The 109,309-nt window shown below is 48.8% G+C and overlaps 2 protein-coding genes and 1 long non-coding RNA gene across 9 annotated transcripts; 1 reads left to right on the top strand and 2 right to left on the bottom strand.

The window, feature by feature from the left end:
- The first annotated feature begins 44,502 nt into the window (after window positions 1-44,502).
- NUB1 (negative regulator of ubiquitin like proteins 1) lies at window positions 44,503-77,403 on the top strand. 3 transcript variants are annotated; one of them, XM_009204236.3, is made up of 16 exons: window positions 44,552-44,654; window positions 45,527-45,578; window positions 47,840-47,958; window positions 51,560-51,727; window positions 53,899-53,957; window positions 55,291-55,361; window positions 58,542-58,724; window positions 58,902-58,996; window positions 59,585-59,691; window positions 66,319-66,505; window positions 67,216-67,323; window positions 68,094-68,246; window positions 73,095-73,241; window positions 74,818-74,913; window positions 75,586-75,763; window positions 76,006-77,389. In XM_009204236.3, the coding sequence occupies exons 3-16, from the start codon at window positions 47,842-47,844 to the stop codon at window positions 76,182-76,184; spliced, it is 1,848 nt and encodes a 615-aa protein (XP_009202500.2). In that variant the 5' UTR covers window positions 44,552-44,654; window positions 45,527-45,578; window positions 47,840-47,841; the 3' UTR covers window positions 76,185-77,389. The 3 variants fall into 3 exon arrangements, with proteins under 3 accessions (XP_003896935.2, XP_009202500.2, XP_009202501.2); XM_009204237.4 differs by lacking the exon at window positions 44,552-44,654 and adding an exon at window positions 44,668-44,722; XM_003896886.5 differs by lacking the exon at window positions 45,527-45,578 and having other exon boundaries at window positions 44,503-44,654; window positions 76,006-77,403.
- LOC103883344 lies at window positions 73,610-75,586 on the bottom strand. Its single transcript, XR_645548.3, has 2 exons — window positions 75,318-75,586; window positions 73,610-73,748 (listed from the first exon to the last, which is right to left on the bottom strand). It is a non-coding gene; the product is annotated as an uncharacterized LOC103883344 (long non-coding RNA).
- Window positions 76,935-109,026, bottom strand: WDR86 (WD repeat domain 86). Of its 5 annotated transcripts, XM_003896884.5 has the most exons (7): window positions 107,734-108,349; window positions 99,429-99,570; window positions 94,665-95,085; window positions 84,091-84,226; window positions 80,830-80,933; window positions 79,855-80,698; window positions 76,935-79,503 (listed from the first exon to the last, which is right to left on the bottom strand). In XM_003896884.5, exons 1-6 carry the CDS (start codon window positions 108,290-108,292, stop codon window positions 80,534-80,536), a joined length of 1,527 nt encoding a protein of 508 aa, XP_003896933.1. In that variant the 5' UTR covers window positions 108,293-108,349; the 3' UTR covers window positions 76,935-79,503; window positions 79,855-80,533. The 5 variants fall into 5 exon arrangements, with proteins under 5 accessions (XP_003896933.1, XP_021792124.1, XP_021792123.1 ...); XM_021936432.2 differs by lacking the exons at window positions 76,935-79,503; window positions 107,734-108,349 and adding an exon at window positions 108,945-109,026 and having other exon boundaries at window positions 80,081-80,698; XM_021936431.2 differs by lacking the exons at window positions 76,935-79,503; window positions 107,734-108,349 and adding an exon at window positions 108,826-108,936 and having other exon boundaries at window positions 80,081-80,698.
- Window positions 109,027-109,309: the final 283 nt, after the last annotated feature.

The following is a 109,309-nucleotide window of genomic DNA, read 5'->3' as shown; positions in this document are numbered from 1 at the left end:
TATTAGCTACTTCAGTGGGTGTGTAGTGATATCTCTTTTAAATTTCATTTTGGCCGGGCATGGTGGCTCACACCTGTAATCCCAGCACTTTGGGAGGCCGAGGCAGGCGGATTGCCTGAGTCCAGGAGTTTGAGAACAGCCTGGGTAACATGGTGAAACCCCATTTCTATAAAATATACAAAAAATAGCCAGGCATGGTGGCACATGCCTATGGTCCCAGCTACTCAGGAGGCTGAGGCAGGAGGATCATTTGAGCTTGGGATGCGGAGGTTGCAGTGAGCTGAGAGGGCGCCTTTGCACTCCTGCTTTGGGAACAGAGCGAGACTCTGTCTCAAAACTAAATAAGTAAATAAATAAATAAATTTTACTGTTCTTAGTGACTAATGATTTTGAGCATCTTTTCATGTGTTTATTTGCCATCTATATATTTTCTTTGGTCAAGTGTTCAGATCTTTCACTAAGTTTTTTCGAGGATGTGTCTCGATGGTAATTTTGATTGAATTTGGGACATTGCATGTGAAAAAGAGGCTCTGGATGATACGTATTCCTACTTTATATTGGCAGGCAGATGGAAGACGGGCAAATCACTTTGGTGCAGTTAAGGGTGGGCTGCTGGCTTTGCTCAGGCTGGCCTCCCTGGCTTCTCTATTTGCTTACAGCATAGCCCTTCAGTATCCTCAGGTGATAGGTTGTTTTTTCATGTTCTTTCTCTCCTGGAAGACACTGAACCCCATATTCTGTATCCTCCCTATCTTGACACCCCGGAATGACTGTGTTTCAGCCTCTAACCAGATGCTTGCTGTTTTATTTCTTGCCCCTTGTTCTGGAAGGCCAAGGAGACTGAAGAGCCATCATGGGTGTGGCCACAGCCAGAGCCCCTCAGCTCTAGGATCTTGAGGATATCACAACCCAGTGAGATTCATGGTGGCTCCTGGTGAATCTGTATAATCCCCCAGGTCTAAGGTCCCAGGAGCCTCAGAAGCACCCATGGAGGTGGAATGGATCCTACCAGATCATTTCCAGTCCAAGCAGGTAGGGAGAGGTGTGAAGAGTCCTATCCCTATCTGGGATCTTCGTGCTCTTCCAAAAGTAATACTTCTACCATGGAGGCGCCAAAAGCAGCAGGGAAGGGGAAGAGGTATGCTGATGGAAGAATGGTGACTGAGGGACTTCACCCCCCACCTCTACCCCTGCAGTCTAGAATGATCCTTTCATAAGCAGGATGAGCGGGACCTCAGGATTCTAGTGTCACTTATAGCGCTGCCTTAGTGAGCCTTGCTCAGGGTCACTCTCCCCCTAGTGGCTCCTGTGGGAAGGTGACCTTCCACTCCTGGGGGAGCAGGCAGAGCAGGAAGTCTCAAGGAAAAGACAGGAACGGGAGCATTTCCTTTGGGTTGTTAGTAACCCTGGAATAGACCCTATGTCCTTTGTTGTTAAATATTTTTAACTTTTTCTTGTGAAAAAATGAAAGGCATACACAAGCTAACTGGGTAGTCTAATGAGCCCCCATGTACCCATCACCCAGCTTCAACAAGGCGCGGCCAGTTTCGTTTCATCTGTGCTCCTATGCACTTCCTCCTTCTTGTATTATCTTAAAGAAAGTCCTAGACGTCATATTATTTCATTTGTAAATACTTCAGTGTGTATCTCTAAATGATAAGACTTCCTTTTATATATGTGTAAATATATATAAAGCTGTAATACATAATATATCAATATTAGATATTATTATCATATTAATAGCTAATGTATTATGGTTTTCTATGCATACAACCATAGTATCAATATATGTAACCTACATATAACCATAAAACCATCATCACACCTAAAAAATTAAAAATACCTTCATTTCATCAAATATCCAGGAAGTATTTAAGTCTCCAGTTGTCTTATAAACTTTTAAACTATCTTTTAAACTATAGCTTGCTTATTTGAAGCAAGATTCAAATAAGATTTACACATTGAGATAATTTGATCTGTCTTTTAAGCTCCTTTTACCCTATTTCTTGCATCTGTGTGAGCATGCATGTGTACTTATAGGTGTGCATGTGTGTGTGTGTGTGTGTGAACGTGAGCATTTGCATGAGTGTGTGTATATGCATGCATGAATGTGTATGTGCATGTGCATGTATGAGTGTGTGTGTGTGCATATGCATGTATGAATGTGTGTGCATGTGTGAATGTGTGTGCATGAGTGTGTGTGCATGTGTGAGTGTGTGTGCATATGCATGCATGAATGTGTGTGTGCATGTGTACATGTGCATGTATGAATGTGTAAGTGTATGTGCGCGTGTGTGCATGTGCATGTGTGAATGTGTGTGCATGTGTGAATGTGCACGTGTGCATATGCACACAAGAATGTGTGTGTGCATGTGTGCGTGTCCATGCTGAAAGTGTGTGCACACAGGCATGTGTGAATCTGTGTGTGCCTGTGTGTGCATGTGCATGTGTGAATGTGTGTGCATGTGCATGCATGTGTGTGCTCATGTGTGCATGTGCATGTGTCAGTGTGTGTGTGCGCATGCGTGAATGTGTGTGTGTCTATGTGTACATGTGCATGTGTGAATGTGTGAGTGTATGTGCACGTGTGTGCATGTGCATGCAAGAATGTGTGTGTGCATGTGGGCATGTGCATGTGTGAATGTGTGAGGGTATGTGCACGTGTGTGCCTGTGCATGTGTGAATGTGTGTGCATGTGTGAGGAAGCAGGCCATTTGTCCTTCAGGGTTTCCAAGGCCTGGACCTCACTGGTTGCACCTCTGGGGGGGTTACTGTGCTTTTCCACCAGGAGGGGCACCCTGTGGGGTTGTCTCTCCCTGTGATATTAAGTACAATGGGTGATCAACAATAGATTCATTAATTCAGCATTTGATCCTACACTAGGGGGCCTGAAAAGCTTCCTCTTGGACATACAGGAGAAGAGCAAGGCAGGCTCCTGTGTCCTCTTTCTTCTCTCTCCCAAAACTCCACTGTGGCTTCTTCAGACCTATCCCAAGTGGTGCAATCAGAATGGGGCTTTTCTGCCCCAGCCCTCAGGGCCCCACTTTTGGTGGGTCCATCCCTGCGGAATGAAGAATGAGGAAATTGATGAGACAGCAGTTGCCATCTCTGCAAGTCATCCTTCCAGGTAACAGCCCAGGTGCTGGGTCAGGCCAGGAGGGGAAACGCCTTAAGGCAGCGAAGCTTTCTCAGCATCCTCAACTCAGGTGGCCTGACTGCTTGGTGACAGGAGTTGAGGATGGAACAAACCATCCTGATGGTGGCCCCTGAATAGAGACTTCTGGGGCACAAGGGAACAAGGATGTGTTGAGTGAGAGCATGGTTCCTCAGGCAGACCCAGGTCCAGACACCAACTGCACCCCCTAATCAGCTGTGTGCCGTTGAGGATGTCCCTGTCACAGGCTGATAATACCCCCCAGAGACACCAGGTCCCCATTGCCGGTACCTGTCAACATTACCTTATTGGAAAAGGGTCTTTGCAGATGCGATTAAGTTAAAGCTTTTGACATGGGGAATGTCTCAGATGGTCCAGGTGGGCCCTAAATGTGGTGGGAAATGTCCTCATAAGAAAGGCAGAGGGACATTTTACACAAGGAGAAGATCACGTGAAGACAGAGTGGAAGAAGATTGAAAGACGCTGGCCATGCAGATTGGAGTGATGCAGCAACAAGCCAAGGTAAGCTGGCAGCCACAGGAGCTGGAAGAAGCAAGACTCCGCTCTAGAGCCCCTGGATCCCTGATTTCAGAGTTCTCCAGAACTGCGAGAGAATACATTTCTGCTGTTCTAAGCCACCAAGCTTGTGGTAATGTGTTACAACAGCCATAGGAAACTAACTCATGCTGTATGCCTCAGTTTCCTCCTCTGCAGAATGTATAGTGGCCCCCTATGGTGGGGGAGAAAATCTGGTGGGAGGCTAGGAGGTGGTAGCTAGCAGGAGCCCAGCTCTCTCAACTTGCCCACCTCCTCTCTTCACCCTCACAGTTGCAAGGTTTGTCCCAGTGGCCTTTGGTACAATGTGACCCACCTTCCTGGCCATGGTTGATGGTCCGAGGAGGTAAGTCAGAGTTCATCTGATTGACTCGGTGTCTCCCCAGGTGGCCAGGCCTGCAGCAACCCTCCTCAGATTTCCAAAGACACCCTGTTTTATGCCATGTGGGCCAGAGGCATGGGGAAACCAGCAAAGGGAGAGAGGGGGAGAGGACGCTGAAAGAAGGGCCAGGAAACAGGCAGTGTGCCCTTCCCCTGAGATGTGGCCTGGAGGGGCTGGGAGAGGTGCCATGGTTCCCCAGGCAGGCGCTAGGCAAGTTAGGTGAGCCTGCCTCAGGCCCTGCAACACGTCTCACCTGGAACCCCTGCCCAAGACCATGGTCTACACCTGCACTGCCTGTCATCACGGCGAGGCCCCTTCCCTCTTTGGAGTGCATCTTCTCTGTGAGGGGAGATTGGTGCCATTTGGATTGCTGAGGCATCCCCAGCACCTCGCACACGGTAGGTGCGCAATACGTATTTGCCCAGAGGATAAATGAGTGAACAGAAAGAGATCCGGAGTGAGAATGGACAGTCTGAGGAGAGCGTCTGGCAGAAGCTGGTTTGACAAGAACGTCACTTAGGGAGGCATTGGGTTCAGCGTTCAAGATTGTCATGTCACCTTGAATCCTCAGACCTGCCCTTGGTGCCGCTGTCCTGGCTCCAAGATCTGTGTCCAAGAAAGGTGAGATCCTCTGCCCAAGACTGGCTGGCTTTTCACACGTGGCTGGTTCTCAGCCTCAGCCTGTGTCCCCACCTGCCTTGGAGCTCAGTGGAGTCTTCTGATGGAGACGGGGGACAAATCAGCGAGAGTGGTAGAACTCCTGACCTCAGGTGATCTACACGGCGCGGCCTCCCAAAGTGCTGGGATTACAGGCGTGAGCCACTGCGCCCCGCCGGGACTATAATTTTTTTAGAGTCCTTATTTTATGGAGTTCGGAACTGAGATATTTTCAGATGCAATGATGGATCGTCTGGGATTTGCTTTTAGAGAGAAACAGGTGGCGGGGCTCCGCTAGAGGTATAAGGGAATTGGACTGGCTTCTTCGTTATATCCGGTCTGCTTTTCAATGTGTTTGAATTCTTCTTTTGGAAACCATTTCCCGCCCCTCGGAGACTCCGAGGGAGGGGCGGGAGACCCGGGACCCGGGCAGGTTGGGTTTGGCTGGAGGGCACCGGGGCTGGGAGGCGCAGGGGCTGCGGCTGGGCGGGCTCTGGCGCCACCTGGCGGCCGTCGCGGGACCGACGCCCGGTGGAGCTCCCCGGGGCCCGCGGAACCAGCAGCTGAACAGCAGCGGGGAAGGGGCGAGGGAGCCCCACTCCACGCCAGGCACAGGCCCACGCCTGCTGCCCTGACCCTGGAAGCCCCTTCAGCGCAGCACCCCAGCCAACTGCGCTCTCCCAGGTCCACCTGGGATTTTCACCCCCCACTCCCGTTGGAGGCCACTTGGTCCCAACAAGTGCTCTGTGTGGATGACAGGTCACGACCTGGCGATGGCCGGGTCCTCCTGCTGGGTGCAAGTGCGCGCGCCTGCGCGTATGGCGCGGCCAAGCAACTCGCTAGGGTCCTGCTTTTTGCAATTTAAACCAAGTTACACAGTTTCAACAAGAGCTTTGTGTAATAAGTTTCTTTTTTTTTTCTTTTCTTATTTATTTATTTTTATTTATTTATTTGTTTATTTATTTATTTATTTTGAGACGGAGTCTCGCTCTGTCGCTCAGGCTGGAGTGCAATGGAGTGATCTCGGCTCACTGTAACCTCCAGCTCCTGGGTTCAAATGATTCGCCTGCCTCAGCCTCCCGAGTAGCTGGGATTACAGGCGCCCACCACCACGCCCAACTAATTTTTGTAATTTTAGTAGAGACGGGGTTTCTCCATATTGGCCAGCCTGGCCTCAAACTCCTGATCTCAGGTGATCTGCCCGCCTCGGCCTTCCAAAGTGCTGGGATTACAGGCGTGAGCTAACAAACGTGCCCGGACTTTTTTTTTTGTTTTTCCAATGAAGGACACCCGGCAGTGGCTCTCAGTGGATCCCGGTGCTGGCAGGAGCGTGGTGGGAGCAGGCTCTGTCTCTGTGCGTCTTTAAGGAGTCCTAGGGCTGACTCCACCTGAGAACCCCGTCCTGGGCTGTGTTAAGCACCTTTTGTAGAATTGTATTTTTATTAAAACATCAAGGCCAGGCACAGTGGCTCATGCCTGTAATCCCAGCACTTTGGGAGGCCGAGGAGGGCGGATCACGAGGTCAGGAGATCGAGACCATCCTGGCTAACATGGTGAAACCCCGTCTCTATTAAAAATACGTAAAATTAGCCGGGCGTGGTGGCAGGCGCCTGTAGTCCCAGCTACTCAGGAGGCTGAGGCAGGAGAACGGCGTGAACCCGGAAGGCAGAGCTTGCAGTGAGCTGAGATCAGGCCGCTGCACTCCAGCCTGGGCGACAGGGCGAGACTCCGCCTCAAAAAAAAAAAAAAAAAAATCAAATCGGTGTTCCCATAAACAAACAAACAAGTTACACTGTTTAGAATCACATTGTTACGGGAGATGTCTGAAAAAAAGCAGTTCTCCTCCCACTTCCTGTCCTCCACAGCGGGGCTCTTAGCTCTTCCAGCTGATGCTCTTATTTTTTGCCTCCATATCTCTAAACAACAGTTTCCATCCTTAGTGTTTCCTACTGGCTACGGAAGAGAAGGACTTACCTACTCCTCACACCCTCCCCCACACCTCCTACTGCCTCATCCTCCAGTGAATTCTTACCTTGGGGTCAGATGGATGTTAATGGATTAGGTAACTACTGTTCACAAATGAGCCGTGGACTACGTATTAGGACTATTTTTCCTTTCTGCCACAGCTTTTTCTTTTCTCTGGATTTAATGATTGTCTTGGACTTTCTTTCACTTAGTTATCCAGATGTCTATGGCTATTTTATCACCAAATTCTTCCCCAGCTGTGTAACTCTCCTTTTGGTAAATTCCTGTCCAATAGTCTGTTCATTTCAGTGTTTTTTGTTTGTTTGTTTGTTTGTTTGTTTGTTTTTGAGACGGAGTGTCGCTCTGTCGCCCAGGCTGGAGTGCAGTGGCCGGATCTCAGCTCACTGCAAGCTCCGCCTCCCGGCTTCACGCCTTTCTCCTGCCTCAGCCTCCCGAGTAGCTGCGACTACAGGCGCCCGCCACCTCGCCCGGCTAGTTTTTTGTATTTTTTAGTAGAGACGGGGTTTCGCCGTGTTAGCCAGGGTGGTCTGGATCTCCTGACCTCGTGATCCACCTGTCTCGGCCTCCCAAAGTCATTTCAGTGTTTTGAAGAGCTCTTTCCCGGGGCTTCTGCCCTGCAGCCCAGAGAGGCCCTTGCCTCCCTCTTGGGTGGCAGCCCCTAGTTCCTGGATTGTTTTTCTTGTTTCTTGCTTTATTCTCCCATTTTAATTGAGTACATCCTTCATAGCTTCCTTAAAAGAAGATGCTTGAGAGGTAAACTTTTGAGATCTTGTATATCTGACCCTGTTTTTATTTTACCCTAACACTTGTTTGGTAGCTTAGCTGGGTATGTAATTGTTATCCGGGTAGCATTTTCCCTCAGTTTTGGTTTTTGTTTTCAGAGACAAGATCTCACTCTGTTGCCCAGGATGGAGTGCAGCGTTGCTCACAGCTCTGTAATCTTGAACTCCTGGGCTCAAGCCATCCTCCCACCTCAGCCTCCCAAGAAGCTGGGACCACGGGTGTGCACTAGCACACCTGGGTAATTTTCTAAACCTTTCTTTGTTTGTTTGTTTGTTTTTTGAGATTGGGGGCCTAACTTTGCTTCCCAAGCCAGTCTTGAACTCCTGGCTTGAAGTGATCCTCCCGCCTAGGCCTCCCAAAGCATTGGGATTACAGGCGTGAGCCACTTCACCTAGCCCCCTCAGAGTGTCGAAGACATGGCTACCTTCTAGTGTTGTAGATGAGAAGTCTGAGGCCACTCTTATCCTTCAGCCTTCCTATTACATCTGTCTATATGTAGGATTGGAAGCCTGTAGAGTCTTCTCTGGGCCCTCAGCATCCCCAGAGTTCATGACAAAGTGCTTTGAATGGGCCTAATTTTACATTGTACAGAGTATTTTGGGGCATTCTTTCAATATGTATTTCCTGACTTTCAACTCTGAGAATTCAGGAGAGAAATTAGAAGTAGAAGATAAATCCAGGATGCCAAGTTGGAGTTTTGGGAAAACGAGTATATAATAGGAAGGAAGTTATTTGTAAACATACATGAAAATTTCCCAGAACTGAATATCCTGTCTGCAGATTGAAAAGTCTGGTAGCATTTAACATGATAAGTGAAATGAGACCCACAGCAAGGCACGTGGTGGTGGCATTTTGTGGTTTGTATGTTTGAAGCTGTGTTCAAATATCACATAGAATATGATTTGAACTTCAATATACAGTCCAGGCAATAAGTACTGTGGTTGAGATGGAGGAGTTGATACTGTTTGGCTGCATCAAGATATATCCAGGAGAGCTGGGTGCAGTGGCTCATGCCTGTAATCCCAACACTTGAGGTCAAGGCAGGCAGATCACTTGAACCCAGGAGTTCGAGACCAGCCTGGGCATCATGGTGAAACCTTGTCTCTATTTAAAAAAAAAAAAAAAAAATTATCCAGGCGTGATGGTGCGCATCTGCCATTCCAGCTACTCGGGAGGCTGAGGTGGGAAGATCACTTGAGCCCGGGAGGTGGAGGTTGCAGTGAGCTGCGATCGCACCACTGCACTACAGCAGCCTGGGTGATAGAGCAAGATCCTGCCCCCCAAAAAAAAGTATCCAGGAAGGCTTCAGGGAGGAGATGAAACTTCATCTGGTTTGTAAAAGGTGGACAGACAGCAGGGCTGGAATGTTTCAGAGGCAGGAAACACTGAGCTTGTAATGACCCCCGAGGTGTGTGGGTGACTGTGCCCCAGGTCAGGTGATGGGGCTGGCCCAACACTCGGGATAAGGGCTGACGTAGGGAAGGTATCCCTATTGTGAAGGCTGGTTGAGCCAGCCTCTGCTCCTAATCTGAGACGTCCCTTGGAGAAAACAATGGCCTCACTGTATTCAGCTGAGCCCAATGTCAGCCAAGAGGCTTGAGCAGCTGAGACCCACCAGGTAAAGACCGAAAGACCAATAAGCAGGTAAAGGTAGGGCCACATCCTGCTTCTTCCAGGGAACCGAAGGGCAGAGGGTCCTGCTGTATAGGTCCCCTTGTGGGGAGTCACCAAGCCCCTCCCTATGTTCCCCATAGAGCCAGAATCATGGCACCAGAAGGGACCTTAGAGCCACCCAACCTCTGAGCAGAGGCCAGAGGGGGTGGGATTGGCCCAAGGTACTACTGCTCATCGGTGACAGGGCTGGGTTTAGAACCCAGGTTTCTAGACCCTTACTCCCTTTGTCCCCATGGGGAGGGGCAGCCTTTAGAGGAGGAAACACTGGGAGACATTCATCTGAAGGTCATCTATCTACATTCAGCTCAGGGGCATCGCAGGGCGTCCGGTTGCGGGAAAGGGGACAGTGGGCCAGAGCGGAGGGGTGGCCGTTTGCAGTTTGACTCGAGATCTGCATTTTGAGCTCGAGTTGAAGATGGAAGTGCTCAGGGTCATTACATGTGCTCTCCACATGTTCAGATCCCCCTGTTCTGTATTCTCTGGGTCAGGCTCCTCAGGACTGTCCCCTGCCTGAGGACCCTGAGCAGCCCTCGGGACAGACCCCTCCCAGAGGGACAGGAGCCAGGTTCTGTTCAGAAACGCCTTGGGCTTCCCGTTTTGCATAAAGGTTGCTGGTAAGTGAGGCTGGCAGCACTTACTTCTGAGGCTGGGGTCAGCTCCGTGGAGGCAGGGCCCACATCTTACTCATCCCACCTCCCCTCAGAGGCTGGCACAGTGCCTAACACACAGAACTGGCCAAATACGCTTGTGTAGAGTAGCCGGCTCTTATGGGTTAACTTGTGTCCCCCAAAAGATGCCAAAGTCCTAACTCCCCATATCTGTGAGTGTGACCTTATTTGGAAACAGGGTCTGTGTAGACGATTAAGTTGTGCTCCTTAGGGCAGGTGCTAATCCAATATGGCCGTGCTCTTTTAAAGAAGGGAAATTTGGACACAGAGACAGACAGGTACACAGGGAGAACGCCATGCCATGTGCAGACTGAGTGAGTGAAGCCTCTGGAAGCTGGGAGGGAGGCCTGGGACCGAGCCTTCCCTGATGCCCTCAGAGGGGGCCTGGCCCTGCCAACATTATGATCTCCAACTTCTGGCCTCTAGAACCAGGAGACCATACATCTCTGTTGTTCAAGCCAGTAGGAAGCCCCAGGAAACCAATGCATGGCCCAAAACACTGCCTGGTTTCCACCTCCTGCCTGCCACACTGGTCTGGCTGTCTCTCGGCCTCGGCCTGCCATGGATGTTTGCAGCCCAACGGCCAGGGAGCAACATCAGTGAGGCTGGGGTCGTGGGTCCTGTGCCCCATGGACTGCATGTGGGACCTGAGTGCTCAGCAGCCTCCCCAACCCATGTGCCTCAGCAGGGGCCACAGCTGGTGGAAGACAGTGCTCTGGCCGGGGGCACAGAGGACTGGGCCTCTATCCAGTTCTGTTATGAGGCTGGGGTCCCTCCATCTTGCCTTGGCTCTGTGACCCAGTCTCTGACCACTTTCTTATTTAAGGAAAGACAAATAATTCTTGTGCTCCCCAAGTCCTTGCCAATTTAATGTCATTTTCATTTGCAGCCTTTTAGGCTATTTAACTTGTAAATTTCCCTCAATAATTCCAGCGACATTATTTTCAGAGCCCTGATTGCAGCATTTACATTTTTTAGTATTCCACGAACTGCACTCTGAGATGTGTGGGTGCAGCCATCATCAGGGCACAGCCAGAAAGCACCCCAAGGGTGGGCGTCCTCCCATCCTGCCTGCAGGCGGCGGCTTGCTGGCATCTGTGGGAACTGCCCGTGTCCAAGTGCTGAGAGGAATGACCTGCAGGAATGGGTCCCTCTGCACCCGCTTACACAACTGCCCGCCAGCGTGCAATTCCCCGTCTGCTGCTAAGACCCTCCTAGATCAATGTCCCTTGGGAAAGGCCATCCAGGGAAGCTTTCCCAAGTGGTTTCACACTTCTTAACTCCAAGTCCTGAGGGGCTGGTTATTCTCCTTTCTCCCCACCCCAGCCGGGGTTCATTCCCAGCCCTCTGGTCTGCTCTGTGTCTCAGTACTGGCCCCAGCAGGTGCTCAGGGTGAAAGGAGAGGGGCTGTGTCTCTGAAGCTCCCTCCCACCTCCTTGCCAATTGTGGGCAGCAGCCACGTTCCTCAGGCCACTCTCCCTGTTTTGTGATCTAGCCTCAGCAGCCACCTCCTTTATTGTCCGAGGGGGCTGCAACTGGCCCTGCAGCAGTCTCTGGAAACCTCGAAGCTACATCATAAGCAAGCGAGTCTGCAGAGTCCCCACCTCCTTCGGCCACCAGTGTCTGGCTTGTGGTCTGGGAGGGTGCGGTTCACAGATGGAGCTTTGACATGTGTGGGGCCGGCCACAGCCAGGGAGGCTGAAAGAGTGAGCGGCATTTCCTGCTTGTACAGTGGGAGGTGATTTTTGCCTAGTAAGAGGGTTTCCCTAGAGGCATGAAGACTGAAGATATATGATGATAGACGAAGAGCTTCCAATGCTGGAGGCCTTAGTGAGTGCCAAGGAATAGTATAGCCCAGAAAAACCGTGATAAGTTCTGACTTGTGTGTAGCAGGCCATGTTGGAAGTGCCCACCACATATCCTGTCAGCAGAGTAGACAGGGCACATCTTTTCTTTGCTTTTTTATTTTTTTGAGGCAGGGTCTCACTCTGTCACCCAGGCTGGAGTGTAGTGGCATGATCACAGCTCACTGCAACCTCGACTTCCCAGACTCAAGTGATCCTCCCACCTCAGCCTCCTTAGTAGCTGGGACTACAGGCATGCACCACCATGTCTGGCTAATTTTATTTATTTTTTTATTTTGTAGAGACAGAGTCTCACTATATTTCCCAGGCTTCTTTATTGATGGGAATGGTATATTTGATAAAACTTGAATACCACCTTTTAGCTACAATTAAAAAAAAAAACTGTTTTGCAGCATTGTAATAAAACCAGAGAGGAATTGTAGACTCTAGATTTGGTTGTACAAGATATCTTCTTTTGTCATCAATTTGAAATGAATGAAATCTGGAACAAAAGTAATAAAGATGACAGAAAATCCATATAAGCTATTTGAACATTGAGAAGCAAATTGTAACAAAATCCTTCCAGATCACATAAAAAGCAGCAATTCATTCAGGAGAAATCATATATTTTGAATAGAAACAATGAATATGCTTTTGGGTTCTTTGATAAACCAACTAATGAATCCTATGAATACACGGGAAAGGATGGAACTTCTTTGCAGTTTGACATGAAATGCTGACATTGATGCAACAGTGTTTGTACAGCATCGTGTCACAGAGGACACCCTGTCATTCATTCAAAGGGTTTTTTAGACTAGTCAATAAGCACAAAACCCATGAAATGCCCTGGAATCTTACAACTCATATATGAAACCTGACAGATATTTTCCCAAATTTGAAAATAATATTTTAGATATACAATCATTATGACCAACAATGGGCGGTAAAGCTGTACTAGTCAGGTTCCAATCAGAAGACAGAAACCACACAATAATTTGTACAAGGAATGTTTCCCATAGATAATTAACTTTAGGCCAGGCACAGTGGCTCATGCTTGTAATCGCAGCACTTTGGGAGGCTGAGCCTGGTGGATCACTTGAGGTAGGGAGTTCGAGACCAGCCTGGCTAACCCATCACTACCAAAAATACAAAAATTAGCCAGGCATGGTGGTGCACGCCTGTAGTCCCAGCTACTTGGGTGGCTGTGGCACGGGAATCGCTTGAACCCAGGAGGCAGAGGTTGCAGTGAGCCGAGATCATGACACTGTATTTCGGCCTAGGCAACAGAATGAAATTCAGAAAAAAAAAAAAAGAACTAACTTTAACCGGGGGTTGGAGTAATAAGGCCTGGCTAGAAAGAAGTTAAGAGAACTTTTGAGAAATGCAGGAATGGCAGATAGAGGTGCAACCATCACTCTTAGGGCTGAGATAATGCACCCCAGAAGAAGGTCCCTGCCAGGGCTGAGATCCAGACCTGATGGGAGAAATCATGGCAGGGAAGTCACTGAGGTGCCAGGTTGGCAGAAGAGGCTGGAAATCTGCTCTCTGGGGCATCAGAGGAATCACCCACAGTGACACATCATGCCTCAGAACAGTCTGCAAAGCCACAGGAGAAAATGCAGGGGGAAGCTGTTCCCAGGACAGTGCCCTACTGGCCACAAACTCCTGCAAAGTTGCCCAGGGGGCTTCCAGAAAAAGCTACTGGTGGCTGGGAACTGGAGCTGGTGCTGCAGAAGCCACACATGCTGCTGGAGCTGCCAGACACGCAGAAGCTGGGTGCCTTGCAGGAGCCGGTACAGAGAAACCTCATGGGCCACAGGTGCCTGCCAAGAGGGGTGCACCAGACCGGGAAGAGAAACCCCTTTCTCCTCCCGTGTCCCTTCAGCGCCCTCTACTGACAAAGCTTGACATGCAGCTGCAGGCAAAGAGCAACTAATTACAAGGCTGAGCTCAATTCTAGGAGGGCAGGCAATGACGGACATATTAGGAGCTGAGATACAATAAATTGACAACTGGCACAGAAGCTAAAAGAAACTTTTCTAAGTTAATAAATCACTAAATTTTAACCCACCATGCTAGAGCAAAGATTGTCTTTCTAATTTCTCTGATAACATTGTTGTCATTTAAAGAGTCAAGGAGCCTATAGCCAAAAAATGAAAGTAAAAAGTATTATGGATATGCGTCAGTTAATAAAAACATTTTGTTATTTTTCTGGATTTTGCAAAGTCTGTGTAATTTTTTACTTTTTAAAATTTATAACTTTTTTCTCATTCTTAGTAATATTTATTTTCTTTTCTAATATTGTATTTGTGGCACGATCTTGGCTCACTGCAACCTCCACTTCCTGGGTTCAAGTGATTCTCCTGCCTAGGCCTCCCAAAGTGCTAGGATTACAGGTTTGAGCCACCACACCCGGCCAGTACTGTGTATTTAAACATAGTGAAAAATGGAAAAGGTACAGTAAATGTATGGTATAATCTTATGGGTCCCATTATCTTATGGGACCACCATCGTGTATGCTGTCTGTCATTGGCCAATATCATTATGTAGGACGTGACTGTGTATTTGGGAGTGGAATATGTCAGCATTCCATTTAGGGGTGTTTAAGACGTTCATTGTGGCATGACTTGGAGGGCATCTCCCGCTTCCTCTATTAGATGATAGCCTCCTTGAAGGGCAGAACTAGAATTAATGCTGGGGTGGGGGCTCAGAGGCATCATCTAGTCCAATCCCCTTGTATAGGTGGGGAAACTGAGGCCCATAACGAGGCAGGCCCCTGAGACCCTGAGAGGCAAGACCATGTCGGTGTCATGTTCGAGTTCAGGGCTCTTTCTAGTCTTCCACAGGATGTGTGTGAGCATGAGAGTGTGAGTGTGTGTCAGTGTGTGGGGGCTGTGTGTGTTTGTGAGTGCCTGACTGTAGAGGAGTGGTGTGTGAGTGCATTTGTGAGTATGGGTGTGTGTGGGTATGAGTGTGTGAATGTGTGTGTTTGTGAATGTGTGTGTTTGTGAGTGTATGAGTGTGAATGTGTGGGGGGGTGGTGTGTGAATGTGAGGGAGTGGTGTGAGTGCATGTGTGTGAATGTGTGTGTTTGTGAGTGTGTGAATGTGTGTGGGGTGTGTGTGAGAGTGTGAGGGAGTGTGGTGTCAGTGCGTGTGTGTGTGTGAATGTGCGTTTGTGAGTGTGTGAGTGTGAATGTGTGGGTGTGTGTGAATGTGTATGTGTGAAGGTGTGTGTGGCTGTGAGTTTGTGAGTGTGAGGGAGTAGTGTGAGTGCATGTGTATGGGTGTGTGGGTGTGTATAAATGAATGTGCATTTGTGAGTATGGGTGTGGATGTGTGTGTGAGTGTGGTGTGTGTGTGTGTGTAGAGGGGTGTGGAGGAGTGGTATGTCAGTGCATGTATGTGGGTGTATATGAGTGTGTGAAGGTATGTGTTACTGAGTTTGTGAGTGCGTGGGAGAGGTGTGAGTGCATGTGTATGGGTGTGTGTATGAGTGAATGCGTGTGTGTGTGGGTGTGTGTGGTGTGGGGGAATGGTGTGTGAGTGCATGTTTATGGATGTATGTGGTTGTGTATGAGTGTGTGTGAGTTCGTGTGTGTGAGTATGGGAGTGTGTGAGTGTGGGGTGTGCATGGGGTGTGACAGTGTGTGTGGGGGGGAGTGGTGTGTGCGCATGTGTATTGGTGTTTGGTGGGTGTGTATGAGTGAACGTGTATTTGTGTGTGTGTGTGGTGTAGAGGGAGTGGTGTGTGAGTGCATGTGTATCGGTGTGTTTGGTTGTGTATGAGTTCATGTGCGTGTGTGTGAGTGTGAGTGTGAGATGGAAAGGAGGGCAGGTGTGGAGAAAGATGAGGCAACCTGAGCCCCGGGACGCTCCCTACCCGCTGACCCAGGAGACTGAGTCAGGCGCCAGTCCCCACTGCCCCCCCCCGTTCTTGGCACAGGAAAGCTTGTGCTGAGAGCAGAGCCCCAGAGGCTGTTCTTAGAAAATGGCAGTGGTTGGGGACATGTAACCAAAGGCTGGAGAACTCGCTTCTTTTCAACAGTTAGGAGAGGGGCTCTCAGATACTCTAACCCCAGCGCATCTTACCAGGGTCCTGACGATCTCAGCAGCAGGCCAGGCCGGGGCCCTGACGAAAGTCTTAAAAGAATTCATGAGTCAAAAGCATGAACTTAAAAAATGTTAATATTCTTCGTAGTCCGTTAAATTGTGCCAGTTTATATCCTCACCAACAAAGTATGAAGACATGTATTTCCTGGTTCCTGCACCCATGGCAGCCTTGGATATTATCAGATATTTAAGCCTATCCGAGCTTAAGAGCAGGCAAGTGATTTATTGTGGTTCATTGTGTTTCTTTAATTACTGGAGGGGATAAACCTCTTTGTAAACGTTTGTAGGTCACTTTAATTTTTTGGTGAATTCCTGTGGTCGTTAATTCGCGTTGGGTTCCTCTTTTGTTTAGGAACTTCTTCACACTTCTTAGAGAGAGATACAGAGGGCTTCTAGGAATGGGTGCCTGGCCCATAGTGGGTGCTCAGTAAACGTCCTTCAGGTTAATAAATGACCATGGAGGATTTGGCTTGGTGAGGTGTGCGGTGTACTATTCTCTGAAGGTTCTGGGCTTGGGGGGGCAATATGGTCAAATTTTATAGTGACAGGCTGGGCATGGTGGCCCACTTGATCACTTGAGGTCAGGAATTCGAGACCAGCCTGGCCAACATGGTGAAAACCCGTCTCTACTAAAAATACAAGAATTAGTGGCGCGTGCCTGTAGTCCCAGCTACTCGGGAGGCTGAGGCAGCAGAATCGCTTGAACCCTGGAGGCAGAGGTTGCAATGAGCCGAGATCGCGCCACTGCGCTCCAGCCTGGGCTCAGAGAGAAACTCCGTTTCAAAAATGAAAAAAAAAAAAAAAAAAATTACAGCGACGATTCCAGGAAATACACCAAGAAGGGATTGGCTTGCAGAACGTGGTGCTTTTAATTCTTGCTAGGCGGATCTCCGGGGCTGTGATCTAACACAAATTCTGAATCTTACCACCAGAGGGAGCCCTAGACTCAGGGAGATCCCGAGGCGGGTGGGGTACTGCTCAATTCTTGACAGCTGTGTCCTCACAGTTTTCCATTTTGCACCTAAAAATTTTCCTCCAGGTTTAAATGACTGAAAAGCATGCAACTTCCAGCTTATTAAAAATATCAATATTTTGAAAATAAAACATGTGACTCTTGGTTATGTGTTCAGCGATATGTAGGCATCGTAGCACTCTGACACCCACCATTTAAACATACATAAATGAGTTCTTTAACCATTCTTTCCATCCACCTCCCTCATAAAACTTTTATCCTAATGTATGTTATGTTTAAAAGTCATATGGCTTATACATCTCATACTTCTCAGCAACGAAAATATGTTTATACATTGAAATTGAAGGAAGTGATACTTTGTGATCAGGTCTCTAAGTGTGGAAATGTTACCTTCTGGTTACAGTTATCACCATTATGGATATTTGATTAAAACAGAATAAATACGTGACAAACTAATTAACAATTGCTAAACATAAAAATACATTTTTATTGGAAATGCATCTCTGAATGGCGTGGATGAAGTTGTTTTGCTTTCTTAGCTTATGTATCTCTGTGCTAGAGTAAGACACATTATAAACACCAGTTCTAGTTCTTCTTTTCTTTATTATTGTAGATGTTGATGATGAGACTTTTTTTTTCTGACACAGAGTCTCAGAGAAAAAAAAATCAATGCTTCCTGCATTTTTGCTAATTTCACTCCAGTCTGTTGTCCAGGCTGGAGTACAGTGGCGCGATCTCAACTCGTTGCAGCCTCTGCCTCCCGGGTTCAAGCAATTCTGTACCTCAGCTTCCCAAGTAGCTGGGATTACAGGTAAGTCTGTCTTCTAGCAACACAAACTGAAATGACCAGTAATAGGGTACGATTGACTCATCCATGGTTATGTCCACCTGGGGAGACATGAAGTAGCTACTGAAGTTATATTAATGAAGGCATGAAATAACATAAAAGATGCTTAAGGCCAGACACGGTGGCTCATGCCTGTAATTCCAGCACTTTGGGAGACCAAGGTGGGCGGGTCACTTGAGGTCAGGAGTTTGAGACCAGGCTGGCCAACATGGTGAAACCCTGTCTCTACTAAAAATACAAAAAATTAGCTGGGCGTGGTGGCAAGTTCCTGTAATCCCAGCTACTCAGAGGCTGAGGCAGGAGAATCGCTTGAACCCGTGAGGTGGAGGATGCAGTGAGCTGAGATTCACCACTGCACTCCAGCCTGGGGGACAGAGCGAGACTCCATTTCAAAACAAAATAAAATATAAAACAAAATAAAATAAAATAAAATGAATGATGCTTAAGATACATTAATTTTTTTAAAAAATGGGTTAAAAATTTGCACACCTAGGATGATGACTCTAAGAAAAGCTCTTATTAGAAAGAAAACTCTGGAAAACTTTAACATGTTATAATGGTTCTATTTTAGGTAAGGAAAATTACCTAAAATACAATTCTCTCGTTTTCTTATTCTTCTCTCATTTAATTTTATTATTTGAAAACCATTTTAATAATGAAAAAGTAAGAAAAATGTATCAAATAGTATTCTCAAGATATTCAGGGCCGGGCGCGGTGGCTCAAGCCTGTAATCCCAGCACTTTGGGAGGCCGAGACGGGCGGATCACAAGGTCAGGAGATCGAGACCATCCTGGCTAACATGGTGAAACCCCGTCTCTACTAAAAAAATACAAAAAACTAGCCGGGCGCGGTGGCGGGCGCCTGTAGTCCCAGCTACTCGGGAGGCCGAGGCAGGAGAATGGCGTAAACCCGGGAGGTGGAGCTTGCAGTGAGCTGAGATCCGGCTGCTGCACTCCAGCCTGGGTGACAGAGCGAGACTCCGTCTCAAAAAAAAAAAAAAAAAAAAAAAAAAAGATATTCAGCAAATCTTCTCTTGGGCCAGCCTTGTATCCAGGTGGTGTAGGGATCTGCTGGTAATCCAGGCATCAGCCAGTGGAGTGGGGAAGGAAGGGAAGATGCCCCTCTTTCCCAGCTCCCACCAAAGCTCCCTTACAAGCTGACCTGATGACAGCAGCTCTGTCACTAACACGGACTCCTCTGTACTACTCCTTTGGGGTCACCCCACTAAAAATCTGCTACATGAGGATAAACCACTTAGACGCTACAGCAGCGTGCTCATTAGTGGCTGCAAGATGAGCGCATGGGTAGGGGTGAGGAGGTTGGATGGGATGATGGGGGAATGTGCACAGAAGAGCAAGGTCATCTGAAGCTCTGCCTAAAGCTTTGTCTGGAGTGGGTCCTTGTTGATGCAGCCTGGTTGCCTACTGAGCGCCCATTCTCTTCTTCCTTACTCGTAGATTATCTTTTTTTTTCTGTAGTGGGTAGGCAATGATTTCCCAAGATCCCTTGCAATTAGGAGTGTCTGTGTGGCATTTTTCTAGGCAGTCAGGTGTGAGGAAGTCTAAGGGATGGGGCTTCCGGACAAGCTATTGTTTGCCTGACAAAAATGGGCAGACTTGGTGGGCAAGTGCTTTCCATTCTTTGTCCTCCCTGCTTCCTCTGGTCTGGACCACAAGCACGATGCCTGGAGGTGCAGCTGCTATCTGTTGTCCATGGCACAGAAGCATTGAAAGATAAATTTCAGGGAAAAAAGTAAAACCATGACTCTTCTTCAGGTTAAAAATGAACACTGTTAAGGGTTTTATTTAATTCATGTGGAAACTAGGCAGATGATATAACCATTTCAAAAGAGGAGTCAAGGCTGTGAGTAGTGGCTCACACCTATAATCCCAGCACTTTGGGAGGCTGAGATGGGCGGATTGCTTGAGCTCAGGAGTTCAAGACCAGCCTGGGAAACTTGGCAAAACCCCATCTTGACCAAAAATACAAAACAAACAAACAAACAAACAAAAAGCCCCCAAATAGCCAGGCATGGTGGCCTGCACCTGTGGTCTCAGCTACTCAGGAGGCTAAGGCATGAGAATCACTCAAGCCCAGGAGATGGAGGTTGCAGTGAGCAAGATCACGCCACTGCACTCCAGCTTGAGCAAGAGAGTGAGACCCTGTCTCAAAAAACAAAAACGAAAAACAAAAAAAGAGGAGTCAAGAAGCACACATTCATGTGGAGTCATGTGGCTTGAAGGAATGTTGAGATGAATGGCAGATAGAGGGTAAGCCTGTTTTTCCTACCGTTGGTGACAGAGTTGTGAAACAGCTGCCTGGAATCAGAATGTGACTCTCATGCAGGTGGAAGGCCATGCTGTCCGCTGTGCATGGCTTTCCCCTGCAGCACAGATGCTTTCTCCGGAGGGACTGCAGCCCTCTGGGGAAGAAGCAAAAACAAAAACAAACAAACAAAAAACCCTGTATTTTCTGAAATGACAGTTGTTGGGTTTTGCTAAATGCACCTGGCAACCACCTTAATTGCTTGAGTTAAATGTAACATGGTTCAGTTATTGATGACAAGCCTTCAGACACTGCAGGGCATTAAAGAAAATTTATGGGAGGCCGTCAGTTTGGACTGAACTTCTGTGCTAGACTCCAACAGGCAAGCAAAATGGAGTCACTCGTGCTAAAGTTCCACATCACCAAACCCAGACTAAGTTGTTTATCTGACCCTCTAAGAAATCAGAAGAGAGACATGTAACTAAATCCCCAAAAGGGCCAGGTTAGCTCTCATGATAAGGAAGTTTCCTTGGTTTTAACCCTATAAGAAAAGTACAGGCCGGGCGCGGTGGCTCAAGCCTGTAATCCCAGCACTTTGGGAGGCCGAGACGGGTGGATCACGAGGTCAGGAGATCGAGACCATCCTGGTTAACACGGTGAAACCCCGTCTCTACTAAAAAATACAAAAAACTAGCCGGGCGTGGTGGCGGGTGCCTGTAGTCCCAGCTACTTGGGAGGCTGAGGCAGGAGAATGGCGTGAACCCGGGAGGCGGAGCTTGCAGTGAGCTGAGATCCGGCCATTGCACTCCAGCCTGGGCGGCAGAGCGAGACTCCGTCTCAAAAAAAACAACTGTACTTACCTGTTTTGAAAAGTACAGTAGTTCCCCCTTATCCATGTTTCACTTTCCAAGGTTTATTTGCCCATATTCTAAAAACAGGTAAGTACAGTTGAGTAAGATATAAGGTATTTTGAGAGAGACAGGGAGAACACTCACATAACTTTTATTACAGTATATTGTTACATAGCACAAATAAACCTATGATCTGGTCCCCATGTCCTCATGTCTAGGTGAAGAAATAAGACAAATATGCATAAAATATAAGGGCAATTTGTGAATGCTCTAAGAATGAGGGTGCAGCCCAGGTGTTGAGCACAGGTTCTGGGCAGAGCTTTGAGAGATGGTTAGTGAGGCCTTTGGTAGGTGGACAGGGAAGGAAAGAGTGACAGAATGTTACTGAAATGCCAGAGGTTTGGTCTAGTTCAGGAGTGTCCCAGGGAAAAAATAGTCATTGGTTCTTACTTTTTGTTTCTGGTTGGGCCAGTAAAGCCCCTTCCTCATCCCTCTTTTCCACTTATCACTGGAGACAGAAACTAAAAACCATGGCTTCAGACTGTTAAAGGCCTAAAACAAAACAAAACAGAACAATAACAACAACAACAAAATAAAGTGGGTTGGACAAGCTTGCTCTACATCCTGCTGCTCACTGCTCAGAAAGCCAATCACTGAGACAACAAGTATTGCCAAAGAAAAAGGTTTTAATTAGTTGCTACAGCCGAGGAGATGGGTAATCAGTCTCAAATCCATTTCCCTGACCTACTAAAATAGGGGGTTTATATAACAGGAAAAAGATGTAACTATTTGCAAGAAAACAGGAATTAAGAAGTGATAAGGAAGGGGAATCTGTCAACAGGCAGCAGGTGGTCTGTTAGGTAATCATTATGAGTTAGAGGTCTGGCATCTCATTGTCCAGAGGCGGGGACCTGGTAAGTTTTGGTTTGTTGACACTGTCCGGGAGGCCTGGTAGTTGGTTTCCTGAGAAAGGACCTCAGATAAGACAACTGTAACTTTCTCAAGTTTTAAGACTGGGAGGGCCAACTTGCATGCTTATTTAAGAGAGACCAAAAACATCAGTTATATGGAAAAATTGGACTGGTTTCAAATACATCTCTGACCCCAGAAGGTCTGCTCAGATGAGGCTCTTGGCCCCATCCTTTCCAAACCCCAAAGCCCATCCCTGGACCAGCTCTAGCACTGTCATGTGTGGAGTTTGAAGGTACAGGTCCTAAACACGCTGCTCCAACAGGGACCTGGGCCACCTGGGTGAGTTCCTTTCTGCTCTGCCTCAACAGGGATAATAATGACCCTACCTGTGTACATTGTTGTAGGCATTCAATGAGATTGCGAATGCAAAGTGCTCAGTAGCTGCTGCCTATCACTATTATCCACTTTTCCTGACCCCCTCCCCTACCCAAGAAATGTTCTTTGCGTAGCTTCACTTATACTAATTGACTATTCTTATTTTTGTGAGATTTTGAAGAGTAGAGTTGTAGGGTCCTGGATATTGCTTGCCCAGTTTGTGAGAGTCAATTCCGGGATGATGAGCTTAGCCATGAGATGCATGGAGAAGCCAGATGCAGGGCATACAATTGATGCCAGTGATAGGCCATCTGGAGTGGCCACTGCCATCACACTGGCCACTGCAGGGAGGGTGTGGGGAGGAAACAGACAGTCTTCCTGCAGCCTGCTGCCCTAGGAGCCGCCATGATGGGGCTGGGCCAGGTTGCCCACCAGCAGGGGAGCAGTGCAATTGGGCAGAGAGGGGCTTTGAGGTGGAGCTGGGCCCAGGGCAGTGCTGTACTTACACACAGAACATAGGGGCTGGGCCCAGGGTGCAGAGCTGGGGCCACACTTCCGGGGCCTGGGGCAAGAAATGGGAATGGCACCCACTTCAGGGACCTGGCCCACTCCATTGAAGGTGTTGGGTTCCTGTGCCTTAGGAGGAAGATCTGTGCAGGGCTGCCTGGGGCTGCATCCCTGGGGTCTACCCCATGTTGGGGTTACTGCTGAGCCTGGTGCTCCTGATAGCCAGGTCTGGGGCCCATCCACTCCACTCTGGGCCACCTCTGAGCACTGGGGAAACAGGTGGAGCTCGTGGCTGTGTTGCCCCTGCCCCACACACTGGCCTGGGCCCAGTGAGGACCTGGAGCCCCAGGCCCAGGCTGCAAGTAGCTGGCAGGAGCCAGGAGCAGCCAGCAGTCCTGCCCTCCTGGGCACAGCTACAGCCACCCAAGTTGGGGCTGTGGACCCAGGCCTCCGTGTGCTCTTGGGGGCCTGGGAAGGCCCCCTGACCCTTGCAGGCTCAGAAGTTCCTGATCTCACTGCCTGTATTCTACCTGCTGTCAGCACCTGCTTTGATCTTGGAGCAATGTGGGGCCAAGCCCGGGCACTGTCACAGCCTGGCTGGGGTTCTTGTGGCACCACTGACATGCCAGTCCCCCAAGCTGCCTCAACTCCCTCTGGACTTTGGGCACCAACAGGCATTGTTGGGGGAAGCTGAGGTGGGGATTGAGGGAGGTTTGGCACTGGCCTGTAGGTGCCCCTTGGCATGAACAGCCTGGGCTCCATGGACAGCAGCAGGGGGCAGTCAGGCTCCTGGGTGGAAGGGAGCAGGTCCCACCTTCAGGGTGAGGAAGGGCCTGAAGGCTGGGGGCTGAGCTGCCAGTTCCCATGGACTGGAGTGGGGGCTGTGGTGCCTTTTCTGGGCCTACTCATGTCTGCCCATGGACAAGCTGGCATGCACTTCCTCCCCTCTGAGGCTCACAAAAGCCCTGGGCTCAGCTAGAGCACAGCAGAGGGCAGAAAGATGTCAGGACAGCCGGCTGCAGAGAGGAACCACCCTCCCCAGGGCCTCTTCTCTGCTGAGATTCAAGCAGATGTTGGGATGACCAGCTGCAAAGAAGAGCTACCCGTTCCAGGGCCTCCTCTCTGCTGAGACTCAAGCAGACGTTGGTATGACCAGCTGCAGAGAGGAGTAACCCACTCCTTCTCTCTGCTGAGAGCTGGGAAGACGACAGGACAACCTGCCTGCAGAGAGAGGCGACCTACTCCAGAGCCTCCTCTCTGCTGAGAGCTGGGAAGACAGTAGGATAACCTACCTGTAGAGAGAAGCAACCCACTCTAGGGCCTGCTGAAAACTGCAGAGACAATGGGACAAGCTGCCTGCAGACAGGAGCTTCTCACTGCAGAGTCTCCTCTCTGCTGGGAGCTGTACACTCATCGGGACCCCCTGGCTGTGGAAAGGAGTTGGCCACTGTGGGAGGCTGGGCTGTTCTATTGCTCAATAAAGCTCCTCTCATTTTGCTTACCCTCCACTTGTCTGTGTACCTCATTCTTTTGGTCACAGGACAAATACTTAGGACCCATTGTATGGCAGGGCTAAAAGAGCTGTAACACTAACAGGACTGAAATATGCCCCCCTTGCTCGCCATGTTGTGGGCAAAAAGGAGAGGAGAGCTGCAGACCTTTGGGGAGCCCAGACCTGTGACTCCCTATTTGGGGCCCTGTGGTTCCTGGCATTTCCAAGCTTCTAGGTGCCACTTCATTCCCCAGTGCCAGCCAGGGAAGCTGCTTGCAGTGCCCCGGTCCAGCTGCAGCTTTGCAGAGAGCCCATGCCAGCACCTGGAGCTGCCCACCCCACAGCAGTAGCTGGCGTATCTGACTGTGCAGTGGCCAGACCCCATGCTCACTCACACACCCCTTGCCGCTCCACACCTGAGTTGCAGTCTTCCTTGGAGGCATGGGATCCAGGCTGGTAGCATGAGCTGAGTGCAGCCCGTCAGGCCGAGTGGGCAGAAAGAGCCCAGTGCGCTCGAGCAAAACTCAACCGCAGGTGCCACGAACCACAGGTTTCCGACCAGAAAAGCGACACCTCAAGGATCCCATAAAACAATCAAGAGCTTATGGAACGAACCCAGGTGTGAAATGACAAACTGGATTTGACTGTAGACAGAGAGAGCAAGAAGAGAGAGAGCAAAACACGAAGAACTGTGCAATGGAAACATGGTCAGGACTTCAGGACTGATTCATGTGGAGGATGAATAGGGGAACTGGTTCAGTGCAATGCAACCAGCAATGATAATAGTGAGCCTGGGTACCGGAGAAGTCTGAAGTGCCTTCTGCTTTCTAATGGACATGTTGATCAGCACATGTTCAGTGGAGTTTCGGTTACTAAGTGTAACATATCTGCTTTCTTTGAAAATTGCTAGGCCTTGTGTACTGAAGAAAAGGAGGCTTTACTGCGGGAATAACAAAGGGCTCCTTCAAGCAGACCCAATTCTATTTCCAAAATATGTTGTGCAAACTCAGTAGAAATGCAAAATATTACTAATTATCTAGAAATTTTCCATCCCACACTCGCCATTACCTCCCCCAATCACTGGCACCACTAATCTACTTTCTGTTCCTATGGATTTGTCTAGTCTGAACATTGCATAAGAATGGAATTGTACAAAATGTGGTCTCTTTTGATTGACTTCTTCTACTGTTTTAAAGGTTAATTCATGTTGTATTGTGTCAGTACTTCATACCTTTTTATTGCCAAATAATATTCCATTGTATGGAAAAGAATAATGGAGTAATATTCCATTATATGGAATTTCAGTGGAGTAATATTCCATTATATGGAATATTATTGCATTCCATTAATTAGTTAATGAGCATTTGGATAGTCTTCACTTTTTAACTATTATGAATAATGCTGCTGTGAACATTAGTGTACAAGTCTTTGTGTTAGAACATAAGTTTTCAATTCTCTAGGGTTTATGACTAGGAGTGGAATTGGTAGGTCATATGGTAACCCTATGTTTAACCTTTGGAAGAAATGCCAAACTGTTTTTCATAGCAGTTGTACCATTTTGTTCTTACCAGCAATGTTTAAGGATTCTGATTTCTCTGAATTTTCACCAACATCTTTCTTTTTCAATCTAACCATTCAAAGGAGTGCAAAATGTTATTTCATGGTGATTTCAATTCCCAATTTCTTAATGGCTAATGATGTTGAGCATCTTTTTATGTGCTTGTTGGCCACTGTCTTCTATAGAGAAATGTCTATTCAGATCCTTTGAATATTAAAAAAAGGGTTGTCTGTTTATTATTTCATCTTTAGTTTTATTTTTTGAGACAGAGTTTCACTCTCGTCGAGCAGGCTGGAGTGCAATGGCATGATCTCGACTCACTACAACCTCCACTTCCCAGGTTCAAGCAATTCTACCTCAGCCTTCTGAGCAGCTGGGATTATAAGTGTGCCACCATGCCTGGCACATTTTTGTATTATTAGTAGAGACGAGGTTTCACCATGTTACCCAGGCTGGTCTTGAACTCGTGACCTCAGGTGATCCACCCACCTCAGCCTCCCAAAGTGCTGGGATTACAGGCGTGAGCTGCCACACCCAGCCTATTTGATCTTTAGAGTTCTTTGTGTATTCTGGATCCAAGTCCCTGCTAAGATATATGATTTGCAAATATTTTTTCCCGTAGAGTGAATTGTCTTCACATTTTTCTTTTTTTGAGACAGGGTCTTGCTCTGTGCCTAGGCTGGAGTGCAGTGGCATAATCATGGCTCACAGCAGCCTCAACCTCCTGGGCTCAAGCAATCCTCCCACCTCAGCCTCCAAGGTAGCTGGGAGTACAAGCATACACCACCACAGCTGGCTAATTTTTTTATTTTTTGTAGAGATTTGATCTCACTATGTTGCTCAAGCTTGTCTCAAACTCCTGGGCTCAAGGGATTCCCTCACCTCAGCCTCTCAAAGTGTTGGAATCACAGGCATAGCCACAGCATGCAGCCTGTGTTCTCATTTTCTTGATTATGTCCTTAGAAGCACAAAAGTTTTAAATTTTGATAAAGTCCAACTTGTCTAATTTTTCTTTTATCATTTGTACTTTTGGTGCCATAGCTAAGAAACTATTTCCTTACCCAAGATCATGAAGGTTTACTCATTTGTTTTCTTCTAAGAGTTTTATAGTTTTAACTCTTTTATTGAGATCTATAATCCATCTTGAGTTAATTTTTGTATGATATGAGGTAGGGTTCAACTTCAATCTTTTGCATGTGGCTATCCAGGTAGCCCAGAACCATTTGTTGGAAAGATGGTTCTTTCCTTTATTGAATTGTGTTGGCAACTTTGTTGAAAGTCAATTGACCATAAATGTGAAGGTTTATTTCAGTTATCTTCCATTTCTCTGTATCCCTATTCTAACAGCAGTCTCATACTGTATTGATTAGTATAACTTGGTAGTAAATTTTGAACTAGGAAACTGTCCTTTTCAAGATTCTTTGGTTCTTTATTCCTTTTCAAGATGGTTCTGACTATTCTGAGTCTGTTGCATTTCCATATGGATTTTAGGATCAGCCTGTGAATTTCTCTGAAAAAGGCAGCTGGTATTTTGATAGAGATTGCATTGCATCTATATGTATTTTCATTCTTCTTACCTCAGTCAAAGCTATGTATAACTGAGATCTCTTACTCAATTCATCTTGCCTACTGTTCCTCTTCTACAAAAAATTTTACAGTTCAGATAAATTGGTTTACTCACATTCCAGCAAATAAAGCTTACATTTTCAATTCAACAACTTATATTTATTGCCTACCATGTAAGGCACATGACGTCATTTTGAAGAACAAACTGGAGAATGGAAGGAAGGCAAAGAGATTTTTTAGGCCGGGCGCGGTGGCTCAAGCCTGTAACCCCAGCACTTTGGGAGGCCGAGGTGGGTGGATCACGAGGTCAGGAGATCGAGACTATCCTGGCTAACATGGTAAAACCCCGTCTCTACTAAAAATACAAAAAACTAGCAGGGCGTGGTGGCGGGCGCCTGTAGTCCCAGCTACTTGGAAGGCTGAGGCAGGAGAATGGCGTGAACCCGGGAGGCGGAGCTTGCAGTGAGCCGAGATCACGCCACTGCACTCCAGCCTGGGAGACACAGCGAGACTCCGTCTCAAAAAAAAAAAAAAAAAAAAAAAGATTTTTAAAAAAATTCGATTCCCTGGAAATCCAATTCCCTGGAGAAAAGGTTTCCAAATTCCTTTAGAACAAGTCAATTTATTTCAGAGCCAGAGATTGTGGGAAAAATTAAACTTTGATCATCTTAAGTGTTGGTGAGGATTTGGGGAAATGGAAATTATTTTAACAGTGCAGTTGAAAGTATAATTTAATACACTTTGAATAATTATAAGGTAGTATTAAATCAAAGTTATATGAGGTAATTTTTTTTTAAATGAAGTCTTACTCTGTCACCGAGGCTGGTCCGTGCAGTGGCATGATCTTGGCTCACTGCAAGTTCTGCTGCCTGGGTTCAAGTGATTCTCCTGCTTCAGCCACCTGAGTAGCTAGGATTACAGGGATGCACCACCACACCTAGCTAATTTTTGTATTTTTAGTAGAGACGGGGTTTGACATGTTGGTCAAGCTGGTCTTGAACTCCTGATCTCAAGTGATCCTCCTGCCTCAACCTCCCAAAGTGCTGGGATTACAGGCATGAGCCATCACACCCGACAGGCAGTAATTGTTTTTGACTAAGCTCTGCACTAGGCCCCAACAGGACAGACTAAAAATCAATCAAAATGGAGTCACTAAACCAAAAAAATTAAAACTGAGTCACCAAACCCAAACTCAGTTGTTATCTGACCTTTGCAAACAGAGCAGCTAAATCTTCAATCGGCATGATAATGAAATTCCCTCTGCTTCAATTTTTATGCAAGAGAAGTAGCCCGAAGTAATCTGATGTTAACTAATCAGCTGTTTTCTCTGATCTATCTCCCTGTCCCTGACTTACAGGAAAAGTAGCTTTGAAACAATGAATACACTATTTGTTCTTTGCTTCTGCTTTCTGCAGCTCTTCTCTGACTACAAAGCCAACCTCTTCTGCTCAACTCATCAGAGCACTTATTCTATTTTATAGAATGAAGTGTTGCCTGATTCTAGAATTGCGATAAACCCAATACAATTTTTAAATGTGTTGTAATTTTGTTCTTTGACAGTAGTATGTAGAAAATCTAAAAACTGCACATCTTGTACTCTAACACTATAGCTTCTATCTATATGAGGGGACTTCAAAAAGTTCATGGAAAAATGGAATTAAAAGATAAAAATTTTAAAAATAAACTTTATTTCTCAGTATCAGCTCCATCAAATTCAAGACACTTATATAAGACACTTTTGCAGGCCATTCATTCCATCTGTTAAGAACTGAGGGTCCTAGGAATCTAATCATGTCAATGCTGTCTTTTTCACATTATTAACTGAAGAAAGATTGGTGTCCTTTAAACATCTTAAAGATCTTCCTAAAGATTAGGAAACAAAAAGAAGTCAGAAGGAGCCAAATCAGGACTGTAAGGTGAATGCCTAATGATTCTCACAGAAACTCTCATAAAATTGTCCTTGTTTGATAAGAGGAAGGAGCAGGAGTATTGTTGCGGTGAAGAAGGACTCTCCGGTGAAGGTTTCCTGGGTACTTTTTTGCTAAAGCTTTGGATAACTTTTTCAAAACACACTCATAATAAAATGTTATTATTCTTTGGCTCTCCAGAAAGTCAACAAGCAAAATGCTTTGAGCATCCAAAAATTTGTTGCCATGACATTTGCTCTTGACCAGTCTGCTTTTGCTGTGACTGGACCACTTCCACCTCTTGGTAGCCATTGCTTTGATTGTGCTTTGTCTTCAGGATTGTACTGGCAAAGGCATGTTTCATCTCCTGTTACCATTATTCAAAGAAATGCTTCAGAATCTTGATCCTAATTGTTTAAAATTTCCATTGAAAGCTCTGCTCTTGTCTGCAGCTTATCTGGTTGCAATAGTTCTGGCACAGATTGAGTGGAAAGTTTGCTCAACTTTGATTTTTCCATCAGGATTGTGTAAACTGAATCAATTGAGATGCCCATGGCTATTGTTTCTGCTGTTATTGTTGGTCCTCTTCAATTAGGGCACAAATAAGATGAACGTTTTCCTCACAAATTAGAGTGGATGGTCTGCCACTGCGGGCTTCATCTTCAGCATTGTTTGGTACCTTCTTAAAATGAGTTATCTATTTGTAAACTGTTGATTTTCCCATTGTTGCCATAAACTTTTTCTAAAGGTTCAGTGATTTCACCATTCTTCCATCCAAGCCTCACTACAAACTTGATGTTTGTTCTTGCTTCAATTTTAGCAGAATTCATGTTGCCCTGATGGGGCTCTTTTAAAACTGGTGTCTTATCCTTCTTAGTGCCTCAAACTAGATCCTGTTCAGACGTTATAACAAGTTAGTGCAAGTTTATTTTGGTGCAAAAAATTTTTGAAATTTATATATAGCTTTTTAAAAATAATACATTGACCATGAACTTTTTGCAGGCCCCTCATATATCCACATTTAGCCAGACAGCGTTTTTCTAACCATAGGTCATGGACTGTTAGGCTCTGCATACCCTCCAAGGTGTCTTCTGATGTTGACATGTGGGTCAGCTAAACAGTCAGACTCACAAAACTGTCATAGCCACATAAGGCATTAAATTCACAAAGAAGGATACGGGACAGTGGCAGGGTCTGAATGTTTGAGTTCCCCCAAAATTCATATGTTGAAGCCTAACCCCCAAGGTTATGCTTAGAAGGTAGGGCTGTGGGAGAGATTTAGGCAGAGCTCTCATGAATGCGATTAGTGCCCTTATAAAAGAGGCCAGAGAGAGACCTCTCACCCCTTCCATCGCGTGAGGACACAGAGAGAAGGTGCGATCTGTGAATTAGGAAGTGGGCCCTCACCAGACAACAAATCTGCCAATGACTTGATCTTAGACTTCTCAACCTCCAGAACTGTGAAAAATATGTTCCTGTTGTTTATAAATTCCCCAGTTTAAGATATTTTTGTTATAGCAGCCCAAATTGCCTGAAACAGACCACAGGGCACTGTGGAGTATTCTTCCACAGTAGTAATCATTACAGCAGTCTATGCAGACATCCACACTGCTCTCCAGGTGTTCTCCTGTATCCTGCACCCCAGGAGATGTGGCACAGGTTCAAGGAAATGAGACTCACATCAGATGGGTTCAAGAACCATCCTGACTTGGAAGGCTCATCACCTATACACACATAACTCTTGTAAGAATACTGTAGCTTCCTGGTATCTGCATGGTACATACTTAATTGTAAAAGTTAGTACATGCAGGGACACCTGAGGTATGGAGTCCCCATTAGGTCTCTATAATATACTTATAGTTCCTCCTAGTCCAGGTGCAATTTACCAGCCAGGGGTTATTTATTCATAAACAATGTCCCTTAATAACAAAGCTCACATTCTACCTTCATCAGGTTTCCAAAGGAAAGGTCTAGAAAATTAAACAATGGTTAAATTCTCATGCAGAAAGAGAAAGGGTTGCGTTAACCATTTACCCGCAGACTTGAAATCAGTGGGGTGGTTCTTACTATGGTTAAATGACCCCTCCAAAACTTGTGTTGAAATGCCATTGCCATTGTGACAATATAGAGAGTGGGACTGTTACCAGGTGATTAGGCCATGAGGGCTCTACCCTCATCAATGAGTTAATGTCATTGTTGCAGGAGTGGGTTCGTTATTGCAAGAGTAGGTTGTTATAAGAGTGAGTTCACCCATCTCCTTCTCTCTCGCACTCACTTGCCCTTTCACCCTCCATCATGGGATGACACGGCACGAAGGCCCTTGCCAGGTGCCGAGAAGATGCTGGTGGTATTTCTTTTTTTTTTTTTTTGAGACGGAGTCTCACTCTGTCACCCAGGCTGGAGGGCAGTGGCGCGATCTCAGCTCACTGCAAGCTCCGCCTCCCGGGTTTACGCCATTCTCCTGCCTCAGCCTCCCTAGTAGCTGGGACTACAGGCGCCCACCACCTCGCCCGGCTAGTTTTTTTGTATTTTTTTTAGTAGAGACAGGGTTTCACGGTGTTAGCCAGGATGGTCTCGATCTCCTGACCTCATGATCCGCCCGTCTCAGCCTCCCAAAGTGCTGGGATTACAGGCTTGAGCCAACGCGCCTGGCTGGTGGTATTTCTTAGACTTCTTAGACTCTAGAAACATGAGCCCAATAAGTCTCTTTTCTCTACAAATTACCCACCCTATGGTATGTTATAAATTATCCAGTCTGTGGTAAACAGACTAAGACAGTTGTCAAGTAGCATTTTTAAAGAAGATGTAATCAAATAAAAATAATCAGAGTATACTGCATGTAATAAGGGTAATCACTGTTTTATGGACTTGTAAGTTTTTATTTTTATTTTTATTTATTTATTGTTTTGACACAGAGTCTCCTTCTGTTGCCCAGGCTAGAGTGCAGTGGCATGATCTCCGCTCACTGCAACCTCTGTCTCCTGGGTTCAAGCGATTCTCCTGCCTCAGCCTCCTGAGTAGCTGGGATTACAGGCACGTGCCACCATGCTGGCTAATTTTTGTATTTTTAGTAGAGATGGTGTTTCACCATGTTGGCCAGACTGGTTTTGAATTCCTGACCTCAGTGATCTGCCTGCCTTGGCCTCCCAAAGTGCTGAGATTACAGGTGTGAAGCAGTGCACGCGACCTTCACTTTTTCTAATGCAACAATTTGCATTCATTCTTAATCCTGGGATAGGGAGGGTTCTAATGCATATAGGATATTTAGTATATGATAAAGGTGGCATCTTAAATCAATGGAGAAAAGTTGATCTATTTGATAAAGAGTATAGGCTGGGTGTGGTGGCTCATGCTTGTAATCCCAGCACTTTGGGAGGCAGAAGTGGAAAGATGACTTGAGCTTATGAGTTTGAGACCAGTCTGGGCACCATGGCAAAACCCCATCTCTATAAAAAATACAAAAATCAGCTGGGCGTGGTGACTCACACCTGTAATCCCAGCACTTTGGGAGGCTGAGGCGGGTAGATCACTTGAGGTCAGGAGTTCGAGACCAGCCTGGCCAACATGGTGAAACATCGTCTCTACTAAAAATACAAAAATTAGCCAGGCATGGTAGGGCATGCCTGTAGTCCTAGCTACTCAGGAGGCTGAGGCACAAGAATCGCTTGAACTTGGGAGGCAGAGGTTGCAGTGAGCCGAGATCACACTACTGCACTCCAGCCTGGGTGACAGAATGAGACTCCATTTCAAAAAAAAAAAGCCAGGCATGGTGGCACACACCTATAGTCCCAGCTACTCAGGAGGCTGAAATAGAAGGATTGCTTAAGCCCAGCAGGCAGAGGTTGCAGTGAGCCATGATTGTGCCACTGCACTCTTGCCTGGGCAACAGAGTGAGACTCTTTCTCACAACAACAACAACAGCAAATAGGAGAGAGACAACTGAATAACTATCAGGGAAAAAGCAAGGTTTGATCCATATCTCACACAGTTCACCAGGATGAATTCCAGATGAATCAAAGATGATAGTGTAAAAAATGAAACCACTGATAGGGGACTTAAGAAGACATTATTCAGGCAGATAGTGAGGGTATGGGAGTCCTTGGTAAGGTTTTCCTTTTAATGAAAAACAGCCCTAAAATCATTGTCTTTTCTAACAAAGAGCAGCCTGGAAAATCGAACTGCAGACATAGACAAGTAAGCTGGAAGCTTGCACAGGTGAACACTGGCAGTTGTGCCAATAGGAAAAGGCTATCTGGGACTAGGCATGTTCAAAATGACAGCTCCATCTTCCCCTCTCTTTGCCAAATCACGTGTACAGAAAGGAGAAGACAATATGGAGCTGGCCAGGCAAAGACCCTATTTGCATAATAAGATTAGGGTGGGGCAACCAGCCTTCCCTGCACGCTATGTAATTGTCACACCTGGTCAAACCAATCTGTAGGTCCTATGTAAATCAGACACCACTCCTCAAGCCTGCCTATAAAATCTGGTGCTGTACACCACAGGCTGGTTTTTCCCTTTCAGGAGCCCTTCTGTCTCGCCAGGGAGAGAAAGGGACTTTTTCTTTCTTTTGCCTGTTAAACCTCTGCTCCTATACTCACTCTTTGTGTGTGTTCATGTCCTTAATCTTCTTGGTGTGAGACAATGAACCCCAGGTATTTACCACAGACAACTATGCCACTTCACCACAAATGTTCTAGAAAAAGAGAAGAAAGCCTTTTTTTTTTTTTAGCTAAGACAATATCCAGAAGCCATAAAACAAAACAAAAGATAAATTTTACATTTTGAAAAATCTGTGTTTAAAAATTAATAAGCAAGGCGCCTGTAGTCCCAGCTACTCGGGAGGCTGAGGCAGGAGAATGGCGTAAACCCGGGAGGTGGAGCTTGCAGTGAGCCGAGATCCGGCCACTGCACTCCAGCCTGGGCAACAGAGCAAAAGACAAATGGCAAAATGGGGGGAAATACTGCCAACTTACATTATAGATAAATCTCTTTAATACGTAAAGAGCTCTTATAATTCAGTAAGACAAAACCAAAATAGAAAATTGGGCAAAGACTAAGAAAATATGATTCACCGAAAAGGAAATAGAAATAATTCATAAACATGAAAAATTATTTAACCTCACTCATAAGGAGATAAATATGAATTAAAACTACACCAAGATACCATTTTTTACATCAAGCTGGAAAAATTTTTTTACTTATCAAGCTAGAAAAATTTTGATAACATGCTGTAATGACAAGGCAATATGGAAAATGCACCTTCATGCATTACTTGTAGGAGGTTAAATTGGTATAACTCCTTGAAGGGCAATATAAACAGTATCTATCAAAATCACAATGTAGGCCGGGCACAGTGGCTCATGCCTGTAATCCCAGCACTTTGGGAGGCTGAGGCAGGCAGATCACTTGAGGTCAGGAGTTCAAGACCAGCCTGGCCAATATGGTGAAACTCCATCTCTACTAAAAATACAAAAATTAGCCAGGCATGGTGGTGGGTGCCTGTAGTCCTAGCTAACTGGGAGGCTGAGGCAGGAAATGGCTTAAACCTGGGAGGCAGAGGTTGCAGATAGCTGAGATCGTACCATTGCCCTCCAGCCTGGGGGGACAAGTGCAAGACTCTGTCTCAAAAAATAAGGAAGAAAAAAATCACAATGTACGTACTCCTGACCCAATAATTCAGCTTTTATTGTTTTGGATATATTTTATTATCTTGCCTCCTTTATCTTATTCTCAACACTGAAATTTAATGGCTCCAATAGCAATTTTTTGAGATGAAGAACTCTTCCTCATTTGTTTGTTTTTGTTGCTATGGTGTGATATTGTGAAATACATATTTGGTCTTTGTTCCCATTTCCTGGTATACAACTTCTAAAATCCTTGGAATCTCCAAAGTGATGTATTTTTATGGTAACGTGTTGGCTGATGGCTGGCAGCTCCTAGATAGCACCAGGATAGGGCTGGTCCCAGGAAACACCAAGACCTAATTAAAGAGTTGAGACTTTACAGCCTCACTTCCCCAATCTTGGGGGAAGGCAGCAGGACTGGAGGCGAAGTTGATCGCCAAAGGCCAGTGATTTAATCAATCATGCCTGTGTAATGCAATTTCTCTAAAAACCCAACAGAACCAGGTTCAGAGAGTGTCCAGACAGCTGAACACATGAAGGTTCCTGAAGGGTGGAGGGCCTGGAGAGGTCAGGAAGCTCCGCACCCCTTCCCACATTTCTTTTTTTTTTTTTTTGAGACGGAGTCTCGCTCTGTAGCCCAGGCTGGAGTGCAGTGGCCGGATCTCGGCTCACTGCAAGCTCCACCTCCCGGGTTCACGCCATTCTCCGGCCTCAGCCTCCCGAGTAGCTGGGACTACAGGCGCCCGCCACCTCGCCCGGCTATTTTTTGTATTTCTTAGTAGAGACGGGGTTTCACCGTGTTAGCCAGGATGGTCTCGATCTCCTGACCTCGTGATCCGCCCATCTCGGCCTCCCAAAGTGCTGGGATTACAGGCTTGAGCCACCGCGCCCGGCCCCTTCCCACATTTCTTATCCGATCCATCTGGTCATCTGGTGTTCATCAGTATCCATTGTAATGTCCTTTATAATAAATCAGCAAATGTAAGTGTATGTCTCCCTGAGTTCTGTGAGATGCTCTAGCAAAGTAATTACACCTAAGGAGGGGGTTGTGGGAACCTCAGTTTAGGGCCGCTCGGTCAGAAACACAGGTAAAACAGCCTGGAGCTTGTGAACTGGCATTATAAATGGCAGGGGCAGTCATGGGGTCTGAGCCCTCAACTTGTGGGATCTGATGCCATCTCCAGGTAGATAAGTGCAAGAATTGAATGAATTAGAGGACAGCCGACTGGTGTCTCCTGCCGAACTGACTGCTTGATTGGTGTGGTCTTCTGTGTTGATTGTTGAGAGACACTCTAGGAGAAACTGAGTTTGTTTTTTCCCTATATTCTCAGAATTGGTGTCAAAAGTAGGACTTGGTATTCACAGAAACATGTGGTTTGGAAAGAAAAAAGATAAAGGGTGGGGGATGAGGAAGCTTTGATTCCTGGATGGCTCCATAAACATGGGGCAGCAGCTGTGTTGCAGTCAGCTACCAAAGATAAAAGTTAATAAAACACAGGGATGGATCTAACTTCCAGGCAGTTGGTTCTCTGGGAGCATAAAGAAATGCAAGCTGGTCGGGTGTGGTGGCATGCACTTGTAGTCCCAGCTACTAGGGAGTCTGAGGCAAGAGGACCTCTTGAGTCCAGGAGTTCAAGGCTGTAGTGAGCCATGATCATGGCACTACACTCCAGCCTGGGCAACAGAGTGAGATCTTGTCTGGAAAGAAAAACGAAAAGAGGCCAGGCGCGGTGGCTCACGCCTGTCATCCCAGCACTTTGGGAGGCCAAGGCAGGCGGCTCATGAGGTCAGGAGGTTGATACCATCCTGGCTAACACGGTGAAACCCCATCTCTACTAAAAATACAAAAAATTAACCGAGTGTGGTGGTGGGTGCCTGTAGTCCCAGCTACTTGGGAGGCTGAGGCAGGAGAATCTCCTGAACCTGGGGGGCAGAGGTTGCAGTGAGCCAAGATCGTGCCACTGCACTCCAGCCTGGTGACAGAGTGAGACTCTGTCTCATAAAGAAAAAAAAAAAAAATTAAAGAAAGAGAAAGAGAGGAAAGGGGGAGAAAAAAATGCAAGCTAGTAAGAAAATGGCAGATACTCAATTCCTAGGTAATTACTATCTGTAACAGCTAAAATGAAATTAAAAGAGAGTGTTGGCGGGGACCTTGATACTAAATCAAGCTCACATTTCAGTTGAGTATGAGGTCTGGCCACGAGCCTCAAAGCTACTTCCCAAGGGGAAAATTATTCAGGGACAAGAGAAAGTACCTCTAAGGCCTGTGGTTACTAAGGTAGTCAATGTAGGGGAAAAGCAAAATCAAGAAACTACTGAAACCAGAAGGTACAGTGTGGAGGAATTGTTTTGTTTTGTGGATTGGCATCATTGGCTTCCTGAAGAACATTTACTAAAATGGATTGTGAGGTAAGTAATTTAGGGGCACTTTCTCTTCTTTTTTTTTTTTTTTCTTTTTCTTTCTTTCTTTTTTTTTTTTTTTTTTTTTTTGAGACGGAGTCTTGCTTTGTCATCCAGGCTGGAGTGCAGTGGCGCGATCTCGGCTCACTGCAAGCTCTGCTTCCCAGATTCACGCCATTCTCCTGCCTCAACCTCCCGAGTAACTGGGACTACAGGCACCCGCCACCACCCCGGGCTAATTTTTTTGTATTTTTTATTTTTCTTAGTAGAGACGGGGTTTCACCGTGTTAGCCAGGATGGTCTTGATCTCCTGACCTCATGATCCGCATGCCTCGGCCTCCCAAAGTGCTGGGATTACAGGCGTGAGCCACCGTGCCCAGCCAAGGGGGCACTTTCTTTAATTTTCAATGATGCCAGGTGGAAGAGATTTTGACTTGATACCGAACCCAGAGCTCACTATAGAACAATCACAGATGGTTGTATGGGATGCAGACACACAGCAGGTTATTCCCGATGGAATATAGCCTCTGCTGGACTGGAAAAAGGCATTGTAAGTTTTGCTTACCCTGTAAAGAGGAATTGTTCGTTTCTCCCTGAAACCACCTTTGCAAAATTATAAGAGTAAGAGAAATGTGACATGGTTGACTCCATCTTGCTTCTGACCTCCAAGCTGTCCTCAGTCATTCCTGGGTGTAGGCCAAGCTAATTTTGGGAGGAATTTAGTTTACAGTTTAACCTTAAAGCAAGGATGATAATAGCCCTTCCCAAAACTAAGCCACCTTTCTAAAACTAAGGAATGACCAACAGGTTAGGTTTATGAGAGGGGCTTGAATTCTGCTAAGATGTAGGCATAGTTAAACAATAACCAGGCATTGTTTTCAGGTCACATGATTTGTAACTTCCCCAATTACTCCTGTAGCTAACATCACTATTATAGAACCTAAGATTGGTCTTCTGAGATATTTTTCTGACTTTGCATTCTAGCAACTGACTGACCTCACCCAGAGGTGGACCTGTGAGTCATGACCCAACCTGTCCTGTGGCCCCACCCAAAGGTGGGCTCAGCATGCCCCCATGATTGCATCCCCAACCAATCAGCAGCATCCATTTCCTAGCCCCTTGCCCACCAAACTATCCTTGAAAACCCCTAACCTCTAAACATTCAGGGAGACTAATCTGAGTGATCACTCTGTCTCTCCAGGTGGCATGGCTGGCCTCGCATCGATTAAACTCTTTCTTTACTGCAGTGCTGCTGTCTCCGTGAACTGATTTTGTCTGTGCAGCAGGCAGGAAGGACCTGTCTGGAGATTACAGGTCCTATAAATGCCAGGTGAAACACCCTGGATGAAGCAGCTCATATGCTTCATATGCATGGGATGTGGGACTAGCTTTTTGATGACTGGGATGTTCACTCACTGAAGAGGCCCATTACTCAGGTCATGGTAGATGCTGTGGTTTCCGGGGCCCTTTTGATGTGGATGTTTCATATAATTTTATTGATGAAAACCAAAAGACAGTTTAGGAAGTTTTATCCAATTTGCTATCTCAGCTTCCCCTCATGGATCTTACAGATGCTGATAAAAAACATTAGGTTAATTACTAAGAGACCAGGGAAAGGCAAAAGGGAGACTCAAAGGACTCATCTCAGTTGACCAAGAAAAAGCCGCCAGGTTTGTGGATGGCAGTTCCAAGGTGAATGAACAACATCCTATTTGCAAAGATGCCACTCTGATCGAAGAAGGTGAAAACATGGTCAGCGCAGTGGGCTGAATCCCATGCTGTTTTCCTAGCAGCAGTGGAAGAATTGAAGAGTGGTCAAAACCCCTGTGTGTGCGTTTCTCCTGACTCCCAGGCAGTGGCCAAGAGCCTGGCATGGGTTTTGTGGTGATAAAGAATCAAGGAACTTCTACTTAACCAACTTTACTTCTGCTGGAGTAAAATCAGAAACTCCGTAAACACCCTCCGCACGACAGCAAAATTTAATGTTGAGTATTATCAATTCCTGTTGGAAGACTGAAAAGTAACAGGTAGTTTTGGCAGTTCCTCTTTATTGATAGTTGCTTTGATCAGAATGATACAGTCAGCCTTCCATGACTGTGTGTTCTGCATCCATGGATTCAACCAATTGCAGATTGAAAACATCCAGGAAAAAAAAAATTCTACAAAGTTCCCAAAAGCAAAACTAGAATTAGCTGCATGCTGAGTACTATGCTGAATCCATGTGAACGAAGTGGTGTGTAGGCATTGTATTAGGTATTATAAGTGATCTGGAGGTGACTTAAAGTATAAGGAGGATGTGCATAGGTTATATGCAAATATTATGCCCTTACAGATCAGAGACTTGAGCGTTTGAGGATTTTGGTATCTGTAGGTGGTTCTGGAACAAACTTCCACAGATACCAAGGGATGACCATATATGCTTTGGATTAAGTTGTGTGGTAAAATTCTTTTGTACACGGGGAAGTGGATTTAAAAAGAAAACAAGTTAATTCTTGACTTTCCTATTTATAAATGGGAATTTCTGGGGAGTGGTTATCAACTGGAGTTTTAGGGGAATTTGAATGATGACTCACACTTTCAGTCTGGCAGGTTTTCTATTTTACTAGGAACCCTTGACAAACTCTCTCTTCTGACCAAACTTTAGTCAGTCTCCTGAGTCCTTTCTGATTAGGCCCAGCCTTGGGCTTCTCTCTCTTCTTGTAGAATCCAGTTAGAGCAAGAACTTTGCCAAGTCAGTTGAGAGAAGGCCCTCATCCTTTGTATCTGATCCTTTTATCTTATATCTGATCACCCTGGCCTGCCTTCAGGAACAATAGTATCAAGTCATTTTAGCCAGAAACCCCTTCTCCTTGATATTTCTTTTGATTTTTCATCCACTGACCCCTCTTCTGCCCCTCTTGCTCCTTGATTATAAATTCCCGCATGTCCTAATTGCACTTGGAGTTGAGTCCAGTCTCTCTCCCCCACTGCAAGACCTGTTGCAGGGGTATATATATGTATGTATGTATGTATATGATGGATTTTCGCTCTATCAATAGGCTGCAGTGCAGTGGCGCGATCTCAGCTCACTGCAACCTCTGCCTCTGGGTTCAAGTGATTCTGCTGCCTCAGCCTCCTGAGTAGCTGGGACTACAGGTGTGTGCCACCACGCCCAGCTAATTTTTGTATTTTTAGTAGAGACGGGGTTTCACCATGTTTGCCAGGATGGTCTCAGTCTCTTGACGTCGTGATCCACCTGCCTTGGCCTCCCATAGTGCTGGGATCACCAGCGTGAGCCACTGCGCCCAGCCCATAAAAAATTTTTTAACATGCTGTTTGGAGACATAGTAATTTTATTCAGCATCTTAGTTGGATATGAAGAACATGGAAGAAAGAAATCAAGTAAGTGGTGAGGAAAAGTTGTTCCCATCTGATTGGGAATCCAGAATTTCAATCACCCCAAGAGATGATAGAAGCTAAAAGAAGTTACAAGATAATTGCATAGGAGGATTACTCTGATTCCTAGGAAACAGGGGCCAGGATGCCTTATCTCAGTGGAGGTCATGAACTCCTGTTGCCATAGTCACTGTGAGAAAGAGCTTGGCCTTCTCACCTGTGACTCAGGTAGAATCATTCTGGAAGCATGTAATCAGTCCTCAAAGTTTGTGTCCTGGTTTTGAATCTCTGACATATTCTGGTCCAAATTTTTTAACCCAGGTCCATTTGTCTCAATAGTTGGGTAGGTGATATACTTACTCTAACAAGATAAAAAAAAAAGGACAGAGATGATAAAATAAATAAAACCACGGTAATAGTACTACTGAATTAAGTTCAGGATCATCTGTTTGTGTTTTATCTGTGTTTGTTTTTTAACCCCTTTTAATGTTAAAAAGAATTTGATATACAATGTTAGTAATGTGATTTTAAGTTTAAGGGTGAATAAAAACTAAGATGACCTTGGAAGCAAGAAGGTGGCTAATCATCACTGTAGGCTTACCTTTTGAGAGACCTCCATGGGATGCCAGAATAACTTACTTATTTTGCTTTTTAAAACTTAGTTTCAGAAGACATCATATATGCATGACAAAGATAAAAGCAGAAGTCTGCATCATTTCTGTGTTCTTAATAAATCTTATTGCCTAAAATATTAAGGAATGTTGAATTAAATATGTGTATTTTCTTTTAGCACATTAAAGATGCCATTCCATTATCTTCTAGATTTATTGTTTCTGAATTCAGCTGACAATCTTAAAAGGCAATGCATCTTTTCCCCTGGCACCTTTTTCTTTTTTAACTTAATTTTCTTTTTTTTGAGACGGAGTCTCAATCTGTTGCCCAGGCTGGAGTGCAATGGTGCGATCTTGGCTCACTGCAACCTCCATCTCCCAGGTTTGAGTGATTCTCCTGCCTTGGCCTTCCAAGTAATAACTGGGATTACAGGCGCCCGCCACCACAGCCAGCTAAGTTTTGTATTTTTAGTAGAGGCGGGGTTTCAATATACTGGTCAAGCTCATCTTGAACTCCTGACTTCAGGTGATCCACCCGCCTCAGCCTCCCAAAGTACTGGGATTATAGGCGTGAGCCACCGCACCTGGCCCTGGCATCTTTTAAAGATTTTATCTTTTTCCTTGGTTTTCAGTGGTTCTACTAATGCACTGGGTATGGCTGATTTTGTATTTATCCTGATTAGGAGCCATAGAACTTACAGAATTTGTAATTTGATGTCTTTCATCAGTTTTGCAAAACTTGGAATCTTGGTTATTATCTTTTCAAATACTGTTTCTGCCCCATCTCTTTTTCTGGGAAACAGAATACTGGCAGACCTTTTCATCATGTCCCATGTATTTCTAATGCTTGTTTCTGTATTTTCCATTCTTTCCTTCTGTTCTTCAGTTTGGATGTTTTCTATTGATGTGCCTGCAGTGCACTAATCGTGTCTTTAGTTTTGTCTAACATCCAGAGCTCACAGCCTCATTTATTATACTTTTTACCTCTAGAGTTTTCATTTGATTTATTTTTATAGATTTCAATACTCAGGTGAAATTTTTCATCTTTTTCCTCTGTTTTCTTGAAAATGGTCATCATAGTTATTTGTAATCAGGCAACTCCAATATCTGACTCATCTGGTCCATTTCTATTGTTTTTTTCTTTTTTTTCATTTATCTAGTAACTTTTTAATGAGATGCCAAATATAACTTCTAAAAAGTTGTAGAGGCTTCAAATGTTATCATTCTCTCACGAGGGTTTTCCCTTTCCTCCACAAAACCAAAGATAGGAGTGGCCAATAACCTTAATCCAATCAAGGACTGTGTAGAGTGAAGGCTGGGCTGAGGTTCTGGTAGGGTTCAAGCTACCTTTGCCCTCCAGTTTCCAATTGGGAACATGGTGTAGGCTCTGCAGCAACCCACTTCCACCACCACCCTAGCAGATCTCAGACTCGAATCTTTGTTTTGCAGTCTATCAAAAACTTCTGCTTTCAGAGGCCTTCCATTTATATTTCAGTTTCTTGCCCCATACAAGCCTTGAATGTAGCAATTGTCCTTGGAATTTCCCCCTATGTCTCTGCAAAAGCTGTGTTGTTTTTCTGTCCCCAGCAGTGGCCTTCTGTGGTCTCAAAGTCTAAATTCTCAGCCTCATCCTTGTATCCAGAATTGGCAAAATCCGTCACACATCAGTACAAGCCACTGTGGACATTAGCTCACTTGAAGGTTCCTCATTCTCTGGAATATCAAGTCCCCCCATTCTTGCCTCAGCAGCTTCCACTGCCTTCAAACAGATGTTTTCTGACTTTGCTTTCTGGCTTTTCTAGTTGTTAGCTGGAGTCTTGGTCTACCGCAAGCTTCTCTATCACACCTGACCGTGGACATTCAATTTCCTGATGGTCTACTATGTAACTGTAAAAGTGAAACTATCTTTGTTACTCATTTCAGAGAAAGCCCTCAGAAAAAAATGTCAGAACAGATTCTGTTGTCCTTCTACCTTGCTGCAATTGCTACTGAGCAATCAACGGGCTTGCTTCCTGATGTGCCAGAAGCCAACACCATGGCACTGGTTTTTGAGAAAAGAAAGGCTTTGTCGTGAGTTGACTGTCAAGGAGACATGAGGAAACCCTCAACTCTGTCTCCTTGAGCTGGGTTTTATAAGCATACGGTAATGACACATGATCTGATTAGATTTTGCGATGAGGTGATGCTGGGATGCTCATCTGACTGGACCCTGCCATGGGGTGATGCCAGGGCTTGATCTGATTGCATTCTGGATCTCACCATGCAGTGCCCATCTCTTAATTCAGTCCCTGCTTTGATTTGAGCACTCAGGTTCCGCCCCGGTTGCATGCTCGGCTCATCTGGGCATCCTCAGCTTACGTGTGAAACCTTCCTTCTGGGAGTCCATGCAACTGAAAAACAACTCACAACTTGGGTATATAAAAGGTGAATCAGAGTCTGATGCGGTTATACAGTTATTTAATACCTCTTTGTCAGAAGTCAAAATTTCCACAGATTTAGATTAAAGATCTATTGGCTTTTATTGATTCACGAATCAGGATGGCATCTTCTCTAAAAATTTAGAAACGGTACTCCAATGAGCTGGGCAGAGGAGGTGGGTTTTATAGGTAGAAAAGGCCTAAAGAAAGCAGAAACAGGGAACGAAAAGCGGATTGGCCACTGCAAGGTTACAGCACAGGTGGTATGTCCCAAGACCCACAGTAGATGCCTGAAACCTCGGATAGTACTGCACCCATATATATATATACACACACACACTATATATATACACACATATACATATACACACACAAATATATATATACACACACACTGCATTTTTCCTATACATGCATACATACCTGCGATAAAGTTTAATTTGTTAGGCACAGTAAGAGATTAACAGCAATAACTGATAATAAAATAGAAGCGTCACTGTTGAGCACAACCTTGGGAATGGGGCCTTGAAAGCAGGCAGAGCTCCCTAGGTTTTGTAGTCCTAGTGGCCGTGGACAGCATGGGGGAGGAAATTCCCGGGAAGCAGCCTAATTTCACCCCAGGGAAGCCCCTCCTGGGATTGTGGAGGGCGGGGTGAAAAGCCGCTGGTTTAGGGAGGGGGTCCAGCCTAGGCTGAGGGATGAGATGTGGGTTGGGACGGTCCCGACCCTTCCCCCAGCCTCTTTCAAGGATTTTGGAGAAACAAAGCCAGGATCCATTTCCTCTTGATGGCTGGCAAACTGGGCCCGGGCGGGAGGTCCTGGAAGCCTGAGCCTGGGGCGGCGTCGGACACCAACTCCCAAGTCCTCGCCCCACACGGCCACATCCTCGCCCAGCCCCGCCTCCATTTAGCTCCCCCGTCGCGGCTCCGCCCCGCTGTAACCACGCCCACACGACCGTATCCCCGCCCACGACTGGCTTCGCCTTGGCCCCGCCCACAACCCTCCTTCCAAGCGACGGCGGCGGCGGCGGCGGCGGCGGAGGCGGAGGCAGCAGCGGTGGCGGGGGCGGGGCTGGCCTCACCCGGAATGAAAACAAACGGCGGCCGCCGGCGCATCCGGGCACTCTGTTGGTCGCAGCGGGCGTGGCGTGGCGCAGGTGAGGACCCGGCGGCCGAGTGTCCCCGACCCCAGTCTCAGCAGCGCTGCTCGGCGCCCCGGTTCCCGGTCCGACTGGGCACCTCTCCTGGCGGGGGTGGAGCGGCCGCGGGGCTGGGGTCAGCGGCCATGCGTGAAGCTGGGCCGGGGCCGGGAGCGGCGGGTCGGGCTTCGGGACGCGCTGGCCCTTCAGGGCCCTTTGGTTTGCGCTGAGTTAGGCACAGGTGTCGGGTATTTAAAAGAAAAGGTTGAGTGTATTGATTTGGGGAGAGAAAGGAATAAATATATCTATAAAAAATTAGCCAAATGCTATACTTGAATCGTAACACTTACTCCGAGTATACCATTTGGGATTTATTTGCAATCAAAGCCAGATTTTCTTTGCTGTTTAATGACGAGACACTTGATTTTCTCGAACCTTGACGACCTGATTCTATTACTCTCACCTCCTTCCCTTTTATTTTTAATCAAGAATCTTTCATTTTCCTACATATTTTCGTAAGAAAAAATGAATGTGTCTTGACTAGATATAGTTGTGCTTCAACTGTATATAATGTATAGTTGAAAAACTGTGGCTAAAGGTAGCATTGATTGATTCATTACAAAAGTGAAAGTGAAATTTTTAAAGGATCGTTATAACGTTTCACTTTCTGTTTGGAGCAGGGAGTGGTTTTAATGAGTTTCGTCTTTTCTTAGTTACAATGTGAAACATTGTATGGCATGCATGAAACTTTTTCAGTTCTCATTTCAGTTAAAATTAAAAGCTGACTTATTAAACTTAAAATATGTCACCACTTACTCTGTTGTCTATAACTGAAGTTTCCTAAGTTTCATGATAGTGGTTTAATTTTTTTTAACATTAAATCCTATTAGGTGTAGACCCTGGACCTGTTGTTTGCTCCCTGGAGTGTCTGACACGCACTAGGTTTGTAATACTCCTTTGTCCTTCTGTCAAGTGGTGGCTTGGATGGCATCTTTTTAAAAATTTTTATTTGTTTATTTTTTTAGTAGAGACGGGGTTTCACCATGTTGAGCAGGCTGGTCTTGAACTCCTGACCTCAGGTGATCCGCTGGCCTCGGCCTCCCGAGTGCTGGGATTACAGGCGTGAGCCACTGCACCCGGCCGTGGATGGCATCTTTGAGTACCGCATCAGCCTTTCAAATTGCTTGGCTCCAGTAACCAACCTGTGAAATTACTGTCCCCCAGTGGGGAAACAGTAGGGTTGCTGTGATATTTTATTCAGAATTTCTGAAGATTCATGAGTAGTATGTAAAGTAGTCTTTTAAGTTATTGGTGTTTGAAAAGCTAACGCTTTAAGTACTAATATGCTTTGCTGTGATAAGCTGTTTGTCAGTGCTTGAAAATGGAGGATTCTCCCATGGGCCACCCAGGTTGCACACATCAACTTCCTTAGCTGTGTTATTCCTTCCTCTCTTTTCTCCTCCCTGTCCTGATTAACGTAATTCTTGTCCCCCGCATTGACATCAAATAGATTTGAACTTTCTTTAAAAAAATATTTGTTTATGAAATACACAGGCTACCAAACTTGATTTCAAAGTTGCGTGAATTGGGTTTGGGGGGATGTGGAATACTGGCCCTCAGTAGAAAAAAGAAATTTATCTCGATAATATTAACTCATATTTTTTCCACTCTCTAGAATTGTCTTCATCATTCAGGGACTAATAACATTTTCTTTACTTGTTGCTTGTCTGATTTGGTAAACCTTAAAGCGCTGTGCTACACCTGCCAGCTGCCTCACATCTCAGCTGCCTCACATGCATCTTTGAATTGCTGTGCTAGTGTGGGATGAGTAGACAGCTCCATCGTGGCATGTACTTCTCTGGGAGAGAAAAGTTACATACCTGAAACAGGCAAGCAGCAAGGGACTCCATGACAGAAGTTCAGAGTCCAGTATTGTGGGTGGAAGTTACGCTCAATTTGATGCTGCCTAATTTTGTGTCTTTGCCTGAGTCATGGTACAAACTCAGGGCCCTGGTTTTCTCAGCTGTAAAATGATCCAATCAGTGTTAGATTTGAATAGTCGATGTGCTGTTAGGCTGTTAATCAGAAAATATGCAACATTTTTCTAGTATTGTAATCTTTTTAATTTAAAAAATTCTGACATAGAAAATATTTATATATTTATTATTATTTTGAGACGGAGTCTCACTCTGTTGCCCAGGCTGGAGTGCAGTGGTGCCATCTCGGCTCACTACAACCTCTGCCTCCTGGATTCAAGCGATTCTCCTGCCTCAGCCTCCTGAGTAGCTGGGTTTACAGGTGCCTGCCACCACGCCCGGCTAATTGTTCATTTTTTGTTTGTTTGTTTGTTTTAGTAGAGATGGGATTTCACCATGTTGGCCAGGCTGATCTCGAACTCCTGATCTCAACTCCTGAACTCAGCCTCCCAAAGTGCTGGGATTACAGGCCTGAGCTACCACGCCCACCCGAAAATATTTATTATTGATAGTTTACAGTTCAAGCAAGCTTTTCTTTATATTTAACTACCAGGATGGTTGGCCTTTTGTTTTATGTGAAACTAGCCAAAGTATGAGAGAATTTACAAGCTCACACCTGTAATCCCAGCATTTTGAGAGACCAAGGTGGTGGATCACTTGAGGTCAGGAATTCGAGACCAGCCTGGCCAACATGGCGAAATCCCATCTCTACTAAAAATATGAAAATTAGCTGGGTGGGCGTGGTAGTGCACACCTGTAATCCCAGTGACTAGGGAGGCTAATGCAGGAGAATGGCTTGAACCCAGGGGGCAGAGGTTGCAGTGAGCCGACATCACACCACTGCACTCGAGTCTGGGCAACAGAGCGAGACTCTGTCTCAAAAAAAAACAAAAAAGTTCACCACTCGAGGGATTTATCTTTCTCGTATTTTCTCTTTTCTCTTAGATAAGAGAATAGCGGATTAAGAAATAGCAAACGTGTAATAATCCTTGCTACATATTGGCGACTTTGAAATACATGTTTTATGTATGTAATTTATATAATTGAACATATATTTCCATGTATATTTTTAGAGAAGTCTGGAGCTTCTTGAAACCATAGTAATTTATATTTAATGAGAGAAGAAGGGAGCTTTGCTTACCCAACAAAACACCTTAACATGTAGGTAAGTTATTAACACTTTAAAATGCAGTGTGGAGTTTTATTATTGTATTGTTTTGCTTTCAGGGATGGCACAAAAGAAATACCTTCAAGCAAAATTGACCCAGTTTTTAAGGGAAGACAGGATTCAGCTTTGGAAACCTCCATATACAGATGAAAATAAAAAAGTTGGTTTGGCATTAAAGGTATTTTTCTTTTAAGACATCAATAATTGGCAGCATTATAAATCTCCTTGGTAAATAAGATTCTGAATTGTCAGGCATGACCATATAAACTTTTGGGATAACCAAAAGCATTAGTGGTGAGCAGGTACCCACTTTTTACTAGGAATTGACAACCTTATTTTTGTTTACTAATATTTTATTCACATAAGGATGTTATCTAATTTTTCAGGCATATATTTTTAATACCATCACAGAATTACATAACATTATTATCTGGAACTCATTTTGACCCATTAGTGCAACAGTATTGGTGCCAGTAAGTTATTGCATTGTGTATTCAGAGTGACAGTGTCTTGGCTCATTCTCGGTCCTCCTTGCTATCATCTGCTATAAAACAATTGCTCCTTTCCACCAGTTTTCTTGATGCTCTCACTATCAGTGTTCATTTTTCCAAAATAGGTTTTTTTCTAACAGTTGTATCTCAGTTTTTCATGGCATCATCAGAAATGGTATTGTATGTAAGTGATGTTTCTAGAAACTGAAGTGTGCTTGTTTTTCTAAGCAGATAAACAGTACTCACTTTTGCCAGAAATTATCATATTGGAATTTCCTAGCATGTACTTCTCTGCTATCATTTGGAGTATCCTGAACATGATGTAACATTTATCAGGGACTTGGGATTGTCATCAGGCATTGAATTGCTCTGTGTTGTGACATAATGATGTGCTTGGGAGGTGACAAACTGTATTAGGGTCCTAGTTTTTCTGTTTCTTCTGTTCCAGGCAGGCCTCACTTTTTCTTTGCAACCCACCTTCCGACCTTGCTTCTGAATTTACTTGTTATAGTCTCTTGGTTTAGAAACTAGGTGTGGCATAAAGGAAAGATATTTGTCCCTGGTTCCTGGCAGAGCCAAAACTCTTGGGATTTCCTGAGTGGTAAGCATGATGGGGACAACCTTTGTTCTAATGAGGCTTGGTTTCCCCTAGGTAGCTTCAGGATGGGGCTGGTCACCGAAAGTACCAAGCTGTGATTAGACACTTGAAACTTTCCGCCCTCCCCTCCAACCTCTGGGAAGGGGAACTTGAGCTGATGACTAATACTAATGGTCAGTGATTTAATCAGGCCTGCATAATGAAACTTCCATACAAACCCCTAAATGACAGATTTTGGGCAGCTTCCAAATTGGTGAACACATCCACATGTTGAGATGTACACCCCCAAGTCCATGGGACAGAGGCTTCTATGCTCAGGGCCCTTCCAGATCTTGCTTTAGTACCTCTTCATATGAATAGTCATTTGTGTCCTTTGTAATGAACTATATTTGTAAGTGTACCATTGTCTGGAGTTCTGTGAGTTGTTCTAGCAAATCATGGAATCTGAAGGGGGGTGCTTGTGTGAACCCTCGACTTGGTAGCTAAGGCAGACAAAAGTATGGATAACCTGGGGACCAGATCCTTGGTAGCTGGTATCTGAAGTCAGGGCTTTTTTGTAGAGTGAGCCCTTAAACCTGTGGAGTCTAACGCTAACTCTGGGTAGTTAGTGTCAGAATTGAATCACAGGACTTCCAGTTGGTGTCAGAGTTGGCTGGTGACAGGAGGAAGAAAGAAATCCTCACTAGTTAGGTTTTCTAGAAAATTATAGAAAGTTTTTTTTGAAGTACTTATAATATATATTCTAGATTTTAAAAAGTATGTATATAAATACAAAAATACAAAGAATGTATTTCTAAAATACGTCAAATATCATTAACATAGGTATATTCTTCCTCTTTTCCTACGTAACTGTTAAAAAACAGTATTGCTGGACCCAGTGGCGCATGCCTGTAGTCCCAGCTACTCAGGAGGCTAAGGCAGGAGGATCACTTGAACCCAGGAGTTGGAGACTGTAGTATGCTGTGGTCCACCTGTGAATAGCCACTGCACTCCAGCGTGGGCAACATAGTGAGACCCCGTCTCTAAAAGAAAAAAAAGTATATATAGGTTTATGTTACTTAAATAATTTTTTTTCTTTTTTTCTTTTTTTTTTTTTTTTCTTTTTTCAAGACAAGGTCTTTGTCTGTTGCCCAGGCTGGAGTGCAATGGCATGGGCATAGTTTACTGCAGCCTCCAACTCCTGGGCTCAAGTGATTCTGCTTCTCCAGCCTTGGGAGTAGCTGGGACTACAGGTGCATGCCACCACGCCTGGCTAATATATTTTTATTTTTTGTAGAGACGGGGTCTCACTTTGTTGCCCAGGTTGGTCCTGAACTCCTGGGCTTGATAAATCCTCTCGCCTTGCCTTCCAAAGTGCTGGGATGACAGGCATGAGCCACCACACCTAACCTATACTCCTATCTATAAAGTTTTCCAACTTCATATATATCGTGAACATCTCTTCTGCCATAAATTTATGCTTACACCATAATTTTTACATACTGTATGGTATTACATTATGAATTTAATGAAACCTTGATCTTTGGGGTTTTTTGAAGTGTTTACTGTTTTATGAGATGTTTAATGAAACATTGAACCTCAAATGCAAATACCGATTGAGAGGAGTATCCCATATCTGAATTATTTGGGACTGGAAGTGTTTTGGATTTTGGAATGTTTGCTTTATACCTACTAGTCAGGCATCCTAATCTGAAAATTCAAAATTCAAAATACTTCCGCATGCATTTCCTTTGAGCATCTCCAGATGTTGAATTTTGGCGATTTCAGATTTTTGGATTAGAGATATTCATCTGGATTCTTTTGGGGAGGAACCATAATGACTTTGCTCTCAGTAGTAACTGGTTCTCATCGTTTCCTGAGCCCTTTCAATCTTCTTTTTTTTCTCAATTCTAAAGCTCTCCCTGACAAGTAATTTTACAGCTAGTACCCATGATTCACAGTTTTTCATTAAGAAAATTGTTTAAGTTCAACTTGATTTGTTCTCACAAGTTTGAAAAATTGGAATATTTTCTGGTTTTCTTTTCATTTTCCCCTCTAGTGGAGTTGAACAGTTCACTATACTTTTTAAATAGATTGCAGTCACATAAGTCATAGCCCAGCCTTTTCTTTTTCTGTTGAGGTTTTTTTTTTTTTTTTTTTTTTTTTTTTTTTTTTAGTATTTGTGGGTAGAAAACATTTATCAAAGAAATTTTTTTTTTTTTTTTCTTTTTGAGACGGAGTCTTGCTGTGTCGCCCAGGCTGGAGTGCAATGGCGCAGTTTTGGCTCACCGCAGCCTCTGCCTCCTGGGTTCAAGCGATTCTCCTGCCCCAGCCTCCAGAGTAGCTGGGTCTACAGGCTCACGCCACCATGCCCAGCTAATTTTTGTATTTTAGTAGTTATGGGGTTTCACCATGTTGGCCAGGCTGGTCCCAAACTCATGACCTCAAGTGATCCACCTGCCTTGGCCTCCCAAAGTGCTGGGATTACAGGCACGAGCCACCACGCCCAGTCTCAAATAAATGTTTTCACTTTTTCCTGGACTCTCTAAACTCCACATCTCTCAAGATGTCAAGCCACAGCGTGGACTGCAGTGTAACGGGGTGACCTCCACTCATCAGAGTTGATGGCCTTAGAGTCTTTCATGCCCTTTTCTGTATTTTGCCTTTTTGTTTTTTAAGTCAGTATTGCATTTTCTGATTTTTCTTGATAGGACCTTGCTAAGAAGTATTCTGACAAACTAGAATGCTGTGAAAATGAAGTAGAAAAGATAATAGAAGAAATACGTTGCAAGGCAATTGAGCGTGGAACAGGAAATGAAAATTATAGAACAACGGGAATTGCTACAATCGAGGTGTTTTTACCACCAAGACTAAAAAAAGTGAGTAATTTCCCTAAATTTGAGTATGCACTAATGTCTGGTTAGTGATGTGATCAAATAAATTGTTGATTTTTGGAAGGTTACAATCCAAAGTTAGAATTCTTTTAAGTGACTTTACATATTGAACAATTTATCAACTTAAAAGTTAATGTTACAGATTCTTAAACTGGAACATTCCCAAGGTAGGCTTTTAGAGACCCTCTTGGGCCTGTAAAACGCCACAGAGCTGTATGTCACGTTCTGATCCTTTCTAGAGTGCGAATGTTGAGAAGTAATGGGGAATAAAGGACTCCCAAGTTTCCTAGATGCCTGTGCAGGAGGACACAGCACAGAAGGCTTCATCCTTTTCCTGTTCCAGTAGAGGTCAGAGGGCAGTCCGCCGGGTGCTCAAGCAGGGCCGAGGAGATCTGGGTGGGGTCACCTCCTCTCATTGCCATGGCCAGGTAGTTTGCATCTACAAATGTCACTGTGGCAAGGCACCCAGAGTCTCTTGGGACTGATCAGTGCCAGCACTCTCAGAAGAAATAAGACTATAGGGTCCAGCCCTACTGGGTCTGTGGGTTTTTCTCCTCATGTGTGGAGACAACAGATCGTAGAAATAAAGACACAAGACAAAGAGATAGAAGAAAAGACAGCTGGGCCTGGGGGACCACTACCACCTAGACGCGGAGACCGGTAGTGGCCCCGAATGCCTGGCTGTGCTGTTATTTATTGGATACAAGGCAAAAGGGGCAGGGTAAGCACTGTGGGTCATCTCCAGTGATTGATAAGGTCACGGGAGTCACGTGTCCACTGGACAAGGGGCCTTTCCCTTTTAGGTAGCCGAGGCGGAGAGAGAGAGGACAGCTTACGTCATTATTTCTTCTATGCTCTTCTCAGAAAGATCAAAGATGTTAATACTTTCACTAATTCTGCTATTGCTATCTGAAGGCGGAGCCAGATGTACAGAGCAGAACATGAAAGTGAAACAGGAGTGTGACCACTGAAGCACAGCATCACAGGATGGCTGTGGGCGGGCCTGACGGATGTCAGGCCTTCCACAAGAGGTGGTGGAGCAGAGTCTTCTCTAACTCCTCCAGGGAAAGGCTCCCTTTTCCGATCTGCTAAGTAACGGGTGCCTTCCCAGGCACTGGCGCTACCGCTAGACCAAGGTCTGCTAAGTAACAGGGGCCTTCCCAGGCACTGGCGTTACCGCTCGACCAGGGAGCCCTCTAGTGGCCCTGTCCAGGCGTAACAGAGGGCTCACACTCCGGTCTTCTGGTCACTTCTCACTGTGTCCCTTCAGCTCCTATCTCTGTATGGCCTGGTTTTTCCTGGGTTATAATTGTAGAGCAAAGATTATTATAATATTGAAATAAAGAGTAACACTACAAACTAATAATGATATTCATATATAATCATATCTATAATCTATTTCTAGTATAACTATTCTTATTCTATATATTTTCTTTATTATACTGGAACAGCTTGTGCCCTCGGTCTCTTGCCTGGGCACCTGAGTGGCTTGCCGCCCACATATATATTAATATGTAAAACCTCATACATGAATGGTCATAGCAACACTATTCAGTAGCTGAGAGATGGAAATAGTCCAAATGTCCATCAACAGATGAAGGGATAGATAAATGTGGTCTATTCATACGACAGAAAACTATTCACAATGCAAAGGAATTAAGTGCTGATGCGTCCATAGCATGGGTGCACCTGAAAACATGATACTTAGGGAAGAAGCCAGACACAAAAGACCACATACTGCATGATCCCATTTATAGGAAATGTCCAGAACAGGCAAATCGGTAGCAGCAGAAAATAGATGAGTGGTTGCTAAGGGCTGGGGGGCAAAGGGGAGTGAATGGGGTGCAGGCCAGGTGTTTCTCTGAGGGATGGTGGAAATGTTCTGAAATGTTAAAGACGTCCAGCCTTGTGGGAGAGGCCCCTCTGAGTAGCCCTGCCTGGTGGTGCCACGCTGCCGCCCCCTTGAGGTGTGCAGGTCACAGGGTCAGCCTGTGCTGGGTTATATTCAGTAGACTTCTAGGCAGGCAGCGTTTTAGTTCTTAACGGTGAGCTAAGTTTATATCCTCTGCCGTCAGCTTTTCTGATTTCATAGGGTAATCTCTCTAAAGTGTGTTAAATTCAAGTACACTTTACTTTATTTGTCTTACTTTTAACAGGATAGGAAAAACTTGTTGGAGACCCAATTGCTCATCACTGGCAGAGAACTGAGGTCCAAGTGAGTATCTGTGCACTCTGTGTCCTAGGTGCTCTGGGCCTTTTTATATTGGCTCATTTGATCCTCTGCGAGCGTCCTCTTAAGATAGGTAGGGCAGGCATTATCCTCATTTTATAGAAGAGGAAATTGAGGCTTTGAGGTTGAAGGACTTACTAGAGCTGATACTGGTAGGTAAGTGGCAAAGTGAGGGCTCAAGACTTGCAAACACTATTTCCTGGTGTAACTTCCGAGCAGGTGGGAACTCCATGCCCATCACATGGTAGGCACTGGGTGTATGTTTGAAGGAGTGAGTGAGTGATATAAACAGGAGACACCTGGTACTCACTAGCTCATCAGTTTTGAATTATTATTTTTTTCCCTAATGCACCAGTAGCTTGCTATGACCTTCAGCGTGGTGTTTTATCTGATTTCAGGCTGTTGGCCCATCTGTAAAACACACACACATACACACACACACACTTGTCTGCCACATACTAGTGAAATCCTACCTTTGAGATCTGGTGGGTTATTTCATCTCCTTATATGTTTTAAAATGGTGTTGGGAGCACCTCCAGGGCTAGCTAGCGGGTGTATTTCTTCAGCTGATTTTTCTCATTTCCTTCTTTGGTCTACATCAGGACTGGTAGGGGTGGATTCAGGAAATGACATTCAACACACATGCGTAGAAGATCCTGTGGATCAGCCCCCGTTATGGGTTCCTCCAAGGAGACCACAGAAGGTATAGGGGGTGGATTTTCTCTGGATGTGCAACTAGGGCTTGCTGTTCACATGGATCTACGGCATTGTGGTCTCCACCGCCTGAGGAAACAAGTAGTAAAAGAGAGTTTTAAAAGGACCTTGTCTCCTACAGTTTCAAATAGCCATCTAGTAAGATGGCTTTATTGTGATGTTTGTGAGTCAGCCAGTTGAAATCCTGGGTGTTTCTGATAAAATGTATAAAATAGCTATCATGATTAAAGCCTTCTTTTAAAAAATACTTATTTATTTTTTAGAGATGAGATCTTGCTCTGTCACCCAAGTGAAGCACAGTGGCATGAATATGGCTCACTGCAACCTCAAACTCGGGTTCAAGCAATCCTCCTACCCAAGCCTCTCAAGCAGCTAGGGCCACAGGCACGGGCTACCAGGCCTGGCTAATTTTAAAAAATTGTTTGTAGAGATAGGATCTCTCTGTTGCCCAAGCTGGTCTTGAATTCCTTCCTGGCCTCAAGCCATCCTCCCACTTTGGCCTCCCAGGGTGTTGGGATTACAGGTGTGAGCCACTGGGCCTGGCTAAAGTCTTTTCAATGGATAATAAATAACAATTTTGTTTTCACTGGTTTTTGTTTTACAGAATAGCTGAAACCTTTGGATTTCAAGAAAATTATATCAAAATTGTCATAAATAAGAAGCAACTACAACTAGGTATGTATGGCACAGTATGCATAAGTTTTCAATGAACCAAATATAGAAATAATGACTTCCCTTTTTTTCTCACTGGCTTTTCAAAAATTTGTAGCTTTATTCCAATTATAATCCAAAACTGATTTAGAAGTTTACTAAAATAAAAATGTAAAGCAGAAAATAGCTTTTCCAAGAAATATTTATTGTCTGCTCTATGATAGTGGGAAGAAAGACACTCATTACAGCTTAGATAAAATGTTATAGAATGGAACATGAGGTGTGCTGAGTGTAAGATGCCAGTTCCAGCAAATTCTTCTTGAGCGAGAAGAGCGAAGGCTCTGTGAAGACAGTGGGGAGACCATGGTGGCGTGCGTTCCAGACGGAAAGCCTTGTGTCAGAGCACTATGGTGTGAATTTGAGTAACTGAGGAAGGTCCAGCGTGGCTGTGTGTGGAGAGTGAGGGGAGGGGAGTGCTTTTTAAGGATGGAGGGGCAGGCAGAGGCCACACTGAATACCCAGGAGACATTTGGCATTGTCTGGAGACATTTTTGGTGGTTATAACTTGGTGACGGGGGAGGTTGTGCTGCTGTCATTTAGTGGGTGGAGGCTAGGGATGCTGCTGAACGTGCAATGCCCAGAACAGGCCCCACAACACAGACTTGCCCAGCCCAACATGTCAGTAGCACAGCTACTGGGAAACGAGAAGCTAGATGACCTTACTCAGTGTTAGTACATTTCTCCTAAGAGCAATGGAAAGACATCTGTGCTGCGGAGTGATACACAATTCTCTGTGTGTTTTAGAAAGGTCACGTAGTAGAGGAATGTATTTGAAGGTGGCATGAGTTGACTTGAGACCAGTTAGCTATCGCAGCAATCCATACAAGCCCTGTAGCCCATAGGTTTTTAGTGCGTTCCTGTGGCCTCGAGAATGAAGTTCACATTTCTTAGCTTGATCTAAGCCAGCCCTTCACAGCTTACCCAGCCTTCCTTTCCAGCGTCCTCTCTAGCAATTTCCCATTGTCTATTTTAGATGTCATGGATATCTTTTCACTGTTGCCTCATCCCTCTGTTAATTCTGTTTGTGGCATCCTTCATTGGACAGAAATCCTTGATTTTGGTGTCATCAAACCCATTGCCTATGGTTTGTGTTTTGCTGACGTCCTTTCCCTAACTCCAGGGCCACAAGGAGAGTCTACATTTTCTTGAATATTAGCTTAATCTAGAAGAGGTCCTCAGTCTGTCCAGAGTCCCCCTTTCTATATAAAGTCTCAGGGTTCCTTTATTTTTCTTCCTATATAATTCATTAAATAGTCTGTCTTTTCCCCAGTGATTGGTGGTGACCCTTTTTGGGGGGCCCTGTTTCTATACTTTCTGTTCTTCCTAGTCACCTGTGGTTTTTTTTTTTTTTTATTACTGTGGCTTTGTTGTAGTCTTAAAATCTGGTGACCTCCCCCAACCCTTGCCTTTTTTTTTTTTTTTTAATCAAGATGGCTTAACCACTGATGGACCTTTATTTTATGTATTAATGTTAGAAAGGTTGCCATATTTCTCAAAAGACAATCCAGCTACAGTTTTCCAGAAATGTGTTTACATTTGTGTTTTTAGTTCACAATATTATTTTGTTATTTTAAAATCTGTTTGCATCTATGTTTACCCTTTTTTATTTTGTTTATTTGCATCTTTGACATAATTTTTGTTAGATTTGTGTATTTGGCTAATTTATTCATGGAGCCAACTTTTGATTTTGTTACTGTTTTCTTTCATTCTGTTTCATTGATTTCTGCCCTTTATTTCCAATTTATGTATGAGGAAACTGAGTCCTAGAAGACAGGTAGTTTATTCAGGGCCACAGAGTTAAAACGGTAGATGGAGCCCATGGTCTTTGCTTTTATTTATTTATTTAGAGATAGGGTCTCTATCTGTCACCCAGGCTGGAGTGTGGTGGTGCGATTGCAGCTCACTGCAGCCTCCGCCTCCCAGTTGCAAGCAATCCTCCCACCTCAGCTTCCCACTGAGTAGCTAGGACCACAGGTGCGCACCACCATGCCAGGCTAATGTTTTATTTTCTGTGGAGACGGGGTCCACGTGTTGCCCAGGCTGGTCTTGAACTCCTGGGCTCAAGCGATCCACCTGCCTCAGCCTGCCAAAGTACTGAGGTTACAGGTGTGAACTGCCACAACCTGCTGGTCTTTGCTTTTAACCATGACAGCAGGCTGCAGTACAGCTTCCTGTTTGTAGCTGTGAATTGGCTTTGTTATTTTTCCAACTAGAAGGTAGTGTTATACTTTCTCATTTTCCGTTGATACTGTCTAGCACAGTGTTCTCCCTGTAGTACATTATCAAATATTTGTTGCTTTGATCTGGTCTTAGGCTGAGAATAAAGATGATTAGAAAAGATGAATTTAGTTGATTCTATTGTTGCTAGCTGATTTTAACCACTGCTTAACAGTGACATACTTACAAGCAAAGGTAGGCATATTTTTACTAATTATGTGGTGTGATGGTATGCAGGATTAAGAATTCCATTTTGCAGGAGCGAGGGCTGATGTCTGTAACCCAGCACTTTGTGAGGCTGAGGTGGGAGGATCGCTTGAGCCCAGGAGTCCAAGACAAGCCTGGGCAACATAGTGAGACCTCATCACTGCAAAAAATACAAAAATTAGCTGGATGTGGCCGGGAGCGGTGGCTCATGCCTGTAATCCCAGCACTTTGGGAGGCCAAGGCGGGCGGATCACAAGGTCAGGAGATCGAGACCATGGTGAAACCCCGTCTCTACTAAAAATAGAAAAAATCAGCCGGGCATGGTGGCGGGCGCCTGTAATCCCAGCTACTCAGGAGGCTGAGGCAGGAGAATGGCGTGAACCCGGGAGGTGGAGCTTGCAGTGAGCCGAGATCGCGCCACTGCACTCCAGCCTGGGGCACAGAGCGAGACTCAGTCTCAAAAAAAAAAAAAAAAATTAGCTGGATGTGGTGGCATGGGCTTGTAGTCCCAGCTCCTCGGGAGGCTGAGGTGGGAGACTTGCTTGAGCGCAGGAGATGAAGGCTGCGGGGAGCCATGATCGTGTCACTGCACTCCAGCCTGGGTGACAGAGTGAGACCTTGTGTCAAAAATAAAAACAATTCCATTTAACATAGAAAATGGACTGTTACCTGGTGAGCTTAATGGCTTTTTAAAGTAATAGGCGATTCTGATTTTTATAGGGAAAACCCTTGAAGAACAAGGTGTGGCTCACAATGTGAAAGCGATGGTGCTTGAACTAAAACAGTCTGAAGAGGATGTGAGGAAAAACTTCCAGTTAGAGGAAGAGGAACAAAACGAGGCTGAACTCAAAGAAAAACAAATTCAGAGGACCAAGAGAGGACTAGAAATACTGGCACAGAGAGGTACCCAGAGCTCTGGGCTTGTCACCCACTCAGACGCTTAGGGGCAGCACTGAATCACACACGTGGGGGATCACGGCTCTCCCTGAGTTTCACCTCAACAGTCTGACATTTTTAAGGTTGTTATCCTCACAGCTGTTTAACATTGAGTTAATGGAGGTCCTTTTGGTTTTGTTACAGCAGCTGAGACGGTGGTGGATCCAGAAATGACACCGTACTTAGACATAGCTAACCAGACAGGCAGATCAATCAGAATTCCCGCATCAGAAAGAAAAGTAAGTACTCTGAGAATGTGTGGCCTGTCCTTAGATTTGTTGTCAGGACAGGGGTGGTTTTTTAGTTACTTCATGTTGGAAGTGTTGTAAAGGGTTGGAAACAGTGGTCCATCTCCAGCCTTGTAAACAGCAATGTCACCACGTGGTGAGCACTGGCATCCAGTGGGCCTCACCCTGTGCTTTTCAGTGCATTAGTACAGAATGTCATACCTCACCATCCTGGAGCAGTGACTGTCAACATACCTGAGGACACGACCCACTGCCTTCAGTGCACACGGCCTCCTGTGGCAGTACTTTTTGTTTAGTTTATTTTACTAGACGACCATGTCCCCTAAGGGATGGATCAGAATAGGGGCAAGGAAACTGTGGTTTGGGAAAAGTCCACAGGTGATTCTGACATCTCTCCCCTGTTTCCTCATACCCTTACCCTGTTCTATAATTTGGAATAGGTAAGCAGGGCTTTAATCTTAAACATATCTGTGGGGTTTTCGTTTACTTTATTTGGTTTTTGAAAAGTAATATGCTTTTAATATAATTTGTTTTATTATATTTTAAAGTGATGTTTTTTAAATTCATATTTTTTCCTAGGCCCTTATGTTAGCTATGGGATATCATGAGAAGGGCAGAGCTTTCCTGAAAAGAAAAGAATATGGAATAGCCTTGCCATGTCTGTTGGACGCTGACAAATATTTCTGGTAGGCGCTTTTGTACTTGGTGAATACCAGCTTTAAGGAAGATGGCCCAGACTATACAGAGCACCCTGCCATGCCCTTGAGACTGCAGACTTTCATCTATGACAGTGGTTAATGTAAAAGAGTAGTTATGGTGTAGACCAGTGAATTTCTTCTTCCCTTTGTATTTCTAATTGACCTTTCCTCCCTGTAAAGAAAAGAATTTTCAAGCAGGTAGGATATCCTCTCTTCTTTTGTACATGTGCTGTGTTGCTAGTTGGAACTTTCCATTATAAAGTTTCCGGTCAGCTTGTCACCTAATGGTTTTGGGGTAATATTGATGATTATTCCTCAAATCCATTGTTTAAGAGCTGTATGATGGTGATATTATTCCTTCTGCACTTATTATTATTTTTTTTGAGATAGAGTCTCACTGTGTCACCCAGGCTGGAGTGCAGTGGCACCATCTCAGCTCACTGCAACCTCCATCTCCTGGGCTGGAGTGATCCTCCCACCTCAGCCTCCCAAGTAGCTGGGATCACAGGTGCACATCACCATGCCCAGATAATTTTTTTGTACTTGTTGTAGAGATGAGGTTTCACAATGTTGCCCAGGTTAGTCTCAAACTCCTGGGCTCAAGTGATCCACCCACCACAGCCTCTCAAAGTGCTGGTATTACAGGTGTGAGCCACTGTGTCTGCCTTTTTTTATTATTATTATAGAGATGGGGTCTCCCTGTGTTGCTCAGGCTGGTCTTGGACTCCTGGACTCATGTGATCCTCCCGCCTTGGTCTCCCAAAGTGCTGGGATTACAGGTGTGAGCCACTGCACCTGGCCTCCCTTCTGCATTTATTGTTGGAATTCTGAAAAAATTTTTTTTTGCTCATCAGTTATTTTATATGTGGAGGTACAATTTGTATAGGAAAGATAGAATAAAATACTTTGTTCCTTTCTCCTTATTTTCTTGCTTTCAAAATAAATGAGTTCCTTCACTATCACCCTCCAAAGGTGACCAAAGAGGTTTCTTTTTCTTTTCATTTTCTTAAGTGTCATTATTAACTCATGGATTTAAAACATTTGATATGTTTCAAACTGCAGTGCTTAAATTGGTCATCGCTGGCTGGCAGGCAGCCCCTGTGGTTTTTTGACTCAACCCTGCTAGTCTTTGCAGTCTCTGATTTCTGGAATCCAAAGATACTCCAGGCTCATCTTGGGCATTTAATGCCCCAGACCAGGAATCAGCAATTTCCCAAGGAGTCCTGGTTCCTCTTCATGGGAAATGGTACTAAGAGACTGTGATGCAGACATATTCAACATTTGAAAAGTGGACTTGATTTTTTGAAAATGGTCAAAAGTTAACAAATTTAGTGTTAACTTCTTTTCTGTTTTGGTGCATTCCCAAGATAATACTGTATACTCCCAGAAGATGAATGCAAATATTTATAGTTTTCCATTGGTCAGTGCCTTTGGGTTCTAAGTGAACAAGTCCCAACTTTAACGTACACAAAGAAGGGATTGGGAGGGGAGGGGCCGGGCTGGGAATAGTGAGAATGAGGGCTGGTGGGTGTCTCTGCGGTCTCTGCCTGTTTCTGAAAGGATGTTAGTTTCATTCTCTTCTGCAAACAGTGCAAAGTAAACAGGCTGTAAATTAGGTCCTAAAAATTTAAGTAAAATTTTCATTCCCTTCCATAGTTGTTTCTCAGTTTTTATTATGGAAAATTTCAAATAGACATAAAAATAAAAATTAGTATAATGAGCTTCCATATACACTCATAATCGAGCTTCAGCAGTTATAAAGACATGGTTGATCTTCATACATCCGTGTGAGCCTCTCTCAATCTTTTTACCCTGGACAAATCCTTGAAATAATTTTTAGGTCTCAGGGAACCACTGAATAAAAATTTTGCGACATCTTCAGTTCGTGGTACATTAACATGTTCGGTAAGTAGTAGATATAATAATGAAATAATAATTGTCAATGTCTTTCTAAGTAGAGAAAGTTACTTGTTTTCTGGGCATCTGTTTATCCTGGCCAACTCGTTAGCATATTTTTTTTGTGTGTGATTTCTCCCTTTTCATAAAGGAAATCAGCAGTAATGCAAGCCAAATAGAATGCAGATGGAGGAAACTTCAGTTTTCCCACTTCCTTTTCCATGTGAATTTTTCCCCCTAACTTCTCCAAGTAAGCTAGAAGTTCTGTCACAACTTCCTACCGTATGTCTTGGAGTATGGTTTGTAGTATGACCAAGAATAGTTTCTTTCCCCAAATAGTATGAAACAGTGACTTCCTGGCAGTGCAGAACGGTGACCCTGGGGTGGGGAAGCATGAGGGGAGCTCAGTGCCTGGAGAAGTTTCAGGCTACGGGGCAGGGAGGGCGGCAAACCCAGGCAGAGGCTTGTGCTCCCTGGAGTTAAGGAGATGGAGCTGGGCGTGCAGGAGGCCAAGGAGGTGAGAGGAGCGAGCTGCCGGAGAGACGGCACCAGCTTCAGAGGAGCCTTTGAGTCTTCTGCCCAGCGATGATCAGCACATGTGTGTGAGGAAACCACCCGGGGCTGGGCAAGGTACCACATGAAAGAAGCAGGGAATAATCCCCAGAGTTCCTAGAAGGCCAGGAATAGTTCATATTCCCACCAGCTAGAGTGGAGAATTTGGTAGTCACAGGGCGTCAAATGGAATCTTCAGAAGGGTGTTGCCTCAGTACTAGGGCATAATTTGGTCCCACTTAACAAAGCTTAAAAGCTAGTTCTGAACAGTACCCTTAACTTACCGTTTTGAAGTAAGTGCATCCCTAACAAACTGCAATAATTTAGCAACTCAAAAATATCAAGCATCCACTGAAAAATTAGTAGGCATGCAAAGAAACAAGCAAATGCAAGCTATAACAAGCAGAAAAATCAGTCAGTAGCAACAGATCCAGAAGTGACACAGAAGACAGAATTAGTAGACAAGGACATTAAAACAGTGACTGTAATCCATATGCTCAAGAAGGCAGAGGAACAATTGAACATGTCAGATAAAGACATGGGAGACGTTCAGAAGACCCAAACCAGGATGTAAGAGATGAAAAGTACAACACATAAGATGAAAAGTACATTAGGTGGGATGAACTGCAAAATAGCCACTATGGAAGAGAAGATTAGTAAATGTTAAGTAAGGCAATAGAAACTATCTGAGAAAACAGACTGAAAAAAAGAAAAAATGAACAGAGCATCTGCAAGCTGTGGAACAATTTCAGGCAGCCTAAAATGCATGTAATTGGAGTCCCTGCAAAGGGAGGCATGTGCGACAGAAAAAATACTTGAAGAAAAAAATGGCCATAATTTTTCCCAGTTTGATGAAAACTATAAACCCCCAGATGCAATGACTTTAATGAACCCCAAGTACAAGAAATATCAGAAAAAAACTATACTATAGCACACTATAATCCAATTCCTTAAAACCAGTAATAAAATTGAAAATGACTTTTTAGCCAACCTTTCTTGAAAAAAGTTAGGTAAGTTTGGCTTGCTTTTTTTTTTTTTTTTTTTTTTTTTTTTCAGATGGAGTCTCACTGTCACTCAGGCTGGAGTGCAGTGGCACAATCTTGGCTTACTGCAAACTCTGCCCAGTGCAACCTCTGCCTCCTGGTTCAAGCGATTCTCCTGCCTCAGCCTCTCAAATAGCTGGGATTACAGGCGCCCACCACCACTGCCGGCTAATTTTTGTATTTTTAGTAGAGACGGGGTTTCACTATGTTGGCCAGGCTGGTCTTGAACTTCTGACGTCAGGTGATCCACCCGCCTTGGCCTCCCAAAGTGTTGGGATTACAGGTGTGAGCCACTGCGCCCGGCCAGGCTTACCTTTCTTGAAATTAGTATCTTTCTTTCTTTAACATAAAAGTTTAGGCTGGGCGCGGTGACTCACGCCTGTAATCCCAGCATTTTGGGAGGCCGAGGCGGGCAGATCACAATGTCAGGAGATCAGACCCTTTCGGCTAACACAGTGAAACCCCGACTCTACTAAAAATACAAAAAATTAGCCGGACGTGGAGACGGGCGCCTGTAGTCCCAGCTACACGGGAGGCTGAGGAAGGAGAATGGCGTGAACCCGGGAGGCGGAGCTTGCAGTGAGCCGAGATTGCGCCACTGCCTGGGTGACAGAGCAAGACACTGTCTCAAAAAAAAAAAAAAAAAATTAAACTGTAAGACGAACATAATAAATTTCTGTTAAATAACTGACTTAAGCCCAAATGGGATTTAATTTTTGTTGTTGTTTTTGAGACAGAGTCTTGCACTGTCGCCCAGGCTGGAGTGCAATGGCGCGATCTAGGCTCACTGCAACCTCCGCCTCTTGGGTTCAAGCATTTCTCCCACCTCAGCCTCCCGAGTAGCTGGGAATACAGGCGTCCGCCATCATGCCCAGCTAATTTTTGTAGAGATGGGGTTTCACCATGTTGGCCAGGCTGGTCTTGAATTCCTGACCTCTGGTGATCCGCCCGCCTCGGCCTCCTAAAGTGCTGGGATTACAGGCATGAGCCACTGTGCCTGGCCAGGATTTTATTTTTTGAAAGCTAGTCTCAGTAGATTTTATTTAAATAAATGTATGTTTATTTTAATATTGTCAGCATGAAAATGTATCAACAGTGCTGAATATTAATGCTACTAAAATTGTAAACCAAAGTAGTGTTAATAAAAGTATACTCTAAATGAAATTATTTTTATTTTTTTGTTTGTTTGTTTTTTTTTTTTTTAGAGACAGTCTCTATGTTGCTCAGGCTGGTCTCAAATTCCTGGGTTCAAGTGATTTTTCTACCTCGGCCTCCCAAAGTGCTGGGATTACAGGTGTGAGCCACCACGCCTGGCCTTCTAAATTCCATTTATACCAGGCTTTAAGAAACCACTTTTCCCCAAGCAAATGATCAGGTTTAAATATAGTTTTATATATAATAATGTGTTGATTTCTCAAAACTGAAAGGATGACAGGTACCCCTCTGAGACCTCTGCTTTGGTTTTGTGTGTTTGTTCATTTTGTTGGTTTTTTTCTCTTTTTTTTTTTTTTTTTTTTGGCTGCACAAATAAATACTCGATCCTGGGTCCAACTTGAGATAAGTGCATATTGATTTTATTTTTAACTGACATGAGGCCATTTCTGTCCACGCTCCTGATGCTTAGTAAAACATGAATGAGCCTGTTAAAGCAACATGCAGGAGATGGAGAAGTTCGGCCACATGCCCATTGCTTTCCTGTGAGTGGCAGGAGAGTCTTCTGTCACAGGAACCAGAACGTGTCCAGAGCCAGGAAATCTTACCGTGCCTGTGAGATCAGACCACAATCCACAAAGTGCTGCTTTTTCTCTCAAAGTCAGGTTCTCAGGCTGAGCAGTAAATTTGGAGACAGTACCCCTCACCCAGCTCCACATCTGTGTGTCTGCGTGCACATGTGTGTGTAAAATATGGTGTATATGTTCTCATTCACGAAATTCGAAATGTTGAGAGAGATGAAAATAAGTGTAAAAATACTGCCGTGATACATTTTTCTTGCCGCACCCCCAACTGGACTGTCTACACGGGCCCTCTTTAGGAGACTACTGTTTTAAAGGGCAAATGACAAAATAAAAGTCCTTTTGGGTTTTTTTTTTTTTATTATTCCACGCATATTTTGATAGGCAGGACAGGAAGCTTGAGGCCATGTGGATTTCATAGTTTTATACAAGAGCAGTCTTATTTTTAGTAGAACACCAATGAACACAAAGATATAAAACCTTGTTCATGTACAATGTGTGGTTCCAAATGTTCTTATTGAAGACTTGAGACCTAGATTGGCATTAGGAATTTTTAACGTAATCATAACTTAAAATCAGTCACTCTGATGGCTGCCTTTGCCAGCACTTCTCCTGGAGCACGCTGACTTCTGTTGCTGTCTTTCTTCCCTTCTCTGTGCCTGGGTTCAGCCTGCTGCCACGGATACAGAGTCTCGTTTTGCCTGCACACAGGCCCTCAGAAATCAGCTGGGCCGTTAGAGCCTGGCGCTTTCTGGATTGATTTTCCCCCAGCTTGAATGTGGTTGAACGTGAATGTCTTGTCCGAGCCTTCGTCAGCCAAGGCATTCATAATACGTAGGGATTTTTTTGGCGTCTTTAAAGAAGCGGTGTTCAGCCCTGGCTGTACGTTAGACTCACCTGGGGAGACTCGGGCAATATAACGACCAGGCCCAACCCCCAGAGATTTCTATGTTTGGTCTAGGTGGGATCAATGATTCTTAAAGAAAGAAAGAACGAACGAACGAATGTTGCTCTGGTCCAGGTGATGCTAATTTGCAGTCAGGATTGGAAGTCACAGTTTTAAAGCATGGTCTTCCCAGTATTTGCTGAGGGCCTCTGAAACAGTGGCCCTGGGTTCTCCTTCCTGTCAAGGGACTGCATGTGTGTCCTGGGGCAAGTGGTGATAAGCTTTGATTCCTAAGCCCTGATTTCTCCTTTTTTCCCCCATTAGAAGGATGAGGTTATAAATACAGCTCCCTTCCTAAACATTAGGATCTCTCTTTTAGAGCAGTCAGCCTTTGAACATATACCAAGAACTGGGAAAGAATTCCAGTAATTCACAAAAAGGTTTCAAATGCTAAAAATGTTTCAAATGCTGCTTGGCAGTGATGTCATTTTCCTTCTCTTTCCAGTGAGTGTTGCAGAGAGCTGCTGGACACAGTGGATAACTATGCCGTCCTCCAGCTGGATATAGTGTGGTGTTACTTCCGCCTGGAACAATTGGAATGCCTTGATGATGCAGAAAAAAAATTAAACTTGGCCCAGAAATGCTTTAAAAATTGTTATGGAGAAAATCATCAGAGACTGGTCCACATAAAAGTATGTTCCTGGAATTCATTTTATGTCTTGTTGAGTCCATTTCTAGCATTTGTGTTTATTCCTGTTAAAGTATTTGAACTACTGCCAGAAGGTGATTTCATTTTGATAGTAGTATATGCAGTATACTCTTGTGAACCTATATATTTATAAAGTGTTCCATGTTTTACAAATCTGGCTGTCTCTTTTAGTGTGTGAGCATTTAGCCCAAAGGAACACAGTTTGCTAGTCATAGAACCCCACCAGTGATCACCCTGACCAGGAGAGAGCTGCTGACTTCTTTATATGGGTAGAGTCTAATTTGCAAGATGTAAATGCAGAAAATAGACATTTCAGCAGTAACAGTTAGAGTGAATGAGTCCCAGCTCAAGAGCTCTGGCTCGAGTAAGGATTGTTCTGATTTCCGCAAGTCATCACAATCCTGCTGATGTAGATTCTCTTATACCTGGTTTGGATTTCTGCATACTTCTCTGCTGACCAGGAGGGCCACTGTGCTGCATGTCTGGAGTGCTGCATGTCTGGAGGAATGTCGTCGTACCACAGGGGATGGGGAAGAAGGGGCTTCACTTTTGCCATCAGTCATAGTGAAGCCATGGACGTTTTAATACTACCATGTTGCCCCTCTGGAGACCAAGGGAATTACAGATATGAGTATTATACACCTGTAATTAGAAATAAGGCAACTTTGTCCTTTTTTTCTTCAATAATTTTAGGGAAATTGTGGGAAAGAGAAAGTACTGTTTCTAAGACTCTACTTACTTCAAGGTATCCGAAACTATCACAGTGGAAATGATGTAGAGGCTTGTGAGTATCTTAACAAGGTAAGAAAAGTAAAGTTGTAACCGTTTTCACCTCCTTTTAAAAAACACTCGCGGAAGTTAAGGATTTTAACTTAGTAGTTTGTGACTTGTGAGAAACATGCCTGCGCTTTCTCCGTGCACAGGAGATGTTGAACCAGAAACATATTTGTATTTGTTAGAGTACAGCCAGATGCTGTAACAAGGAGACTTCAAAAAGACAGTGACTTTAATTGGATAGAAGTTTATGGCTCACTCATCTTGCAGTCTGGAGGTGAGCGGGGCCAAAGCAGTGAGCAGCCCGCCAGCCTCAGCGAGGCGTCCCAGGTGGCTCCTGTCAGTGCCTCTTTCAGCCAGCAGAGGGGGCAAGAGAGCGTCCAGAGCAGGCCACTTGAGCGATGGCCCCGCAGCTGCACCCAGGGCTGTGGCTGCATGCCATTGACCTCGACTTCACCACCTGGCTACACCCAGCTGCACGGGAGGGTGAGAAATGCCACGTGTACAGCTCAAATTCAGGGGCTTTTGTTGCAAAAAAAAAAAAGTGGATACCAGTCACTTCCACAACAGCCAGCCTCTTTCCTGGTGTGCTGAGGCTGTGTAATGTGAGTAGAGATGGTGTTGGTCTCTTTCCATTTGTACTTGTTAATAACAGGCCTAGTTTAGAGATTTTATCCAAAATCTGATGCCCTTTAATTCACATTGGGCACAATCTAATTTCTTTTAGGCTTTAACTTTGTATTAAGCTTTAAGTATTGCCATGGTTACATGATTCTTACATTTCTCCCTGTCTCTAGGCACGTCAGCTCTTGAAAGAGCTATATATCGATCCATCAAAAGTGGACAATTTGTTGCAGTTGGGATTTACTGCCCAGGAAGCCCGGCTTGGCCTGAGGGCGTGTGATGGGAACGTGGATCATGCGGCCACTCATATTACCAACCGCAGAGAGGTACCCACTTTCACAATGCCCTAGCTCTCTTGGGTATGAAAGAACAAAAAAAGATAGTCTCACAGGAGGTGTTAATAACAAGGAACTCTTCATTACTCCAGATTGGGAAGGAAGGAGAAACTTTTTTTTTTTTGAGATAGAGTCTCACTTTGTCGTCCAGGCTGGAGTGCAGTGGCGCGATCTTGGCTCACTGCAATCTCCCCCTCCCGGGTTCAAGCAATTCTCGTGCCTCAGCCTCCTGAGTAGCTGGGATTACAGGTGCCCGCCACCACACCCAGCTAATTTTTGTATTTTTAGTAGAGACGGGTTTCACCATGTTGGCCAGGCTGGTCTCAAACTCCTGACCTCAAGTGATGAGCTCACCTCAGTTTCCCAAAGTCCTGGGATTATAGGTGTCAGCCACTGTGCCCGGCTGAAACTTGTCTTTTTCAATTGGATCATTTTTCACATGCTGCAGTTTCCTTAGTTTTGTTTCCTGCTGTGGTGGCAAACAGTCCCCTTTCTCTCTTTAACTCTCTTTCTGGAAGTCATTTTAAAAACAGAAAATTGTTTTTTCATGAGGTCTTTATTAAAGTTGGGGATTGCATCCTTGCCTAGAAACATAAGTCAAATTATAGAAACAAGTTGTATTGTATTATGAAAGCACAGGTTAAAAAACTATAATCATTTGAAACAATTAAGTACATTAAAGAAAACCTTAGGATTTTGGAGTTGGAGGGATCCTTATTCTATCCAGTATGTCCTGCAGTAAAATAACTGAGGCCTAGAGGGAGATCATGGTGGAATATTAGCAGGAGAACCATTTTTCTTCTTTTGCCAAAACAAGAAGTTGGTACTAGATTATCTCACAGGCCCTTTCTAGCTGTAAACTCCAGCCACAGAAGTCTCTAGAATCCTCAAATGTATGTTACCTCGTTTCCCTTTTTGCTAAACACTAGGATAATCCAGAAGGATAAAAGCAGCCTCGGGGTATTAGGATGGGAGCAGGAAAGCCCCGTGGTTGTTTGCCCACATGATGCCAGAGAGGGAGTGGATTCGTGGGTTGATGCCATGGTGAGCAGTCCCAGGGCTGCTTGGGTTTCTCCTTTTACAACACCAACTGTGGTTGTTACCTCTCTCTCGCCTAGTCCAATCGTGGTCCTTTGGGTCTTGCTATAGAAGTCAATAAAGGCAGAGTAGGTAAAGGCAGAGACTTTGAAAAGCTGAGTTCTTTTTTGTTTTTTTTCCAAGACAGTATCACTCTGTCACCCAGGCTGGAGTGCAGTGGCGTGATCACTGCAACCTCCGCCTCCCAGGTTCAAGTGATTCTTCTGCCTTAGCCTCCTGAGTAGTTGGGATTATAGGTGCCCACCACCATGCCCAGCTTTACTTTTTGTATTTTTAGTAGAGATGGGGTTTCACCATTTTGGCCAGGCTGGTCTCGAACTCCTGACTTCAAGTGATCTGCCTGCCTTGGCCTCCCAAAGTGCTGGGATTACAGGTGTGAGCCACTGCGATGGGCTGAAAAGTTGAGTTCTGTGTGTTTGAGTTTTACATGGTCTAATTAAGTACTAACAGAAAAACAAACATTGCTGATACTGATTTGTTGCTTTACTATTGCTCCACTACCAGTAAGATTTTATTAGCATCTGGAAAGCTAGTGTTTTAAAATGAGATCTTTTGGAAAACAATTCTCATCAGTGTATGAGACTATAGTTCATAAAACATTGTCACACTCATGTCATTCACTTCTGCCTGTGACCACCCGAGAGGCCATAGGACAGATACTTCTCATCTTACACATGGGAAGAGCTGTAGCTCAGAGGCGGTCTTTTAAAGCATAGTGGAATCACATCAGTTGTACATTTCTGAAGTTAAAAGCCCTTGGAGAAAATGCAAATAAAAAACAACAGTGTGTATAGTGCAGTTGATCGTGCTCCCTCTTCCACCCCAATGGGTGTTATTGGTTAGGATGCTTTTGGCTGAAAGCAACAACAACAACAAAAAACCAAAATTGCCTAAACATCAAAAAAAGGGATGTGATGGGATTTATTGGCCTGTTTACTTGTAAAAAGTCCAGAAGTAGGATGGGTCTCAGGGTTAGGTGCTTCAGTGGCTTACTGATGTCACTGAGGACCTGAGGTCTGTCTCTCTACCCCACCCCCCACCCTGTGTCATCAGTGTCATCCAATCACACCAAGGGCCATAATCTCTGTCCCAGAATCCTCAGGGAAAATCCTGAGCTTCTTGTGATTGGGAAGCCTTGAACCTGTTGTCACTGAGGCTGGAGGAATGCCAAGACTGGCTCAGGCCTGTGGCAAGAGATAGAGGGTCGCCACCTTCGCCCGTTCAGGGGCCACCTGGGGAGCTGGAGCAGCCTCCCACACCTCAGGGAGGGGTAGAATGGGTTCTAGAGAGACAAAAACAATGTCCCACAGAAAGTGGGCTCCTATCGGAGCTTTAGATGAGCGAGAGAAAGCTGCTGCCCACGGAGTTCCAACATTCTAGGTGTGGGCATCTGACTAAACTGAATGTAAATTCTCTGTTTTTGTTTGGGACAGAGTCTTGCTCTGTTGTCCAGGCTGGAGTGCGGTGGCATGATCATGGCTCACTGCAACCTTGATCTCCTGGGCTCCAATGATCCTCCTGCCAAGAGCTCTTGGCTGATTTTTGTTTTTATTTTTTGTAGAAATGGGGTCTCACCATGTTGCCCAGGTCGGTCTCAAACTTCTGGGTTCAAGCAATCCTCCCACCTTGGCCTCCCAATGTGCTGGGATTACAGGTGTGAGCCACTGCACCCAGCCTTTAATACATAATTTTTAAAGTTTATATTTTTTGTCCAACATGGCCCTAAGTATAGACCAGTTTCTCATCTGGCAAAAAGCAACAGCTGTAGAAACAGAGATCACAGATCATGCTTCAGTATGGCCAGACTGTGAGAGGCAGCCTTCCTAAGAGGTCGTCCCAGCTGCTTGTGACCATACAATGCCTCTCTCTTGAAATCTGATTCTACTTAACTGTAGCCACTTCAGTGCAGTAGTGTCATTGATTGATCTACTTTATCTTTCTAACTCATCTTAGTATAAAGAGAAATATATCAGGAAATAATTTTCTCACGTGTGTTTACATGATTAAAAGGAAACAGACTAAGACATTTGTAATGAAAGGAAATGTTCTTCGAAGCTCCCAGTTGATGCGAGGTCTGTGTTAAGTAATGCCCAGGTCTGCTGGCTGGCAGCGTCCTTCTCTGTGCTTGGATGTTAGGCGTGCTTCTTAGCCTTTTGGAATATAAATGGAAGAAACTGTATTGAAAGCAGAGGATGGGACCAGTAAAGGCATTTTATGTGGAGTGTAAGTGTGAATAAAAGTGCAAATGTGAGTGGCATGAAAGGCTCCTGCTGGCGTGCGTGGTTGGGGTGGTGTGGCAGGATAAGGTCAGTTTGGAAGCGTTGTTGGGGCTAGGGAGTGGGAGCCCTGAGTAGCATAATAAGGAGCTGGTGCCTCAGTGTGGGGAGGTGGTCGGGAGCTGCTGTGGGCTTTTAGGTAGGTGACTGGAATGACGGAGCCCACTGCGCTGTGCAGCGGGGCTGGAGCTGGGGGAGACTGGCCGCTGAGAGGTAAAGCACGTAACGGGGGCATGAGACAGGCCTGGTGCAGCTGGATTCTCGGGGTGCAGAGAGGCACCCATGTGCACCAACTAGGGGAGGTTCTCCTGTGATAGAGACAGGCCATGAGTGTACAGGTATCTTCATCCCTGGAGATGTTTCCAGCAGCCACTCTGCTCTGCCTGCTCCTACCGTGGCGCTGTGGAGTCTGATTCCACGATGATGGTGCTTTTGTTTTCCTAAGAGATGAGGCCACTTTCTTGCTGTGGGGAAAACGCAGGGAGGCGCCTGTTGCCTGGGCTGGGTGGGAGGCAGGAGCAGGTCTCTGGAAGGAGGGGAGTCTGTTTTCTCCCCCATCCTCACTGCTGCTGATGGTGGAGCTGGTCTCCCTGGGAGAATGTGGCAGTCACTTAGCTTTGTTGAAAGCTTTCTGTCTCCTTGTTGGGAAAATAATGAGGTTGGATTAAATTCCTGGTTTTCAAACTTGCTTTGTTGTTGTTTTTAAGCAGCAAAATCCCCTTTTTAAGTGACATGTTTATGGGCATACTAGTTTACAAAATAAGTTGGGAACCCTCCTGATTGGCCCTGGGTGGGAGAGGTGAAGAGACTAGAACCCTCTGCAGCCGCCTTGTGCTCCTGCAGCAATAGCAGGCAACTCTGAGAAACAGGGTTGAGAACCAAGAGGTTAGATGACCTTTGTCCCTTGGGCATTCTGTGGGTTCTGAATGGAATGACAGGCCTCAGAAGGCCCTGGAGTCCTTGCTCCCCAAGCTGTGGTGGGTGGGTCATCAACCATGGCATTGCCCAGGAGCCCCCTGACTCCACATCACATTGGAACTTGAGTCCCTGGGCGATTCATCAAAGGCTGGAAGGCCTTCCCACCACATGCAGAAAGCTCTCTGCCCAGTTGCTAGAAGAGAATCCATGCACCTCACGCCTGCGACCTGTGCAGTGGGAGCGCGCTGGGCTGGGCGAGTGGCCCATCCTGATGCCGGATGGCAGGGCTCATGAGGCACCTCCTTCCTGCCCCACGGGCGTCTCACTTCCACTGCCTGCCCTCAGAAGCAGCACTTCCACCACCCCTCTGCCTCTGTGGCACCTCTGCCATTTGGCTGGGTGAAAAGAGGTAGACAGAGGTCCTGCTGTGCTTTGCTTTGGTTTTTTGGCTTTGCCTGGAAATCCCGAGAATCCTGCAGAGTGTAGACTGAGATGCTGTGAAATCTCAGTCCCTAACTTGGGATGGGACTTTGCTGTCTTCCTAAAGGAATTGGCCCAAATAAGGAAGGAGGAAAAAGAGAAGAAAAGACGCCGCCTCGAGAACATCAGGTCTCTGAAAGGGATGGGCTACTCCACGCACGCAGCCCAGCAGGCGCTCCACGCAGCCAGCGGGAACCTGGACGAGGCCCTGAAGGTAGCCGCTCCCTCGGGGCCTCTGGCCTTGTCTTTGAGCAGTGGGTCCTGCCCAGAGCTCCCTCCATGGCTCTCGGGCGTCCTCCCAGGCTCACTCCTATGGGCTGCCCCGTCATCAGATCTGAAGGGCAGCTTTTTCCTGGGCTCCAGCCCCAACAGAGGCCATGTGAGGCCCCATGAGGTCCCATGCTCAGTGCCTGGCCCAGGCCTGGCTCCAGAACACGGTGCCTGTCCACACCAGCGGAGTCCACAGGCCAGGACTTGATGTAGGGTTTGTGTGTGCAGCAGAGTGTAGTGTAAACAGGCCATTTCCACAGCAGAAAAAGAGAATGGTAATTCAACTTGCAGTATAATTGTTTGGCGTTAAAATTTTAACTGTAAGTATCTAGTTTTATTTATTTAGTCCATAGTACATGTTGGCAAAGGGGAAGCTTCTCAAAGAACCCCTCAGGAGTGACAGCAGGTTGGGATCCAGACAGTAGTGACTTTACCTGGGCCGCTTCTTTCCCTGTGTTGGAGAAGCAGATGGAATCCTCAGTAGGGCAGGTGCTGTGCTGCGTCTCGGCAGCTTGGTATGGAAGCGCCCTCTGCCCTCAGCCCCGCAGCTCAGTGAGAGACAAACTCAGAGCACGCGTGGTAGGGAGTCCCCAGGGGTGCACGGGAGGCAGGGGCTGGCTGCGTGGAGGCAGCAGTCCAGGCAGATGCTGGGGCAGCATGGCAGGCAGGAGCTAGCTTAGGTTGTGTGCATGCTGGGGGCGGGGCTGGGGGCAAGATGGGGGTGGAGGCAGGTGGAGGGCAGGGCAGGTGTACTCATTTGCCCTGCTGAGGCGGGTGTGGGTGCAGCAGGCACGGGGGGTCCACCCTGGCTTTGTCTCTTATCCCTGCCCTGTTCCCTGGAAGGCTCCACAAGTCAGTACTTTTGTTACGATGTATATGTATATTTAATGTATACGTTACATTTTAAAATTGTATTTGAATATCTACTTTGATTTTTTTGTGTTGGAGAAATATTAAGAGGTGGGAAATTCTGAACATCCGAAGGGACGGATGGGTCTCGAAGTAGATTGGAATTATATGAGTAGCACATAAATACCTCCAGTCAACACAGAAGTATTGAGTGTTGGAAAGGAAAGTCTCCACAGAGTCTTTTAAGATTAAGTATTGTGTGACGAAGAAACCAAGGGTCAAAATAACTCTACTACCTGCCTGATATTTTAAGTCTAGAGGGCATGACACTTTCAAAGATCAATCAGGCAGCCCTGAGCTGCTTAAGAGACCTTTCTGTCTGTGGCTCTGACGAAACCTGTTTGCTTGGATGCGCTTCCGCCTGCTCTCGTCCCTTCCTGCTCTGTCAGAAGGGATCTTCCCCCTGACTAGTCTTGCTCCTCCTTCAAACCCCAACTGTCCCGGTCTCTGGCTGGAAGCCTTCTGGGCACATCAGCCTGGGCGGGAGCCCCTTTCCCTGCCTCATAGCAGCAGAGGACGGCTGGGTCTGCTGAGCACACGGCAGGGTGCGGTGCCTGTCTGAATGTGTGAAGAGCTTAGTGGTGGGTAAAGGGTGTTCCTGTGTGTTTTAGATTCTGCTCAGCAATCCTCAGATGTGGTGGTTAAATGATTCCAATCCTGAAACCGACAACCGTCAAGAAAGTCCTTCCCAGGAAAACATTGACCAAGTGAGTGACACGTCTTTGTGCCCTCAGCTTGGACAGCCTTGGGTGGGGCTGCTTGGGGTAACGCGGGTGAATCAGGCCGCAGGACTGGGGGAGTCCGTGCTGAAACCTTGGCTCCCAGGCTCCAGGTGTAACCTGCCACCTCAGAGGCCACCCACGCAGCAACAGAGGGCAGGGGAGGCCTCCTTGGAAAGCAGGAAATCTGGGGAAGTGTCAGGAAGTTCTCTTTAGGTTTGCCTCCTTTTCCTATGCACCGCTGTTTACATCAGTCCCATTTATCTGCCTGTGACCTAAAAGGATGTCACTGTGACCTGTGAAACCCATCCAGCTTTGTGTCCCAAGTGACAACTCTGTCCACATTTGTCCCCCCACACGCATTAGCATGCCTGTATGCTGTGGCCACTGACCTCACCGTGCTCGTGGTGAGACTGGCGTGGCGCCTTGCTCTCAGCCCGAGGTCACTGCCTGTCCCGAGATGGCTGCTTACTGATGCACCCGACTCGAGTCTTCCAAGCCCCCCTTCCAGGTTGCTCCACGCTCCCGTTGCACAGAAGCATGACTTGTGCCGAAAGGGCCATGGTGCGCATGCCGGGAGCTCTTAAATATGAGAGCCGGCTGTCTGCTCGTTGTGGGTGATGGGGGTGGCCGAGGCTGTGACCCTGCCCTCTCCCCTAGTTGGTGTACATGGGTTTTGATGCACTTGTGGCCGAAGCTGCGCTGAGAGTGTTCAGAGGCAACGTCCAGCTGGCTGCCCAGACCCTTGCTCACAACGGAGGAAGCCTGCCTCCCGACCTGCCGCTGTCGCCAGAAGACTCTTTGTCCCCGCCAGCCACATCCCCTTCTGACTCTGCAGGTAGGTCTGAGGTCTCTGAGGGCCACGTTGACAGCAAAGTGTCTTCAGAAGCCAACAGGTGGGGCTGGTGCCCTAGGCCACAGCAGACATGGAGACTGAGAGGGACGTCCCCTGACGTCGCTGGGCTGGCCGCCTGGACAGTGTGGCCAGCAGGAGGCACAGTCTGAGGTTGACTGTGGTTGTGCAGTGTCCCCAGGACAATCCTCACATAATTCACTTACTCCCGCGGTATTTTATTGTAGGAACCTCTAGTGCCTCAACAGACGAAGACATGGAGACAGAGGCCGTCAATGAGATACTGGAAGACATTCCGGAGCATGAGGAAGACTATCTTGACTCAACTCTGGAAGACGAAGAAATGATTATTGCAGAGTACCTATCCTATGTAGAAAATATGAAGTCAGCAACAAAGAAAAACTAAATAATGAACAGAAATAGTGCTAATTTTCTGCTTATAAATGCTATCATTATGAAAAGGCGAATGCAGCTCTTTCTGTTCTTACTTTTTATCTGAATTGCAAGTTCCTCTTTGGGTATAGGAGGGGGCGGGCAGGGGACAAGCCCAGGAGGGGTCCCAGGGCCTTCATGCGTGGTCTCGGGGAAGAAGCTTCCTCTGGCCTGGTGTAGGTCGTTCCATCTGCCTCCCGGGTCTGCGTCCCTAACCCCTTCCCTAGCTTGGTGTTCTACCCTGAAATGGGAAGGAACAGAGGTCCCGCAGAACAGGGATCCTGGGGAAGGTGTCCCGGGCAGGGTCCTGGGAAGGGCATCCCGACCACTTCCTCTCCAGCTGTGGCTCCATCTGCCCGGCTTGCCTGCCTCATGCACCCACTGCCCATGGCCTTCCTGCTTCCCACGCTGCCATCTCTGCCAGGGTGCCCCATGGGTTCCTGTGCCACCCTTCCCCCACCCCTCAAATCATCCTTTAAGTCTTCCTTCCAAGTGCTGTGGGGCATAGTGATGAGGCGCTGGCCTTGGGGGCCACACCAGGTCGCAGCAGACGCCTTCAGCCTGGGGCGCCAGTGTTTTATGCTCTTAGTTCAGTAAAACACGCCCCGGAAATTCAAGATTGTCAGACTTTATATATGTTCAGCATTCCTCATTACAGAAATCTTTTACTGAATGGGAAAGGTTTAAATGCTAACCAAAGCAATTTATTTTTAATTAATATTTGTAGACGCTGTGCTGTCATACTGAACTCACTGCTAGCTAAGAGATCTATCAGAGGCTTAGATATATTTTCTCCAGGTTTTTGTGGGGGTTTTTTGTTGTTCTATCCATGTGACAGAGGCTCTTTCTAAAAGTATGTAGTTCGCTGTGTGTCGGCTCCAGCAGTAACCGTCCTCACTGCGCCACGTACTCCTCTGTAGATGTGCACCCAGTGGGGGCTCCTTCCAGCCCCAGGACTGCAGCAGCAGCCAGATGCCGAGTGGATTGAGTTCCAGGTGCATCCAAGACTTTTCCTCCCTTCCAGAAGGCACTGACTGAAGACGGATGGGTCATGTGGGACTGGCTGAAATGCTCTAACCTTTTCATAAAGCGTGGGTGGTCCAGTTTGGACTGATGGGAAACTTCTTGTCATTCTTCTTAAATGGATGATACTGATGGAAATAAAAGGTGGAAAATATATTCAAAAATTGTCACCCAGACTTTACAGTAATTGACTCAGCCTCCCCAGCTGCAGGTGTGGAAAGCGTCTGGGTGACTAGTGCTTCATCGTGATTGCAAGATGTTTGTTTCCATTGAGTTTTGTGAGGAGATGGAAGGATGACCTCAGAAGCAGCAGAGGGCACCTGCTGTGAAAGATGCCACATGCCAAGTGGGGCTGGGGTGGATCCTGGGCAGGGGACTGAAATGCACCTATCAGGGTTTGCCTCAGAAGTGCCTGGTGAGCTGAGGTGACGTGAAGTCTCAGCCTCATTTGACACAATGCCACACTTGGATTTGGGGCCTGAATTGAAGCTTTTTGCTAGCAAGTCGCTGTCCTGAGCTTGGTTCAGGCGTGTCTTCTAGCTTCCCAGCTGTTTTTAGCCATCATAGAAGCAGTGACACACCAGCAGGCCCCAAAACTCTTCCCCGTCTTGTGAAGAGCGAGCTGCACAGGAAGCCGGTTGTGGGGGCAGTTCTGGGCATGCGCTACATCCAGGACGGGCTGCCCTGCAGGCATGGAGACTCGGGCCAGGCCTGCTGTACCTACAACTGACCCTGTGGAACTGGACAGGTGGTGGCGGAGGGGGCAGGAGGGTGCTGAGGCTGGAGAAGGAGAGACTGTTGCAGAGGAGGGGGCCTGGGAGGGTTCTCCTTGGGAAGTCAAAGGAAAAAGAACATTCTAGCTGTGGGACAAAGAACAGTCTAGATGTGGGACAAATGAGATAGTATTTGGGGCAGGACAGTCTGAGTGTGACATGTTCATGGCTGCCAGAAGGTATGAGTTGTGGGAAGAATGGCGGCGGATGGTATGATTGCTGATCACAGTGGGGAGGCTGGATGCCACTAGAGGAGCAGGAGTAGGCAGGGGCATGTGGCAGGCAGGTGAGGGCAGCCCATGCCAGCATGATGGTGTGCACAACTGGTTAGGTGTCCTTGATGCTGATCACTGCCCTACCGTGTCCCTGTGTTCTTGCCCATATGTCCTATGAGTAGCTCCTGTCCTTCCTCTCTTAGCCAACTCAATCAATTTATCAAAAGCAGACACCTTGTTTCTTCGTTCATAGCAAGGCGACAGTGGTGTGGCTGGAAGGGGACTAGGCCTGGGTTCAGATCAGAGTCTCTCACTCACCAAGTCTCTCTGGCTCTCAGAAACCAGAGAGAGAATGGACATCTGGCTGTCTTTATGTCCTCAGCATCTCGCAAAGCTCTCTGTGCGGTGGAAGTAGAAATTACCCCAATGTGTGTTGCTATAAAAATGCTGAGTGAGTGCAGCGCCCGTGATTTGGGTCCGCACCCCATTTGGTTTCTCTGGATGGCTTGATGCGTGCTCCATTCTCTGATGTGGTTGGATAAGGTGGGGACTGGAGCTGACATATCAGTGAGGGGCTGCTCAGGCCAGAGTGCAGCATCACCAAGCAACAGTGTCTTCGGCAGGCAGGAGTCAGTGCCAGCGTCTGCACAGGCTCAGGGCCGGCCGGCGGCACTGCCCGCAGGCAGCACTCAAGGCGGTTCTCTGGCCTGCACCTCCGGAACCGTCCCTTCAGCACGATGGAAAGCTCCTCTCTGGTAGACACGCCCCTTGCGGCAGCCACATGCCCCAGTGGTTCCGGGTCGCAACAAGACCTGGCACGATACCTAACACAAGACCCCAGGTCTGTGTGTGCTTAAGTCTCACCCAGAGAACAGTGCGTGGTGCCGTTTCTGCGGCTTCTCCTGCACCGATCTGCTTGCCTCCCAACCAGCCCTTTTTCCTGGGGTGGGGGTCGGGGTCGCTTTGGTTCCCAGGGTTTGGAGGTTTGGCCTAGAGGAGTTACAGCGCCTGCGTCCCTTCCTTCCTACTGCCCACAGTGCAATCCCTACCTGTTCATCCGGGCGAGGGTGGACCCGTCCATCAGGCCTGGCAGGTGAGCCTTGGAGGCCCTGGCCCTCTCTGATGAAGTATTTTCTGCATTAACAGTACGAAGTGCACGCTGCTCTACCTGAAAGGGCTGCTCCACTTGAAGGGGCTGCTCCTGCAGCAGATGCTTCTCTCTGCAGCGAGATGATGAGCTCTTCACGGCAGACACTGTCACCTGCAGCTTCTCTCCTGGCACCTGGGCCAACCGGGGCACATGGATGCAGAAAGCGGCACCACCAAGGGGCTGAAGAGCGCCCCCTCCAGGTGCTGTGAAGGGTGCTGAGGGGCCTCCTGCAGGGCCTCTCGGCAGACTGAGCCCCACTGGCCCCTTGAGCCCCTGCGCACAGGGCTCCCCTTGGGTGCTCGGTGGCTCTGACGTGTGTGTTGCACCTCCCAGCATCAGGCACTGCCCTGACTCCTGTGCACGAGCCCGGGGATGGGGCTGCTGCCCGTCCCTTCCCCCTCCCCCCACTCCAGGCCCTGAAGGAACTTCCCAGATTCATGCCAGAAAATGATGAGAGCTCCCAAGCGGGGTCCCCGCTGTCACCTGCACAGGCTAAAGAGCCGCTCCCTGGCTCCCTGGCCTCTTCCAAGTCCACTCCCTGCACCAGTGACACTGGCGGCAGCCCCGCATCTCCACAAGTCACCCCCAAAGCTGCCCAGGCCGGTGTGAGAGGCGGAGGGCAGGAGGCCCGCCGCCCTGGGTTCCTGGAATCTCAAGATCCGAAAGGAAGCTAAGACTCAGTTTGCAAAACAAAAAGAGGACACAGGAGTACTTTGAACTTTCAGGCTGTGTATTTTAGTTCCCCTCAAGGCCCTCGAGACAGACAATTTGCCAAAATAACCAGATTCAGTGGCTTCTGTAAAGTCACTTCCTCTCAGCAGGAAAGGCCCTGTTTCCTGGGGCTGGGGGAGCTGGGGCAGTCCGCCTGCAGCCCCTGAGGTGGGAGGGTCCCTGAGACTAGGCCTTTCGCCAGGTCAGGGATGGGGGAGGGAGGGCAGGAGTCACCCTAAAAGGGAAAAGAGGGCGGTCCCGAGGGCTAGCACTCCCGCTCCCAGCGCCTCCTGGCCACCAAAGAAAAACCAGACGCCTGCGCCGGGCTCTCCTCCCGCCCGGGCTTCCTCGCTCCTCCCCGGCCATCGGGCGCCACAGCCGCGGGGAGCAGGGCAGGGCGCTCTGGGAGCCGATGGGCGTCTGGGCTGGCGTCGGCAGGGCCCCCGCGGGGTCAGGCCGGCTGCAGGGGCGTGGCGGCGCAGCCCACCTTGTTGCTGAAGAGGCGTGAGAGGCTGCGCGTGGGCGGAGGGGGCCGCGGGGCACCTCGGAGCCCGCGCACGTCCCAGAGGCGCAGGGCGCCGTCGTGCGAGGCGGTGTAGAGCACCTGGCCGTGCACCTGCGGGCGCAGGGGCGGGCGTCACTGGCGAGGCGGTAGGCGGGGGGGACGCGGCCGCCGGCGTGGATGGATCTGGGCAGGGCACCTTCCCTCCCACGGGCAGCGGCCCTGAGCAAGGCGGAGGGACCTACCTGGATGCAGTTGATGATGAATGTGTGGCCCCGGAACACCCTCCGCAGCTCTCCAGACTGCGCGTCGAAGGCCCGGGCGCAAGCGTCCCCGCTGCCCGTGAACACTGCGGACACACAGGGCGCGCTGGGCCTCCCTCCTTCCCTCCCTCCCTGCCCGGCCCCCCGCAGGCAGGGATGGGGCGGCGAGAGCGTGACCTAGGGCGGCGAGAGCGTGACCTGGGGCATCTCCGGGACTCCGCCCCACGGGGGTATCCTGAGGCTCATATGGGAAGTGGACAGCGCCCCTCCAGAGAAACAGGGATCCCCACAGTTACTGGGCTCCACCCTGCAGATGCCTGTGCGCCAGCTGGCCCTGCCCCTGCTGAACACCGCCTGGGCCCAGTCCCCACTCCGCGGTTTGGTGAAGTTGGTTCCCGTGCCTGGTTGGGAGGACCCTGCCTGGAGATAACCGTAAGGTCCTCAAGTCGCGTCCGCCCACCTTCCGCTGCGTCGCAGCCTTATCCTCCCATCCTCATTAATGGATCAGCCCCCAAATCAAAGACCAGTCCTCTGGGATTCATGATCACGCAACCCCAGGACCCCTAGCGGGGGCGAGCCTCCGCCCTCAGTCTGTCTCCTCCCCCAGGTGGCTGTCTCTCCCTGGGGTTTTTTCCTAAGAACTTAGTCCAATCGTTTTCCAACAGCAGCCTGCATCTGTCACTTGGAGGCTTAGCCACAGAGCATGGGGCCGCATCCCAGAATCTGTTTTAGCAGACGGGGCCTGAGAATCTGCATTTCTAGCCAGTTTTAAGTGACAAGCTGCTGCTAGTCAGGAAGCCACACTGAGGATGTGGACTAGAAGAATTCACTTGGCCTAGGCTGGGCTCTCTGAAGCCGACCCTGTTGCTAGGACTTGAGGCAGACAGTACACCTGGCAGGCGTCCCAGGAAACGCTCACAGGGAAATGGGAGGTGGAGAGGGAGGGAGGAAGTCCTGGTCTGTCAATGAGCAGGTAACTACAGTGGGCAGCTAGGGCGCAAGCCTGCCTGGGACCTTGGGGAGAAGGGGCAGGACCACCTGGGGGTAAGGGTGCTGGGCTACCTATCTGAGGGTGCTCTGTGGGTACTTGTTCCCAGCCTTCTTTTTTTTTTTTTGAGACAGGCGACAGGATCTCACTCTGTTGCCCAGGCTGGAGTGTAGTGGTGCGATCATAGCTCACTGTTAACCTTGAACTCCTGGGCTCAAATGATCCTCCCGCTTCAGCCTCCTGAGCAGCTGGGACCACAGACATGCACCACTACACCCAGCTAATTAAAAAAAAAAATGGGGGGCTGGGCGCAGTGGCTCACACCTGTAATCTCAGCACTTTGGGAGGCTGAAGCTGGCGGAGCAGATCACAAGATCAGGTTTGAGACCAGCCTGGCCAACACAGTGAAACCCCGTCTCTACTAAAAATACAAAAATTAGCTGGCTGTGGTTGGCACACACCTGTAGTCCCAGTTACTCGGGAGGCTGAGGCAGGAGAATCGCTTGAACCTGGGAAGTAGAGGTTGCAGTGAGCGTAGACTGCACCACTGCACTCCAGCCTGGGCAACAGAGCAAGACTTGGTCTCAAAAAAAAAAAAAAAAAAAAAAGTTTATAGAGACAGCGTCTTGCTATGTTGCTCAGGCTGGTCTCGAACTACTGAGTTCAAGCGATCCTCCCACTCTGGCTTCCCAAAGTGCTGGGATTACAAGCATGAGCCACGGTGCCCAGCCTGTTCCAGCCTTTCTTTAAAAAACTATAGAGTGAATGGCCCCAGAGGAGAAGTTTCATCTCTGGGTCTCTTTCTAGCCCCTTTCTGCCTTTCCCCCACAAACTCAGAGACAAATGGACATGGCCTGGAAAACCCAGTGTGGCTGCTGAGCTCCCCGTGGGTGGGAAGAGGATCAAAAACAAAGTCTGGTCATCCCATAGCCTTGCTGGCCAAGACCAAGAACCGAGATGGGCAACAGTGGGCTGCAGGCTCCGCTTTCCCTGCAGGCTCCATGCCCCAGCTGCACGGGGAGGTGTTCTAGGCGGCCACCCGCCAGAGCTTTTGAAAGTAGAACCTTCGAAAGTAGAACCTTCCTCGTGTTCAATTAGACGACCCAGACTTGGGAGTAGAGCTGTAACCACACTTCCAAGCTTGGACACAGGAACAAACGAAAAATAATTTTTCCGTGTCAGACACCTGAATCCTGAGGGCATGTCGGGATCTATTTTCAGATATCTGCATTCTATCTTCCTCCAACACCTTTGCTGTGAGGTCAACTTGAATATTCCACTGTGACTCTTCCCCCACCCCGTCTCCTCCCTCCCAGTGGCAGAGCCAAATGGCCCGGGTGTGTGACAATTTGAGACCTGTAGGACAGACAGCTCATTGCCTGTTCAACAAGCCATTTTGCCCTTCTTTCTTTCCAAAATAACCCTGATTCCATCTTGGCATCAAATTCCTCAAATAAAAGACTTTATGATTCACTATCTCTTGCAGACAGAACGGTGACAGAGAGGTATGTGGAAGCCCTTGGATGAAGCTTCCAGGAAAGATCTTAAAGGGACCAACTCAGCTAGAAGACACATCCTTTCGCCCTTCCATCCTCTCTAGAAGACGCGTCCTTTCACCCTTCCATCCTCTCTCCCTTCCTGCCTAAAACATGACACGATGGCAGACACTGTAGCAGCTATCTTGAATCATGAGGCTTCTTTAAAGACAGAAGGTCTGTGCTAAGGATGATGAAGCAGAGTGACAGAAGAAAGTTGGGTGCCTGATTACTTTGTGGAGCCACTCATTCCAGCCTAGACCATCAGCCTCTGAAATTCTTCTACCTGAGAGAAAATAAACCACTACCTCATCGGAACCACAGCTACCTAGATTTTCTCTTCCCTGCATACAAATCCTAAGGCCAAGTGAGGCCAAACCCATGTGGTCCTCGAGGTGGCTGGATTAAGGGGTAGCCACTGTCTCACTTGGAAAATTAAGATGTACCTTTTGGGACGTGCTTTTGACCCGAGACCCTCCCAGCAGTCCAGTCTCCCAGGCTGTCCTGGAGAAAGGTGGGGAGGAACCACCAAACCCTTATTTGGACCTTCTCTGCAAACCAGCTGCAGGCATGGCTGTGTGGAGAAGGACGGGGCACCGCCATTGGACATTGATGATTGGCAACCAAGGCTCAATGAGGGAAAATCGCATAGGAAGTAAAGAAGCAGGGAGGAGAAGCCAGGCTGGGGTGGCGCGGGTCGTGCCGGGCCAAGTCACTTACAGGTGCCCGCGTGGTACTTGAGGGCGCTCACGTTGCGTCTGTGGGCCGTGAACGTGCGCACACACTCCCCGGTGTCTGCCAGCCAGCACTTGACGGTCCTGTCCGCGCTGCCAGAGTACACAAGTCGGTTCACCAGCTGCGAGGAGGAGCAGGGAGGGTTGGCAGCTGGGACAACTGCTGAAGCACCCCAGATTTCTCCCTCTATAAGGGGGGGAAGGGGTGTGTGCAGGTCTCAATGGTGAAACCGTGGGTGAGCCTGGAATGGCCCCGCCACAGGCCCCACCAGACTGCCCGCTTCAGCACCCAAAAGCAGGCGGCTCCTCCTGCCCCATGGGACAGCCAGTGCTCCGACAGGCCTGGCCGCTCAGCCCCACACTGCCCTGAGCCAGTCCCTGGCTCTCTGCCCCTCCGCTGCTTCCCCTGAGGATTAGGATGTGGCCAGCCCCTTCCTCCAGGGGGTGTGTGGGGTACAGGCACTTAACTGCTTGCTCTTGCTGGCTGAGGAAAGGGCTTCCAGAGAAGGGCTTTCACATGCTTCAGACAGACAGACAGGACAGAGAAAGCCCTGAGCGAGGGTGTGAGGGAGACTGCTGCCAGGACTGGAGCTGACAGCTGGGGGCTGTCACGGGGTCACTGCTCCCCCTACTCATGGGGCTCACAGTGAGAAGAGGACCCAGGAGATAAGGGAAGAGGCCCTTGCCAAGATGGACAGGAGTAGCAGCCCCAGGGAAGTGTAGAAACTATTAAAATAATTCTGTAAATTTTCCTAGACTAAACACCACCCAGCCAAGAGCATTCCCAGCCAGCACCTGGTCAGCAGAGTCACAGACGAGAAGGCAAGGGCGGAGAGGCAGGCTCCACAGCTGCAGTGACCTGGCGCGATGGCACAGGAGACAGGCGCACGCTTCATGCCCCAGAGAGGCCACCTGCCACCACTGCTGGGGCCCAGGAACCAGGAGTCAGAAGCAGGTCAGGCACGCAGTGCGCTTCCCTTGTGGTCAGCAGGCAGTGGGCCCACTGGCAGGCAGGCAGTCCACACTGGCCACTAGCATCCCGAACATGTCCCTCCTAACTTTCCCCTCACAACCACGCTCTGGGTCACTTTCCGCTGTCGGTTCCCCATATTATCTCCCTGTTCAAATCGCGGAGGAAAGGGCTTCCACGACCCAGGCCACAGCCCAGGTCAAAGGAGTTAACTGGCCTTGGGCCAATCACTGTGGCCAGAGAGGGCAGTGGAACCACAAGGAGCACAGCGTGGCCTCTGGGAGGCAGAGGCTGTGGGTGCTTCCTGTGGACAGTGGCCTGCCCTCTCTCAGGCCCTGCGCTGAAGCCCTGCTAGGGTTATGGTGGGCCCCAGCCCAGGCAGCCTCCCTAACTGGATGGTCCCCTCCCCAAGGACAGGGATGTGTGTGACTGCCCACCTGCCCATGTCAGCTTTGGCAGGGTTCCAGAACATTCCTGCACTCAGACCTCAGCCGTCTGCACCACCCAGGAGCGCAGTTCCTGCCAGTAACGTGGGCACCAGCAGGAAGGAAAAATGGACCTTCTTGAGCCTGCCGGGCACACAGTCAGCCGCTCACAGTCTTCGACAGCCCCTCCGCTTCCTGAGAAAGACCACCCCTCCCCGCCTGGTGCCCGGAGGCTCTGCAGGACCCGGCTTCCCTGGCCTCCCTTCTGGTTTCCACGCCACACACCTGTGTCCACACTGCTGCCCCAGGACACCTGGGCACGTGCCTTCCTCCCAGGGTTCCTACAAGTCCTCCTTGCCCAGAAAGCCCTTGTACCGTGATCCTCCCTTTTCCTTCACGGGCAAGTGGAAGCCCAGGACCCCTCTTCGCACCACCCCCGGCCCGCGCCGTGTCTGCATCCTGGAGGCCAGGCTGACCACCGCCAGAGCAGCATTTCCTGGCCATCTCCCCACCACATGGCCGGCTCCAGGGCCAGCCAGGCTCCCTGTCCTTGAGTCCCAGTGAGTCCCAGAGCCTCTCGGACTCTAATGAGAGGAGTGGACAAGGGTGGAACGTTTCAGACAGAGACCCCCAAGGACTGGAGAGCTTCGCAGCCCCACACCTCTGTGCTGCTCAGCCCCTGCACCAGGGAGGCTCGCTGGGTGTCCAGGGTGGGAGAGGACAAAGGGAAGCCCCTCCTGCTCTCTGGCAGCCGGCCCTCACCACACCGGGCCTGTGAGCACTGTGTTTAGCCCTCCCAGAAGCACCCTGCCGAGCACGAGCCAGAGCCACACAGGCCAAGGGGGCGCTCCCAGCCCCAGGGTCCTCAGCCTGTAGAGGCCTTGCTGTTCCCACTAGCTAGTTTCCTAACAGGACAGGGAGAGCGAGGTGGCCCAGGGAGGCCTGAGCCAAGGGGGAAGGCAGGATGATACTGAGGGCTCCTTGCAGCCACGGTGGCTCTGAGGAGTTTCCCGGAGATGAGATCCAACCAAGCAGAAGCAGGAGAGGGCACCGGCCTGGGGCTCCACTGCTGAGGACACAGATGCAGGCCTCCAGCTCCCCGGGTTCCAAGGGAGCCCAGCAGGCGTGGGAGGAGGCCGCACAGGGCCTGGCAGGCTCCAGAGCAGCAGATCCTCCAAGATCCTCCTCCCAAGCAAGAGTGTCGGGGGACGCGCCACCCGCCTGGTGACAGCCCTGCACATGCTGTGGTGCTCACAGGCATGGGGCTCACAGATGCAGTCTTGGGTTCAAATCCTACCTCCACCCCTCAGCAGCTATGAGATGTGGCCAAATTACTCGTCTTCTCCAAGCTTCCACTGTCTCATGTGCAACATGAGAAACAAGGACCTCCCGCTAAGAAGGAGGCCACAAGGGCTGATGCACTGCTGTGCGCGCGCACACAGCCCAGGGTCTGAACATGGTAACCCCTGCCCATCCCTAAAATGCAGGTGCAGTCTCTGCCCGCCAGCTCCTTGGGGTTGGGTAAGACTCATGAACTGGCACCACAGGGCTTTTGCAGCCAGAGACTGCCCCACAACATCCTTGCTGTGGTCCCCACCGGGTCCCCACCGCCTCGGGCTCCTGGAAGGATCCGGGAGGTCTTTCTTTTCTCTGGCTGTATTTGAAATGCTTCCTTTCCTTAAAAATCACAATGTTGCTATCTGATTTCAAAAGTGGGTGCCTAGGTGTCTGTTTTAGTTACTTTTTATAATTTACATTTGAAATGTTTTATAACTAAAATGTTTAAAACATCCCTGTAAAACCATGAAGGGACAGGGCACAGGCTCTATCTCTCCTCCTTTACAAGGACCCCTGGTCAAGCCCAGAACCTGGGCGATCCCTCAAAGACCAGGGGCGAGGCCGCCCTGCAGCGCAGGGGCCACCACAGACAGGGTGCCTCCTGGCTTTTTGACCTTGGGTTTGTCACTTAGAAGCAGGTCCTCACACCACCTCTAGCCCAACCATCTCCAAAGGAGGCCTGTGTGCTCCTGGCTTTGTCCCCACCTGCTTCTGGGACCCCTGAGGTCAGTGGGCTCAACCCTGCATGCAATCCTGTAAAAAGCGAGGGAGGCAGAGGCCCCTCTGGGCATGGTGGTTTCTTGGGACCTCACCTCTGCTCTTGGCCAACTTGGAGTGGGCCACAGGCTCCAGGGAAGCAGGGAGGATGCTTTGTGGCCACCTGGTCCCCAGGCTGACAATAGGAGGCGGGGTATATAAAGCTACGGTCTGAGTGTCGGTACCCCCCAAATTCATGCTGGAACTTAACCCCCGCTGTGACAGCATTAGGAAGCAAAGTGAACTTAACCCCCGCTGTGATAGCATTAGGAAGTGAAGTGGTCAAGAGGGCCCGCCTCATAAATGGGATGAGTTCCCTTTTATAAAAGGGCTGGAGGGAGCTTGTCTGTCCCTTCATCCAAGATGAAGGATGTGGCAAGAGCAGCCGCCACCAGACATAGAATGTGCTGGCACCTTGACCTTGGATTTCCCAGCCTCTGAAACAGTGAGAAATACATTTCTATTACTTATAAATTACCCAGTCAAAGGTGTTCTGCACTTTTCGTTTGTTTGTTTTGTTTTGTTTTTGAGATGAGGTTTCTCCATATTGCCTAGGCTGGTCTTGGAACTCAGGTCTCAGGTGATCCACCCACCTCAGCCTCCCAAAGTGCTGGGATAACAGGCGTGAGCCACCGTGCCCGGCCCTCCAGTCCAAGGTATTTTGTTATAGGAGCTGCAATGGACCAAGACTCTGTGAAACTGCACAGTCTCCTCTTTTCCTCCCCAGCCTCTGGAAAGGCTATCCATGTGTTTATCTCTACAAACCAAAGAAGCCTGACCTGTGTGATGTGGGTGGTGCAGACACCACAGCTCGGTCAAACGCACCATCACCGGGCGGCTCACTCAGGTCCCAGCAGACGCCCCACACTTGGCCCACCAGGAAACCTCGGCCACTCTCTCCCTTGCCTCTTGACTTGCAAGCACACACGCTTCTTCAGCAAAACGATTTCAGAGGTGACACACTGAGGCTCGCAAAGCCACTGTGGGGGCCCAGGACTCTCAAGGGCACCTGGAAGGAATTTGCCCGCTCCTCCCTGCACGGGGCAGGGGGCACTCTCCAGGCCTGTACGCACAGGAGACGGATGCCTGGAGGTGAGCATGAGGCCTCTCTCATTTGGAGGTAGGGGAAGGAGGTAAGGTGTCATAGACCACAGGTCAGTGACCCCGACTGCACGCCGAGAGCAGAGAAAAGCAACAAGCAGGTCTGTGTTTCACTCTCAGATGGCAATGGTGCCACCTGCTTCACAGGGTTTCTGGGCTGTGGTGGAGGAGCCACACAGACCTGTGTGCAGGTGCCACGTTCCTGAGAGCAGTTTGTGGATGGGGGTGTCGGTGAGCCATGCTGGCTGAATGCATAATCTCCAGCCCAGCAGAGCACTGAGGCAGAGTGAGGGTCCCAGGCAGGCCACGGGGCAGGAGCCGCAAAAGGACTGAAATGCAAGAGCGTGTGGGGTGTAATGGCCAGCCCTGGTGCCACGAACCAAGGGACAGTCAGAGCTGGGGGGGACGGAGCACTCGCAGGGCCAGGCTGTGGAGCAGGGAAGGAGCTAGAGGGGAGGAGATGAAAAGTCCCCGGTTCGGCCCTCAACGACGGAGCTCTCCCAATGAAACAGACCAAAGCCGGAGCTCACTGCACACCCCCCACATCGGGACCCCATCTGGCCGCCCCAGGGGCAGCCATTGTATGTCCTCCCTTGGCAGATTGTGAAAAGGGAGCCCCCCCACCACAGTCAGGGGGCCTCGGGAAGTTGCACAGCGTCCTGAGGCTGCGGGCAGAAGGGATGGTACGGTGCCCACCTCCCGTCCCTTTCCCTCTACACACACCTTAAGAGTCATTTCACTTTGGCAGTTCCTCAAAAAGCTGAGCAGAGAATTACCAAGTCATCTGCAGTCCTACTGGCAGGCACATGCCTGAGAACTGAAGGCAGGATGCACCAGATCCTGTCCACCCGTTCACAACAGGTGAAAGGTGAAAGCAACCCGTGTGTCTATCAGCAGGTGACGGATAAGCGAAACGTGGTGTCCACACACCAGGGAATATTTATCAGCCACGGAAAAAGGAGAGAATCCCACCATACGCCACAACACAGATGAACCCTGAAAATCTTACGCTCATGAAATAAGCCAGACAGGAAAGGACAGATCCTGCAAGACTCCACTCATGTGAGGACCCAGAATCATCAAATTCAGAGACACAAAGCAGAAGGGCAGGTGCCCGGGCAGTGGGGAGTCAGAGTCAGTGTTTGATGGGGAACAGAGTTCTGATTTGGGCTGATGGAAAAGTTTGGAAATCATGGTATGATGCTTGCACAACACCGTGAATGTGCTTCACGCCACTGAGTAAACACTGAAAATGGTTGAAAGGGAGGCCCCAGCTGATCCTGTGGGTCCCCCTCTTGTGCTTCCTGGACCCGAGAGGGCCAATCAGGCCCTTCTGGAAAGGCAGATCATGAGCCACACTTCCAGCCCGTCTGATGAAGGCTGTGGTGGTGATGGCCCTGTGTCAGAGAAGCCACAGAGGGCAGGAGGCAGAGCTGACGAAGCCACCCGTGGGGGCGGGCACCGGCGAGGGCTAGGGGACACCAGACCCAGAAGTCCTGCTTCCCAGATCTGCTCATGAGGCCGGCCTCCTGCCCTGGCTCCCTGCCCCTGAATCTGTGTTTAGGACAGTGTGAGAAATGTCCCATTGCCCCAATCAAACCTAGTTTGTAAGACAGCAGCCTTCTAACCCCTGCAAAACTCCAATGTTCTGAGTGGTGTCAGGTGAAAGAAATCATATACAAGGGAAGAGAAAGGCAAGATGGTCCCTTCTGTGGGCCGCATGGTCCCCCACATGCAGCTGGGTGAGCTGGGAGCCCAAGCGAGGCCAAGGGGCCGACTGGATTCTGCTTCTCTGAGCACCGGGTCTGGGGCCTGACAGTCCTTTTCAAGAGGCAGATCTGGAGGAATGGGAAAAGGTGCCTTCCCCACCCTGTGATGGGGAGAAAGAGGGACTCTTAAACGTGGGCAGTTACAACACACTTGGATGCACCAAAATGTCACCCAACAGATTTCCCAAGGGTTAAGAAGGTGCTGAACAATTAGGGAGATGGTGGGAACAAACTGAAAGAAACCCTTGTCTACCCAGAATCTAGAACTCAAAGGACAGGGACGCCCCTCCTCCTCGGCCCCCTCCCATGCACCGTGAGGCTGACACCTTATCCCACCGTCCTGGGCAATGGGGGCCCTTCTTCTACCTCAGCCACCAAGCCTTCCCCAGTGAAGCGGGCTGTCACTGAATAGTTACCTTAGTGACCACCTGAGCAGTGACCAAACCACCAGACGTTTGGCTGCCTTCAGTGCCAGCTGCTCTTTTTGCAAAGGCGTGTGCTGCCTTCCTTCTGCCAGCCCCTTCGGATGCTCAGGGCAGGGCAAGGAGTGCCCAGCTGAGACGCAACAGCCAGGCTGGAGCCAGCCATGTGCTCCCCAAGAGTGGACGTCCTGGACCCCAGCTCTGACCGGGGGCCCCAGCCTATACTGCAGCCTGATGCTCCCCTGTACCCAGGCCTGGGCCATGTCCCCTCTCCTGCCTGCACGCCCCCATCCAGCCGGCCAGCAAGGCCCTCTCTCCATGTGCCCCCCACTCCCCAAGCCTCTCATACACCTTGACCCCCACCCAGCCGCCACTGACTCCTCATCAGGGAACAGGAACCCCCTCCCTGAAGGGGACTTACGCTGGAACTTAGGGTTTGTTTTACAGGGGTAAAGCCCCAGAGTCCTCGACCGTGAGAGCATCCCTGTGTGGAGAACATGTAACCCCTGAAGCCCCCACCCAGGGAGTGGCCTTGCCCATGCCTCCTGCAGCTTCTGACCCCTGTGGAGCGCCGCCCATTCACTCGCTCATCCCGCGGGCCTGGCTCCCAGGTGGGGAGGCCAAGTCTAACAGAGGAGGCAAACTCCACCCCTGCCACTACCAGAAGTTGAGACTCTGGGGCCTCCGGCCGCCCAGGGACCTCCCAGGCCTGTCACAGGCTGTGCACCCTGCACACCGTGGGGCTGCTACCCAGGCGCCTGCTAGGTCCTTCCTTGCCTTCTTGCCTTCCTTCTGTCTGTACGAGACCTAATGGTCCTGAGAGGCTCACCTCCACCTCCCAGAACCTCCCACCCCCAGTGCATTCCTAGGGGGTCTCAGCCCTCATGGCAGCCCTGCCCGTATCCATAGCTCCCCATTCCTCAGTCCTGGCTCCCTGCACCCCACCCTTCTGCTAGGGCTGAGCCCCACTGGCCACCTGGGCCAGGCTGTCCCTGGCTGTTCCCATGGGCACCTTCTGTCCCCACTCCTCTTCCCATTCAAATTGCTTTGTGGGGCTGCCTAAGTTTCAAAGGGAAAGAAAGCAAAGGCAGAGTCCACAGCCAGAGCCTCTGCCCCTCAGGGACTCTCTCTTCACACCCATTGACATGTGTGCCTGCGTGGCATGTTCGTGGGCATGCATATACGTGTGTGGCTTGTGTCTGTGCAGTGTTCACACATGTGTGCATGTGTGCCTGTGGGGTGTGCGTTCACACGCATATCATGCGTGTGCATGTGGAGTGTGTGCGCCTATGCCTGTGTGTGCACACAGGTGTGTGGGGTGGGAGCTGGCCCCCCTGCACTCTCTCCTTTTGCCTTCCTGACTCTCTGCCAGGACACCCTATGCTCCCACTCTCCGGGAAGAACAGCACAGAGACCGTACAGAATAGCCCGGGGAGCGAACCTGGGGGATCCCGTCACCCCTGGGGTAGGGGCAGCTGTCACCTGGGAGGACAGTGCTGCTTTTCTCCCCGGCCAGTCCAGCACCTGCCTCCACCTGGCCAGCGGCCTCTCTATGCCTGGGCTGGTTCCTCTCTTTCATTGGCGACATGAGGGCGAGTCACCAGCTCCATCTGGGACAGGCCTCCCAGCGAACTCCTGGCCCCTTCCCCTCCCGACCCCCTGCCCCAGCAAGCTCAGAGCACAGACATGAGCCAGGTGGGGAGGTCTCAGCCTCACTCCACACTGCCCGCCATGGAACTGCCTGCCAGGAAAGAGGCCTCAGATGCCTCCAGCTCTTTACGAGTCTCGGCCACTAGTGCCGACTCTCACGGGGATGCTGGGAGACTAGGAGAGCTGTTATCCCCACCATCATCTGACAAGTAAGGACACGGAGGGAGGCTGGGGAGCGTGAAGAGTGGAGTATGCTCCCCAAGACACGCCCCTTCAGCATAAGGATGATGTCGAGTTAAATGAACGTGAAAAACAGATGCGAGCAGCGCACCCTGACCTCTTCCTTCCTGAAAACAGGAGATCAAGAAACAGAAACATTCTTATCACCAGAGGTGGGGCCGAGGCCAAGGGAAACCTGTGCAGACAGACCCTGTGAGCTGGGCCTGTACCGCTGTGCCCCTTCCCCACAACGAGCTGCCCTCCCAAGCCCCTCATCTCGCAGCATTTGCTGATTTCCTTCTCTTTGTCCACCCGTCCCAATGTCCTCAGGTGGGAGCTGAGTTAGAGACGTGGGGTTTACGTGCCCCACCCAGCATCTCAGGGACCTGGGTGACCCTCCCTCCACGTGAAAGTGAGCCCTTCCCTGCTCCCCTGGTCTTAGAGCCCCGGGGCTGCCCTTACCCCCAGAACCCCAAATGGGGTCCCTGGCCTGGCTCTCCTGTGGGGTTGAGCACAGCAACGCCTGCTCAGGGCTGCCCCAACTCCAGCCCTGTCGCCCGGAGTCTGTCCCTCACATCTTCTGCGGCTTCACTGAGCACCAGGTGCTGGCAGCAATGCACCCCAACCACTTGCCTCAGGGGTTGGGCCCGCCCTGGAGCAGGGCAGAGGCTGGCCAAGACTGAGCCGGGAACATCTAGACCCCAGCGTGGGGGATCACACCCAACAGGTCCTCCGGCCAGGCACACCTTTAGGTCCTTCACAACAACAGCAGCAAGGATGGCTGCAGTCACGGCGGCTAAGGGCTGCCTGGCAGCACTGTCCATGCGTCTTCCATTGATTCACCAAATCCCCACAAGCCCACGGATGGGGCAACTTCACACCATAATCCCTTATCCAAAACCTTGGGACCACGCGTTTCGGGATTTTTTGGCTTACAGACACACTCCTGCATCTGCAGTAAAGGTGTGAGGACCCTCAGGCACTGGGATGACGGAAGCGCACACAGTCACATGTCTCTTCAGGCCAGACTCTGCCACCAAGAGTTTTCGTGTCAAGCTTAAGAAAAAATTTTTTGTTTTTTGGAACTTTTTGGAATTTTTTGGATTTAGGAATTAAGAAGGGGTGTAATCCTCCTTGTGCATGTGAGGAAACTGAGGCCCACAGAGGCTGGGTGGCTTGTCCAGGGGAGGCAACAGAGACGGGGCAGCAACCCCACATCCCACAAGGCCACACCATTACAGCACTGTGTGTTTCCTCTATCCTGGTTGTCGGCTTACAGCATGACAGGCCACGTCCCAGTCCCCAGGCCAGGAGGACGGAGCCCAGGAGGCTGCCGGTGTTCAGCCTGACAGCACAAAGACAAACCAGGACAACAGTCAACACCTGCTCCAGGCGCCCTGCAGGCAGGATGTGCCCCAGCCCCGGCCCAGCATGCAAATCCAGAAGCTGAGTGTTACAGGCTACGTCGTGCCCACCCCAGATTCACATGTTGCAGCCCTACCTGGCCCCTGTACCTATGAATGTGGCCTTGTGGAAAGAGGGTCTTTAAAGAGGCAGTTGAGTTAAAATGAGTTCATACGGGGCCCTAATCCAGTATGACTGGTGTCCTTCTAAGAAGATATTAGGACACACACACACACACACACACACACACACACACACACACACACACGAGGACAGGGAGAAAGCAGCGCTTACAGGTTAAGGAGAGGCCTCACCAGAAACCAATCCTGCGGACCCTGTATCTTGGACTCCCAGCCCCAGGACCGCGAGGCCTCTGTGGCGCTTGCCAGGCCCCCATCTGCAGCGCTTTGTTATGCAGCCGAATCACGGACACCTAGGGCAGGGCAGCAGTGCAGGGGGTGACCTGGGCTCCCCTGGCAGCTGGGTGGGGACCAGGACAGTCTCACCTCTAGACAGATGACGGAGCCCTGGTGCTCCCGGAACACCCGCAGCTGCTCCCCACTCAGGATGTCCCAGGCACGGATGGTGGCGTCGGTGCTACCCGTGAAGGCTGTGTGGCCGGGCGTGTCCAGCACCAGGCACAGCACTGCGCCCGTGTGGCCCCGCAGTGTCTGGTGGCAGCAGCCGCTGGCCACCTGCCACACCTTGGCTGTGCCGTCTGTGCTGCCGGTCACCAGGAGCCCCCCGGCCACGGCCTCCTCCACACAGGGAGCACTGGGGAGGTCCCACGGGGCAGAGTAGGCTAGAGGCAGCACGCAGTTTCGGTGGCCCCGGAGCTCCCGGGACATCTGCCCCTTGTCCACGCTCCAGACCCGAGCTGTCCGGTCATAGGAGCTGCTGAAGAGCTGGTTGTTGGCAACCAGGATCCTGGGGGCAAGAGGGAAGGGGTCAGGGATCAGAAGGCACAGGTTCCAGAATCCACACAGCCTCCCAACGGGCCATGCTCAGCACTGCAGCTAAAATAACCTCTCCCTGTGTCTGCCCAGCTTGCCACACTCACCTTCCAAAGTCCAGCTCAAATTGCCCCCACCTCCAGGAAGCCACCCTGATTCCCCTCATGCCTACCCTTCCTTGCCTGCCCCTAGGCAGGTACCTGTAGCAGGGACCAAGCTTATATACTCTGCTGGGATCCCTCCAACATCCCCACAGCAGCTCTCCAGGAGCAGCGGGAAGGGGGTAGGGGTAGGGGGTAGGGGGAGGAGGTAGGGGAGCACAGCCCTCCCAGCTTGCCCAGAGTTGAAAAGCTTCTGGGGATGCAGGGTTTTCAGCCTAAGACTGAGAAAGTCCAGGGCAGAGTGGGACATGCTGGTCACCCTGGGAACAGGGCCGGCTCAAGGGGCTGGGCCGGGGCACTTCAGATGAGGGCCCTGCGAGGCTGGAGAGCACTGGGAACTCCCATAGTGCACCCAGGGGTGCTTGTGGGAGGCACAGCCAGGAATCATGCCACAGCCAGTGGGGGCCTCTGCTGCCAGCTCTCATGGCAATCCCCATGCAGACTGAGGTCACAGCCTCAACAGGGTTCCAGCCACAGGGCTGGGAACTGGGGGTTGGGTAGCCAAGAGAGTCCGTCTGTGATACCCTAACTTGTATTAACCTAATTGACTCTCTCTTAGACGAGAAAGCTGGACAGATGGACTCCATTTGGCTCCTTCATTTGCAAGACATTAAGGGTTCCTTACCCACCCTTTCTCATTGTGCAAGCTGACTCCCAGCACATCAAAGAATGCAATTAACTGATAATTGCTGTGCAATTAACTGATGTTGTGGCAAGCTACATCCGCAGTTCCCAGGAATTCGCCAGATCGATAGTACCGAAAGCCCCCGCGTTTGTGTCCGGTTGATAGCGCCCAAAGCCCAACCTTGTGATGGATTTAAAGCCCCTGCACCTGGAATTGTTTGCTTTCCTGTAACCATTTGTCTTTTTAACTTTTTTCCCTGTTTTACTTCTGGAAGATTGCTACAGCTAGACTCCCCCGCTCCCCTTTCTAAACCAAAGTATAAAAGAAAATCTAGCCCCTTCTTCCGGGACGAGAGAATTTTGAGCACTAGCCGTCTCACGGTCGCCGGCTAATAAAGGACTCCTGAATTCGTCTCAAAGTGTGGCGTTTCTCTCTAACTCGCTCGGTTACAACACGTCCATGCAGTGCAACTGACCAACCATGGGAGACCAAGGCCCCCACACAGTATTCACCACTCTTATTTTCATTTTGATGAAAACCAAGAGCTCCCCAGAAAAACACACATTTGCAGTAGCTGCACATTCAGTGCAGAGCTTTGCACAGAACCTCAGGGGGTCTGCACACACACCCTTGGTAAGAAGCCCTGCACCCCAGAAGAGGAGACCGCCAAGGGATGCGGCCGTGGCTGCGCTGGAGCAAGGTGCATCCCTGCCAGGGTGGGACCCTCCTGAATCAGGACCTCAGCCAGACCTGCTGCTCCTCCCGCCCCCCCGAGAAGGGCTTGCCGGCCAGCCTGGTGTGGACAGGAGACCCACTCAGGGGACAAGCCTGCTGCCTCCCGCCTCCGCAGGGTCCCAACAACATTCCTCACTTCCCACAAGCAGCTCAACAACACAGGCTGCACTCAAATGCCAACTACCCCTTTCCAGCTGGCTTCTTCCCTAAGACCCAGATAGGATGATTTTCACGAAATGTTTTTTTTGTTTTGTTTTGTTTTTGAGATGCAGTCTCACTCTGTTGCCAAGGCTGGAGCACGGTGACGCGACCTCGGCTCACCGCAACCTCCACCTCCCAGGTTCAAGTGATTCTCCTGCTTCAGCCTCCCGAGCAGCTGGGACTACATGTATTTTTAAAGGAAATGATGCCTTGATGCTGCTGAGGCAAAGTGCGGGAGGAAGAGGGTGTAGTGGGAGGAAGGGCACAGCGGGAGGCCTTGGGGCATGGAGAGGGTGGCTGAGTCCTGCCTGGTATGAGAAAGCAGGGACGCCAGGCCACTGAGCCATCGGTGACCCCGAAGCTCACAGGCCTGACCTGGCTCTGAAAACACGGGAGGAAGTGAGTTCCTCAGGGATCTGATTTATGAGGACAGTTACTTAATCATGCAAATATCTACACAGAGCTGTGGGTTTGGAGCCGTGACTGATCCAAAATAGTGTGTGTATTTGTATGTGTTGTGAGCACGTGTACACGCGTGCATGTGTATATGTATGTGTGTGCGTGTGTGTACACGTGCATGTGTGCTGTGTGTGATGTGTGCCTGTATGTACTTTGTGTGTATATGTGTATGTTTTGTTGCTTGTGTAAGTTGTGTGTCTGTGTGTGTGCATGTGTGTGTTGTGTGTGCATATGTGTAAGTTGTATGGGTGTATATGTATGTTGTGTGCATGTTGTATACGTGTGTAATTTGTGTATGAGTGTATATGTATGTTGTGTATGTGTACACGTATGTGTAAGTTGTGTGTATGTTGTATATGTATATTGTGTGTGTGTGCACGTAAGTTGTGTGTATGGTGTATATGTATGTTGTGTATGCATGTGTATGTAAGTTGTGTGTACGGTGTATATGTATGTTGTGTATGCATGTGTATGTGTGTAAGTTGTGTGTATGGTGTATATGTATGTTGTATGCATGTTGTATGTGTATGTAATTTGTGTATGAGTGTATATGTTGTGTATGTGTGCACGTGTGTATGTGTAAGTTGTGTGTATGTTGTATATGTATGTTGTGTGTGTGTGCACGTAAGTTGTGTGTATGGTGTATATGTATGTTGTGTATGCATGTGTATGTGTGTCAGTTGTGTGTATGGTGTATATGTATGTTGTGTATGCATGTGTATGTAAGTTGTGTGTATGATGTATATGTATGTTGTGTGTGCATGTGTGTATGTGTCAGTTGTGTGTGCACATGCAAGAGTTAACCTGGCCGAGCATGATTTCTACCTTAAATGGTCCAGTTTTGCTTTTGAGAAGCATCTGACAGTTGTGGGTTTGGCAGCTGAGGGCCCACTGGTCACTGCTGGCAGGCCTTCTCCCTGCTGAGCCCATCGTAGCCTCTGCCTGACTCATAGGAGGGTGCTCCCCAGCCCCATTCTCCTCTTCCTTGGCAAACTTCTTTCTCAGGGAAGTCAGAGTGCTGGGAAGAGGCCAGTGGAGCTGTGAGCCCTGAGTTATCTGGCCCCTTCTTTACCACCTTGTGGGCTGCCTGGGCAGGTCTCAGGGCCTCACCTGCTTCAGCTGAGGAAGGCTGGGGCCAGTCGGGCACCCTACCTGATGTCTGCATACCCCCCATTCACTCTAAGAAGTCCCCACATCCCTTCAGCCTCCTCCTCAGGGTGTCACCCAGCTCCCTGCCCGCCGACTATGGGTTATCGGTTCTGGCTACAGCCATCTGGGACTCCAGTGAGCTGGGCTGATGGCTCTCACTGCCTTTCCTGTCCCCACTGTGCTGGTCCACTGAGTAGGGGTTCCCGTCAAAGCTCAACCAGCAGCATCCCTCTGGCGGGGTTCATCCTGTCTGGTCTGCGCCCCCAGCCCCACCTTCAGGACCCCCCCAGTGCCAGCCTGCACCACCCTGTCTTTACTTGGATCAGCTTCCAGGCAGCGCCCCTCCTCCAGTGCAGCTTCCAGGCCCGAGGGGCACCAGGAGGTTTCCCTCAGGAGTCCGAGGCGACCACCACAGGTGACTCCAACAGTGTCCAACTGATCTGATCAGCAAAGGAATTTCCATTGCTCAGCTCAGACCCAAATTCATTGAGAAAGGAACAATTCCAACTTTCTTGAGAAGGAGGGGCTGGGATATTTTCCACAGCCACAAAGAAAGGAGAGGCTTAAAAATACCCTCAACTCCATCTTCAGAACAATCCCCCACGCTCCTCCTCCTGCAAACCTTTGTCCACCATCGGGTCTCAATTAAACCATTTCCTACGGAATCTGTCCCCATCCATACGAGCTGCAGGCTCTGGTGCCTTTCCCTGCACCCAGCAGGGAGCAGCTGTGCCCCCAAGGGGAAAGCATCAGGCTCAGTTCAGAGGATGGGCATTGCCTCCCTGCCCCACATGCAGCCGTGGGCACTGAGCTTGCTACCTGTCCTGGGTTCACGTCACTGGGTGCTACTGACCACCTCCCAGCTGTTCACGTTTTTACTTCCCCAGAGAGCTGAGGGCCCTCACGTGCAGGGGCCCATATCTCTGACCCCTCAGCCCCACTAGGGGCCCATGGTGAGACTCGGCTCAAGCCCCCAGCCAGGCTGACCTGTTCACAATGGATGTGTGTCCTCGGTACACCTGCAGACACTGCCCGGTGAGCACGTCCCACCTCCTGATGGTGCAGTCGGCGCTGCATGTGAAGGCAGCCTCATCCTCCAGCTGGCAGAAGGTCACATAGCTTTCGTGTCCTGCAGATGAGGGACAGGAGAGATACTGAGCATACTGGGGATGAGCATACTGGGGATGCCAGCTGCTGCTTTTCTTCTGGGAACAATGTTTGAAAAGGGAAGAAAGCAGGATGTAGAGAGTGTTTGAGACAAGCTGGAGTCAATTAGCATTTGTTTTGTTTTGTTTTGTTTTTTTGAGACAGAGTCTCACTCTGACACAAGGCTGGAGTACAGTGGTGCGATCTCGGCTCACTGCAACCTCTGCCTCCCGGGTTCAAGTGATCCTCCTGCCTCAGCCTCCTGAGTAGCTGGGATTACAGGCGCCCGCTGCTACACTGGGCTAATTATTTGTATTTTTAGTAGAGATGGGTTTTCGCCATGTTGACCAGGCTGGTCTCGAACTCCTGACCTCAAGTGATCCTCCTGCCTCGGCCTCCCAAAGTGCTGGGATTACAGGTGTGAGCCACCGTGCCCAGCCCTCAACTCATCCTTTTTAAAGAATGACTTCAGTCTGAGTGATTCTCAGGAAGCGTGGGGTACCAGTGAGGCAGGACAGATAGTCAGGGAAGTAGCCATGTCCTCAGGATGCAGCAACCATGGCGACTGCGCCGTCAACACAGTAAGCCCCAGGATTCGCACGGCAGGCAGGCTCATTCAAGCAAAGCTGTCTCCAGTAGGGACTTTCCCCTGTAAAGAGCACGTGCACTTTGATTTTTACCTGTCCTCAGAGTGACACTCTGCTCATTACAATAGTAAAAACACAGCCCTGCATGGAGATGTAAGATGCCAGTGAGACATGTGACGTATGAACAGGGATGCACAGCCACTGTGCATGTGCACACAGAACATGCTTCCCAGCAACCCCCTTCCCCACCTGCTCACGAATAATCAGGTAAGACTCCGAAAAAGGGATCCTTCCTCCAGCCGGTCTCTGCTGTCTCATCTTCATGGGCAGCCCACCCTGACTCCCCTCTCGGGGCATCCTGTCTATTCTGCACCTAACTTTCAGGGTATTCTTCCTCCTGTGCAATACATTGCTCTATGCTGCATCTCCTTTGCTGTGTCTCTTGTTTCAATTCTTTTAAACTAAGAAGACAAGAACTGAGGTTTCACAGCAGCCATCAGCAGCAGGAGCAATCCATGGGTACTCGCCTGCACCTTAAACCCTGTTTCCTTGGCTTCCACTTTTGCCTTCCTCCCTCATCTCCTTCCCTCCTCATTCTTTATCATCTTCTTTTAGTCTTTTTCAAACCTTTCAGCTTTTGCATTCCACGTTTCCTCACCTGGGATGGGGACAGTGCCTGCCTCACGGGATGTAGCGCAGACTGAGGACAGAGGCAGCCGCAGAGGGAACGGCGCATGTTCACTATTTTTCTTACACTGGGGAGAGATACTGTGGTAGGCAGAACGACGGCCCCAAGACACCAGGTCCTAATCCCTGGAACCTGTCAATGTGACCTTACTTGGAAAGGGGTCTTTGTGGATGTGACGAGGTTAAGGACCTTGACTGAGGAGATTTTCCTAGATTATCCAGGTGGGCGCTGAATACAACCACAGTGCCTGAGCACTGGGGACCAGGAAGAAGGTGACTTGGTGTCTGTAGGGAGAACAGCGGCTGGGAGAGCAGGCATGCAGGGCTGGCTCCATGGGGCGCCTCCAGGCCAGAGTCTGAGTGCTTAGCAGATGGCTGATGAGGCCAGAATGGAGGGCCAAGAGTGAAGGGCCGTGCCACGATGTCTGGGGTCCCAGCACCTGAGCTACCCCACCGGCTGGCTGGGACTCTATCTCATGGGTGCAGTTAGATAGCTTGACTATTGCCCTGGCTGCCAGATCAATGTTTATGCCTCAGGCATTGCTTAGCAGCCCTGGGGGCCCTCAGGGTCTCTGATGCTAGTAGGGCCTTCCCTTCAGGTAAAGATGGTGTGTACACAGTTGTCCCCCAATACCCATCAAGGATTAGTTCCAGGATCCCCTGCAGATACCAAACTCCACAACGCTCAGGTCCCCGTGGCGTGGCATTTGCCCATAACCTATGCAATCCTCCCGCATACTTTAATTCATCTCTAGGTTACTTATGACAGCCACTGTGATGCCTACACATCACTTCACTCGTGTGGATTCAACGTAGTACTCGGTGAGCAGCGAAGCCAAATTTTGCTTTTTGGAGGCTTGTGGAGTTTTTTTTTCTTCCTGGATGGTTTTCATCTGTGGTTGGATGAACCCACAGGTGCAGAACGTGTTGGACAGGAAGGCCCAACTGGATTTGAGGAACTCAGGGACCAGGAAGTCCAATCAAAAGACTGTTAGAACTAAGAGCCATTTTACAGATGAGACAACGGACGAATTCACACATCCACACATTTGGGGAAATGTACTGATTACACGAAGAATGTTGATAGAATTTTAAAATTTCATTTAGACAGCTGGTATTGGGCAGACAGGGATTTAAAATTCCTGGGTAGTTTCGAGCCAATTCACATCCACCCCTTCCTCCGACCCCCTGAGTTTAAGTTCAGTTACTCTTGGAAAAACGCAACGTCCTGAGTTCTAAGAAACATAATTTAACAAAAAAGTTTTCCCGTCTCCCTGGAGGGCATATACCAGGCTGCTAAGAAAACAATGCACGGATTAAGTCAACATTTGAAGAAACTGCAGATTCTGTTTCCTTTAAAATACATGTCGGCTTAAACATTGAGGGCAATGTGTTTGCCAAAACACAGGCTAGATTTTTGCCAACCCCAGAGGGTTTATAAAATATTTTAAGATTGTCAATAAACTTTCCCTGGGAACAGATCCGTCCCACCCTCCCTGCTGCCACCAGCAGGGCTCAGCAGAGAGATCCAGGCTGGAGACACCCAGGATAGAAAGGCGGTCAAGATGTGCTGTGGGCATTCAGGTGCCGGGCACCTGCCTAAGGATCCTGTGGGGCCGATGCCAAGCCCAGCTGCTCCCGCCCCATCTCAGTCACAGGAAGGTGAAGCGCAGGAGTGAGTCGTATGTTAAGCCAAGAAAAGCACTTAAAAGCCAATGGCAGCTAGTGAGCTGTGGCATCTATACCTGGTGGAACTAACGCCTGAAGCCAGAGATGCTGAAGACCTGAAATGAGGGATCACTTTATGATGTGTGTAAGGATTACAGGATATATATGCAGATGACGGCAAATTGATAAGAATGTAAATACATACAAAGATTGAAGAAAACAGGCAATGATGAAGGTTAAAGAACCCTCCATTTCTGAACCGGGCCAGGCTGCCCTGATGCCCTCTGCCCTCTGCCCTGTGGCAGAGCCTGGCACTGAGCCAGCAGAGGCCCACAGCGGTCAGGGTTCTGCTGTGGATAGGCTCTTCCCCTGGGTTTCCAAGCAGTCACCCACATCTGAACACACACCCGAGTGAGTCACGGGTCAGAGCCGGGCCAACAGAGCATGTCCCCAACCCCAATCCCCATGTTCCACAGAATACTAACAAGGCCTCCACTGACCCAGGCCTGCGGGATCACCCTAGCACGGAGGAGGCGGACCCAGGCCTGCCACCCCTGGAGCTGAGGCCCTCACCCCAACGAGGCACCCACCCCAACCCCGCGGACCCCAGGACAGAAGAGGGAAGGCATTGGGGAGGGCGGGTTCATCGTACCTCCAGGGGCTGCAGGGATTGTGCAGAATAAGCAAAAAAGCCAAACTAAAAATAAATATTTCTGAAGGGATGAAGAATGCAGGTAAGATGCAGTTATTATGTTCAAAGAACATGCTGAGGCCGATAGTTTTCTGCCAAGGTAGCGCCTGCACACCCTGAGGACTCACTGGAAGTTGCAAGTCAAACTGCTCCCTCCCTCACCACCCCATGCAGGAAAAGCAGCTCAGAGCTTCGGACCTGGTGGTGGCAGGTCTCTGCTGGCGGTGGGCTGCAGTGGGCCTGTTGTCCCAGACTTGCATGGAAGCTGTGTCTCCCTTCCCTGTGTCCCAGCTTCAGACAACGGACTGGACAGCTGCCCTGGTGGCCACACGGGGCAGGGATGGCACTGCTGACCTGGCTTACTCCAGCCCTTGTAGCACAAGGGGTTATTTTCACTTGGGAAAGCCCCACTGAGCCTGCCGTCCAGGACTGAGCCTTCCTCTGCTCCCCAATCCCCCTCTTTTCCACCCTGCCCCCACCAACTACATGAATCCACAGTGGGCTCACTCTTATCTAAGACTCCCACTGGGTTAGATAAAAGGGAGCCCACCGTGGGTTCGGACAAGTGGGAGCTGCAGGTGGAGACTCTAGGTCAGGATACGTTCCCCTCCCCCAGCTCCGACCCTGTAGGGCTCCCTCAGACTGGCTGTGGCCATCCAACCTGGAAGGAAGCCCTCTCAGCTGTTTCTAGGATGCAGCGGCTGCATCCCGGACTCAGGCCCAGAAGAGGTGGCAGCCTTGCTGGTCCGAGCCACAGTCACTGTGGTTCTTCTATGCTCCACCTGCATTTTGCAGAGTGTCCCTTTATTAAACTCTCCTGTTAGAACCCAGTTTTGAGGGTGCCGGGACCCTGAGGCAGGTGACATCTGGGCCCAGAAGCACCGACAGTATGGCTGAAATGGACACTGAAGTGGCCACCAGAGACTTGTAGCAAATCTGCAAGGCCCCACTTTGAACCAAGACCTATGCAGCTTGGCTTTCTGGACTTCTCCGGTGGGAGCGGTCACTTGCCCCCAAGCCGTGTGAGGCTGCTGTAGCTCTTGTTACTGGTGTGCTCCAGGCCTCCTTCAGCCCAGTCTTCTCCGCCACTGCTCTCCTGCCAGGTTTCACAGGGAATCTCCTAAGCCACAGGCTCCCAGCAAATGGGAATGTGCGGTTGTACCCAGGAAATGAAACACAATCCCCGCCCCCTAGAAGCCGAGGAAGCGAGTGGGACAGTCACAGTGGGCTGCCACCTTCAGGCTGAGTCCCCTACTCAACTGGAACAGGATAGGATAGGCACCACCATTTCGGAAAATGCCACTCATCTCACCAAACCAACAAAGTGCCCCCAAGTAAGGAGATACCCAATGAATAAACCTGAAAAAGAGGGGGTCAGGGATAAGCACGTGGCAAGTAATTCTTCTCTTTGCAGAGTAATTGCAATGAAGCCTTTTTCACTGTGAGCCAGCCCCTGACTGCCCCTGCTGCCATGAACACAGCCAGAGGTCTCCAGAGGAAAGACCTCTAGAGAGGTCTTAGGAGTCGCCAGCCCCAGCCGCTCTGCCCAAGAAATCCAGGACTGGCCAACCACAGGCTCCTGTGGACCAGAGCTGTGCAAGGACCAGGAAGGAGCCAGAATGGAAAGATCTAGATTTAGAGTGAGGACGCTTCTAGGGATGGGGCCACCACAGACCAACCGTGTGGTCCGGACACAACTTCCCCCGCAGTGGCATCTGGGGTAAGAGAAGCGCCATGCAGTCTTCAGAAGCCCTCTCTGCCACAGACCAGCTGCGGCACCCTGGATGAGTCCTGCAACCGCACCGCGCCTCCGGGGATGTTGGCGACAGCACCCACCCCATTGTCGGTGGTATCTAGAAAACAACGGGAATGCCGCGTGTGCGGCTAAGGAATCTGCACCTCCCACTCTCCTCTGTAAACTGGTGTCAATCCCACCCGCCTCAGTGTCGTGAGGATTATCATTACACAGTAACAAAGCACAGAGATGTGTATTTATAAAATATGGGGCACTAAACAAATGTTAAGACGTTTTAATATTTCACTGATACAAAAAAAATCCTGCGGGAGAAAGGAACTGGCAAGACCTTGCTTTCCTCGGGGGTCCACACCAAAGGACTGTCACACACTCGCGATGACTCTTACAAGTTGAGTGTATCAGCAGAATCTCAGGATAAGAAAGATGACCTCTGTCCCCGTCCTTGAAAATTTCTGAAATGCCAACCCATATAATAGCAAAAATAATCCTAGCAAAATGGGCTGCAGTTCTTTCATTCCAGTTTCCTGCTTGAGTGGGGACAGCCCTGCCCTCAATTAGGGCAGAAGATCGGGCACCCTCCCTGGAAAGCGAGTGTAAGTACCTCAAGGGGACAAGCAGCCGTGAGGGTCACCAAAGTGGGTGTGAAGGAAGGAAGCACAGGTGCCAGGCACAGAGCTGGGCAGGAGGGTAGGCCCTGGAGGCTTGGTGAGGCTCCAGAGCTGCCATGGGGGCAAAGCCAAGGACCCACCAGGCCACAGGCAGTCTGGCAAAGCCTGGAGCCCCACTGGGGAGAAAACCCACCTAATGAGCTGGGCTTCCACAATCCATCATCCCCAGCCCAGGGACTCCCGGGGCCAGCTGTGCATAAGAACCACCCAAAAGCTTGTTAGAAATGCCAATTCTAGGCTGGGCGCAGTGGCTCACACCTGTAATCTCAGCACTTTGGAACGCCAAGGCTGGTGGATCACCTGAGGTCAGGAGTTCAAGACCAGCCTGGCCAGCATGATGAAGCCCCAAGTCTAATAAAAATACAAAAAAATTAGCCAGGCATGGTGGCGAGCGCCTGTAATCCCAGCTACTCAGGAGGCTGAGGCAGGAGAAAGGCAGGAGAATCGCTTGAACCCAGGAGGTGGAGGTTGCAGGGTACCAAGATCATGCCACTGCACTCCAGCCTGGGCAACAAGAGTGAAACTCCATCTCAAACAACAACAACAAGAAACGCCAATTCTACAGCTCTGTTCACGGAGGACTGCATCACTGGATCCCAGGCCTGGGGATCTGCATCTCAGGAACACCACCCACCCCTCTACTCCCAATACAGTCTTATGTTTGGGAGCAATACCAACTGGACTTAACATTTCTAAAAGACCTCACATTTTCCGTTCCTGGTTGCATGCCTGTAAGTGTGTGTGGCTGTTTGGGGGCGATGTGGTTAGTTTGTGGCCACCTCTCCATTATCCACACCAACTCCCAAGTAACCGGTAATCCAAAAGTCATCCCTGTTGGGTTTGAAATATCTACCCTAACTATTTCTTTTTTTTTTTTTTTTTTGAGACAGAGTCTGGCTCTGTCACCCAGGCTGGAGTGCAATGGCACTATCTCAGCTCACTGCAACCTCTGCCTCCTGGGTTCAAATGATTCTCCTGCCTCCCTCTCTCCAGTAGCTGGAATACAGGCGCCCGCCACCACACCCGGCTAATTTTTTGTATTTTTATTAGACACAGGGTTTCATCATGTTGGCCAGGCTGGTCTCAAACTCCTGACCTCCGGTGATCCACCCGCCTTTGCCTCCCAAAGTGCTGGGATTACAAGTGTGAGCCACCACACCTGGTCAACTGCTCTTATTTAAAACCATCAGTATCAGGATTAGCCAATATTGGGGCTAATATCCTAGCTAAGTTGGAAGGCCTGAGCGAGGCCCCAGAGAGTTCACTGATGATGATGATGGAAAAGCCGGCGGTGATAAAGAACTACCCACAACAGAAAGCCTCCCGGCTCATCCACTGCATGTGCTACCTGGGCGGTAGGAGGGTCAGAGCTGAAAGGGACCTCACAGTGCACGGGACAGGCCCAGGAGAAGGTGAACCCGAGGCACACTGACCTCCTGAATGAGTACAGGACACAAATAGAAATCAACAGGCATGCAGGCAGGGTTTACAGCAATGAGAGGGCTCAGACTGCCATCTACCCCTCACTGGCTGTGCGACCTGGGCAAATTCCTTAACTCCCAGCCTGCTTCCATGTCTGTATGTGGGGTAACATAGTGTGACGACGGCACACTTCTCCGCACCGCTGGCTCTTAACAAGCCCCTATTATTACTACGATAGTCGTCAACAGGAAATGCCAGAAGAGCACAATTGGCCACAAAGAGGCCACAAAACACCTAGAGACAAGGGAAGGTTTGCTTAGAAGGGGTATATGTTTAACTTTTTGTTTGTTAACATTGTTGTCAAGGGAGATTTCCTGACGCTGGTTGACAAATGATCTTCGCCTTTGTAGCGGACGCCCCCCGGCCGCACCCTGCTCCGCACCCGCACTCCACCCCCGGACCTCACCCTGCCCTGCCGAGAGCTCAATAGCCAGATGGTGGGCCCAGACAAACACTCTTCCGCGAGTGTGCGGGGATGAGCGGGGCTGGACTTCTAGAAAGGGATCTGCGGGCGCAGGAGCTGGGGTCCGGGCGCAGGAGCTGGGGTCCGCGGTCTGGGGCCGGTGAGCGACGGCGAAGAGGGCAGGGAGGGGGTGGGAGGGTCTACCTTGCAGGAGCGCGCAGCACTGGCCGTCGGCGGTGCTCCAGAGCCGGGCCGTGCCGTCCTCGCTGCCCGTCAGCAGGCGCTGCCCGTCGGGGCTCAGGCTCAGCCAGTTGATGCCCCCGCGGTGGTCCGCGCAGACCTTCAGGACCGACCCTCCGCCCCCCATCCCGCTGGCCCGGCGGGGGACAAGAAAGAGCTGCGCCCCGCTAGGAAGGGGCGCTCCGGAGTCCGCGCGGCGTCTCCGTACGGCAGCGGCCCGCGGCCATCGCGGGGAACTGGGACGCCGACTCCTGGGGAGGCATGCGACGAGGGTGAAGGACCCTAGCTCCTCGCTGCCTTCAGCCTCTGGGCCCGCCAACCCAGGGCGCTGCAGGGGTCGGCCCACTCCGGACCCCCGCCCTGGGTAGAGCAGTCCTGGGAGCGCGGGCAGAGAGCACCTCCTTCCCGGCACCGCTCGGAGGACCCACACCCCACCCGGCGAGCCAGGCAGCGGCGTCTCGGGTGCACAAGGAGCCCCCAGCCTCCTCTCGCGCCCACGGGGCGGGGGCGGGGAGAGGAACATGGGAAGCCGAACGCCCCGCGCCCTCCCCGGCCGAGCGCGGAACAATAAGGTCCAGCCTGGCTCCTCCTCAGAGACCACCCCTCACCCGATCCCCTCCCACTTCTCGGGCTGCGCCCCAGCCCCCATCCCGCGCGCCCGCAGCCTACCCACCCCCTCGCCCCCCGCCGTCACTGCGCGGATCCCGGGGACGGCTCCACGTGAGACCCTCCCAGCTGTCAGGGCTGCGCCTCTGGGCTCTGCCTCTACCACCTCCGCCGCTGCCGCCTGGGTCCCCTGAGCCTAGGGCCGGGACGAGGGAGAAGGAGGCGGACAAAGGGTCCGGGTGGGGAGAACCGCGCGCCAGGAACTCATTTGGGGCGCAGCTCCACCGACCCCTCGGCTGCTCGCCTCCACCACGCAAGCCAGGTCCTCCTATGCTCTGAGCCCTAAGGATCCTGCCCGAGGGACTCTCAGGGACTTGGGGACGGTCCCCCGATGGAGGGTGCGACAGGGAAAGCCCCGAGTCCGCCCTCCCTGGGAAATCACGTGCACACCCCGGATTCTACTTTGGTCCGGCCGGAGTGGGGATGGGGTGCGAGCCGCTGACGGGTCGGTGGAGCCGGGATGTCAAGTTCATCTTCCAGCCGCCGCGAGCTCCCTCGGCCTGGCGCACCTCTGATGGCCCTCAGGGTCGGCCTGAGCCCTCCTGGAGTTCCTGGCTGCTGGTTTCCATTAGGGCAGATCCGGCGCCGACTTTGCTGGGGGCGGGGAAGGTGACCCCCCCCTACTCGGATCCCCCAGGTCCTAAAGGTAGCAGGATTTCCAGAACTCTCCAGGGCTCTCTCAAGAGCCTGGGGGAGCAAGGCAAGGAAGGGGCGTCTTTGGCGAGCCAGCCCGCAACGGGACGACCAGCCCTGCACGCTCTGCTCTATGCAGACTCCAAAAGGAAGCCCCGTCGTGGGGTCTCCCAGGGCCTTGGGTCTTTTATGCCCTGAGTGGCCTAACCAGAGAAATACGTTGTTTTCCCTCAAAACTTGT

This window comes from Papio anubis, chromosome 4 (assembly GCF_008728515.1).
Source record: "Papio anubis isolate 15944 chromosome 4, Panubis1.0, whole genome shotgun sequence".
NCBI classification, from domain to species: domain Eukaryota; kingdom Metazoa; phylum Chordata; class Mammalia; order Primates; family Cercopithecidae; genus Papio; species Papio anubis.
Note: the sequence above shows the minus strand (reverse complement) of the source record. Positions and strands in the feature narration are given on the sequence as shown.

Bases quoted from the DNA above. Each gene is read 5' to 3' on its own strand.
- NUB1 (XM_003896886.5), top strand. From the start codon at position 44,585: ATGAAAACAAACGGCGGCCGCCGGCGCATCCGGGCACTCTGTTGGTCG. The intron at 66,506-67,215 runs GTATGTTCCTGG...CAATAATTTTAG, and splicing joins AGAGACTGGTCCACATAAAA to GGAAATTGTGGGAAAGAGAA. The intron at 73,242-74,817 runs GTAGCCGCTCCC...TGTGTGTTTTAG, and splicing joins ACCTGGACGAGGCCCTGAAG to ATTCTGCTCAGCAATCCTCA.
- WDR86 (XM_003896884.5), bottom strand. From the start codon at position 108,292: ATGTTCCTCTCCCCGCCCCCGCCCCGTGGGCGCGAGAGGAGGCTGGGG. The intron at 99,571-107,733 runs GTAGACCCTCCC...CCTCATCTGCAG, and splicing joins GTGCTGCGCGCTCCTGCAAG to GACACGAAAGCTATGTGACC. The intron at 95,086-99,428 runs GTCAGCCTGGCT...TCTTGCCCCCAG, and splicing joins CACACATCCATTGTGAACAG to GATCCTGGTTGCCAACAACC.